General features: G+C 36.9%; 11 protein-coding genes and 2 long non-coding RNA genes across 24 annotated transcripts in view; 7 read left to right on the top strand and 6 right to left on the bottom strand.

Moving 5' to 3' along the window:
• LOC128093085 (uncharacterized) overlaps positions 1–642 on the top strand; it is a 2,744-nt gene extending 2,102 nt beyond the window's left edge. Inside the window, exon 3 of the long non-coding RNA XR_008212226.1 lies at positions 1–642. This exon is cut by the window's left edge and continues 1,370 nt beyond it. This is a non-coding gene — a long non-coding RNA (uncharacterized LOC128093085).
• Positions 643–27,292: 26,650 nt separating this feature from the next.
• LOC120419985 (lateral signaling target protein 2 homolog) lies at positions 27,293–56,335 on the bottom strand. 5 transcript variants are annotated; one of them, XM_052707719.1, is made up of 8 exons: positions 56,185–56,331; positions 46,012–46,367; positions 30,698–30,760; positions 30,498–30,636; positions 29,165–30,431; positions 28,093–28,793; positions 27,926–28,032; positions 27,293–27,861 (listed from the first exon to the last, which is right to left on the bottom strand). In XM_052707719.1, exons 2-8 carry the CDS (start codon positions 46,088–46,090, stop codon positions 27,728–27,730), a joined length of 2,490 nt encoding a protein of 829 aa, XP_052563679.1. In that variant the 5' UTR covers positions 46,091–46,367; positions 56,185–56,331; the 3' UTR covers positions 27,293–27,727. The 5 variants fall into 5 exon arrangements, with proteins under 5 accessions (XP_052563679.1, XP_039438801.1, XP_052563680.1 ...); XM_039582867.2 differs by lacking the exon at positions 56,185–56,331 and adding an exon at positions 46,635–46,791; XM_052707720.1 differs by lacking the exon at positions 46,012–46,367 and having other exon boundaries at positions 56,185–56,335.
• LOC128092839 (uncharacterized) lies at positions 31,020–31,641 on the top strand. Its single transcript, XM_052707721.1, has 3 exons — positions 31,020–31,078; positions 31,134–31,274; positions 31,336–31,641. The coding sequence occupies exons 1-3, from the start codon at positions 31,031–31,033 to the stop codon at positions 31,561–31,563; spliced, it is 417 nt and encodes a 138-aa protein (XP_052563681.1). The 5' UTR covers positions 31,020–31,030; the 3' UTR covers positions 31,564–31,641.
• On the top strand, positions 52,879–54,399 carry LOC120420004 (uncharacterized). Its single transcript, XR_005605810.2, has 2 exons — positions 52,879–53,887; positions 53,959–54,399. It is a non-coding gene; the product is annotated as an uncharacterized LOC120420004 (long non-coding RNA).
• Positions 56,336–59,600: 3,265 nt separating the features above from the next.
• LOC120419735 (protein grindelwald) lies at positions 59,601–64,379 on the top strand. Of its 2 annotated transcripts, XM_039582547.2 has the most exons (3): positions 59,606–59,764; positions 59,825–60,389; positions 63,192–64,379. In XM_039582547.2, exons 2-3 carry the CDS (start codon positions 60,161–60,163, stop codon positions 63,722–63,724), a joined length of 762 nt encoding a protein of 253 aa, XP_039438481.1. In that variant the 5' UTR covers positions 59,606–59,764; positions 59,825–60,160; the 3' UTR covers positions 63,725–64,379. The 2 variants fall into 2 exon arrangements, with proteins under 2 accessions (XP_039438473.1, XP_039438481.1); XM_039582539.2 differs by having other exon boundaries at positions 59,601–60,389.
• LOC120419695 (chondroitin sulfate proteoglycan 4) lies at positions 64,014–93,387 on the bottom strand. 4 transcript variants are annotated; one of them, XM_039582486.2, is made up of 9 exons: positions 93,093–93,387; positions 76,016–76,333; positions 71,606–71,802; positions 71,314–71,544; positions 70,856–71,257; positions 67,842–70,799; positions 67,484–67,784; positions 67,062–67,427; positions 64,014–67,007 (listed from the first exon to the last, which is right to left on the bottom strand). In XM_039582486.2, exons 2-9 carry the CDS (start codon positions 76,098–76,100, stop codon positions 64,402–64,404), a joined length of 7,146 nt encoding a protein of 2,381 aa, XP_039438420.1. In that variant the 5' UTR covers positions 76,101–76,333; positions 93,093–93,387; the 3' UTR covers positions 64,014–64,401. The 4 variants fall into 4 exon arrangements, with proteins under 4 accessions (XP_039438420.1, XP_039438433.1, XP_039438449.1 ...); XM_039582499.2 differs by having other exon boundaries at positions 93,206–93,387; XM_039582515.2 differs by lacking the exon at positions 93,093–93,387 and adding an exon at positions 82,155–82,283.
• Positions 93,388–95,351: 1,964 nt separating this feature from the next.
• On the top strand, positions 95,352–97,270 carry LOC120419729 (UDP-glycosyltransferase UGT5-like). The gene is made up of 4 exons (XM_039582526.1): positions 95,352–95,505; positions 95,562–96,051; positions 96,107–96,489; positions 96,545–97,270. Exons 1-4 carry the CDS (start codon positions 95,503–95,505, stop codon positions 97,262–97,264), a joined length of 1,596 nt encoding a protein of 531 aa, XP_039438460.1. The 5' UTR covers positions 95,352–95,502; the 3' UTR covers positions 97,265–97,270.
• Positions 97,271–102,575: 5,305 nt separating this feature from the next.
• Positions 102,576–108,558, top strand: LOC120420762 (UDP-glycosyltransferase UGT5-like). 4 transcript variants are annotated; one of them, XM_052707696.1, is made up of 6 exons: positions 102,576–102,699; positions 102,965–103,367; positions 106,775–107,018; positions 107,081–107,308; positions 107,363–107,578; positions 107,633–108,558. In XM_052707696.1, the coding sequence occupies exons 2-6, from the start codon at positions 103,365–103,367 to the stop codon at positions 108,556–108,558; spliced, it is 1,617 nt and encodes a 538-aa protein (XP_052563656.1). In that variant the 5' UTR covers positions 102,576–102,699; positions 102,965–103,364. The 4 variants fall into 4 exon arrangements, with proteins under 4 accessions (XP_052563656.1, XP_039439827.1, XP_039439819.1 ...); XM_039583893.2 differs by having other exon boundaries at positions 102,588–102,699; positions 102,924–103,367; XM_039583885.2 differs by having other exon boundaries at positions 102,678–102,699; positions 102,969–103,367.
• Positions 108,555–109,124, bottom strand: LOC120420802 (sperm flagellar protein 1-like). Its single transcript, XM_039583924.2, has 2 exons — positions 108,928–109,124; positions 108,555–108,868 (listed from the first exon to the last, which is right to left on the bottom strand). The coding sequence occupies exons 1-2, from the start codon at positions 109,046–109,048 to the stop codon at positions 108,603–108,605; spliced, it is 387 nt and encodes a 128-aa protein (XP_039439858.1). The 5' UTR covers positions 109,049–109,124; the 3' UTR covers positions 108,555–108,602.
• A 540-nt stretch (positions 109,125–109,664) lies between these two features.
• On the top strand, positions 109,665–111,461 carry LOC120420795 (UDP-glycosyltransferase UGT5-like). The gene is made up of 2 exons (XM_039583910.1): positions 109,665–109,967; positions 110,028–111,461. The coding sequence occupies exons 1-2, from the start codon at positions 109,721–109,723 to the stop codon at positions 111,344–111,346; spliced, it is 1,566 nt and encodes a 521-aa protein (XP_039439844.1). The 5' UTR covers positions 109,665–109,720; the 3' UTR covers positions 111,347–111,461.
• A 410-nt stretch (positions 111,462–111,871) lies between these two features.
• Positions 111,872–120,512, bottom strand: LOC120420747 (thioester-containing protein 1 allele S3-like). Its single transcript, XM_039583848.2, has 13 exons — positions 120,303–120,512; positions 116,586–116,766; positions 116,167–116,529; positions 115,781–116,108; positions 115,424–115,722; positions 115,267–115,364; positions 114,824–115,079; positions 114,555–114,767; positions 114,455–114,497; positions 113,980–114,399; positions 113,632–113,925; positions 112,151–113,575; positions 111,872–112,089 (listed from the first exon to the last, which is right to left on the bottom strand). The coding sequence occupies exons 1-13, from the start codon at positions 120,383–120,385 to the stop codon at positions 111,989–111,991; spliced, it is 4,104 nt and encodes a 1,367-aa protein (XP_039439782.1). The 5' UTR covers positions 120,386–120,512; the 3' UTR covers positions 111,872–111,988.
• A 1,337-nt stretch (positions 120,513–121,849) lies between these two features.
• Positions 121,850–127,253, bottom strand: LOC120420522 (thioester-containing protein 1 allele R1-like). The gene is made up of 12 exons (XM_039583594.2): positions 127,046–127,253; positions 126,399–126,588; positions 125,978–126,340; positions 125,591–125,918; positions 125,122–125,524; positions 124,809–125,064; positions 124,542–124,754; positions 124,444–124,486; positions 123,914–124,387; positions 123,565–123,858; positions 122,084–123,505; positions 121,850–122,021 (listed from the first exon to the last, which is right to left on the bottom strand). Exons 1-12 carry the CDS (start codon positions 127,144–127,146, stop codon positions 121,921–121,923), a joined length of 4,188 nt encoding a protein of 1,395 aa, XP_039439528.1. The 5' UTR covers positions 127,147–127,253; the 3' UTR covers positions 121,850–121,920.
• A 485-nt stretch (positions 127,254–127,738) lies between these two features.
• LOC120420531 (thioester-containing protein 1 allele S3-like) lies at positions 127,739–138,464 on the bottom strand. The gene is made up of 13 exons (XM_039583607.2): positions 138,252–138,464; positions 135,426–135,612; positions 134,998–135,360; positions 134,612–134,939; positions 134,265–134,551; positions 134,099–134,202; positions 131,354–131,609; positions 131,073–131,294; positions 130,967–131,009; positions 130,488–130,907; positions 130,135–130,428; positions 127,996–129,414; positions 127,739–127,937 (listed from the first exon to the last, which is right to left on the bottom strand). Exons 1-13 carry the CDS (start codon positions 138,329–138,331, stop codon positions 127,819–127,821), a joined length of 4,122 nt encoding a protein of 1,373 aa, XP_039439541.1. The 5' UTR covers positions 138,332–138,464; the 3' UTR covers positions 127,739–127,818.
• Between the last annotated feature and the right edge of the window lie 2,998 nt (positions 138,465–141,462).

The following is a 141,462-nucleotide window of genomic DNA, read 5'->3' as shown; positions in this document are numbered from 1 at the left end:
AAGAAAAAAACACGAAATTGTAAAATGAAAATTTTTCATCTAAATGAAAAATGATACTTCTGGGTTAATGTAAAGTCGAAAAGTACATTAAATTTCCCTTAAAATGACATGTTCTTAATTTTTTTACAGTTGAGTGAAGGAAAATGGCAGAGTTTTGAAAACTTTTTTAGTGTTTTTTTCGATGAAAAATACGTTTTTTCGGATTTTGAGTACATAAAGTCCCTTTAACTTAATTTCTGTCTCATCACCGTTTCAGGCTGCAAATTATTGAAAAACACCTCTTTTTTCGCATGTTCGCATGAAAGGGGTCGTACCGCCTCTCCGTCATTAGATATAAAAAAAACGGACCTTGGATTCGTGGTCAGGGACAAAAGATACCCCTTTAGACAAAGTTTCACGCAAATCGAAGAGGGGTCGGGGCAACTGCTGTGTGAGTTGGCGGAGAATTACCCATCTATAATTTCCACAGCTATTTCCAATTTTGTGTTGAGAATAATGAAATTAAAATGCCTAAACACTTTATAGTTGATGTAAGTTACTATCATGCGGAATTTGTTGAGAAGGTGATATTCTACATGACATGAAATATGATGCAATCGGAACAGTAGCAGAGTGGTTCAGTTTCATCATGAGTTCTGCCAATAAATGATTCTGAATAAATTGTGGAATGATTCATATTCGTTCTATTTGATTTATTTTTTATTTTTGAATACATTGAGTTACTTCGAAATGCCAAGAGTTGTAGATAACCTATGCAATAATTCTTTTTCAGGCAATTTCAAATGGAATAGATTTAATGTCTTGATTTAACAGTTATCAAATGATTTAAATTGCTCATAGCTTGGCGAACCTCTTCATCCAATATTTCTACATCTTATTTAAATTATCTCGTGTCACAAAATGAATTACTCGAGTAGCTTCCTGGCACCCCCCCTTCACTACATAACACACAAATCGTGTCTTCCCGTCACATTAAATATTCGAAACCATTCCGGACTCACAACTGCTTGCAAAAGCGGCTTACCCTACCCCAACACCGAACTCCGTTGATGTTTACATTAGTTCCGCCATTCCATGATTGCCACGATGACCTAATTTTGACGGTCTTCTTCCCCCGTTGGTAGTTGTCGTTGAAGTCAAAGAGTTGTCGTCATCAACAACATTTGCCACCACCGTCGAATGCAAGTTGCCAGTTGCTGCACATATATATTTATCGATTTTTCCTGCACCACCCCCTCCCAATGAAGGAGGGGGGATTGTATACAACTGCATAGTAGATATTTAAAACTACCCTTTCCTCCCAATCCGATACCTCGGATTTTCCACCGTCGGGAAAACCGAGGCAACACTACGTTCAAGAAGCAGTCGAAAGTTCGTCTTTGTCTGCATCAGCGCCCCCCGGAAGCAGCTGAATTCAGCCAACTCTTCATGAATTTTCAAACTTTTCGGAAGCTTACCGCTTGCGTTGCTTAAAACAATAAAAAAAACACAAAGAAAAATCACGATGGGAAATTAACCCTTTGTTTGCCGAGGGAAAAACTGCTCCAAAGTTGGTGTCGAGCGATAAAAAACAAGATATCAGAAAAAGAAAAGCTTCCTCAACTCGGTGTCGGGAAACAATAGTGCCAACGAGTGAAAACTATTTCCGCTCACCAGCACCACCCAACACTACTGCGCGCAAGAAGAAGAAAGCTCGTGGGGTCCCAAGCTCCGACCAACACCCGTCCCCCTTCGTTCGGGGGAAAAGAGCGCGTGCGCAAAGCTCCACCGGAAAATCGTTGAAACTTTTTCTCTACTTTCTCTCGTGGACCGCGACGTCGGGTCGCGTTCACTACACTAACTATATTATAAATTTGCAACGATGACGACGACGAACGGCCAGATGACTGGGAAGACCGCTGGCGACGTTGCCACTTTGATGATGGGGATTTTTTCTACGATTAAGATAGTTGTTGGATGGCGGATTAAAAGTTTGTTTATTCACTTATGGATTTAAATTAATTTGAATTTTTTCTTATCTATTTTTCTCAGCTACAAGAACATTTCTGCAAAACAATGAGCCATTAACATTGTTGTGCTAGATTTTTGTCCTTCAAAAAAACGTTGACAAAATGTTGAAGCTTTTTTGCCCTCTTTGCATTTTCACCCCATTTGAGTGAAATAGTATTTCAGTTTTCGTTTACTTTCATTTGAATGCAAAAACAATAGATTGCTGAATTGTTAAAACAAGTTATAAAAGTCAAAATAAAAAAAAAGATCTACAAAAATGAGTTTTTTCTCATAGCATTTAAACATCAAAACTGAGTCTCAGTTGATTGAACTTTGAATCTGAAGAATTCAATATCTAACCAAGATTGAGTAACATCGTAATGTGTAATTTTTTTTAACATGATTAATGGGTTTTTCGCTCGAGGTCCATACATTACAAATAATTTTGTCCCCAATATTTTATTTTCATTGACCAGACTAAATGAAACAAAAACTGTAAGCTGATTTAAATGTTTATAGATAATATAATAGTAGTTTATGCAACAAGTTGCAAAAAGGGGTTTTTTCAGCACGAGTCGTACATTTATTCAACGAGGTTCACCGAGTTGGATAAATACGACGAGTGCTGAAAGAATCAAGTTTTGCAACGAGTTCCATACAACATTTTTTTGCAATTCCAAAAAACACCCATTGAGTGAAATTTTAAGTAAAATTTTCACGTATTTTGTCAATAAATCGTTTAAATAAAAAAAATGTTGAAAAGTGTTACTTTTCGAAACAAGTGCTGAAAAGTTCAACTTTTCAGCACCCATTTCAGTGCTGAAAAGTAGAACTTTTCAGCATTTATTTTGAAAAGTGTTGCTATTCGATTCTGTTATTTTTCGTACAGAAAAGTAGGCTATTTTGTCGTTCAAGAATGACAGGAAAAGTAAGTAGTTTCACGACGGAATTGCAAAAACAATATTTTACCATTAAAAAAATATTTTTGACATTCTAAAAAATAGTTTTTTCAGCAATTTGTCAACAAATGAAAATTGCCTGAAAATTGTTGTTAACCTTGTATTTACTGTATTTCTTGTTGTTCCCTGTCCCTATTTAGAATGTTTTTTTGAGCAATTTTGATTTGCAAAAATCATTTTCTACAACATAAATTTTTTTTTACATGTTTTTTCATAATTTTACGATATTTATCATGATTGGGTATTTCCTGCTTTTGTTTTACCAAAATGGATAAATTTTGACCGACAGATTAAACCAGGTTGGAACATTTCATTGTTGTAAAGATGTTTAATTTCGAAGAAAAAAAAAGATTAGTAAATAGTGGGCGTAAAGGGTAATTTTTTTTAAGAGGGTAATTCAGCATTTTTTTTTATCGGTGCCCGTCCAGAGAATTAATGAGTTTTAATAAAATTGTGTCCTTATTTTTGGCTTACATTTCAATGTTCTATTGATGTAGCCTTTTTATTATTTGTAGTAGGTAGTAAACTTTAACTTAAAATTTAATAAAATATAAAAATCAAAACATTATAAAACATGTAAAATGTTAAGAATTTCTCAAAAAAATACAAACCCGAGCAGACGGAAATAACTTGGAAATAACATATTTTGATATTTGAAAATACTAGGCCAATAACTTTTTGAGTTATTTATAACAAGTTTTGTTATTCGCCGTTATGATTTTTTTTGTTATTGGATTGTTATTGTAATAACAGACTAATAAAATTTTGAGTTATTCTTAGAACAAATGTTTGTTATTCTTTTTTGTTAATTTAACAACTAATCCGATCACCCTAATAACAGTTGGAGTTATTTTTCCATAACAAAAAATTTTATTCTAAAGTTGTTTTGGCTTTTAACCAAAATCAGACCAATAACAAATTTTGTTATGATAACATAAACTGTTATTAAACATTTATGCAAAAATGGATTTATCAAGAAGGTTCGATAACACATTCTGTTATTTTAACAGTATTTGTTATTGAAATGGCATGAATTTTGTTATTACCGTCTGCCCGGAAAGTCATTTCTGAAAATCAATGTCAGTAGAAACAATTGAAATTCAACATATATATTTAATTATTTTAATATATCAAAAGTTTGTAGACATGAAGGATTTATCGATTGAAAATCGTTTGTAAAAAAAAGAATTATAAGCAAATGATTTCGTTTTTATAAAAATGCAAAAAAAAAAATCAAATGAACTATTTTATAGGGATAATTCATTTTTCTAAAGATGAAGATGAAAAAAATAATTCGATTTATATTTATGATTCTGAAAATAATAAATTAACAAAAATATTCTATGACGAGTTTAAAAATAATAAGTGGTAAACTTATTCGTAAACATAATACAGCTGAATAACATTGGTGATAAGGTGCAATCTTTGCATCATTTTTTTCTTGAAAAAGGGTTTCCGGAAAATTTGCAACAGACGTGTAAATTCTAATGACGTCAAAAATCATGAAACATTTAAAATTAAAAACAAACATATAAAACATATGCCTCTTTTCTGCAAAATCATATTTTGTTCCAAAGGAATTTAAAATTTTATTGCCATTGTCTTAAAAAACAATTGAAAATAGTGATTCAAGCTTTATGCATTTAATACACATTTTTAACACTGTGTGTCGATGTCTGCCTGTGGGCCACATTATAAGTTGTTACGTCGATTCCGTTTTTTTCACTGTGTTGTGCTGTGTATTAACATTTATTCATGATTGTATGCTGAAATTTTGTGATCGACTGAAAAATGTTAAATAATTAGCATGTTTTCTTTATTGAACCGCTGTTAACAAAAATATTCGATACAAATAAGGTTTTTATATGATTTCACAGGTTTTTCATTTATTCATTTTTAAAATCTCTATGAAGACAAAGAAATTCCACATCACTGCTCCAATACAATACAATCGTAACAGAATGATGTGTGTGCGGGAAAAAAGTAACGTCTATTTTCCGCGCTTTCCCAGCATTGCATGATCCAGGATTCCCCACGGGAAAAGGCTCACAACAGCAAGGTTCAACGAACTGCAGAGCTCTCTTCCTGCCGAGCTCATGCAATTCCTGACACTGAGGAAAATCACTACCTTGTTTTAACAAGCTAAACCCAACGCTTTCCCCTCAACTGGCTTCACCTAACGGAACTCTCCAACTCATTTTTCGCCAAGCTCTCCCCGAAATAAACATTTTCGCCTACAAATCAGTTCATTTCCACGTAATTCACCAGAAGCAAAAGTTGGCATTAATTAAGTAACGGTTTACCTCTTTGGCTTTTGTCTGCTCCGCCATCGGCCATTAATTCTGTCGAGTCAGCAAGGCAAAGGAACCACAAATAAAAACTCCAAGAAAATGCTCCCTCAAAACACCTCTCAATTGCACCAGTTTCAATTTCACTGTACCCACTGTGTCGTTAAATTGCGGTATTTTCAGCAACTTCACTGTTTTACTGTTTTTTTTTTCGCTTGTTTTCTCCTTCTCGAAACGGGGCGACGAAATTTCTTCACCATTTTGGTTGTGTTTTTTATTTGCGTGTTTTTTGTTGTTGTCAACAGTTGTGCACTTTCGGTCGCTAACTTGTAAACTGAATGTTCCGATATTTGCTGTCTGCACACTAAAATCGATAGAACCGTTGGTTGGCGTTTATTTTTTTTCGGCTGCATATTTACAATTCCTGTGAAATTTATTTTTTTCCTGTGAAATCGCTGAGCTTTTGGAGCGCTTGTCGTTAAACTGTCTGTTAACCTGTTTTTTTCCTGTTGCACGAACAAACTGTTTTTTTTTCGCAAAAAAAAAACTTTCGCTAGACGGGACTTTCTCTTTGTTCCAGCTAAACATTTTCCACCAGAAAAGCTGACTCTTAATTTGACTAGGTTTATGCTTTCCGGAAATGGCCACCGGTCTGCCGCCGCCATCACCGCGAAGGAACAAATAGCATTTAAATACAAAATTAATAAACAACAAAAATGCTCTAGGATTACGGAGACGCAAAACTCACCACCAGTCGAAAAGAGGAACCCCGAAAAAAGAGGGTATGACGGGGGCATGGGCAAACAAATATCAACAACAAAAAACGGCACCAAGTCGACCGTCGTCGTTGGCTATGCTTCTATGCTCCGCCTCTTACCCTCTCCGTAAGCATGCTGAGCATAAACCATCGACGGCGTCGTCACCGCCAGCAGCATAAGGCCTTGACGTGGTGCCAGCGTTAATTTTCGGTAGCTTAGTTGATGATGGGGGAAGTGATGTTTTGGCTGGAGGAATTTGTTTGTGTTCTAGGTTTGATGAATGAAAATTTGCTCCTTTTAAACAATTTGCAAATCTAGAGTTTTTTTTTAAAGGTCCAATAAACTATTGTGTTTCATATGTTTATAGGACCTATTCAAAAAAAAATGGAATTGCAATCTTACCCGATATGTTTTAATTTTATTATGTTTGCTATTGGAGGATTTAAAAGAGGCTAATCTTTTATTGTCGTAAAATCATTAAAAATTGTTACAATTTTATCACAATTCTTCTAAAAATAAAAAAAATAAAGCCATATCCAGAGTTATGTCATTAACTCTGACAATGTCCGAAAGAGATTTTGACCTGAAAATTACACATTTATGGATTATGTTTCGTTGTTCTTGCAAGAATCTGCTTTTGAGTTTTACTTACACCACAGAATATCAAAGTTCTAATTTGACAGCTGAACAATTTTATGATCTTTTTCTCATCTTACTGTCCTCAATGTAGGTAGAAAATATGGAGTTACACATTTAAACATATACGTACACTAAAAAGTATGCGTAAAAACAGCATGGGATCACTTTAAAAAATATCCCTTGAATTAATCATAACCATAAATAACGTGATAAAATATTAGTTTTGATATTCTAGGAAAAATCAATGTATTTGATTTATTTTTTGTTTGTCAATAAATATTTTCCATTTCGTGCATTACGTGATCGAGTTTTAGATTTATTTTGTAATAGTAAATAAATATCACTGGCTGTCGATCTTCTCCATCTGTCAATTATTTGCTCAGTCCCTTCAAATAGCATGCTTTGATTTTTTGTTCTTTCGTTCTTTCAATATCGACACAGGGAGAGTCCATTGTATTTCATTCATTACGTAAACAATGGACGGTCCCTAAACCTTAATCCATCTTCCTGGAGGAGTTGATGGTTGTTCTCGCACACATATTTTTTTTTGTAGTGAAAAAAAAAAACCGAATTTGGCAATGGAAAGAATACTAATCATGAATAATTCAGGTTCAGGTACGTTTCATTTAGAAATAAGAGATAATTTTGAGAAAAAATTGAAAATTAAAATTTTCCATAATGTGGACATTTTTGCAAAACAATGCAATTCATAAAAATTTCGGCTTCACATGATCACTAGGAATTTTTGGTTATGAATATTTTTAAGAAATTCAAAAAATAGGTGAGGATGATCAATGTTAAAGAAAAATTACAAAAGGTGAAATGTTCATATTGTGTATGTATTTTTAACCAATCTTTATGGAAATTCTAATTGGGTTCGAAAATGTTCCAACAATTGAATGGTCATTGTTCTATGGGTTGTCTGGCGTCAACTTTTAAATTTTTGTTTCTGAATTGAAAAAAAGTGTAACTGAGCAGACCACCAATGAAGGATTTTGCTTCAAATTTATGGAAAAAATTTGCTTTAAAATACTTTCAAAATTATTTATTAGAGTAAGATATTTTGAAAGATAACACGATTGCTCATGTATGCTTCTCTTACGTTTGTGGACCATTTTCTTTAATTAAGTAAATTAAGGAGTAAAAAGTTAGCCAGGGTTAGGTAAACCCAGATTTTATTTTAAAATATTTTAAAGTAATTTGAGCTCAAAATAGAAATTTGTCAGGTACTTTTTTTAACTTATCCTCGTCTATAATTTCAATTAAGGTTTGTAGACAAGTTATCCTAGAATAAAAAAGGTCGTGTAATATGGAGCCAGTTGTACTCGAGAAATTTTTTTCGTCGTTCGTTTGAAAAAAATATATTAAAAAAAGTCAAAAATTGTAAAAATTGCTAGATTAAAAACAAAGCGATAGAAAGCAATCGATTTTTCACAAAAGTTTACATAAAGTCTTTATTTTAACCTTTGTCCTTAGTCCAACCTTTGGGAAAATAAAGCGGCATTATTAATAAAAAACGTAACTGGGGTTTTTGGCCATTTTTTTTTTATCTCGAAAACATTATTACTAAAAAGCTAGACTAATAAATTGGTTTAATCCATACAAAATCAAACACAAATTGTTTTCATTTATTTTTCTAATAAGCCGTAGTATTTTTTTATTTATGAGGCAAAAACAAAAATGGTCGATGCTAAAAAAAAACTAAACATCAAGTATTATTTATTAAAAAAAAAATACAGAAATGCTTTTTAAATTGTGACAGTTATGTAACTGTCTGAAAATCTGCTAAATTTCAATAACTTCATGAACATATCTTTTCCTCAAGTTTCACGTCTTATCCGATATGTGGTTATAAAATTTAACATTTGTAAAAAGTTACCCATTTTCAATAGATGAAAAATAAAATGAAAGCAATGTATTTTTAAAATTTTAATATAATTTGTGCATGCTTTTTCCACCATAATTTTATCTGGAGTTTTTTTTTTTAAATAAAAACATGTTCGGTAAACAATTTTTTTTTTGCTTTTTGACCGACTCAGGGGTATTCAAAAACACCCTAAATGCAAAACATTAAAATTTAGATTTATTGTACCCTTAAAACAAACTTCAGATTTGTAATTGCATCAATTATTTACACGGCGTATTTTCTGGGCAACCTTAAGGAGAAAAAATAGTCATCGCTACTTTCAAAAGTATCTTATAGGAAATTTTTTCAGCTTTCCAATGCTTCTAAGAGCGAAATGTTTCATTGGGAAATTTCTGAGATATCTATATTTTTGTTTTAAAATCCTTAATCATTTATTTGAAACTTTTAAATAACAGTCCAGGAAACTTGTCAAATGATGTGTTTCATGTGTCATTTACTCATCAAAAAGTGCAAAATAATACAAGAAACAACTTTGTAGAAGGTTGCAAACCGCTAAACATTTTGAAAATTTAGTTTTAACCCAATTTTTTAATATGTGGGATTTATTCAGAAGTTTAAATCATAAAACTACATTAAAATATTATTTTTACAAGAACATATAGATTATTACACAATTGTTGTGTACAAATAACACCGGTCTGCTCTGATTCAGCATGGAATTAGCTGATACAACCGAAATTTTTACAGGTTTGAAATTGGTAGGGTATTACATGATTTTTATTCTATAACATATTTCCTTAATCAAACATTAACCAGTTGCATGAACACAAAACATGTTTAATACACAAAATTGAACTGCAAACTACTGTTGCAAGCTTTAGGAGAAATACTTTTCATTAGTATGAAATGATTGTTTTTTTTTTGTATTGAATGATCAAGGAATTAGCAATATTTTAGAAGTTCTCTCATATTTTAGAAGTACTCTCATCTGCAATCTCATCTTTTTTAAAAAATGTTTTATTTATTGATTCTTGTTCAAATAGTTTGGAAAGACTTTTTTTGGTTTTTTTTGTTAAAATAATAAATAATATTGTTCAATCAAAAAAAAAAAGTTTGTGACGGTGTTTTCAGCATTCTGAATTGGAAGACTCGAGTTTTATTGCTACTTTAAAGTGCATTTTCAACAGTAAACATTTTATAAAATTTTATATTTATTTTATACTCATGAAAATATGACTTTTGAAGCTTGCAACAGTAATATGTAGTACATTTTCGATTTTAAATCATATTTGTATTTATGTTCCTGGATAATGTTTGTTTAAAAAAATATCAAATTTATTCATTAAAATTCAATAATACCAATAACAAACACAAACCTGCCAAAGTTTTGGTTGAACAAGCTAAATCAGAGCAGACACGTGATATTTTTTCACAAAAATATACGTTATTATTCAATAAAAATATATTTTCACATTGTTTCATGATTTTAATTTCTGAATAAATTTCATATATTCAAAAAATTGATTAAAACTTCATTTTCGAAATGTTTAGCGGTTAGCAACCTCTTACAAAGTTGTTTCTTGTCTCATTTTGCACATTTTGATGAGTAAATGACACATGAAAAACATCATTTGATAAGTTAAGAACTGTTAGTATAAAGTTTCCAATAAATAATAAAGAAATTTAAAACCAAAAAACTTAAAATAGAGATATCTCAGAAATTTCTCGATGAAACATTTCGCTCTTAGAAGCATTGAAAAGCTGAGAAAATTTCCTATAAGACACATTTGAAAGTAGCGATGACTTTTTTTTTCCTGAAAAGTTAGTTCTAGAAAACACGCCGTGGTTTATTTTTTGCTTTTTTGGGAATTTACCAAAATCCTAAAATAAAATTTCATCGGCTAGAAGATCAAAAAATATGTTTTGTTAATGTCCACAAGTCGAATACAGTCTAATCGTATCTTGTGCAGAGATAAATAGAACAAAAAATGCAAGAAAGCACATTCGTGACTTGTAACCACACTCGGTACCACACCCCTTCCTGCAACATCACACCAGCAGCAGCAAGAACAGACAAGGACCTTCAGCCTTTCCAGCGCTAGAACAAGATCGGGAAAAATAGTTTCCTCGATTTGGGCAACCAATAAGAAAGAGAGCGCCGACTTCCAGAGACATAAAAAAATGGAGAAAGAGAAACTGGTGAACCGGTGGTGGGCGGTGTGGAAGGACGAGAGAGTTAAATGGCGGAAGAGTTTTTCAAATGCGGAAGTGGAAAACTGCTTTTTTCCTCTACCACAGTGAAACGTGAACAGATTTTGTGGCAATTGTGTGGGTTTTGGTGGAGCTTTTCTTGCTAGGCGTCTGGAAGGATAGAGTTATACCACTATGCCATGTACAATTTGGAATGTTCGTGATAGTAGTTGGAGTCTAAATTTAACAACCTTGATGATCTGAAAAAACATACACTGTTTTTACTTTGAAATCAATTATTTAATTTAAATTAAATTTTTATATAACAATGCTTGATTTTATTAACCGGAGTATATATAATATATTAATTCAAACCAAAATATCAAATGATCTAATAGACCTTTTCTAAGAATCAGACGCGTTTCCTTGTCTTATTAATTAAATAATGTACACTTTTTTAGTACACCCCGTATAAAAACGATGCCATCGCCGTCGTGGCCAGTGATGACACATACTATCCCGAACCTGGCCCAAGATCGTCGTGTGTTCTTTCTACTAGTAGTTGTAGATTTTGTGGCACACTATCCCACACGAACCTCACAGAGAGAGAGAGCAATGAGGAAGTGTGTGCAGTTGCTGATCTGTGTACTAAATATGAGTATGATTCATGCGCAATTTCAACTTGCACACGACGCGCTCTCGCGCTTCGTGCAGTAATAGTTGGACGAGCTCTATGGCTAACTATAACACCAGTTACTGGCTTTTTCTCCTGCTCTCTAACATCATCGTCGGAGTGACACAAAGAAAATCGTGCGGTTCTAGATGGTTTTCGTAGACACTACAAATCGCAGTGGATGGCGGTTCCAGGTCTGGCAAGAATCTTTTGTTTCAGTAATGTGAAAAAATGTTGTTAAATTGCAGTTAAATATTGATGACAAAATTACTTTTTTTTAAAACATTCCAGTTTACGGTTGACAAAATATCGTATAAGAAATATTTTCAGCAACGATTTGAACACATTGTTTGAAGTTTGTACATTAAAGGTAAAAGCCGAAAAATGCAATTTCCCGGAAACAAGTTCAAAATGGACAGTTTCCGATTGTTTTATTTAGCAAAAAGCATGTACCCAAAGCTTTTCTCCATTCTATCTTATTAGTCCATATTTTTTTTCAAAAATCATTCAAATGTCGGATTGGTAAATTGTACTTGATTGGCTTAGCATACTTCATGATCCCTACTACCTAGACAAGTATCGCTTTCCCACCAAGTCTAAAAAAATACTTCAATAATTTTAGCACTATTTGCTGCACTTTCAACTGATAATAAAAATCCACAGAAATGTATTCTGTCTTCTTTTTGGAAATAAATAACTGAAAGGGTTTGGCCTTATAATTACAAAAAATATCAAAATCTAGGGTAGACAACTAAGCTTTTTTTGTCAGAGTGCTGATCAATATGAATTCTCAGACCACGTGAGATCCTTACTGAGATTTTATTAATCTTTTTCCTGGATTGAAAATAAACGAGAATGCCAAAATTTAGGCTGGTCAAAAAAGTTTTCTGGAAGCCTGTCATATTCCTTTTTTCATATTCTCATTTCGAAGATTATTCAACTGTTAAAGAATTCATTTTGATAAAAGATTAACTTGTAATTTTAGTTAACTAAAAAATAAATCAAATTCTTGTTTTTTATATCACAGATCTACCATATTTTCAATATGCAGCAAATGAAATTAATGCAGTGCCATCCCTTCGGCAACACCCGATTTAGTTTACCAAATTAATTTGATATTCTTAGTCTTCTAAAGCCTGTGGAGGATAGTTGATTAATTTTTAAACAAATCATAATGAATTTGAATTAAAAAAATCTTTGGGCCATTCACTGATGACTTAGCAATTCGATTTTTTGGTAAATTTAAAGCTTAATGAATTTGAAACATAAATCATATTAATTAATCATAACCCATATCCATAAATCATAATGTGTTTTTAAGATTTGATATTTCTTACAAATTATTATTTCTTGTTGAAAAGTCGTCTAGTCCGTTCGTTAGGTGATTTATGATTGGTCCCTTAAACCGTTTTCATTCCACACACACATGTAACGTAGTTTAAAAACATATTTTTTTAATGATTTCCCGACTTTCGCCACATCCCTGTTTTGGCTACATAAAAGTCACCTCATCTTAAAAAATATTATAAAAAAACCCAATAGGTTTCTAATGTCAACCTAAATTGTCAAAAAAAGAATCACAAAATGCTTTGAACATGATAACATATGCTGCTAGCAAAAACTATCAAAATGTTTTTAAAATCATGAACATTTTTTACTTAAGTTTCAAGGCTTTACATATTTTTTTGTTGCTTTTCAATCTATCCATTGAAGCTATTTTTGTCATTGGTAATTTCCAATCAAGAATTTTGTTTTGCTTCTCAACAAAAACATAATTTCAATATGGATTGCGTTAATTTCAAAAATTAAATTAAATTTATCATGAAAACAAAAATATCACAATTCACCTAGAAAATGAATATTTGAATGGAAACATGCATTTTTTTCGCTGATTTTTGGATAAGGATTTATTTTTTTATTCAGAGACGATATTGTTGTACAAATGATTTTTAATTGTTTTTCTTGCGTCAAAAACATTTATTTTAAAAATGTATTATTCAGAAACAATTAGGCTGGTACAAATTTTTTTTAAAATTTTTGTCTCCCCCCTTCAAAGTTGGCTCGAAAAATCAGGGGGCAAAAAAATACCTTTTCAATAAACTTCACAATTTCAATGGAAATTGAAGTGCAATCAGCTGAAATCAATTTATAATACATTCCCCTGCGTTTAGAATCAATTTAGTATGTTTGGGTTGATTTAAAAATCTTTAGAATTTTTGAAAATTGTCGATTGTCCCGCCCGTGTGGATCAATCGGAACGCGCACTGGACTCCAATCCAGAGGCCGCCGGTTCGAATCCCGCGGCGGGCGCTCTAAAATTCTTTGTGTAAATATGGGTATTCAGCGCCGTCGCTCCGTGCCATAGCGCCCAGGGCGGCGAAGTCCTTGTAGATAAAAAGGAAGACACTAGTGGTTGGTACTAGCAATGGTGGCCGACAGCTATAAAGTCAAAAGTCAAAAGCAAAAGTTTTTTTTTCGCTAAAAATTTTAGTTTTCGTCAAATCTTACATATTTTTTTTTTAAATAATGATTGCAAAACAACTAAAGTAGTGTAAAATGCATTTAAAAACACTTTTTTCATGCAAATGTTGAAACTATGGCTTGTTATTTCAATATTTATATTTTTTTGCCCCCTCGACCCCGGCCAAAGCCGAGGGACAAAAACTTGTTTTTTTTTGCATCGGCCTTATTTGATTTAAAAAAATTACAACTGTTATCTGTTTTATTGCTATTGATTAAATTAAAATTGTTATTTTCAAAGAAAAAAAAAATGTAAATCAGTCAAAAGTCAAGTCTTTTCATCAGTCTAAAATAATAGAGGATATTAATAATTAGACATTTTAAAAGTTGAGGTCCGCAACCTTTTGCAACTTTTAATGTTAAGAATAAAACTGATGAAAGTTTAATGAAATTTTTTTTAGAACAGATCGTCAGCTGTGTGCTATCTTGTGACATAGACCATTTTGGTCGAAAATGAGTTAATGATGAGGTTTTGCTATACTTAACAAACACTACAAGATGCTTTAACCCGATTTTGGAAACTCGCTTCCGTTTCCCGGATATCGCAATGCACACTTGTGACATAGACCAATTTATCATCAAAATGATTGTGCACACTTGTGACACGTCATACATGTTGTTGGAAAATGTGGAAATTTTTTCTTGTTTTTCACAAATTTATGTACACACATACTTTCTAAAGGCAATGCAACCTTTTGTTTTTGAAAATATACTGATTAAGTCGGTTAAACTATTGATTTAAGCCTATTTTAGTTTGTATGGGAATTCTGTGCACACTTGTGACACGTAGTACAATTTTACTTTCGAAACACACTTGTGACACGTGCTTTTCAGATTTTTGTTTACATTATTTACTGTATCTTTTAACTGGTGTAACCAAATTAGTTGAAACTTGGAGCGTTTGTTAAGCGATAGTATACGAACCGATTGCTTCAAAAAGTTTGGCTCTATCATTCATAGTTTTGAAATTATTTACCAACAAACTTTAAAAATCGATTTTCTCGAAAAGTACTAAATGGTCGTTGTCACAAGATAGCACACAACTGACGAGATGTTACCATAAAAATTCCTTCAATAGTAGTTTTAGTTGTATTTTTTTCATATTTTTTACCAATAAGGCCGTTGCAAATATTTTTTAAAGTTTATGTCCCTCGACTCTGGTCGGGGTCGAGGGGGGTTGGGGGCAAAAAAATAAAAAAATATAAAAATTGAAATCACAAGCCATAATCGCAACATTAGAATGCAAAAAGTGTTTTAAAATGCATTTTACACCTGCCCAGTTGTTAAGCAATCATTAGTTTTCAAAATATCAAAGTATTAAAGAGTTTTGTTTTTTCGACGAAAAATTTTTTTTTGCGGTGCTGTATATTGGAATTCCACAAAAATTAAAAATATTTTTGATCGATCCCAGACATGCTAAATATGAATTTAAACGCTGGAAAATGCATTTCTAATTGTTTTCAGTTGGTTAGACTTCTATTTCCTTTAAAATTTTGAAGTTTTTTGAAAAAAAAAATTTTTGCCCCCTGATTTTTCGGACCGATTTTGAAGGGGGGGGCGACATAAACTTTGAAAAATATTTGCAACGGCCTAATTAAAATTAAAAAAAACATGCCGCTCCCCACCAATTCAAAAAATATTTTTTCCCGCATTGAAAAAAAGGCTGGTCTAAACCATAAAAATAATAGAGTAATTTATATTGAAAAACTCATTGTTACAACATTCTGGCAGTCTCTATTGCTGGTTCCTAATCGTCTCAAGGAATGGAGAGAGGCATTCCAGACCTCTTTTTACACCTTTTCCTTTACAACTCCGGGATTTGAACTGACGACCTTTGGATTTCGAGTTAAGCTACAAACCAGCGACTGTATCGGACCAGGTTTGATCAAATACCCAGGAGACGACTCCTACACCTGGACTGACCTAACCTCTAAATTAGGCCGGGACCAATATTGACTTCCCCATCCGACGGAAGGCGAGGACAGACAAATCTCGCCTCGAAAAATAACAAACGGGGTTGACTGGGATTGAAACCAGCTCAACGGGAGTGAGAATAATTTCGATACCATAGCCCTGAAATTTGTAATGGCTTATCCGAATGAAAAGTTATATAATGATGCATAAAAAAAACTTACTTTTCACTAAAATTTCAAAATTCTGACGCAAAATATCATCTCTAGCCTCGTGTCTCCACCGTTGAATTAATGCATTAGCTTCTCTAGCTGCGCTACGCTGATCATTCTCTTCGCACATGTCGTTGACTCATCATCATCAGGCACAGCACTCTCATTAGTGTCGTTTCCGCACCGCACTAAGCTACACTTTTGCACAGCACAGAAATTCAAACATTTTTTTTTTGCATTACAATTAGGAAAAAAAAACTTCGACGATCTTCTTCCCGAAGCAGAGGTTTTTTGAGGTTCTAAAAATCGATCGACGTTCCGCGAATTTCCCGTCACCGCCGCCGCGCCTTAACCGTCACTTTTTCCAGATCTTTTTCGCGTGCCCGGAATGCCGTCGCCGTCACGAGGGACCCCGGGAGACCTTCGGTAAAATTAACCCGGTTTGGGATTGTAAGTTAATGTGTTTTTTTTTGTTGAATCGTTACGTTAATTTTTATTCTTTTTTTCGGCTTTCAACTGCCTTTTTCTCCTCGACACTCGCGCTGGATGCACTTTTTTTCGCCACTTCTTCCCGAACTGCACTGCTTTCACCAACTGCTCTGCACTCTACTGCACACTGTGTGTGTCACAAAACGGCTCCGCGAGGTTTGCATTGCATTGCACATATTGAAATTTTTCTTCCGATCTGCTGCCGACGACGACTCTTCTCGGGCCCGCGTTGCATCGAAGAACCTCAGCAGCGGTGCACCAGGGCTAGTGTGTGCAGGCTGCATTCTCTGAGCACAAAACGACGGCGACGACAACGACCAGACTCTCTCCAGCAGCCTCTCAAAAAAGAAAAAAAAACGACGAAGGTGTCCCGAGAACATCCCGAACCAGCCCCGACGGCCCCTGAAGGTATGCAACAACGCGCGGCGAAGTGAGGTCCCAACGACCGACGACGGAACGCGCGCGTGGACGATGATGATCGGCCGGGGTCAAGCCGGGAAGACCTCCTGCAGGAAGCGCCGACGACCGACCGACATCGGACGACGGCCGGGAGAAAACTATAGCGCGGAACTCACGGGCCGGTGTCGAGGTTCGTAGCAGCAGCAAAAAATACGACGAACGAATGAAAATTTTGCACACAACAAAAATGCACTTTTGTGCACACACGAGAAGGTGGTGGGTGACGACGACGACGACGGCGATGCACATTATGTTTGTGCAGAAATTTTTGCAGTGTTGCTGTCCCGTTCTGGTGGCAGAGGTCGGTTATGGAATGGGGCGATTAAAGGGGTGTTGGGAGGTTGAATGGGGAGAGTGCGATCGGGGTGTCGTCCCGCGGTGCATCGTCGCTCGTGGAGGGGACGAGAAGGGGTCGTATAAAGTCGTAGTGGTTGTGGTGCAGTGGGCAGAGGTGTAGCTTAGGGTCTCTGTCTGAATTTAATTGGTCTTAAATAAATTATTAAAAGAATAACAGTTTCAAAAACAACAACGCTCTGATTTTTTGCCATCAAAAACAAATTTCTCGTACTCAGTTCAAATTTTTGCTTCTTTTTTCGAGCAATTCCAGCTGAAATCGGGAATTTTTCTGGTACTTTTGTACCCGACCCTCTCCGATTTCAATAAAACTTTTTAGACATGTTATCCTAGGCCTATATAAGCCATTTTTGTGTATATGGAGCCAATTGTACTCGAAAATGACATTTGAGAAGGGCAATATATTTTTACCGGAAAGCTCGCCCAATTTCCTATAAGTTTGCCTTTGACTTTGGATAAGGACTACACTTTTAAAAATATCAAATTCAAAGGTGGGCAAACATGTGCACTAATTTAAAAAAAAAATGAATAGGGAAAAGTGAGGCAAGTGCAAAAAACTAAGGAAATGCTCGCTATAACGTTAAAAAATCTGTCGGATTTTTATATAATCATCTTATTCCAGGTCTTGACTAAGACTTTGATAGAAAAAGTTTTTTAAAAATTTTGATTTTCCGTACGTTCTTCTCAACTAGTGGGGCAAGACGAACAACCCGTTGGGGCAAGAGGAACAATGCATGAAACAACATGTTAATTTGCTAACAATTGAACTGTTATCACTTAGATACATCAGATTAGAATGTATTTTAAACGTTACTTTAATTTTTAGATTAAATAACAATATTTTACTAAAAATTTAATCGTTTTAACGAAAAAAATGACTTAGATGAAAAAAAAGGAAATTTTCATAATATCATTATATTTTGTATGTACATTTTTTTAACAATTGTTTATTAGTTTTTAAGTACTTTTATGTATTTTTTCCCAATAAAATATGTTGTTGCAGCAATTCGTATTTTTTTCCATACTAAAAATCCATATGGTACACTTGCCCCACCTGAACAAGATTTTTTAAAAGCTCTCAACAAAAATAATCAAAAGTTAAATCATACTTTATAATAGGTGCAAGTCATTGGTAGGGACACTACTGAACACTTTGATAGCCGGGGTGACTTTGATAGGTTTGTGATTTTTCCGCAAAATGAAGAGTACAATTAATATACGTAAGGAATGGTTCAGAAACATACTGACCATGGTAGAGAAGTGTTCAAAGTACCTCAAGAAGAACTTTTCATATAATTTTGAAAAGTTTATAAAGTTAGTTAACTATAATTAAGAAAATGTTGATGAAGTCATTATTTTTAACTTCTCAAAGAGTCATGATTTTCTCAATGAACATGATTTTGAATCGGAAAACGGAATGCATTTTCGGATTCTTTGGACAATTTTCCACTAGGAGAAGGTTAAATAAGTTTGTAAATAATAAATATTATGTGTTTTTGAAACACAATTAAAAAAAAATCTCCAATTTATAGGCAATTTCAGTTAAACAAATTTCATGTAAAATGTTAAAACTTGTGATTTGTGCTTCGAATTCAGTATAAAATGCAATATAAATCGATATTTTTATAAACAAAACTATTTTTAACAAATTTCAGACTTTTTAACAATTTTACCTAAAATTTATATGTATTTTGTTAAAAAGCTTATTTAACTAAATATAAACATTGATTTTTTTTTCTTACAAACTATATCAGCTTCTTTAGTGATGGTACATTAAACGTACAAATAAAGTTCGAACATCTTAAATGATCGAAGTAGGTTGCGTGACAGGTCGGACTCAATTTTTTCTGCTCGTGTCAATTTTTTTAAGTTTTTCGGGTTTTTTTCTATCTGTTTGAGTAAAAACATAGTTTTTCGGACGGTTTGTGAATGTTGCGGAACCCGGTGCGCACCCGTTGGAAGAAAAGAAAACTACTTCGTCTGCGCCGGATGGAGATTTTCTAAGTTCGCGTTTGGAGCAACTTTCTGCCGGATGCCGATAGCCATCAAGTTCTAGTCCAAGATCGTCTCGACCCTTGAGGAGGCCCAGTTGAAGCTGGCCAACGTGTACAAGCGCATGGAGCTGTCTGACAGGAACATCTCGGAGGGACTGCGGGAAAAATACTGCGGACGGAGAATCGGAGCAACTCAAGATTGAAGCTTTTCAATGTTTTTCCATGATCATCAAAATTGAAGAGTTGAAAATTTTCTGAAGACTCCGTTGTTTGGTGAGATCTTTCCTTTTTAATACAGGCAACTTTTTTTTTTTGAAATTAAATATGTCTTTATTGAACTTTCTTATAATAATTACATTTCATTTACATTCTAAGTGGTATGGCTACATGCTCTTCATCTTTGTTATATTTTTCGTTTTCTTATTAACTGTTCACATTCATTTATTTACTTCAAATTGTTTTACATTTTTGCATTGAATCGAATACATTTGGGTTAAAAAGAAAAAAAAACACTTTAACAACTAATCCTAACTTAAAACTAAAAAAGCAAATTCATTGAAATATTCAAAATCATTAGAACGAGTAAACTACGAACTGTATTTTAAGATAAATCCTCCAAGCGTTCTTACTTGTTCCGCACGAGTTTTGCAACCACGCAGTGTTGTTGTCATCTCGATGAAAATGTTCATAAGTTCTTGTGGTGAAAACAGGTCATTACTGCCTTCATTCGTTGATGCTGGTTGGTTTTCCCTCGGTTGCTGACTGAAGCCAGGAGGTGTTGTATTCTCTGCAACTTTTTGCCGCTGATTCAACGGCAATGGCTGCAGATTTGGAACCACTCGAACAGATCCCGCTCCAGGTGACGCCAAAGCAGGAAAATCCACGTCCGTGAAAGTTGGTGGTGTTTTACGACGATTTGGTTGGTGCCTCGTCGTCGCTTGCTGCCGAATTTTCACAAACTCAGCACGTTTTGGGCAGCTTCGATTCTTAGTCGAATGGTCGCCGCCGCAATTGAAGCATTTGGCTTCAATGTTCTCGTTGATTGTGTTGCAAGCTTGAGTTTTGTGCTCACCTCCGCAGGTTGCACAACGACTCTTGATGAAACAGTTCCTTCCACCATGCCCAAACTGCAAACAGTTCGAACACTGTGTCACGTCACGGTGCACTGGACGATAACGTTCCCAAGTCACGATGATGTTGAAAATTGCCCGAACTGCTTTCAGCTCAGACGGCGTGGTCGATCCTTTCTCGAGATGAATCAGGTACAGCTGATCACGATACTTGATGTCCTTGTTGTGTCTCGTCATCTTGAAGACTTCGATCACGTTCAACTTAAGAGTTTTGAGCTCTTCTTTCAGCACACTCACATCCATGTCGTACAGGCCTCGGAGGACCTGTTTCATGGGGCGTTTACCTGGATCGTCATGGCTGTAGTATTCAATCTTTGTGTTGTTCAGGAAATCCCGATCGTAGTTGTAATCCTTTCTGGTAGGTAGCAGAATTTTGAGTCCATCAGCACACAAGCGGATGGAAGCTCGTAAAGCACCAGATTTGATAAACCCGGTCAGCCACTTTCGCACCGAATCCGATGACGATGTTTTCACAAAAATGGGTGGCAACTTTTCCCGTCGTTAAAATTCTTCCTTCTCGCTTACGTCCACAGGGAGGGTAGCGAATTGGTTTCCAGACGAATTTAGAGCATCCTTGCTCAAACTGCCTGGCTTTCCAGGTAGCGCTTCGGCATTCTTTAGCTTCTTCAAATCTGCCGATCCTGCTGGTGAGGACCGCCTCTTTTTCTTGCCGTGAGGCATTTTTTGCACTTTTTAGCACTTTTTTGGTTTGTGAGGGACGCACGTCTGACTCGCTTCTCTGCTGATCGCAGACTAATATATATACAGGCAACTCTTTCATTCATTCTGACATATTTACAAATCATTGAAGACATACCACGCCAATCTTATTATATACGCGGTAGGGTGTTCCCTCGGTCGTTCGCTGTGAGTTGTGGATTGCCTGCTTCTCTAATGAAGGTTCGACTGGGGGGCATGCTTATTAATTTCTCGTCGCTCCATACCCTCAGTGACGTGATGGGAGCAAGGGCGTCTATGCGAAGTGTCCCTACACCCGCTACAAATTTCCGGCGCTTGGGGAGGGAAGCGGGAAACCATTTTGATCTTTGCGCCGGTATTTGTAGCATTAAAATTCGTGCAAAAAAACTTATGCACGTGGGTGTACAGATTATGGAGTAAAAGATGATCGAATTGTTCACCTAGCGCTCACATGTGTTTCGGGACCAAGTTGCCTGCGGGTATGGAGATCATACATACATACATACATACAAATAAAGTTCGAACATCTTAAATATGATTTAACAAGAAAAACTATGACTATCAAAGTCACCTCGGAATTCAAACTAAGAATTTTTAACGTAACTATTGTTCTAAACACTATTGAAAAAACTTTTTTTCCATATTAGTGTATGGGCTTTGAGTGGCCTACTCCAGTACATGTTTTAAAAATAATAATCTTGAGAAAAACCTTACCTGTTGGAAAAATTCTAAAAACAAATTGAAACCCTATCAAAGTCACCCCGGTTTACGGTATTTTGGGAAATTGAGTTTTTTGTGAAAAAATAGTTTTAAAAATTAGGATTTTTTTCCGCGTTCCTATTTTTTCTCAATAGTCCTCAACAATACCTAAAACTTTGCCCAAGACACCAAATTGATTACCATACCATTTTTGTATGGACAGCTGCCAAAATTGTATGGAGACTTGTATGGGGATTAACCAATGACACAAAATAGCTTCTTTGGTCATAGAGAAGGCCCTCTCAAAGTTTGACCTAAATAAAAAAATACAAATAAAAACCATTTCCGGTTTTGGTAGAGAATTGCTCACTAGCCCTGTTTATCAATTAGGCCAATAGAAATTTTACTTCACATTTTTGTCCTCCTCGACCTCAATATTTCCTAAAAAATCAGAGAGCAAAAAATAATTATTTCTAAAATTAAAACTTTGATTGCTAACATTTTTAAATTCGACGTCACACTATTAAGAAAACATTGTGTATCATTTATTTATGAATCTTTTTTTTTAATTTGAATTTTGGGACCACAAATCGGAAATAGACATAAAACTCTAGGAATAAAAATATTCTCATACATTCATTGATATTTTGTATGTATGTATATGGAGAAGGACATCATATGTGTGCCGTAAATTCTATAAAGCATTTCGTTCACCCTAACCGACGCCTCTGTCCCACCATCAATGCAATGGGGAAAACGCGCGCGCGGGGTGGCAATATAAGCTTGGACGTATATAAATTTTGCTCTTTTTCGCTAAAACTCGCTCCGACGACGACTTCGAGTCCGCTGGTTGAATGGTGTTGTCCTGTCCTGTCCGGCTGATCGTGTGTACTACACACTTTTTCGCACACATACACACGCGCGCACAACATTGTCCCAATGCTGATGACCGTCCGAGGCAAAAGTTGTCCTGCACTTTTCGAGAGCTGCCCGGTCTCCGTCTGGCAACTTCCAGATTCCGGTTGAACCCCTGGCACTGACCCCTGAGGGGCGACACATTTGGTCGCCAGCATGCACATGCACACATCGAACCAGCCAACATCTGACGATCGCAGGTATAGGTGCATCGTACTGCGCTGCTGCAGCTCCAAACACCGATGCACGAGGAAAAAGTGCAACCAAGGCAGCGTTGTATGGGTGTGGTGCAGTCCCGTACGCGGTTGTGGCCGGTCAAGTTCGCTCGTGGACTTGTGTGTGGTGCGGTCCGACGACAAAGACGGGGACATGCAGGTCCAGCAATCGGACGATGCGTTTTGCGTGTGATTGTGTATTTGTGCAGAGTGCACACAAGACACGCTACACTCAATAACCCCACCCTGTCCCACCCTTCATCAGGGTAATAGTATTGCATCGATAGGGTTGTGTGTGTTTGGTGTATGTGCGCTTATGTGCGAAAGGGATGGAACGTGAAAAAGGTTTGGGAGATTTATAGGGATGGCCGGAAATTGATTGGTTTGAATGCTGTCATATTATTGATATCCTTTTTGCTCTAGATTTGGTCCATGTATCTAAAACAACATGTTCTTTCTAATTCCACTACTTTTTAAAAATAACTACACGCAGAAAAATAAGGCATATTTGAATCAACAAATCATTTTGTTGATTTGAAAATCAAGATTTTTGTTGAATCTACGCTAAACATCAAAGGAACTTTTTCAAAACAACAAAAGATTTTTGTGGAATTGAGAAAATCAAGGTTTGTTTCAACGCAAAATCCGCGTTGATTATATTCAACAAAAATTTTGTTGAATCAAACCTCGTACAGGCTGATCGTACAAAATATTTTTCTGCGTGTATTGACATAAATACGTATGTCCAGAGCAAAAATGACAAAACCACATGCTAAGACATTTTTATACGATTTTTTTTTTTGAGTGTTGAAAGTAACTTTTTCTGTTCTGGTCCACTGAGAATTTTGGCTCGAGACTCGACTCGATTCAGGCTCGATCTCGAGCCAGATCGGCTCGAGCCAAAATTCTCAGTGGGGGGCATGGTATGCATTTTTAAGAATGTTAACCATTATATTCGGTTCATCTAAATATCATAGGCGTAAATTGATGGGCAAATCTAACTACCTATTTATTAAAAATATGTCAAGATGGCGGTGCCATATTAAACATTCTTTCGGCACAAGAAAATGTATTCAATACAAAAGGCTAAATTTTTTTTTAAATTTTTTTTTTGGTTTTTGTGAGCGTATATGTATGATGAATGGCAGTGTTTGGCTTGTTTCTTTTTTTTTAGAATAAAATAAACCATATTCAAGCAGTGCGCCAGCCTCAACAAACGTCCAAAGACTCATTTTTACAGAACTTGCTGAACCAAAAAAGAACTTTTAAAAGCACACGTTTCAGGAGTAAAAACATCGGAAAACTGATAAAGAATGGTTAAAATCATAAGTTTTCGAATTTTTTTTTTTGTAAAATTCTGATAACTCGGGAAGAATATATGCAATACCCTTATTTTTACTCATCCACATTTTTGTTTTTATCTGTTCTATACCTTTTTAGAAAATCGCTGCATTCTAAAACATATGTAGCCTGAAAAAAATAAAAAAAATAACAAATTTAAAATAAAATGCATTACACATCTGTCCAGTTATTTTGCAATCTTAAGTTTAAAAAATTTCTAAGTATTGACGAAAATTTTATTTCTGCGAAAAAAAATGTTTTTGCGGTGATGAACATTGAATTCCATAAAAGTTCAACATATTTTAAAACGAACCCAAACATGCTAAATAAGATTACCAATGCAGAATAAGGCATTTTAGATTGTTTTCAGTTGATTAGACTTCTATTTCCATAGAAATTTTCAAGTTTTTGAAAAAAATATGTTTTTGCCCCCTGATTTTTTGGACCAATTTTGAAGGGAGGGGCGACATAAACTTTGAAAAATATTTGCAACGGCCTAAACAGAAATATTACATCGGAGAATGGTGACCGACCTTGTGTCAAAAAATATGTAATTTAACATCAGGAACTGGTTGAATTTACATCAGTTTCTGTTAAATTTTACATTTATCCACATTTTAAGTAAAATCATTTAAAAAAAAAGTGGTAACATTTAACCAATCAAATTTTCAACCTTCCAAAATTAATCTTTTTCAATGATAAAAAATACGTACGCCATCAAACCAGACGTCCCCACCTATATCAAAAATGGACTTTGAATTCGTGATCAGGGATCAAAATTACCCCTTAGAGCAAAGTGTCACGGAAATTGAAATGGGTTCGGGGCAAATTTTTCTTATTTACCGTGAGTTGGCAGAGAATACCCTAAATATAATTAGAGGATTTTTTTGTTTAGGTTTTGTTGTTCGGAGCTCGTCTTAATGTGGGGTTGGGTTTTATATTTTCAGGCTTGAATTAAACGGATTTTTTTCGGTATTTAAAACCGTGATTTCTAAGCTTAAAATTAAACAGAGATTTTGCTAGCCCAAAAAGCTGCCTTATATAAAAAATGATAATAATTTTCTATATACATAAAAAATTTCGACGGTTTTGTTCGAACGCGAATCAATTCAAAACGGAACGTCGGATCGAGGTGCTCTTTGTTGCGTTGGGTTCGTATAAGTCCAAGGAAGGTTCTTACGCCAAAAAGTTACAACTTTGGCCACCCTGGAACCGATTCCGAAAAATCTGCAGATTGTATGGGAAAAGTTACATAAAATCAAATTTTGATCATAGGAGGCTGAATAAGCAAAAAAGTTAAAAACGTCAACAAACGAAAAAAAGGCAGAACGAAGTTTGTCAGGTAAGGCTTGTTTTTATATAAAATTCAATAAAATTATTGCGCCTATCAAGAAGTAATAGATTTTGGCGATTATCTCGAAGGCCAAGAGAAAATTAGCGCATGACAGCCGCAGTGCAAAACGTAAACAAGTACTGGTGTTTGTGTGTTTGTGTCCGTGAAATAATATCAACAACTTTTGGTTTCCATAGACAACGTATATGCATTGCATTGCGACGTTATCTTTCTTCGGCGATTAATTGGAGCGCAGGATTCTATTTTTTCTCGAAATTATTAATATATTTTCTACTACACGTATGGAAAGATTTTCTCTAAATGAATTTCGAAAATTATCCAATAACTTCAAAAGATCCAATTATTATATTTCAGATCTAAACATTATGTCTTTGCTCAGTGCAAGTTACAAATAATTTGATTTTTTTTTTCAATCAAAAATAATTAAAAATCTATGGAAATAAATTTATGGAGGTGCACGGTAATTTTGCAAGTGAATTTAAATTTACTCCATTCCTCATTCATCAAGTTCCAACGTAAAAGTGGCTGCGTTCGTATTGCCATACAGTGCTCGGTGGGCATTATTCCTTTTCATACGCAACCCAGCACAGTCTTTGGGCTTGGGTTGAAATTTTGTGTAGCCAAGACACACACCGTTTATCTGGACTTATTGAAACATTGCATAGAGGTGGGCATAGTGGAGTAATTTGCGTTGAAAATAAATGGTTGAATTATTTCGTCGTTTAAACACAAAAATATTTACCTTTATTAACATTTCAAAATTGTTTGCAATTGTTTCAAGGAATAAATACTTCACAAAACGAAAAAAAAAAAATCAAAATTTGGCTTGTGGCTTACATTTATGGTTTTTCGAATGATTTGATTTTATCCGTGACTAATACTCCAAGAAAACAGAAAATGGATTTAATTTGCGTTTTTAATTCGGCTAAAATCTTTGCGGGATTCTGGGGACCATCCATAAACCACGTGGACAATTTTTCGAAATCTTAGATCTTAGACATTTAAAAAAATAATGATCATTAAAAAAAATCCCATCGATGAAACAAAAAGTCTTGTTTGGTCATAGGAAACCCGAGAGACGGTAATAACTTTGGAGTAACATTTTTTGATATTTGAAAATACTAGGCCAATAACATTTCATATTATTTATAACAAGATTTGTTATTCGTCGTTATGATTTTTTTTTTGTTATTGGATTGTTATTGTAATAACGGACTAATAACATTTTTAGTTATTCTTCGAACAAATCTTTGTTATTATTTTTTGTTATTTTAACAACTAATCCAATCATCCCAATAACAGTTGGAAGTATTCTTCCATAACAAAAAATGTTATTCCAAAGTTGTTTTGGCTTTCAACCAATATCAGACCAATAACAAATTTTGTTATGATAACATAAACTGTTATTAAACCCTTATGCAAAAATGGATATTTGAAGAATAATCCATAACACTTAATGTTATTTTAACAGTATTTGTTATTGAAATGGCATGAATTTTATTATTACCGTCTGCCCGAGAAGCCCCGCAAAAAGTTTCAGCCACACCCAAAATTAAAGTTTCACGAAATCGGCCAAATTCGTAGATAATTACTCTCTTGTACATCAAGGACGGTCATCAAATAACACAAATCATTGATTAAATAAAATGCAATTTTATTACACAAGGATTACATAAATAATTGTACAAAAATAAAGAAAATGCTGTTTGCAAAAAGGAAACTAAAGATGTTTACGATGTAAATAAAACAGATGAAAAGGATATCGAGTAGAAGAAAACAAAGTTTCGAGCAGTTTCTTTGCTAGCCTATCTATCTGTATGTGTATAATCTGTTGTGTATAATAGCGCAATAAATATCGACGATACTCAGGTTCCTGCTTCGTGCTGTTCCGCGTCAGCAGCCGAAACAGCAACGCATTGTGGGTTATTGTCCCATTGACACTTAATAGTAGCAACGTGCTTTTTGTTACAGCTTTTTTTATTATTACTTTTGATGTTTTTGTATATAACTAGAACGCATTATGAATAAGTAACAGTACAAAAATAGCATATTTCAAAATAAAATAAAAAGTCTCACTGCTGGGCGCACCGCTCTTTTGATTTTCGCTTCTTATTGTCACCGCCGGCGGCGTTCCGGCGGGTTCCCTGTATCGGCATGTACGGTGGCACTGGACTAGATGAACCGGGGTCGGAAAACTCGAGAATATCTGAGGGAGTTTGGATGGTTAGTTACGGGATTGGTTGATTTTTGAGAATGTCTGTGCAGTTTACCTGGAGGTGAAGAGAGCGTTGAGGCAGTCATGGAGCTTGTGTTCATCGGACTCGTGCCGAACGTTGGATCGATTCTGGTTGCAATGTTGTCGTCGGAGTATTGACTCCTGGAAGAGTTGGAGGGAGTCAACATCTTGAAATAAAATGCATTTTCTATTGTGTATTACCTGGATCCAGAAGAACGATTTGGAACGCCTCGAACATCTAGCTGATTTGGTCGCTGAGGACTTCTGTTTTCGCCTCCTTCGGAGATTGGCAGTACGTAGATGTCGTCGTCTTTACGACCATTTTCAACCAACCGTTGAACATTTGCGGACAGCTTAAGGTTGGGTGCCGATTTCTGCTGTCTAATCATGTCGATCGGGTTCGAGTAGCTATCCTCATTTGGGGACGATTGAGAAGCCATGTATTGACTGCCGGAGCCCGATCCGTGCGAAGAAATGCTCCCTTGTGCCTTATGCATAGCGAGACCATGTTCTGGCGAATGGGTAGGCGCTCCAAAGTACCGTTTCCCACTGCCGCCTCCATTAGCTTGCGCATGCTGAAGCATATCAATCGGATTGGAGTAAGAGTCTCCATCCGGATCAGGCTCCGCAGCCTCCAACGAAGCTGGCTGCTGTTCCAGCGGATGTGACGGCGAACCAGCTGCCTCTTCGACGACTTCTCCCGTGCCGTCCTGGAGTTGCTGCTGGCGTTGCATTTCCTTCTTCAAACGGGCCTTCTCCCGGGCTCGTTTAGCCTTGGCACGTTCCCGCTCTTGAAGCATCTTGGCCAGTTCCTTGTCCTGGGCTTCCATGGCAACGCGCCGGTCGATCACCTCCTGGTCCATCACGTCCGCTTCTTGGTCTTGCAGTTTACGGGCCAGTTCCTGAGGGAAGAGGAGGCTTCAAATTTAACATATGCACACTTGCGTCAGCACTTGCAGATGGTTTTTAGTATGCTTAAACAGTAGTTTAATTTTTCTTCAAGAAGCTCTTCCAACATTCTTTATATGGTTGACAACTTATGAAGAATTATAACTTAAAGAATCATAAACAAGTAACTAAATAATTATAAAACTCAGAACACCAACCGAAGAAACGGATTAAAGACCTAAACGAGTCTGCCTCTAGTCATGACTTTCGAAGGACGCACATGATACTAGAAACGGACCCGCTCGGGTCGGAAATCATAACGAAACCAAACGGAACCCAAAAAAATAGAAATAAAGTGAAAAAAAACCACTCGAAAATCACTCACCTCATCCTTCAACTCCTGCTCCAACCGCTTATCCAGCTCGTGAATCTCCTCCGGCGGCAACCCGAGATCCTTCATGGTCCGGATACGGTCGGCTTTTTCATAGCTACCACTCTTGGAGTGCGACGGCGACACCGGACTGTGATGCTGCTGTTGTTGCTGTTGGTGCGCATGATGCGGGTGATGATTTTGGTACAGGTGTGGATTCTGGTGGTGGTGATGGTGTGAACTGCCAGCACCGTCCTGACTTCGACCGTTGCTCGGATAGCGTGGGGAGGAGCTGGACCCGCTGGCAGCAGCGCCCAGGTCCAGGTTCGTGGGCAGTCCTATCTGGTTGAGCTGAGGAGTGTGGTTGGATGGCAGCGATGGTTGGGCGAGCGCTTCCTCGATGTCGTCGTCGTCGTACGCGTTGTAGTTGATGGCCGCTCGCGAGCTCCGGCTGGGACCGGCCGCTACGTACGGGACGGGGGCGAGACTCGGAGGGGTGACGATCTTCTCCGGGGATATCTTGTTAAAGTTGGAATTATTGCGGAAGTCTTCCTCGGTGGAGACGTTGTTGGTGTACTTGTACGCGTCGGAGGTCGAGGGACCAGCCCTTGGAGCGTTCGCTCGCTGTCCGTGACCTGTGATGTCGTTCAGGGAGGGAGGTGGTGGCAGCTGGTAGCTAAAGTCTCCGTCGTACGGAATATCGTACTGTCGGATGCTGTCGACGATGTCCACGGAGGACGATCCGTTCCGCGCGTTCGGGAACAACGGTTGCTTCTTCTCCGGTGTGTGCGAGTGAAGGTTGATGTTCGTGTAGCCTTCCTCGTCCTCGTCGTACCGGTTAAAGTTTGGTGGAGCTGGATTGTGGGTGATCTCCTGGTAGATGTTGGCCGATGGATTCCGTCCATTTTGGAACATCGACTGCGGTGGAGGTCGCTTGGGAGAGTTGAGTTCCAGCGAGGCGTAGTGCAGATCGGGTTGTTCCATGGCGGAAGACGGTCCCGGTGGTGAATGGGCAATGTACGGGGAAGCGTGGTGAGTCATCGGTGGCCTTGGAGGTTGCTGGTGCTGCACTGGCTTCGGATGATTCCTCGGAGGTAGCGGAAAGGCAAGCTCCGGCTCGACAACCGGCCGGTGAGCCTTCCTTCCACCGCCACTGATGGCCGCCTGTTCCAACTTTCGCGCCAACATCTCACCCTTCTCCTCCTGCAGCCTCCGTTTGAGTTCGGCTTCCCGCTTCAGCTGGCTGGCGATATCGCGTGCTACTTTGGCATCCATCTCTTCCCTACAAGAAGAAACAGGTGGCTGAGTTATGAAACCCATTAAATACGAAGCATTCTGCAAAACTCACTGCTCATTGATCATCTGGTGGTACAGCGCAGCTTGCCGTTCGGCGTCCTCCTTTTCCCGGATCTGCTCCGAAAGGGCAGTCGGGAAGTCCTGGCGGACGATTTGGTTGCGGTGCTTGTTGCCCTTGTAGTGTTCGGAAACTGAAAGTTCAGATTTAAAATTTGTAAGTGGTCATTAGAGATTCCGAATTTTATTACTTACTTTCTCTGTTTTGGAGCTCGTAAGCCAACGCACTATCCTCCCGAACTAGCCATTCTTTGCAAACTGGAAAGATAGGAGAAAGAAGAAATATTAGTCATCAAATTTCTAGTTACTTCCTCTAAATTTCCATTAATTTGTTGTACATAACATATTTTCAAAACATTGCCAGTATTCTTTCAAAATAAACGTTATGACCAACGAAAAACAATCAGAACATCACATTTTTTTTTGCAAAAGGTCAAATAGGTCAAAATGATAACGAATCACTTTTTTAGGCTGCACTCAGAATCATTCAGTATATTATGCAATCTCAAGTAGAGAACATTTTTGAAAATGCAGCTGTTGAGCTGTTTCTTAATTGTTTTTCTAAGTAGCTGTTTGGTATGGAATACCAATACTTCCTCTGCGTTCTGTTTGTGACCTTGACATCTCACAGGGAAAACTGGACCAAAAGCAGATGCAATCCACAATTGAGCAGGCAAAAGCGTGCTACAAGGAGTTGGGCATGGCGGAGGATTCGGATCTTGTGATGCGAGCGATTCAGAATGTAGATCTCGACTTTAGTGATCAGGAAGTTGTAAGAAGTTTGAATTTCTTTTCCTATGCAACCGACAACTTACAAGTATCTCCATTTTCAGGACTTCATCAGGTGTGTTCAGCTGAAACAAGGCGTGCTCGATGCAGAAGGAAACTACCACACCCAAAAAATAAAGGACTTTTTTCTGCAAAGCAAAACCTTCAACGAAGAGAACGTGAATGAAGTCGTGGACGCGTGTTTCGATCTTCCGGAGGAAATGCCCGTGAAGGAAAAAGTGCGCAAGTCTTACAGCTGTTTGTTGACGAAGAAAAAGTTTGATTTTGTGTAAATAGATACAAGATATTTTAACTAAATGGAAAGTTAATCGTTTAATATCAATAAGGCCATCACAAATTTATTTCAAAGTTTTTGTCCCTCGGCCCTGTGGTCAAGGACGAGAGGAAACTAAATGTACAATCCTTAGCTCAATTTCCGAAAAAATAAGCAGAGATAATCAAATAATGCCCAAGGCATTTTTTGGCAACAGTCAAAAAACAGTACCGTTTTAAGTAAACGTTTTAAATTATATTGAAAATGAAATGCACTGTTAAAAAAATACTGGAAATTTTAGTTAGGAAAAGTAATTTTATGTAAATCCACTCCATTCTTATTTTTTCCCTTATTTATAAATGATACTATTATATTTTTTAATGCACCATTCACGATAAAAAATGAATAAGATTATTTTTTTCGGTGAAAAAAGGTTTTCTCTTTTCTCTTCTCTTTTCTCTTTTTTGTAATCTTTATGATTATTTTTTTCTAGAAATACTGCCATTTTTTTTTAATTATTTATTCTCAAATTTTTGAAATAACAGTGGACTCTCTCAGTGTCGATATTAAAGATTAAATGAGCAATACAGTCCAGACTCGATTATCCGAAGGCCTTCGACAAATTTAACTTCAAATAATCGAATCTTCGGGCAATTGGAAAAAAAATTTTTTCTTTGACTTATTTTTGATTGCTGACTGCTGACTGCTTAAGTATGCTAAACTATGCTAAAGTGATAAGTAATCTTTTTCAATCGAAGATGGCAGCCAAAATGGCGGTTATAAAACATTGAAAAAAATGCATCTTGTTATTTTAATAGGCAATCACCTATAAATTTGACTAAAATGGGGTCGCAGAATTCGATTTAGATGTTAAAACCAATAAAAAACATTAAACAAATTATTTTTCATCTGATAATCCGAAGTCGTATACAAACCTTCGGATAATCAAACTTCGGATAGTCTGGGCTGTACTCCAAAATTTAGATAATCAGTTATTATTTATAAATATTTTTTGCCTCAAATAATTTTGGGACCTTTATTATGACTAAAGAAGCCATTTTGCGTAATTGATTCGTTTATCCATGTTTCCGTACTAATTTGTCAGCTGTCCATAAAAAAATTGCATCCTACTATTTTCTAGAACCTGTATCTTGAAGCGAAGTTTCTAATCAATTCGGCAAAGTTAAGGTTAAGACCATTAAGAAAAAAATAATAAAAAAACCTTTTTTTTATTTAACTTTTTAGGCTAGCTCAATTTTTACGTATTTAGCAAGCATGATTTTTTTTTTAATTTGTAGGCAAAAAGTATAACAAGCCTTTATACCACATTACAGTTATGCTGCTGTAACAAATTAGCAAATAATCAATGAATTAATGAAAATATTGTTTATTACTTTTACGCTTCGATGTGTGAAGCAAATCATGATAAAAATATATATTTTTTTTTATTTAAAATCGGATTTGAAATCAAAGTGGTAATTGGATTATGGCACTGTTTGCGGCATAAATTCATTTATAGTTTGGTTTTTGAAAAAAAAAAAAACAAAAATGCATTTTATTGTTGTCGTCAATAGTACCTAAGTCTCAAATGTTTTTTTTTCTCGAAAACTTCAGAAAATTTCCTTTAAATTTGCCAAATCATTGATAAATGGTCCTTTTCTTGCTGAGATAAAGACACATGGTCAAAATTTAAATTCAAAGCTTACACTCAAAAAGGGCTTCATGTGTAACATTGTTAGACACTTTATAAGAAATTTTCTGATCTTTTGAAAACAACAATTCTAGAGTTTTTTTTTTGAATAGGTCCTATAAACATATGAAAGACAATAGTGTATTGGACCTTTAAAAACAAAAAAAAAACTCTGGAATTTTAGATTGAAGCGTATGGGCATATTTTTTTATTATTGCGATATTTTTTTCAGAGGTAACATCTTTACTTTTAACAACAACTTTGCACCAAGTACCAACCAGAAGATTAGCAAATTTTTGTATAAACAGAAAATTACGTGTTCTTAAAATTCATAGGTTCAACTTTAAAAAAATCTAAACATTAAAAAAAAATAATTTGAAGATCTTTGCATTTATAAATTTTTATTTATTTATAGTTGTATTTGCCAATACAGAACCTCACAAACACTATTTATCTTTTAAAATAAAGAAAATATAAAAACCATCGGATCAAAAACAATATTTTCTAATTTTTTAAATGGTATTGAGCTGCGATGGAAGAATCATCATCAATGGAAAATCTTTTAACGCTCATCAAGAGAAAAAAACGGAAGGGGTCAAAGCTCTCCTCTCTCGCGCACGAAAAATCGGTTAAAAGAATCTAAAATTTTTAACTGATTGATTTTTTTCGAGAAGTTCAGAAGAGATATTCTTTTGCGTGTTTCGCCTTCTCTCTCTTTCGCGGGTGAGAAAGTTTGCAAGCAAAAATTGTACTGAACGGGTATTGAAAAAGGATTTTTTAAAAAACCAATGTATTCAGAAATGTTTCGGGAAGTTATGAGGATTATTTTGAAAATAGTAGTCGCAATCTGAAAGAATTTTGAAATTGGAAGCTATTTTTCCTTGCGAAAGTACAAATTAATTTATTTACAAATTGTTACATAAGACGTTTTGTAAATATAAAAATTGGTCTCGTAGAAATAGAAACTTGGATTCATTCAAGTCAAGTAAAAGTGAACCCTCTTTCTCGCTGAATTACGCCCTGTTTGCATGCTGCTTTTAACCACACAAAACAAAAAAAACCTATCGAGCGTGTATTGTAATTGTGCGCACAAATGTGGATGGCATAACCACCCACCCACCCATCACCATCAACCCATTCAGTGGCACTGACTTCAATCACTCTGCAGCAGCAATTGCCATTGCAAAAGTGTACTTTCTCTCGGAACGTGTCTGCCAGTTCCATTACCTCAGCGTCTGTACTCTCGGATCAAGTTACACCTGATTGGAACCGCAAGTTTCGGAGAGTTAGCTAACCTCCTCTTCTTGAACGTGGCTTTTTTCTACTATCTAGTGAAAATTATCTCACTATTTACGACCACAACGGATCACAGCAATGTTTTTTTTTCTCGATTCGGTTTGTAGGCTACGGTTCCGTAACTGGAACATTTTGGATTTCGTTCGTTTTGGGTCTGCCGAAAATTGGATCACCACTGCCGTCTAGCGCGCCCAAATTCGCATGAAGATGACTAACGAAAAAATTATGAGAGGTGGAAAAAAAAGTTGAATGAACAGCTTCAGCACCGGGATTCGAACCTTCACAAACTAACTGTTATCTTTAGGCGCAGGCCACTAAAACGATAAATCTTTTCCAACTTCTCACAAACAAGCCTTCGAACAGGGTCGTAAAAGTGCGAGGAAGTTTGTGGAACCGATCACGAAACCTGTTAGGCTTTTTCTACCTGAACTTGCAGCACTTTTGGTGTTGTTGTTGTGTTTTTGGTTTGGTTTTCCTCTTCAGGTGTGGCTCCTCTCGCAAGGCGTTGAAAGTAAAAATGGATGCTGGCGAAAGGCGAGCCTTTTTTTCACCGCAGCGGAAGGCTTCTCGTCGTCAACAATGCAAACTTTGCGCACAGACACACACACACTCGTCGTCGTGTGCAGAGTTTGGGAAAAGAAAGGAAAAATTAAATAACGGAGCGCGCGCACGAGAGAGAGTATTCACCGAGCGATTGGTATTGGTGTGATGGCATCACTGTTCAGAGGCTGACTGCTGGAATTTCGAAGATGTGTACGCGCGTGTGTGTGTGTTTGGGTGCACACTATTTGGGAAAAGGTGAAGCACCGCGAGAAATTAATTAATTGAAGAATCGCGAAGGCACTCGGCTTTCATGCATTATTCATTGCGATTGTTTTGGCGATGATTTTTTGTTGTTGTTGTTGTTTTTTTTTTTTGAATGGAATGTCGGAATTTTGATCGATTTTGGACACTTTTTTGTGGTTTTGAGCGAGACACTTTGGTGTGATAATCGTTAGGTGATAGTAATTTCAACAATTTTAAATTAAATATCTCTGAACAAATGTAATATTGCAACTGTTTTGTGAGGTTTGGAAAAAAAAACAAAAGCCTTGTGAACCTTTATAAAATTGATATTTACTTAGAGTTTTAAATAAATTTTGACTTTATAAATGTTGGATTTTCATTAAATTATTTCATTTTTTAACAATTTTTAATTTGTAAAATTATTTTGATATATTGAAATAAGTAAAGAGTAGTATTATTTTAAAAATCATTACTGTTTGCACACATTATAATAACTCGTGGTTTATTTTCTGAAATGTATTGAAACAGTAAAGATATAGAAAATAATACAATTTTTTACAAATCTAAATGTAAAATCTAATATAAGCCAGGTGCCTCCATATCTTTTTATGAATAAGGCTTAAACGTTTTGAGGGAGACGCATGGTACTTTGTAGAATTGATAGAATTTTATTATGTTCAAAATGTAAATTAAGTTCCATTCTGATTAAATTCTGTCGATTCGGGTTATTCTTTTTTACTGTGGTTCAATGAAGAAAAGGATGTTCACATGACGCAATTATCATTTTTTATTTGATCGGGAACAACTTCAAATATTTGTTGAGATAAATTATATATTTAGGATCGTTACAAATAAAAATCAAGATCTCAAAATTTTGCGTTTACTCCAAAGGTGTTTGAAAATAACAATTTGACAAAAAAATAAAATAGCTCATTTCTTATGCAGCCTAAAAATAAGATTAAGTAACGATATTTTTTCCGATTTTTTTTTCAGAGCAGTCGGCCTTCAATTGACTATTTCAGCAATCTAAATAGAAAATCACAGAAGTGTACAAATATGATTGCTTTTTCAATTATACAAATCTTATTTCTTACCAATATTAAACACAAAATATTCAAAACAAATTTGTTTTAGAGCATTTTCATCATTATAGTTTTTTTTATATTTTGAATCCCTAGAGAAAAAAAAATATAATAATTTAAACTACTAGTAATAGTTAAACATTTGCAAGAAAAAGTGTTTTAAAATGCATTTTACAGCTGTCCAGTTCTTTTGCGATCATTGTTTTGCAAAATTTCCAAGTGCTGACGATTTTTTTTTTGCGACATTAACATTGTTTGCAACGGCCCTAATTTTTGATTGGTAGGTAATATGTTAAAGTTGAAAAAGAAAACCTGGATTTTTACGAGTTTCTCCAAAAATCAGCTGTAAAAGTTTTACTGCCGTGATCAAATCTTCTTGGATTTTTTGCTGAACAATTTTACATTGAAATTAATTATTTTTTGTCACTCCAATTTCAACAATTACTTCAATTTTTCAGCTGCCATTTTCAAACTTTTTGCATATATTTTATTAAGGCAATTGACATTTAATGATAATTTATTCAGGAAAAAAAAATACTTTTAGGGAGGAAATTTAAAAATATGTCACACATTTTCGAAACAGTTAAATTTGTATTGAACAAGAAAATCAAAGAAAAACCCAAATCATGAACGTTTGAGGTTTTTTTGTCTCATTTTTCATTGTGTATGTGTCAGCAAAGTGTTTTTTTTTTTTAAATAAAACTTCGATTAGGCTGGTCAATCAAATCAAAATCAAACCATCCACATTAACGACCCCCGGGTCTTTTGTGGTCTCTATTGCAAGTTTCTGCTCGAACCAAGGAGTCCGAAGGCTTGAATGGGGAGAGCACCCAATCCTCTTTTTACTCCAAGGAACCTTCCACCCCAGTGTTTGAACTGACGACCTTTGGATTGCGAGTCCAACCGCCGCCAGCGATTCCACCAGAGTAGGCTTGGTTTGGTGTGTTGTTTGTACTTTATGGCATGGAAACGACTCCTACACCTGGAATGACTTAACGGCCTAACAACCAAGGCCGGGACCGACATTTTACTTCCTCATCCGATGGAAGGTTGGAGCAGATGTGAATCGAACCCAGAAACATCCGCCTATAAAGCGGACAGCGTAACCATTCGGCCACGCACTGCCCCGATTAGGCTGGCACAAATTTTATTTAAAGTTTTTGGGGGTCAAAAACCCTTCAAAGTTGGCCCGAAAAACCAGGGGGGAAAAATATTTTTTCAAAAAACTTCAAAAATTCAATGGAAATTAAAGTGCAATCAACTGAAATCAATTTAAAATGCATTCCCCTGCGTTTAGAATCATTTTTAGCATGTTTGGGTTGATTTAAAAATCTTTTGAATTTTTGAAAATTTTCGATGTTTATTATCGCAAAAAGTTTTTTTTCGCTAAAATTTTTGTTTTCGTCAAATCTAACATTTTTTTAAAACTAATGATTGCAAAACAAGTGAACTAGTGTAAAATGCATTTTAAAACACTTCAAATATTGAGATTAGAGCTTGTTATTTGAAATTTTGTATTTATTTTTATTTTTAGCTCCCACCAACAACCCACCGACCCCGGCAAAAACAAAACATAAACTTTGATAAATATTTGCATCGGACTTACATAAATATATAAAATATGGGAAAAAATTATAACTCTTAGTTCAAAATTAATTTTGAAAACTAATCAAATTGCATGAAAACTCTTTGGAAAACATTTTATTTCTTTTATTTTTCAAAAAAAATGTAAAAAAGTTTTTTTTTTATCACTGAAAAGACTAGGAACATAAAGTCATAATAATCTTGAATAGGTATACTAAAAGTTTAATTCATCATTCATGAAAAACTTAAACTTTCTTTTATTGGATTTGTGAATCAAATTTTATTTTGTTAAATTAAGAATGAAAAAAAAAACTAAAAATCAATTTTTCAGGCATTATTTTTGCTTAATGCCACTTTTCTATGATAAAACAAAATTGCATTTATTTTTTTTGTAAAAAGCGATTCTTGGCAAAATTCTGAAAAAAATGTGATGTTGATGTTCTAAGGACTTATTTTTTTTTGTTTTTATCGGTTAGAAAAAGTAGCGGGGATTTTTTTTGTAATACTTCAAAAGCTGAAAAAGTCAATAAAATTATAAAAAAAATATTTTCAAAAGGAAATTTAAAAAATCACTAAAATGGCTTTATCTTGGCAATAATCCGTTGATTCTATGTTCCTTTTAAAACCTCCGGATAATTAAACTTTGGATAATCGTCATATCGTTACATCATAAATCATTCTGAAATTTAAAGTTGTGTTCATAATCATGTGCCAAAAATCTAAATGTTATCCTAGATAGATTTATTCTTTTTGAACAATCGTACCTGAGGAATCCGAGAAAAACACCCATCCCCGTTCAAAAAGCAAGTACTGCTCGAAAATTCGCGCACCACTCGAGCGGGGGTTGCTTTCTTTAATTCGATTCAATTCATGTTGCGCGCTGTGTCGTCTTTAATTGAAGACAATTTGCCGCTCCAGTGGTGAGAACGGACACACGGGGCCTTTGCAAAAATTGGATCGGTCGAATGGTTTTACTCTGTAGTGAAGATGTTTTTTTTACTTTTTTGTTGTTTTTGTTGCAGAAATTAAAACTCGACTCAACAAGACAATTCCCCTCGTCTCGCGACAATGTACAGCACTTTTTATCGTTTGTATGCTCAGTTTTTACTGACGGAGGGAGTGCTTATCGACTTTTCGTTTACTGCTTTGATTGTGGGAGACTCTCTGGTAGAGATTCCCTAGAGAAATTTTTTGGAGGCATTGATGACAATTTTGAAAAGTAAAAGTTATTGACAACAAATGCAATTCACGTCCTTAAACTGAAGCAATATGCCTTGATTGTTCTGTGGTAAGACAACAAACTGATAAGCTTGTTATGAAAGTAAAACAGAATTAAAAACAGGAGCTTAGTCTGCTGAATCACATGTAGACCGGCTTTGCTGAACAGAATTGGATTATCCACTTCTTAGGATCCTGTTGCGCTTTGTCTGTGAGGTAGGTCAATTGCAAAATGCTTTTTACTCTTTTTATGTAAACAACTTTCATTGAACATTTAAATTTACACAATTTCGTTTTAAAATCGTTTTAAATTTCAAGTTTCCAACTTTATTCCAAGTAGTAATGTGATCTAAAAAAATTCAAAGCAGATTGTAGATCAGCTTTTCTGCTGATTCAGCTATAGCGAACCATTCTCAAAACTCCAGCCCGCGGAGTTGTCTTACCATGTGACCGGCTAAGCTGATTTGGGTTTTCTATAAATAAACAAAGTTGTGTTCGAAATGTGCACGCGGTGCATGCATAAACCGTATGTTCGGGAAGTGCAACAAGATCTGGGCAAACATTTCAAGTGGGCTTAATTTTTTTTTACTTAAGTATGACTAAAATTTGAAACAAAGTTGAGAATAATGTCCGGATAGTTTAGAAATCACAACGAAAATATTTAATTAAAAATTAACCTTTTCCAAAGCTCCCTCCAGAACTGTCCAAAGTCTCCGGTACTTTTGGGCCGCGCATACGATCGCAGTTTGTGCGGTGTTTGCCTTGTCAGTACGTACCCGGCAGAGGTGATGTGTTATTATGACTTTCCTAAGTTCATTGCCGCCCGTCACGATGCCGCCCAAAGACATTGGCGATGTTCAGCCACGAGGAAGGAGCGCACGATGGAAAAACAAAACTTCTCACAAGCAACATCACACACATGTGGTTTGCGTTTGGCGGCAAATTAGACATTAATCAAAGTGTTTCGCCGGGGCCGTTGGCATGTGTCATGTGTGGCATGTTTGGGTGTGTGTGTGAGGAAATGTTGTGAGCCGGAGGATAAGGAAACCTCAGCCTCGGCAGATGATCACGGAGGAAATGGCGAGATTTAATTAGCTTTGGCCGTTATTAACTTCACTTTGATTGAAAAATGTGTGTTGCTTCACGGAATGGGAAACTATTTTTCATCTTTGAGGGCAGAATGAGCTGAAGTAGAGAGCAATTTTGACCAACATCCCTCATTGATAATGTTTTTATTAAATATTTTTTTCCAAGAATTTTAAGTTTTGAAATTTACTTTTAAAACCAAAAAGACAAACCGTAATCTGGGGTGAATCGGGACTACAGTCTGAATAGGGACAGCAGTTTTTAGAGCACTTAAAGCTTTTAAATTTGAAAATGGATGTACACATTTTGTTGGCCTGAGTCTGTTCTAACCGAAACCAACCAGAAAAATCAAAATATTGTGCTCCAACATGGTTAAAACTGCTGTCCCAATTCGCCCCGTGTGTCCCGGTTGACTCCAGTTTACGGTAATCTTAAGATCAAATGTTGACATACATTATCACTCTTACACTCTTGCTATAAGAAAACCATTTTTGGAAATATTCTAGAGATTCTTTCAAGAAACTTGTCTAGTGTCTAGAGGGTCAAATACTTAAATAACATTTAAAGTAACTTAATAAAGTGTAAACAACATGGCCCATAACTTACCAATTTGCTAAGTAATTTTTTTCCTGTCTGTTTAATTTGCATGATTTTAAAATTTCCATGCTATTGCAAAAGAGTAATTTGTGGTACCTTCGAACAGCGATTATTTAAATTAAATTTTAATATTAAAATTAAAATATTCAAAAATAGATATTTTGAGAAAGGTTTTTTTTATCGATTTGGTTTCTTCGGCAAAGTTAAAGGTATTGCTTAGAATCTTTCAGAAAAAGATAGTTACACTCTTAAATAGTAGAAGATGGAATGATCGCAAAAAAATCTTTCTTGCTTGCACACTTTCTTCACCTGCAAAAGAGAGAGGAGGCAAATCACGCATAAGAAAATCCCAAATTTCTCCAAGAAAATCAATCTATTGATGATTTTTTTTTGTGAATTTCTTTGTCAACACCACTTAAAACTATTTATTTTGCTTTGTTTACATACATTGCCCACCTACAACAAGTGACAGGTCATTTTTCGACATGTGACGTTACACTTGCAAGTGTAGTAGTGAAAAAGTTGTTCCACCGAATAATCAAGATGATGATTTTTTGCGATTCCTTTTACCGATCTTTCGTGCGCGAGAGAGGAGAGCCATGCTCTCTTCGGATTTTTTCTCGTGATGAACGTCAAAAGTCAAAAACATTTTTAGGCAATTCCGAAAATCGCTATTTGAGTGGAATTTTATGTCAAACATCCATATGTGAAGTGAATTCACCGTTTAATAAATTTTTTTTGAAAAATGTTATCTTTCGATACTAGTGCTTAATAAATCAATATTTCAGCACCCATTTCGGTGCCAAAAAGTAGAACTTTTTGCTCTGGTATTGAATGGTATTAATTTTTCATTATGTTATGTTGAGTGGAATTTTATGTCAAACATCCATATGTGAAGTGAATTCACCGTTTAATAAAAAAATATTGAAAAATGTTATCTTTCGATACTAGTGCTTAAAAAATCAATATTTCAGCACCCATTTCGGTGCCAAAAAGTAGAACTTTTAGCTCTGGTATTGAATGGTATTAATTTTTCATTATGTTATTTTCGGTAGAGAATAGAAGGCCGAATCCGTCGTTCAAGAATGACAGGAAAAGTAAGTAGTTTCACGACGGAATTGAAAAAAATATAATTTCCTCTACTTCATCAAAATAGCGTCAAATATTCAAGAGTCTATAGTTCAGCAAATATGAAATTATTGTAAAATTTTCCGATCTTTAAAAAAAGTCGCATTCAGTTATTTCCATATTTATGATTCAAATGACCGATTCTTAGCGAAGCTACACCAAAATGTCACATTTTTCAATTTTCAATGAGATTTTTAATATGAATAAAATCATGTTTATTATGATGCAATAATTACAATGTGCTTTAAATGCGTTTTTTACCATAAAAGCCAAGAATATTGACCAAATGTGGTCTGCAAGCCATTGAACAGGAGAGGAGTTTTTTCATAAATCTGCTCCTTTCGTTGTCCCGTCACGAAAAGAAATGGCTGGCAAAAACTCAAAATTCAACCAATTCTTTCAGTTCAAGGAGCAAAAGATTCGTTTTTTAATTTGTGATAATGTGTAGAAGAGCAAAATTTTTTTTAAAATCAATCTGGCAAAACTGTAGCGATTTTTGTAGTGTGCCTTTTAAAAGTCCAGTTTTACGATGTTGTCCCGTCACGCTACATTTTTATTTCAGGGGAAGCACAGGTACTATATGGTTCATTCTGCATGATATTTCTTTGTAGGAAAATCAATTATCTTTCCGAATATGTAATAACATTGGGGGGTTTCTTCTTTTATTTTGCCACTACAGCCAAAACGCTGAAAAAAACATGGAATTTTTTTGAAAAGGAGCCGAAGAATCGGTCAAATATAAATTTGGCTTCGCTGTCAATATTTAGACTAAATTCCTCTACAAGAATAGTATTCTACACGAGTTGATACTTTTGGTAAAGATTTTTCCATTACCCAAGTTCAATTCAACGTTTTTTTCAGTTCAACCCATATAACCATTTTTATGGTTGTAGTACCTGAACTCAAAAATTCGTATGAAAAGTGGGATATTGAACTCAAAAACTCATGATTTTTGGTAAGGGTGTAGAATGACAATGGTTACATCACAAAATTTAAAAACGCAGACGCATTAGTTTCAGATCCAACATTTTTTCAATGCCTTCAAGCTACAACCGGCACATTCTGGTTTATTTTGGTACAGAAATTCATTAAATTGAATCAAATACAGAGCATTTTCGAGTGACTTTTGTTTGAAAGTGATGGACGGCTCCACCTTTAACCTGGTTGATTAATCAAGAATATTTTTTTTGACTTATTTGAAAAGAAAAAAAATCAGTTGACGACTGAAATTAAGAATCTGATCTGCTTAAATATTTTAATAGTTCAGTCCAAACTTGATTATCCGAAGTCATCGGAAAATTTAAATTCGAAGTTTAGATTATCCGAAGGATTCTTAGGAACTTTGGATAATCGATGCTCGAAAATTAAATGTAATTCGTTGTTTTATTTTGGTTTGTTGAGCTAAAATAGTGTTTTAAATTGTTTTGGAAATTTAAATTCAAGATGGTAGCCACATAACTCGAATTTGATGTTAAATTGAGAAAAACACGAATGTTTTTTGCCTTCCTCACTGAGGTAAGGCTATAATCCTGCTCTAAAAATGAACTTTGTATAAAAACGTCGTAGACCCACCTTCATGTATACATATCGATTCAGAATCAAAAACTGAACAAATGTCTGTGTGTATGTGTGTGTGTATGTATGTATGTGACCAACAAACTAGCTCATGTTTCTCGGTACTGGCTGAACCGATTTGACCCGAACCTCTTGCATTCGACTTGGTTTAGGGTCCCATAGATCGAGTTTTATACAGATTGAAGTTTCGATAAGTAGTTCAAAAGTTATGTATAAAAATGTGTTTTCACATATATCCGGATCTCACTTAAATGTATGTAAACTATGTCCGGATCCACCTCCCGACCCATCGTTGGTTAGGTTATCAAAAGACCTTTCCAACGAGTCCAAAACATTCAAGATCTGGCAACCCTGTCTCGAGATATGGCTCCTTAAGTGGTATTGATGTACTTTTTGGAAGCCGGATCTCACTTAAATGTATGTAAACTATGTCCGGATCCACCTCCCGACCCATCGTTGGTTAGGTTATCAAAAAATCTTTTCAACGAGTCCAAAACATTGAAGATCTGGCAACCCTGTCTCGAGATATGGCCATTTAAGTGATATTGATGTACTTTTTGGAAGCCGGATCTCACTTAAATGTATGTAAACTATGTCCGGATCCACCTCCCGACCCATCGTTGGTTAGGTTATCAAAAGACCTTTCCAACGAGTCCAAAACATTCAAGATCTGGCAACCCTGTCTCGAGATATGGTTTCTTAAGTGGTATTGATGTACTTTTTGGAAGCCGGATCTCACTTAAATGTATGTAAACTATGTCCGGATCCACTATCCGACCCATCGTTGGTTAGGTTATCAAAAGACCTTTCCAACGAGCCTAAAACATTGAAGATCTGGCAACCCTGTCTCGAGATATGGCCACTTAAGTGAATGATTTATGTACTTTTTTATTCCGGAATTTGTGTACAGCCATTGTTGGTAATGAGAAGAGCTGGGACTTTGGATAACCGGATAATTTACAATTGTTTCTATATAAAATCAGATATCATCTTTTCATTCGAACCAAATCAAAAGAGATGTACGAAAATCTTATCAGAACTGAAAACTATTTGGATAAAAGTTATTGAGAAATCCAACCTAGATTTAAGAATAAAAATATAACGGATCGGATAGTTTTTCGGATAATAGTATTCGACCATAAATCATGCGATACAAAATTAAAGGTCGTTTGAATTCCTGTAAAATTAATTTGTTTCGTCTTAATGTTGCCCCACAGTCGTGAGAAAAAAGCTGACATGTATGAGTTAGATCATTTTCTAATAGAATTATCAATGCCGTAATCTGGGGTGAATCGGGACTACAGTCTGAATAGGGACAGCAGTTTTTAGAGCACTTAAAGCTTTTAAATTTAGAAATGGATGTACACATTTTGTTGGCCTGAGTCTGTTCTAACCAAAACCAACCAGAAAAATCAAAATATTGTGCTCCAACATGGTTAAAACTGCTGTCCCAATTCGCCCCATGTGTCCCGATTGACCCCAGTTTACGGTGCTGCAAATTATCCGGATATCTGAAGTTTCAGCTCTAGTAATGAGTGAGGAAGGCCATAGGTGGATTAAGTTAGTTTTTTATTGTGATTCGATTGAGTTTGTTAGAAACCTTCGGACGATCAAATTCGGATAATCCAAACTTTTGACAATCAAGGCTTCGGATTATCAGGTCTGAACTTCAGACATCTAATAGTGGTTGTATTGAAACGAAAGATGTTCAAATATTTCACATTCAGCTGCCCTTGCAGTCAGCTGCTCTCCCCTGCAAAACTGGAATAATTCTTTCCCGCTGTATGTCTCGCAAGTTGGCAAATTCCATTCCCTGCCATTTCTCCGTTGCGGCAGCAGCTGGCTGGCTGGCATAAACCAAGAGAGCTGGTGCTTTATAAACTTTAATTACCAGGTACCAAGCTGCTGCAGCCATCACCACACAGCTGCTGGCAGGTTGCACACTATTGTGTGCCCTTCCCCTTTCCCTCTACAATTGCTATTTTCACTCCAAGATCATCCACCGCGGGCACGAGTTCGAGCCCAAGATGATGCGCACGAGATTACGCAGAAAAAAAGTGAGTCGAGTCGAGTCACGTCTCTCACGTTCGCTGGTTCTCATAGGAACCCGTCGTCGTCGCAGTACTGTTTAAGTACTTTATAGTGGCTAATGGCTAGGTTTTACAGTTATAGTTGAAACGAGTACGGGGTTGTGTGGCGTTTCAGTAGGTTGTTACAGGGGCGTTTGCTATAAATATGAATGTAGTCCTTATCGCTCATGCAACGTGCCGCTTTGTGCCGTAATTTATAGGAGGGAGCGACCTGGCGGTGGCAATCCGAAACGATTTTTTTGTTAGAGAAGTGCGCCTGCAAGCATGCAACCTACTCGCAGGAGAGAGCGAGTGTGAGTCACGTGGTGCAAAGGAGAGTGCAATGTCCTACTAACCTTCGGTGACCCGGCCACTCTTCGGGAACGTATCCGTCACCTTCATGTCCGGCATCTCCGTGATGGAGAAGTGAGCCATTTTTCCCAGCTTCCACGGCGGTAAAGGCACTGTACGGTACTGTCACACATACACCCACGGCTTTGTACACTTTTCACTTTCACCCTGCAGATGTATCCACGTTCCAGTTGCACAATAACCATTGGCGGCAAGTTTGGCAGGTTTTCGCGTGTTCGTTCGGCTGCGACTTTCCACGCGGAAGTTCTCCAGCCAACTCTCACTCGATTTCCATCACATTTCGCTGATCGGGCGATCGTCGCAGTGCTGTTTGTTGAACTTCGTTCTGGCTGGCTGATTGCTGACAAATACACAAAACACAACAAAAAAAGACCTTTGTGAGCACTTTGCTAATTTGTGTGGCAGCTTTTAGCTCGCGTTTCAGCACTTTGTTCGTCGAGGTTCCACCTAAGCTGGTGTCCACAACTCGCGTGTACTCGCTTCGCTCGTCACATTTCGAAAGTGTAACCAACAAACAGCACCCCGATCCAGCGCAAGGCTGTACAACTGTACACTACACTCAGCTCGGCTAGAACCAAACGCGCTAGAACCTACACAGTCATCTCACCTCCACATCTGTTCCCTTCGCACTACTCTCACTCTATCTGCTCGTGTGTTGTATTTGAACAACAACGTACGACGTGCACAGCCTTCTAAACGTGCCTTTTGCACAGCAGCAGCAGCGTACCCATCCGACCTGTTCGACAACCCGAGAGCAACAAAACAGCGACGACGACTACGAATACGGCACGGTTTGCACAACTACGAACCTCTCGAGGAGTTCCACAACTAGTCGTCATCGTCGTCATTCAACACAGACACGCTACGTTTTCGAAACGAAAACTGGAGAAAGAGAGCGAAGGTTTACAACACAACACCCAGCTAGGTCTGTTGAGAGAAGGCAACATACTTTTGGGGGTGCGTCGAGTGAATGATGCTACGAAAAAGAGGGGAGAGTTGGGTGAGGTAGCGTAGAGACGACTAGCTTGGTGTGGAATGTTGAATGAAATAGGTTCGAGGGGAGTGTGGCGTCGGTTAGGGATGATTCCCTCGGACATGGAAGAGTAGGATGAGTGCGTTCAGTGAAGTTCCCGTTTTGGATTGATACACTGTTAATAGGAAAACGCTTTTCTCGGAAATCAACATTAAAAATAACTCGGCTATTTGACAAAGAACTTTGATCTACGGTGTCAGTACAGAAAAATGAAAAAAGTTTACGTCTTTGTAAGGGAAAGGGTTTGTAGTGCAATAAAAAACAAATGATATAATATGGTCAAAACTTACAAAACCATACTAGTTCAGGCAATATGGGTATTCAACTTCATGATTTTAAAATCAGAACATGAATATTGCCAATTCTACTAATTTTGACAGACCTCGGAATAGCCGGTGCCTTCTTGGATGTTTAATAAAATGATGAAAATTAAATTAAAAAAGATTTCATTTCAACATTTTTTGGCAAAGTTCTTCGTCAGGTGTAACGTTACCACCAAAACCTTTTTTTTTAACTAATAAAAATTGAAATAACAAGCCATAGCCTCAACATTTGAATGCAAAACGTGTTTTTGAATGCATTTTACACTAGTTTAGTTGTTTTGCAATCATTAGTTTTCAAAAAATGAAAGATTTGAAGAAAACAAAATTTTTAAGCGAAAAAAACTTTTTGCGACATCCAAAATTTTCAAAAGATCAAATGATTTTTAAATCAACCGAAACAAGCTTAAAATAATTCAAAACGCAAGGGAATGTTTTTAAAATGGTTTTCAACTGGTTGCACTTAAATTTCCATTGAAATTTTTAAGTTTAAAAAAAATATTCTTTTGACCTCTGATTTTTCGGGCCCACTTTAAAGGGAGGAGGGGGGAGGGGACGTTATAAAAATTGTACCAGCCTTAGCGAATATAAATTCTAATTAATTTATAGTTTTTATATCGCCTCCTCTTTCCCCCTTTTTAAATTTTTTTTTGCAAAACATTATTCGGACCACCGTTCAGAAAAAGACGTGGATTTTTATCACAAATTTATTGTTTTTTCGCAAATTTTTGACAAAAGCATTACTTTTGATATCCTATTTTTTGCTCACAAATTTGATTGTTTTGCTTATTTTTTATGTTCTTACTTCTTATATGGGTAATTCTCCGCCAACTCACACAGCAGTTGCCCCGACCCCTCATCGAATTGCGTGAAACTTTGTCCTAAGAGATAACTTTTGTCCTTGATCACGAATCCGAGGTCCGTTTTTTGATATCTCGTGACGGAGGGGCGGTACGACCCCTTCCATTTTTGAACACGCGATAAAAGTGGTGTTTTTCAATAATTTGCAGCCTGAAACGGTGATGAGATAGAAATTTGGTGTCAAAAGGACTTTTATGTAAAATTAGACGCCCGATTTGATGGCGTACTCAGAATTCCGAAAAAAACGTATTTTTCATCGAAAAAAACACTAAAAAAGTTTTAAAAATTCTCCCATTTTCCGTTACTCGACTGTAAACATTTTTGGAACATGTCATTTTATTGGAAATTTAATGTACTTTTCGAATCTACATTGACCTAGAAGGGTCATTTTTTCATTTAGAACAACATTTTTCATTTTAAAATTTCGTGTTTTTTCTAACTTTGCAGGGTTATTTTTTAGAGTGTAACAATGTTCTACAAAGTTGTAGAGCAGACAAGACAATTTCAAAAATTTTGATATCTAAACATAAGAGGTTTGCTTATAAACATCACGAGTTATCGTGATTTTACGAAAAAAAAAGTTTTGAAAAAGTTGGTCGTCATCGATCATGGCCGTTCATGGTCACCCGCGACAGACACGGACGACGAAACAAAGAGAAACGCAAAAAGTAACTTTTTCAAAACTTGTTATCGTAAAATCGCGATAACTCGTGATGTTTATAAACAAACCCCTTAAGTCTATATATCAAATTTTTTGTAATTGTCTGCTCTACAACTTTGTAGAACATTGTTACACTCTAAAAAATAACCCTGCAAAGTTAGAAAAAACACGAAATTTTAAAATGAAAAATTTGGTTCTAAATGAAAAAATGACCCTTCTTGGTCAATGTAGATTCGAAAAGTACATTAAATTTCCCTTAAAATGACATGTTTCAAAAAAAATTACAGTCGAGTAACGGAAAATGGATGAATTTTTAAAACTTTTTTAGTGTTTTTTTCGATGAAAAATAGGTTTTTTCGAAATTCTGAGTACTCCATCAAATCGGGCGTCTAATTTTACATAAAAGTCTCTTTAACACCAAATTTCTATCTCATCACCGTTTCAGGCTGCAAATTATTGAAAAACACCTCTTTTTTCGCATGTTCAAAAATGGAAGGGGTCGTACCGCCCCTCCGTCACGAGATATCAAAAAACGGACCTCGGATTCTTGATCAGGGACAAAAGTTACCTATTAGGACAAAGTTTCACGCAAATCGAAGAGGGGTCGGGGCAACTTTTCCCGATTTCGTGTGAGTTGATAGAGAATTACCCATATCACATTCGAGTTCTGTGACCCTAATTTAGTCAAATTTGTGTTGTTGATTGCCTTTTAGCATACCGAATACATTTTTTCAGTATTTCAACACCATGTTTGATTGAAAAATTCCAACAATCTAACATGTTGCAAAAAGAAGATTTTTCAAGCACGAGTGTTAGATAAATAAATTTGACTAGTGCTGAAAAAATGAGTATTGCAACATTTTTTGCAATTCTGAAAATTCCTCGAAGATGATACAGTGCTGAAATGTACTTCATTTCAGCATTGTTTTTATGGTAGAAAAATCAGGCCGATTCGTTTTTTCCGAAGGACAGAAAATGTTGACAGTTGCACAGCGGAATTCCAAAAATCATTTCAGAGCATGTTTGGGGTCATAGTCAAGCTCAACATTTAAAAGCAAAACAACAACAAAAAAAAATGTTTTTTATTATCCGAAATGATTTTTTTTCGAAACCTTCGAATAATCGAGGCTTGACTGTAATAGAAAAAAATATTTTTCGGCCTCCACGAAAAATTATAGGCATGCTTTGAAAATTTTGATTTTTGGGTCAATTCACTCATCAAGCCTGAAAGGGTTTAGTTATCAATTGCAAGAAATTTAGCTTTCTGAAAACAATTCCTAAAAAAATGGGAGTCATTTGCATTTTTTTTTACATTTTTCCAACCCTTTACAACCCCGCCTCTAGTCGAGCTTCGATCTAAAAATTAGCCAAAAATCAATTTTCACCCAATTTTTGATCTTTGAAAAGCAATGGAAAGAAGAACTCTTAAAATTTTAGACAATTATTGGGTTGGAAGTTTGAGTTGTTTTATGTGACAATGTTTTTAAAAATGATATGTTTTCTGGGGTTAATTTAGGTTGTGTTTTTCACTAACATTTCCTATTTTTATGAAAAATAACTATGCAGTAATATTTGTTATATTCCAGGCTATGCATTTACGCATTTTTACATTTTAATGATAATAGTATTATTATATAGTAGAAAACGTGAAGAACAAGCAAAAAATTAAAGAGTGACCTAAAAAGATGAAAAATTTAAAAAAAGGCAAAAGGTAATGATAGAATATGGTAAGCCAAATACTAACAAAAACAAAAATAAACTAAACAAGAGAAATGCAAATAAAAATTGAAAAATGAAATAAGAAAATAAAACTGTTAAGTTTTTTGTAGAACAAAAGTTGCTCAAAATTACCTCCTGAACACGGGAAAAATAAAAATATCCGAAACACAAATTTGGGCAGTAGAAGATATTTCCAAATAAAAACATATCAGAAGCAAAAGATCCCATAAAATACGAAGCCATGTGCAAACAAATGGAGTTGACTCATATCAGTTTCATATCATCGCAAAACAACTGAAAACAAAACTCTTTGCAACACGCATCACTCTGCCAAAATATAATAAAAATAAAAAACCTCATCAAGCAAACACCACACTGGTTTAATTATTCCTCGAAAACAAACCAGCCCGAATTAAATTCTCATTTTCCCTGATTAGCATATTCCCACCATTTTCCAACCAGCCCGTCAGTAAGCCCCAGTAGCTCAGTACCATTCATCGGTTGGTCGACTTTGGATTGCTCATCACTTGTATGCCCCGCTTTCCGCTTTCCTCTGGTCCAGATTCCTGTGCTGATCCCAACTTTGCTGGAAGAAGTCTCACAAGAAGTTTGTTTCATGTTTTTTTTCTGTTCGCAACCGCACACGCCGCCGCTCCAGATAATCCAGAAGAGTTGTTTCGTTTTTTCTCCACATTTCATCAACCCCGACTTGGTGAGTGTGTGTGTGTTTCAGGTGTCTTCCCGTCCCTTCCCACCTCCCGGCCAGTCCGTTAAGGTCAAATTCTTCGAGTACATTGAAGCTGAACCGACCAGCCAAACAGAAGAGCCCGATGTGACCAAGTTGCAAAGAGAGAAAAATGGGGTAACAAACAACAAACAATTCCCAGGTCTCCAAGCTCCCAGGTGAATGAAGAGCACCGGGCTATTCGACACCGACCACGATCAAGGGGTCTCGAGGCTGTGTCTTTGCAGACAGAAGGACAGACACACGAAGAAGTTTGGTGGTGGTAGCAGAAAGAAAGAACGAAAAAAAAGACGAAGAGTGATGAAAAATTCTCTCACACACATGTTGTGCAAAGTGAAACCATGTTCTATAACATGTATTTTTGGTTGCTGAGAAGAAGAACGGCACAGACGGGTTTGGAAAATGTTTGTTTTGCGAAATTCAGTAGCATTTGATTAAAGAATAAAACTTAAATCATTATAACGTTATTTATTTTTTTAAACATTTTCAGGCATCTCAAACAAAACAATACCCATTTCTTTAGAATTCTCATAATAGATTTACATATATATTAAGCAATAATTATTACTCTTTACTTACTTTATTTGGCTGAATAAAATCATATTTAGGAAAAACGAGGTTATTTTTTTTTAAATTTCATTCGAGGAGTTAAAAAAATCTTGATTGGGTTTTTTAAGTTAATTAGCCCTCCTACATTAAAAAATAAAATAAATATATTTTTTTAATGTTTTCTCTTTATTTTATTACATATTTATATGCTTTTCAAATGTGGAGTATTTCTTATTTTTTGATAGTTTCATAACTGTTGCATTTTTTTTTGTTTTAACATATACTCAATTAGTTTGTTTATTTTTAATTTATTCAGTCATTGTATTGCAGTCAATTTTTTTTTATCTGACGTTTTTAGCTATGAATTTGAAGCATTTGTATTTAGTTGCAACTAAAATACGACGATTTTTTTTTAATTTCGTTGTGAATCTACATACTTTTCCTGTCATTCTCGAATGATGAAACGGTCTACTTTCCATTTTCAAAAATTACAGTGTTGAAAAGAACTTTCCAGCATCCATTTGTGTTTTGAAAAGTTAAGCTTTTCAGCACTTGTATCGATGTGTAATATTTTTGAAACTGTTTTGGAGTCTTGCAGGCAAATAAAATTCAAAGGGTGTCTCCGGAATTGAAGAAAATTTCAATCTTAAGAAAAAATCAACTTTTTCACGAATCTTGTTTTCATTGTTTCATTGACTTTCATTGTTTTATTTTTATTTGTATTAAACTTTGTCCATAGATTCCTTATTCTCAAATAAGCCATTTTGTATCATTGAATTCTTAACACCAAGCTAACAACTTGGAAGCCGTCTTTACAAAAATGCTATGATAACGTTCGAAACCCCGTATCTTGAAAAGGGATTATCTGATTGTATTGGCATCTTCGGCCAAGTTGTAGGTTATAATTAGGAAAATTTAGAAAAAAATGCACGCTAAAAAATATTAACCTTTAAGGTGTAACGTGCCATCATCATAAATGGCCGGCACACATGGTGGATTTTTTTCCGGTTCCACCTTAATCAAAATATCCCTCCCGGCTTACCTTAAGCAGCGAAATTCCATGAAGCTTCCGAAAAATCAATTTTTATCACCAATGAAAGCCTCCAGCATCAACAAACTTTTGATCACTGTGTCCGGAATGTTCACATAAATTCAAATAACACTGAAAAATGACCCAAAACGGTTTAATTTTCTGCACTCGTGCCTTTTTTTGCCCAAGCAACTTTTCCCATACAATTTTGGTGCCACAAAAAAACACTCCAAAACGGTCATATTTTTCACTGAAACACAATAAAAACTACATCACGACACGTGCTGCAACCAGAACATTCAGACACTTATCACCGGATCTCAGGAAACCGCGTTTTTCGCGAAAATTTAGGGTCAAAACTCGCGAGCTGAAAATTTTCCGCGAGCTAATCGTACTTTTATTTTACACATCACAATACATTTGCAGCTGCATTGGTGTTGATAATCATTGCCACTGATTTTCTGTAGGGTTGCCAGAATCGAAATTGGTAGTTTAATTTTATTTACCTTGTATGAGCACTCCTCGGTTAGTTTTTAGTTATTATAATATCGAAAATAAAATGAAGAAGGTAGTAATGATTGTATTTTAACCATTTGCTATTGATTTTTGAAGATATAAGCAAATTACACGAATTTAGAAAAAAAAATCTATTATTATTGCAACGCCTCTGGCAACCCTTTTCGAGCAAGCACAAGGGTCTGACATATCTGTCAATTTATTCCTTGAGAATACGTAACCAACATAAAGGCATTTCTTTGCTTGCTTTGCATTGGTGGGCCCAAATTTACTAAGGAGATGGTGGTTATGCTCTTGATGGCTTCTTCACCCCTTTGGTGATTTCAGCAAAGCAAAACGTCAAAGGCATCTTGCTCGCAACGAAACCAAAACAAACAGGATTGGAAAGAAAAAGTTTGTTTTTGTAAATATTAATCGATTCTAAAGGTAAGTAAAACTGTAAAAATGTGTTTATCTATCAGAAACTGAAAAACAATGCATTTTTCGTGTTTTTTCAGTTGGTGAACCGCCTGGTTACTAGTTCTGGAACGCATCCCTTCGGTGTTTACGGGCCATCCTGCGCAAACCTCGTCGCAGAAGATTCCACGGTAAGGGAAGTTATAATGGTCAGGTTTTCCGCCCTGGCACACAAGCTGCTACAGGTGATGACGGGTTCGAAAATGTCCACGATCCCAATCGTCCCATCGGAACGCCATCACATTGCCGGCTCGAGGAAAACGAAACCAACTTGGAACACTGGACACAAAAAAATACGCCCCCGGAGTGGCACCGATCACGTTCGAATAGTAGGCAGTGGCGGCATGAAGGAATGCACTCATCGGCGAATGATAAAGCTGGTTCCGGGTAGAGTTCCCCAGTATTTTGGTTGTGTCTCACGCACCTACTTCTTTCTAGTCTAAAATATACGACAAATCTTAATTTTTAAGAAAATATGCATTGTAGCAATTAAAAAAATGTTCAATAAAATAATGTTTAATTAAACTTAAATTTTTCATATAGATTCTAATCGAAAATAAGATGATGTCTTTGATTTTTCCACATATTAGAAGTGGGAGTCTATTTCATAGATTTTAAGTTGAGGTCGTAGAAAACAAAAAATATCATAATAAATTAATAGTATGTTGTTACAACATTGAATCGAATCTTTGGTGAAATAAAAAGGATTCAGTTGCCGTCACCTGGGGCAAATCGGGCATAACCAGCGTGTTGAAGGCACTTTTAAGATAAAATTTTGGAATCGGTGTACTTTTTTCGTTTTTCTGAGTATGTGCTTACTGAACAACGAAACTGTAATCAATCAAAAAGAACAAATTATTGTGGTTTTCAATCGTACCAAAAAAAGAATCAAGAATTTGAATGGCTAGCTTTTTTGGTCGATCGACCTCAACATTTCTCAGATTCTCTTGGTTAGATTCTCTCTTTTCATTTGTTAAATACGAGTTAATAAAAACTACATAGGCTATTTTAATATGTTTGGCAAGAGTTTATGTTCACACCACTACTACATCACGATGACACTAATACAAATATTCAAATGACGTCATCGATGATAATCATCATACTAACACAATCAAACCGCACAAATACATAGGCACTCCCATTGATCTCCCGTTTCACCTTAATCACAAAAACTCGACCTGCTTAAATCATGAAAAAATTTAGTAGGACAATTCTAAAGAATTTTTCAAAGCATAAAACATTTAAAATATGATTTGTTCAATTTATTTAATGATATTAAAATCTTTGAAATAATAATTAGTCATTCTTATTTTTTGTTATTAATATATTGAATATTTTAAACCAAATAAATTTCACAACTGGTTGCTGTTTTGTCAATCTATAAATAAAAACATTCAAAACTCGATCTGCTATTATTATACATATATTGTACATTTTCAATACCTGGCTCTAACAATTAAAAAATAATTCATCATTTGATCATTTTTTAAAGCCTCTTATTTGCTAGATCATCAAATTTAGATTTTTATTAAAAAGAACTTTGAAACCCCTTTGTACCAATTTGCATAAAGAGAGTCCATTATCATAATTCATATCGTTTGTCCTAACAGGTTTACTTACAAAACACTCTCTAGGGGAATTATACTCATTCTCGGCCCATTTCTACTATCAGTTTATCAGAACTCTGAACATTAAGTACAGCTTTCATTAAGTATTTTTGACTTTTTTTTATTGTAGTAAAATAACTCAAAAAAGTGAAATAGCAACTCTTTTTTGTTGATGTAACTGAAAATGTTGTTTGAAGTGACAAACTACAAAAGTGAAGAAAAAAGGTCGATAAGTTTAGTTTGATGAAAATGAGTAGTTCCGCTATAATTGTGACTCTTCTGAAATTGATCTAAAAACTATTTTTCATCACATCTTTTGAAGTATTTTACCCAAACACAGCATACTTCCTGCTAACAAATACCTATAAATCTTATCAAGAAGTTAGTTTTTTGAGTGATTTCACTATTTAGCTCAAAGAGAAAAGAATAAATATTCTTTTTCATAGTTTATAATTTTTTTTCAAATTAAAAATTTAATATTATGAATCTATGTCTGAGTGAACATAAGGTTAAATATTAAAAAAATAAGTACAAACAAATAAGTTAGTTTTCTTCTTTGTGCATGCGAAGCGAGTACACGACATGTTTGCTAAATCATCCCTTCCGGTTAGTCTTGTAACGCTAGTTTCTCAGTTAAGAACACCATAAAAAACATACCAGGTTCGTCGCTTGTTGCGCGTCCTTGGCTGCAGTCCTTCGTTTCACTATTGTTTCTTTCTGGTTTTCACACAATCACGAAAACTTTTCCGCTCTCTTCAAGTCGACGCCAAGCCACACAATGGCCACTGTTGTACCAACAGAAAAAAAAGAACAAAAAACGCACACAAACACACACTTTTCAGCCCTAATCCGGATGTTGATCCTTCTGCTGCCAGCTCACTCACGATAATGGCTCTCGGGAGCGCTTGTCCGTCGTCCAACCAACACCATTCTGCGCGCACAGCTTCCATGTGTGCACGGCGGGAAGCGCACAGACACCATCATCAGAAAAAAAGCCAGAGTTGGGAGGGTAATTTTCGCTGTAATAACAACTTCCTCCCCGGGGTGAGAACGGTGGATGAAGACAAAAAAGAGTAGCCTTTCGATGTGTGTTTGGATGCCGGATTAAAAGCTTTTTCTTCTGCTGATGATGATGGTTACGTAAACGCCTTTCTGTATGGGTGAGCGCAGAAGTGGTCAAAATAACTTTACAACCGCAGACGACCGACGCGCGATGATCTTGCTGCTGAGGTGGAAAACGGAGAAACAAAAATAACCCGAAGAATTAATTATGGGTGGAAAGAAGCAAGCGCAAGAATAATCGAGCGGCCACCAACACAAGGACGTTTGATGTAACCAGTTGAAAAGCAAACAGGTTGGTTGGTTGTGTTGCTTGAGAGAAACCTTGAAATTCCTATAGGATATTAATGTAATTCTTTGCTGACTGGAGTCAGAACACATGAAATCGTTAATCTATGCGGTTGGCTTAGTTTTTATGGTTTTAAATAAAATTTGAATATTGTCCAAGTGTGAGTACAGTGTCTGATTCGATGACCAGGGTTACAGCTTTCAACCTGTATAATCAATTTTATATTTGTAAATCATGCTGTAATAACTTTTTCAACATTTTGTTTCTCTGTTCTTCATCAAACCAAATTTGCAATCGCCTAAGCCTAAGAATAAAATTTCTGGGATATTTTTCACAGGATAAGGCAATTTATTGTTTAACCATTTGTAAAGTCTAACAGATATATTGAGTGATAAAAAATATAATAATAACACATTTATCCCAATGTTCAAATAAATTTTTTTTTCAAAAAGCTTTTTCCAGTACATCTTTTTGAGGAATGGTCATGTTTTGGATACTATTAGTGCATGGATCACAAAAAGACCAGTTATTACAGAAAAGGAAGGAGAAAAAGAAAAACTGCTCTGATGTATTCCTACCGTTTGTCACATCCACACCAATTGCTACTGAACACTCTCTCTTTGCTCTCCCTTTCACTCCAATCGGGTAGTACAGCGAATGGTTCAGAGATACAGATTTCGTTGAGTCGCTCAAAGCTGAATGAAAATAGTTTGCGATCGGCTTTACTTTAATCATCGAAGAAATTGCTTAAAATCAATGATATATCAATAATATTTGGCAATTTTATTGTTTACACAACATTATAGACACATTTAGCAGTAATCTTCACCATGCCAAATTTTAATAGACGGCAAAATGTCGTAGTGCATGCCAAGTGAGCTCCGCGCTAGTATTTTTTAGGCTCTCTCCTCTCTGCGCTTACTTGTGTATGACTCGGGTTGACGGACGGAGTAGGAAATGAAACTCACGAAGTATTTGTTTCGCTGAGTGAAGCAATTGAGCAAGCCGCTGGCAGCCAGCGTGTCGTGTTCGCTCGCGGATGGTTGCGCGCTCCAGTCGGCAAAGAATCGTTCGGTGATGAGTGGGTGATTTCTAATCTTTGAACTGAAAATCAGAACCCTTGATTGAAGTAGTGTCTTGAAACGGTCACTTATCAACAAATCTGTTAAATATTTTTTAATTGCAAATTTGATTTTACATTAAAAACTGAAGAAAGGAGACAAAAAAATAGTATTTTTTATATTTTTCCTAAAAAACACCATTAAAAAACCATAGTTCGGCTGCAAAATCTATGCCTATCTTATAATTTTTTATGGTTCAAAAAAATCCTTTTTTTAATTTTAAAATACGGATTTTGGAAAAATGAAATTTTCAAACAAAAATAATATTAAAAATCGACTTTTTACTGTGTCGTCCACCGAAGACACCAAATCGATCAGAAAATTCTTTCAAAAATTCAGATTTTCCAAACTTTACCTACCTTTTTGTATGGATAGCTGAATTAATTATGAAACTACTATGCATAAACAATATTGCCCAAAAACTGTTAACACATTTACAACATATAATTTGAGAGCAAATTTAATAGATTGTTAACACCTAAACTCCCAAGCTAGAGAAAAAGGGGGAATTTCCATATAAATTCCCCCTTTTTCTTGAGCTTGGGAGTTTAGGTGTTAATAAAGTAACAATCTTTTTTTTTATCAAAATAATAAAAAACCTTGAATCGACTTGATAACTCCACCAAATTTAGTTAGTTGAAACAATGATTCTATAATTTATGCAAAAAGTCAGAATCACATAAAAAAGTATTTAGATCTAAAAAATAACTTAATCTTGTCGTATTTCGTTATTTCACGTTTCGAGGAAAACGAGTTTTGGGGAGCTTGTCCGTTCTTAACACAATTTTGCAAAAAATCCACGTGTGATGAGCAACGAGTGTGAACATACTTTCAGATTTATTTTATTTGATATTAAATATTTCTCATTTAAGCTGTTAAAACAATTCGGTAAACCAAAGTTATTTTTTTGTTTGTTGCTTAACCTTTTTATACAAATGTCTGATTTTTAAATTAGAATCATTTACAGTTTATAATAATCGATTTATAAATTTTTTTGGTTTTTATATCTTCAAATTCCTGATGATTAGTGGCTATGAAAATGATACACTACTGTTAGTCCTGCAAATTAAAAAATGCTCGAATTTATTCTTAGAAAAGGAGTTAAACCTCATCCGTTAATGACATTGATTTTATAAATATTTTAATTTTTTAAATTCAATAGCTGGATATCATTACAGGTTTTTGTTTTTTTTTTAGAGATTTAACTTTACCCTGAATTTGTCCATATAATGAGTATTTGAACGACTGAATTGAATTTGTATCAAAAATATTATAAAACATTGCATCGGTTCACAAAATCGCCATCCTCCTGTAAGTTACCTGCACAAATCTGAAGCCCCCTTCCGTATGCTGTACAGCTTCGCTCACCTGTGCACACCTGAGAGAGATAGATACACAGGCACAAAGGTGGATATCAAATAAAGCACACATACACACGATAGAAGGCAGCACACAGAAATTAAATACTTTTGGCCGGCCGGATGAGGAGGTTCGCCGGCCAGCCAGCCAGCCTCACCTGTATGTATTCTTTTAGGCTCAACACCACCAGGTAACTCGCTCGAGTTGCACATGTGTGCTTGCTGCCGCTGATCATGTAGTGGTATTTGAGCTCAAGCTAGCTGGTCCAGCCTAAAGCCTCACCTCGGTCACGACTGCTCGGCTGGGACTGGGAAGAATTCCAAAAGTCCCCCGCGGAAGGTGACGGTGATCTACGCAGTCAATTATGTGCTGGAGAGTGGGTTGGACGTGCAGTTGAAGTTCGGTTCAGGTGAGCGAGCTTAATGGTGATCCTAATTGGACCATAGTGTAATCTGTGTGTTTGCCAAAGTGATAAGCTTAAACGGTGAAATTGGCGTTCAAGTCACCCGCGGATACCATGCAGCGATGAGTCATCTCAAGTTTCTGGGAACGAAACCACGGGAAGCTGCCGAAGGTATAATTACAAACCCTTGAGGTATTGAATGCAGAAGAAGGAAAACCAGTTCTACCGACCACACCACGTCCAACAAGTAAACATTCTAAACAACAACTTTAGCGCTGGATCGTGACTTGGGACACGCGAAAGTGCCACCACATTCCTTGCGCAAGTGTGAGGAGTTTGTTTAGAGATTTAGCAAACACAACAGGTTGAACGCGTCATCGCGAACTTGCAATACCGTAGACGATGTCATCGCTAGTTCGTACCAGAACGATGGTGTGGCTTGGGCTGGTGGTCTTGGCGGCGTTGGCCGTAGTGTCGATCAGTGCGGAATCGGAGTTCTGTAACGATACCAAGCCGTGCAAGGAGGACGAGTACTGCGACGGGCATAGTTCGGTGTGTGCGCACTGTAGCCAGATTTGTACCGCCGGAAGGCCGGAGTTCAGCGAGGTGGACTGTAACGGCAGGTGTAAAGGTGAGTGGCGGAGTATTGTGGATCGTTTCTGTTATAATTATTGTGAGAAAGCGGTTGATTTTTTGAAAAGGTATCAGTTATCTTTGAATTAAAATTCCTTTTAAATAAATTTAACATTATATCGAGTGCAAATAAGTGTCTGATTCACAGTGTGAATGAGTAAAGTAAAGTAACTAAAAATATTATATTGACCGCACAATTACGTCAGCTCATTCTTTAAGCATTATATAATGCATTCAATTTAAAATGTATAAGTTTATCGAAGTTGACTTGCAAACAAATACAAATTTTTTAAAGATATGTTCTAGTCAACTTGGAATGAATAGTGACTTTCTGTACACACAGCCGTTTTTTAGTTGGTAATTAGAGTAGTTCTAGTCGAGTTAGAGTAGTAAAAAAAAAAGACCCATTAGTCGATTTATCCAACGACCAAAGAAGCCATCTTCGTGATTGGTTCGTCCATGCAAGATTATATTCAAACATAACAGCTGTACAATCAGCATATCTAAAGTTTTTTTAAACGTCCTTAAACATATTAAACACATTATTTTATGTCAAAAATATTTTTTTCATTAAAACGCTTTTCATTTTCAATTTTGAAAATTCGCCATTTTTATTTAACTAAAATGACTGTATCTTAACACTGAAGTGACAAAAACTAATTATTCAAGAAAAAAAAAATCAGAAAGAAGTTGCCTAGTTGCTGGTATTGGTTTATTTGCGGAAACATTTTTAGTGGGATTTTAGAGAGAAATTTGTAAACATCTGGAGTATTTTTTTTTTATTTTATCAACTGTTTCATGTTTTTAATGAAAAATGACGACATTCTTGATCAATTTGAATACAGAACATTATTGATGGGACACTTTACTATGATTTTAAGTGAAATACGGGGTAATTTGAACAAAATAATACATTTTCTATGAAAACAGACTATTTCTCAGTAAATCGCAAATCACGAGTTCTAAACGATTTTTGAGAATTTTTCGTTGTATCAAAACATTTTTCCTGAGGCAAAAACCTATCGAAATCCGATTGAACCCGAAGGTTTTCGCCACGTCGCCTGTTTTTGGGACACACTACTGTAAATACTAAAATGGTATCCAAATCTTCTAAAATCTTTAATTGGAATTTCAGAAAAAAATGATTTTCAAAAGGATTTAAAAAGACAAGTGTTGCATTTTTTATAGTATTATTTTCGGAAAATACGGTCAAAATAAAACTATTTTTGACATAGACTTGGAATAAAATAGTTGTTTATGCAACAAGTTGCAAAAAGAGCATTTTTTCAGCCAGCACGAGTCGTACATTTATCCAACGAGGTTCACCGAGTTGGATAAATACGAAGAGTGCTGAAAAAATCAAGTTATGCAACGAGTTCCATACAACAATTTTTGCAATTCCGAAATACACCCATTGAGTGAAATTTAAAGTCGAATTTTCATGTATTTTGTCAATAAATCAATTAAATCAAAAAAATGTTGAAAAGTGTTACTTTTCTAAACAAGTGCTGAAAAGTTCAACTTTTCAGCACTCATTTCAGTGCTGAAAAGTAGAACTTTTCAGCATTTATTTTGAAAAGTGTTGCTATTCGATTCTGTTATTTTTGGTACAGAAAAGGAGGCTATTTCGTCGTTCAAGAATGACAGGAAAAATAAGTAGTTTTACGACGGAATTGCAAAAAAGTACTTTACAGAATTTTTGATAAAGTGTACGGTTGGCGACGAGCTCAGGATGCAAAATTAGGCCCTTTTCTAACTTTGATAATGTTTTCATCGGAAGGATCAAAAAAATTCCCCAATGTTAAATTTGTTTGATGTTAAAATCAAACCAAGTCACTGAGATATCGATACTTGCATTTGAAAATTGAGTGATATTTTGGTAATGACCAAAAAACCAAGAATCCAAATTTTTCTTGTTTTTTTTTTCTTTTTTTCAACCTTTATAGCTTTTTGAAAAAAAAATAAAAATAAAAAATTACTTGACCATGGGAACTTTTGAAAAAAAAAACTGTAAAATTTTCATAAAATCAAATTTTAGTAGGATTTTTTATGAAAACGGTGCACTTTATCAACATTTCTTGGAATTGGAAATTTTTAGTTTGATCGTTTTTTTGAAGGATTTCCGTGAAAAAAATTTCCATTAAAAATGAGCAGCGTTTAAAAAAGGCCTTGCTGAGTCACATAAAAAAAAATAAAAATTATAAATAATGATTTCACGCAAATCAACTCTAAGTGTTAAAATGTAAAATAAAAAAATAGTAATTTTTAAAAAGATACCTTTTTTTACCGAATTGAAAAAACTCCAGATTAATTCAGGGATTCTAGTATATTTAGATATCGCTTTTGAATGGACAACTGTCAATTTTGTATGGAAACATGTAGGGACGACTCAATGACGTAAAACTGCTTCCTCGGTCATTGGAAAGACCTACAAAATTGAGCATGAAATTCTGTAATGGCTAATTTCTGAGATAGTTGCTTTACTGTCCCAAAATTGCAAAATATCAATGAATTTATGAAAAAATCCCCCAATTTGAGTCTTTTTCCTATCAGTTATTCAAAAATTCAAAATTTGTAAATGAGTGAAAAAAGACGTTATTAGAATAAATAAACGTTACAGTTTTTTTAATAAACATTTTACCATCGATTAAACAACGCTATCAAAATATAACTTCGATTTCATAACATCTTAAATCAAAATTTTTTGTTGAAATAAACACGATCCGGTGCCATAAAATCGCGAAAAATAACTACCCCTACTTAATTGTATTCAAATTTCAAACTTTTTCCTCAATTTCAGATTACCTCATCCTGCAACGCATCGCCACCCTGGAAAACAACCTGTACACCACGATCATCATATTCGCCGTGGTCCTGGTCCTCCTTGCCGTAACGGTGGCCATCATCATCGGCCAGTGGTCCCGCAAAAACGGCCACCTTTCGTGTGCCCGGCTGAAGCGTCTCATCCGGAGGGACGAAAAATCCAACCCACCACCTGCGATGGAGTATACCCACGAGAACCCGCACACCAAGAGTCCCAAGCTGAACGCCCGGAGTTCAGTTGGTAGCGCTGGAGGCACCAGCCACAATGGTCCACTGCCGTTGCCTCCGTCGGCGGTGGGATCGGTGGCCACGGTTAGTCCGGCCAGCATCTACATGGGAATGGAGGCAAATGGATCGGTACGGACTACGATTACGTCGTTGAACAGTCAGTATCCGCCGTCGGAGGTTTGGAGGGATAACTATGCTTACGATAACGGCGGAATGGTTGTTACTCCCACCGAGAATAATTATGAATACGTTGATGCGAAGATGCATTTGAGGAGAACTTAGGGTGTGAAGTCTTTATGAGAGTAGACTAAGATAATTTGGAACTAGGTACTATGGAAATATTGTTATCCCAGTGATAGTTATGAGTGTTTTAATTCAACAATTCCATCCACTAGTGTGTTGATTTAGGATTAGTATTTAGCGTTTAAGTTTACCAATCACAAAAAAATTATCCATCACATATTTGAAGCATGAATTTGATAGAATTTTGTACACAACAGGAACACACACCACACAATCGTACCTACATACAGGATATGTCTTTCAAGAAAAAAAACACATAACTCAGGAGTTCCTTAAATAAAACGTATTTATTTCGACCCAATGAATTACAATTCATCAAAAATGGAACAAAGCCGTCTATTCGTTCAGAGTAGCTACTCCTCTACATTCGCACTATGTAATAACTAGGTAGATATTCGCTAGGATTCGAATTAATTCGCACAAGCGTGGCGTTGCTAAAATCTCGATAATTGCATGGCAATTTGATATTCGTTTTTATGTAAATACTATAAATTAGGACACACCAGAATAGTATTAGTATCAAGTAAAATCTTCTTGTATGGCAACATAAGAGTTAAGTTACGTTATAAGTACTACAGATGAAAAGAAAAAAAAACTTGAGTATTCGGCCTTAATCTCTCGGTACTGTACAAAATTGCGTTTAACTCCCCTCTACATCACACCCAATACTGATTCCTTCTAAGCAGTGGGTTTGGCTGTTGTTGTGCCTGCTGCTGCTGCGCGGACTGCAACTGGTGTTGCTGCGGAAGCAACTGCTGCTGCTGTGCAACCGTTGCGTAGTTCACATCCGGACCAACCTCGCACGATGAGCTCCACTCGTCCCCTTCATCACCGTACGGATAGTTGAGGTTGTTCCCGTGCTGGAGCAACTCGCCGTGGATGTCCATCATGTCCTCCTCGGGTTCGGAGTCTAGCTGCAGCGAGTTATCGAGCCCAATCGGGATGACCTTGCAGTGCGGGATGCTGCTCATGATCGGTAACGGGGTGGAGGCGTTCGTCACCGGGAGTGAATCGTTCTCGGACGGGGTGTACATGCGGTTGTTCAGCGTCATAAAGTCCGGGGGACGTGGTAGCGACGGTGGATGATCTTTGTCGGGGTGGTCTTTGGAGGAGCCGCTTGATCTGCACCTCAGCAGGATGATGATCATGACGAGAATTAGAATTGTGGCGATGGCTGCGCAACCCGCAATCAAGTAATCGTACGGTATCTGACTCTCGGCTGTTACAATGTCCACGTCGTTGTTGTCGTGGGAGTTACGGGACGGAGAGTAGATTTCGATTGGTACCGTCCCTTGGCCGGGTTGAGCCGTTTTCGTTGACAGGGTGTACTCAAAGTTGTCGTTGATGGACTGGAAGTCCTGGTTAAACTTTCTAGCGACGTAGTAAATGACTCCACTTTTAAGTTCTTTATAGGTAAACGAAAGAATATCTTTGTCACTCGGTTGTTCAATGTAGTCCAATCCGGAGCTTCTAACGATCTTCCTCAGTCGACCGTACTTTGGTCTTCGCGTAATTGTAATTTTTGGATTGTAGCGATTTAATTTGAGCTGAGCTGGATTATCAAAAATGAAAGTTGAACTTAAACGAGTCTTTTCACCGGGGGTGATTGTAATAGGGTTTATGATGATAAATGGTTGTACGATCATGCTCACATCAATCAGGCACGCCGACGTTGTGTCCGGTATGAAGGCATCCAGCTGGAAGCTGTCATTAGATCGAGCCATATCCGTCTGCATATAGTTGATCCTGCCGTCTTCCAACTGGCGCTGAGTAAACTTCAGTACCGGTTTATTATTCGAGATGATAATTCCTCCCATTGGATTCTTCGTCACATTATAAACGATTCTAGATTTCTGAACGTTTGTCTCCACAGAAACGTGCTTTATCTCAAGAACACCTAGGTTTGTGCCTTGCTGAACTATGATTGGTTGACTGTTGAACCCTGGCAGAATCGTGATCGGTAAGATTTTTATGTTGAATATCTCGTAGGCAGGTTTGTATTTCCCATCGGAAACCTTGAAGTAAAACGTGGTCGATTGAGGATTCCCAGAGTGCGTGTAAATGATTCTGTTTTCATTGATATCTGCCTGCGAGAATTGATTGCCGTAGGTAATGATGTCCTGTGGATAACCTTCGTCGGAAATCTTCAACAAAACACCCAAGTTTGGTCCACTTATAACATCGTAGATGATATCTTTTGGCCCAGTATCGGCGTCTTCAGTCAGCAGTTGCGACGAAGTAATGGTTTGATTTTCTCCCTCAATAACCGAAATATGAGGTGAAGCTGTGACCAGCTGGAAGGGCTGATCATTAACGGGGTTTATCGTAACCGGAATCGTAATGTTACACAAGAATAGATGTCCCGGTACAAGATAGACTGCCAGCGACACCTTATCCTCCACCGTGTCGGAATGATCATGCTTGTAGATCACCTTGTTGGTGTAGAAATCATTCAGCGAGAATCGATTCACCTCCGGAATCATGTCCGCCAGCTCAACCGTACCGTGCGTTGGAGGGTAAACTTCGATGTACAACTCAGGATTCTGTATTCCAGCTCGAGTCTCTAGGTATTCGAGGACTTTCGACAAGTCTAATTTTATCGGACCAGATTCACCCTCATCCAAGGTGATCCTGGGGACAGGCAGGAATCGCAACAGTCCTCCAGACGATACCGACACATCAATACTGAAGACCTGATCAACCAAACTGTTCGACAGTGGAGCAGTCACGTCAAAGTAGAACGAATCGTTAGTTTTCAGCTCAACCATCGGGTGAGTGTGCTCGTAGAAAATCCTTCCATTCTCCACATCGTGCTGAGTAAATTCGGTGATTTCGTTCGTATAATCGTGTTCCATGTGCTCAAACATCAATCGTCCCATCTGGGGAGGAATCGTTACCACATACTTCACGTCTCGATCGTCATCCGTGCATTTGTAGTTCAGCTGATCCGGTAGAATCTGCTTCCGTGTAAGCGGGAAAACGTGCAAGACTTCATTCTTTACCAGCTCAAGTGCCACGGGATTCGTTACAATGTGCAAGATTTGCTCGGTAGTATTGTGGATTCCATCTGTTACGTAGAACACGATCTTTCCGTTTTGATTGCTACTATCGTGAATGAAATAAACCAGATTCTGGTTGATGTCCTGTTGAGAAAACGTGTGAATTTTCCGACTGTAGCTGTCTTTCAAAGCGACGTATCCTCCGGACATCTGTTGCACGTAGAATGTCAGGTTCTCCGGTGCCGTATCGTAGTCTTGGACCACTAAAACGATGATACGATTAGTTTAAAGTACAAATTCAGTTTCTAGTAACTTACTCAAATCCGAACTCTGAATCATGGACTTTCCACCGATCCACATGTGCATACCGGTATTAGTTACGATCTGCGGCACCTCGTCGTTGATCGGCAAGATCTGTATGTTCAAGTTGAACGGAACACTTTCCTTGTTCCTGCCCAGCGCCACTATCCGTATCGTGTCCGACGAGTTTTCACTTCCGTTGTGGATGTAAGTGATCACGCCCGCTTCCAGCTGCTTCTGCGTGAATCGGTTTACCTTGGAAGATTTACCGGATTTGATGCTTCCGTGCAGCGGATGGTCCAGTATTTTATACTCGAGAATCTTTCCAACGTAATACTCGGAGTAGGGAATCATGTCGGTCGGCTGGAGTTTGACGCTTTTTCCTAAAATTTATAACAATTGATAAATTGGAACTATAATAGAAACGATTGGATCATACCCTCTTCCACGACTATCGTGTTGGTTCGCATGTACAAATGTTCCGGAATGATAACGATTCTCATCACAAGATCTCGTAACCAAGTGATCCCGTTTGTGACGTCGAAGGTGAAATAGTCCAACGACTGATTGACTCCAGCCTGGATGTAGAACATTTTTTCTGAGTTGATCGTAGACTGATCGAACACCTTCGAGTTGTACTCGTCATCTGAAGTGATTGACTGTATCTCCAGATATCCATGCTGTGGTTGGGTACTCACGAGGTACGTTATATCTCCAGGAGAAATGTTTGGGTGGACGATCTGAAAATTACTTTGATTAAATAATTTCAAACAAATGAAGAAGTGGATCTTACACACCTCTAAGATATCCCGAGATATGATAACACTAGTGGACTCCTCCACATACAACGTTTGATTACGTCGAATTCGCAGCGGTTCCCAGTAAGCTGGAGGGTAGATTCTGATCATTATCGCTCCTTCTGCCCAAACGCCCTTTGTCGTTACTCGATACCTAATCTTATCCATCGATGCAACGTCTCTATTCCAGTACACCAATCGCTCACCGATCAAGTCAGCTTGAGTAAAGTTCATCGTCGTGGTTGCGTTTGTCAATTTCTGCAACTGCGTTGCATTGAATCTGCTCTTGAATAGCTTCAGAACTCCATTGCTTGGGTCGCTGAGTACTTTGTACTCGATGTCTTCTGGTTTGGCGTTCAAATTGGTATCCACGCTTAAATCATCCAAAGTTAACAGGACAGCTCGACCTTCCTGAACAATCGATGCATTGCTCTCTCTAATTTTCAAAAATGGATCCGATGCTTCGACCTCCATAGATCCAGGAACCTCATAAAGTCCATCAGTAACAATAAATGATAGCTTTCCTTGATCAGTTCCGTTGTGCTGGAAAATCAGTCTTCTGTTGTCCAAATCATCCTGCGTAAAGTATTCTACCAGCTTGCCATTCCTGAACAGTTCTCCATTAGTACATGTCACCGATCGAAACTCAATATCCGTGCTCCTCGTTTCAATATCCGGATCAGCGTACTTCAAATCCACCGAAGTCAGCAGCTTAGTTTCTTCCCTTACGATATGGAACACCTTGTCAAACACCCTGTACGGTCCATTGTCGTTCAGCAGCGTTATCTCAACCTGGATCTCACAAACGAACTGAAAATCGGTCTCATTGTCCGACAGAATCAACAGCCGGAAGCTATCCTGCGTCGATTCGGAATCGTCGTGGCAGTAGTGGATGTCACCCAAGTACAGGTATTGCAGTGTAAACGAAGATACCTCTTTTGCTTCGAAGGTTCTCGGATTTACCTTGCAGAGCGATCCGTGCTTCGGGTAGTGCGTAACGTTGAACGTCAGATAGTTGAACTTGTTGAACAGGACTTCAAAGTTCGTTCGTGAAAGAGCGGTTTTGTTACCCTCGTGCACGTAAACCTTCTCACGCTTCTGGTAGATGATCTGCTTGGCTAGATAATCCGGTGGGTTGTATATAAAGTCTACCTTTCCCTGCACGTCATCACACTCCGGGACGGACACTATGAACTCAAACGTATCGATGAAGTTACCGTAGGATGATTGATACGTTCGATACTTGATGATGCTCTTATCGATCTCTTGTTGGGTGAAGGAATCTCCCGGTTTCGCGTACTCCGGATGTCCTTCGACGTAGATGATACCGAACTTGGGAGGCTTTACGACCGTGTAGATGATGTTGCGGGCGAACGTTGGAATAGGAGTGGTTTGATGGAACAGGTAGTCCGCCCGAATCGTGTTGTCTTTCGTGTTGATGTACATGTTGTTCTGCCGGACCACTCCGATGCGGAGTTTGGTGAAGGAAATGCGGAAGTCGTACGTGGGTGTGCTTACCGGACCTAGCGTAACCGTGAACTTGAACTCGTCATGCTGGGGAAGATCTGAGGTGTGCAGGTAACGAATCTGACCGAGCAGGAGTTGATTGCTGCTGAACGAATCCACGGATATCCAGGAAGAATCTACGGATCTTAGTTTTTGCAGGCTTCCGTAAACGGGGGCTTGAACTACGTCGAATCTCATATCGACATTATCTTCCTCGGAATTGGGAACAAATGACAAATTGTGTGGCGTAATCAGTGCTGAAGATTTGTGTATCAACACCAGTCCCGTGTTATTCATCATACGCAACTGTAAGGGTAGAACAGATACCCGTATCGCACTGGACGGACTCGTTTCTATACCGTCGGAGACTTGAACGTTCAGATCGAATGAAGAGTCCTCTGAACCTCGCGAGTTGATCAGATAGGTAACCAGTCCATTGTTGACATCTGATTGAGAGAACGAGGCAACGGCTCGGCCGTTCAACTCAACGCGACCGTGTTGTGCTTCCGAGTTCGGATTGATCAGAATCGTGTACATGAGAGAATCTGACGGACTGTCCGGATCTTCGGCTTGTATGAAGTCTGGACCGATTGTTTTCGGAATCCCTTGTGTAACTCGCAGAAGCTTGTTTGGGGGTAGTCTCAATACTGGTGGATCGTTAACCGGGGTTACGTTGACGTGCAGTACGAATCGATGCTTACCCTCTAGGTACTTGGGCAGGTGGTTCCGATTCGCGGAAACGATCTGCATATCGATGGTCATGTGATCGTTGGAGTTTTCCGCTCCGTTGTGGGTGTACTTGACCTTGTCGGTGGTGAGATCGATGTGGGAGAAAAACTTCATCTGCGTTGCAGAAGCGTTGCTTTCTGAGCCATACGAGTGGATGGTAACCTTACCGTGCTTTGGGGGTTGAACGATGTGGAAAATGATCCCAGCTTCCTGAATCCCTGATTTTGTGAAGTCGAACAGCACATCGATATACTTGGGCGAGAGGAAAGCTATCCCACCTTCCATCACTTCCATGGGATTAATCATCATGAGTTCCTTCTCGAGCACTAAATCGGACCGCGAGAAGATCTTGTAGCTATCAGCATAGTCCGCCTTGATGCAATACGCTTGATCACAATAACATATGAAATCAATGATTCCCTGATGGTGGCACTGTCCGGAAGGAATGCAAGGCTGCTTTTCGATGCAAGGGTATCGCCAAACGCAGTCCACCGTAACTCCATGAGTCACTTTGAAGTTTGGGAACCCAACGGCATGATCGTCCAGCACGATATCTTTGATGCAACCTTTCAGACTAGATTCCGTTGCACGAGCGCCCTTCATGAAAGCTTTTCGCTTCTTCCTAAGATCGTACCCGCCGATGAAGAATTCTTCCTCGAGCTCAATCATTTGACTACTTCCATTCGCGAACGTGGCACTGTTCGTTACATCGTCAATTGTTATCTGCAATAGAAGGACAGTCAATATAGAACCGATAAACTCCAATCAAATCCACTTACATCAACCAACATCGGACTGTAGGTAACCGACACGTTGTGCCACTTCCCGTCCGACACATTCCTGTCCGGTATCAACTCGACAGCGTTCGATCCCTTCCCAACCAGCAACCGCACCTGACTTTCGACAATCTCCAGCGCCATAAAGTCATACCGCGGATTCGTGGGAATGTTGCTCAACAGCATTCCGAACGGTTCATTCGTTCGAAACTCCAGGCTCCATCGATCACCGGAGCGTGACGTGGGTTTCTGCAGGATCACATAACTTTCGTCATCGAGGAAGCTCACCGGGGTGGTGACGTCGGCGTCAAACTCCGGCGCACAGATCCACGAAACACGCTCGTTGGTGACGTGTCCGGTGCGCTCCCGAGCCCGCTTGAAGATGTTGATGTTGTTGTAGAAGATCTGCGGGTGTGGTCATATTATTATTGTTGGTTTTTATTTGTAACGGTGCTACCTACATCAGCGATACATCCTCTAAAGTACTCCAAAGGGTTAAGGTACGGTGCGGAGAAGTCCCCGACACCTCCGATGAACACTCCAAAGTGCACGTTTAGCTCGGTCACGTTCGACGGAAGTGTCTTTGTGGCAAAGTACTCATCGATCTGCATCGTCAGGTTGGCCGCGTACCGCGAGATCGAGATGTCGTGCCACTGCAGGTCGTTGAATTTCAGCGTCACAGGTGACCAGAGCTGCAAACGAGAAGCGCAAAACTCGTAATTTATCCCAAACCAGCGTCGAATGCACACTTACATCCGTGTGGTACTCATCAATCTTGAAGCTGAACCGGATCCGACCCCCATCGATGCTGAGCAGGGAGTAGTCCGTCCGGCCGGCCGTCAGCAGAATCAGCGCGTTGTCTAGCCGGGACCGGAATCGCAGCCGAATGTTTGTGGATATTTTGGCTTCCTGCAGCGGCATTACGATGTGGCTGGCCCCGTAAAACGATACTGCAAAACAAACAGAACACGAACGGAAAACAAATTAGCTGTGCTGCGCTCCCCCAAAACGACAAATAAATAGTCGGGATGTTTTTGCTCCCTTTTCAAGTTGGATTAGCATTTTCCGACGCGACCGCGTTGATGGATTGAATCATCGACGCCAACGGGAATTCCGCTCGATCGCACGTGTGCGACTCGGAAAGAGGCTTTCCCAAATCAAAATAAGCATTCCAACCGTCGTTTTGTGCTGCGTTAGTTGGACAGATTGTGACCACGTAGAATCTTGGTCTAATCCGTTGTAATTTTTCTAGTTTTGAAACAGCCAAGTTAGTTTCCAAACAAACCCTTTCGTAATTCATCGAAATTTTTGGAAGAGTTCATCAATCCACTTGAAGGTAATGCCTCGATTAAAGATTATTAATTTTACAACCAGCCAACACAAAACCCATCCAAACATATGGCACCCACAGGTCTATAAAAAGATGACGACAATTTGTACCGTCGAGCGCGCCGTCAGCCGCGATCGACGCATCATTCATTCACTAAAGTTAGTTGGGAAAAACTGCTCTAGCATAACATCGGATGCAGTGGCAGAGGGTCTGTTTTTTCATAAGGGAGATATATACGAGTTTATGCTGTTTGGCTCTGTGTGTTTATTTTTATGCGCTTATTGACTCGTAGTGTGTACCCATGCACTTCTGTGTTGTTTATGGCATTGCAAGTGTTGGTATCTGTATGGTTATGAGTGTGGGAGTGACTGTTGTTGGTGAATTGAATAGTTCATCGATGCACCCGTGGAAATGCATTTCAAATTGACAGTAGTAGGGGAGAGTGGGGAGACTTGATCCCCGGGGACACTTGATCCCAAGCCTGTATCTCGTCAGCATGTGGGTAAAACAATTAGCTTTGTTCTAGAAAGTTGTGCGAAATTATCTAAAACTCATTGTAGAAAACAAAGAAAAAAAATAAAAAATGTTTAGATTGAGTTACACACATTTTTCTAAAACGGGCTGCAAAAAACTTCCAAGAGATCTTTTTTTCTTTGTTTTGATATGTATAGAATACACTCAAAAATTATTCAAAAAAATATTTTTTATACATGAATTGTTTGATAAACTTATCAACTCTAAAACCCTTACGCATTTGATGTTAAATTTATTGTCATACTATTTTTACAATCAATTGTTTAAAAAAGTGCGTTTAGGGAGACTTGATCCCTGCATTTTTACAGTCACTGGAATCAGCCTCAAGATTAATTAATTGGGCTGGGTTTTCATACATAGTTGTACATAACTAAAAATTTCCAGCTTTTGTAAACATGCTTAATTTTGGTCTAAAAATAATATTTAAAGTTTTTAATTTTTTTACATACTAAACTTGTTATATTTTGAACATAAACGTAATGGTTCTATGTGAAATTGCTTTAACTTATAGAAAATTAAAAGTTTGGATGAATAAGAAATATTTTGCTTAATATTTCTTCAAAATGTTTAAAGGGGGATCAAGTTACCCCTATAATTTTTAAAATGCCGGTTTGAAATTTTTTTAAAAACGCTTTGCATGATTCGAAAAGTTCATCTGATGAAACACCCTTATTAGCCAAACATAGATGAATGTTTAAGCTTTCAATTCATGCAAAAAGATTATAGTTTTGTGAGAAATTGACAGAGTTCTGTGCGATACAAAAAAGGGGATCAAGTCTCCCCACTCTCCCCTATGTATTGCGCCATTTTAAAGTGACATTTTTTTTTCCAATTTAAAAATAATAAATTATGGAAAAATGTCCTTACAAAAACCAGTTTCAAAAAGCTGAAAAAAAATCCATACGATTTTATATATTAGACTTAATTGGTCTGACTACAGCTTTTTGAGATACAGACTATTTTAAGTTGAAATTTCGTGAAAAGAAACTTTTCTCGGTTTCACCTAGACTGTTGCAAATATATTTTGAAGTTTATGTTCCTCGACTCTGAGCATAGTCGAGAGCGGAGGGATCTACAGACAAAAAAATCCTGAAAAAAAACTAACGGCCATGATCGATGACGACCAACTTTTTCAAAACTTTTTTTCGTAAAATCGTGATGAAAAAATGACCCTTCTGGGTCAATGTAGATTCGAAAAGTACATTAAATTTCCCATAAAATGACATGTTCAAAAATTTTTTACAGTCGAGTAACGGAAAATGGGAGAATTTTTAAAACTTTTTTAGTGTTTTTTTCGATGAAAAATACGTTTTTTCGGAATTCTGAGTACGCCATCAAATCGGGCGTCTAATTTTACATAAAAGTCCCTTTGACACCAAATGTCTATCTCATCACCGTTTCAGGCTGCAAATTATTGAAAAAGACCTCTTTTTTCGCATGTTCAAAAATGGAAGGGGTTGTACCGCCCCTCCGTCACGAGATATCAAAAAACGGACCTCGGATTCGTGATCAGGGACAACAGTTTCCCCTTAGGACAAAGTTTCACGCAAATCGAAGAGGGGTCGGGGCAACTGCTGTGTGAGTTGGCGGAGAATTACCCAATACTCTTAAGTATATAAGCATTTCTGCTAAAAAAGTGAATTATCATAATGAGTCACGTCTCTTTTTTTGTGAACCGACTCTTTTGAGTAACTTGCTCTATTTGCCCCCTATATTTTTTTCCGTGTACCCATTTTTCTGAACAGTCTTCATAATTACTAACAACTTGGTTGTAGACACCAAATCACTTGGAAAATGGATTTTCTTGATACAAATCTTCGAATATTTGCCCAAAATTTTGGTGAATTTTGAACCTGTAAAATTTATTTCCTGCAACTTTTACGTTTAAAGATATTTTAAATTTTATTCAAAGGTTAGATTTCCAATGAATAAAAAAGCGACTAAAAAATGGACTTGTACTCGATAATTTTTACTAAAAAAATAGTTTGAAATGGACAAAAGGTATTTTTTAAATTAATCTAACCTGGGAAATTCAATGCTAATTATTTTCAGTTAATTGTTCGACTTTTTCCATTTATTTTCAAGGATTTTTGCCTTTCTTACTAACGAAAGGTATCCGATTTGTTTTTGGCTCCGACTCAAGATCAAGTTTCGTAATCCAATCATTTCTCGAGAAATATTCATTCGAAAAATCTGCAAAAAATCATGGACGATCGATTTTTGTTAAATGCTCATAAAGAAGTTGCACAAATTTTAAATAGCTTTACAATAATTCCGCAAATCCGCCTTTACTTCGCTAAAATTTTTACTAGGCCATGTTTCGAATTTCAATGATGGCATTTCTAAAACTTTCATCGGTTTTCATTCATGGGCAAAAACTTATAGCCACTAGGCCGCATATTTAACCTACATGAATTGGGCTCAAAATTCGGCTATACGCATATTTTTGTTAGTAGAATTTTTAATATTTTAACGCAACCTTTAATTATCGCAATTTGTTGCAACTAAAAAGCTAATAATTCCATTTGGCATTTGGTAAACGAGCATACAAAAAAATTGAAAAATAGCAAAAAGATATTAATTTAAACGGGTAAAATACAATTAAAAAAAATCAAAACTCAAGAAGATAATAATTCAACACAGTTGCTTATAATGATCTCCTTAATAGAGGAAAACTAAAAAAATGGTTGAACAGATTTAAGTTTTCTTTCTATTTTTCTAGTTTTTAGACTTCTTTTTCAAAACCACCAATTCGCCATGGGTTTTTTTATGTACATGGGACCTTTTGAAAAAGTAAACGAGATTTCATGGTAAGTTTTTCAAAAACGTTCCATAGAATTTATTGTGGTTTTCATTAACGCTTGTTTACAATTATCGGAACCCATTTTTCTCCGTGTAGGAAGTCACTCTGACCATAAAAGATAAACTTTTACAAATAAACATGAAAAATTAAGAGTTTTTTGTCAGCAGTTAAACGAAACATTCTTACAGACAACCAACCTTAAAATTCAGTAGTAGGGGAACGGCATCTTATTCCAGCGTGCCTCTAATGTTGCCATATCAGCACTTTGACATTCAATTACAGCTCATAAAAAGCGTTTTCAACTGAAATCGAGTGATAATTAGCTCAATAAGAAGTGAGCAAGCAAGTTTCTATCAAAAGTTTTGCAAAATTAGTTGTTTAAATAGTGAAAATAAGCAAATTGGACGGAATTAGGACCGAATGCTTAACCTGCCAAACATACGAGAATTTACCCTAAATCGAATTAAAGATAAATACCACACTAAATCACACTTACCCTTAACGGCATCGATGACTGTGAGAAACAGCGTGGCAAATGCCACCGCCAGCACGAGCACTCGTCGCACATTAATTTTCTCCATCTTTGGTGCAGATCTGGATTATCTTCCGAAGCTAATTGAGTGACCGCGTTTACGCTACTTGGCTTAACTTTATTTTACTCGGTTATCGTGTGGCACTGAATTAAAAGCACTGTTTTCAATCTTGTCGTCACTTTCGACTGCTTCACTGCTTGTTCGCCTTCCTGCTGCGGGTGGCTTTCCGTTTGCATTTTATCGTACTCATTGCATTAAACACTGAAAAAACTGCATCGTCGCTGCACACAAATCAATTAAGTAACCAACATAAATTCTCATCATATTATCAGCCCAAACACGCGCCACTTATTTACAAATATTTGCTAATCAATTAACGCTCCTTAATCACCCGGTTGTCGCATTCTGGTCAAAACATTCCCATTAGAAGGGTTTTTCTCCCTCTGCTTTTCCTATGTTTATTTTTCAATTTCTTCCCTTTTGAATTCGAAAAAACGCCAACTCCAACGCTGGGTGACGCACACGAAACGTGACAGTTGGGCACGCCCGACCGTCTCTATAAACAACAGCGCGCGCTTATGGGCTAATCTTGCGTGAAACTTAAGCGTTCTTCCTCTGGCGGCGAGAACATGTGTATTTATGCTCTCAAGATCCCTTTCACTCAGAGAACTCTCTAAACATGCAGTTTGTTATTGGTGCTGGCTTGTGGTTGCGTGGGGGAAATCGCTGTGTTAGAACGACAGACAATGATGTGACTTTACGAAAATATCACAAATATTGCAATTTGAGGTTTAAAAAGTTTAGCACATTTCTAAATTAATAAATTAAATTCAATAATTAATATTCCAGTTGAAAATTCAGGTCAAAAAGAAAAAAAATAAAGTGAAAAAAAATAAAATGGTGTGGTTTGAAACATTTGACGAAAATCTATTATAGAATGATTAAGAAACAAATGAAAAAAAAATGCAAAATTGATTCAATGTCGAAATTGCTTGTATTGTAAACAAATTTAATTTTCATAAATATTTAGAATAATTAATTATTTTTAGTTCATATCACCTTAAACCTTTAATCAAATAAATAACAACAACATGAATTCAATAAAGTGCATTCTAAGCTCACAGTATATCAAATCAAATGTCACTCAACAGTTGATCTATAATTAGTTTCAATGATTAATTCTTCACGAAATCGGCCATTTGAGTTGATTTTTTTAAGGCTCTGGAAGGCATCATTCCCGATCGGCCATTTGGCGGCCATGTTTGTTTTAGAAAAACATTCAAATCTTGATTCAGAAGTTTTCAATCAAAAAATGGTTTTCTTTGTGTTGTTTGTAGAAGCATTTTACATATCGTGATTATAATTTCATTTCAATTTACTATTTTTGGACCCTGAATTCAGAACCATCATTGACAGTCATTGCACCAAAAGTGAAAGACACCATCTTCCACCTTAATAAGGCTTGAACTTTCTAGGGAGTTCTTTATGACTAAAGAAGCGATTTTGCATCGTAGGTTTGGCTATACAAGTCTCCACACAATATTGATAGCTATCCAATAGGCCGTCCCAAAAAAATGAAAAGTTGTCAAATCTTCGGTGCTCACCCCTAGAATAATAGATTAGGATGTCAGGAACAATGTTTTCATACAACACAAAATTCCCAAAAATGGTTTACAACTCGCGGGCGGAGCTTGAATGAAAAAAGTGCATTTTTCGAGTATTTTTCAGAAATGCGCGTAACAATCATGCCAAAGTCATTCAAATTTGGTCGCCTTGGGCTTCAAGTTATAGTTTAATGTCCCCTGAACAAATTCCTGTACAGACATAGTCCATAAAAGCTTGTGTTTGGGCATGGCAGGGCGTTTTAGGGAGAAAAAAAATGTATTTTTTAGCCAAAAAATTTCAAAAATCACTCCCCAAAGCGAGCGAAAAAAAATTGGCAGCCATAACTAATGCATTCAGCTTAAAGGAAATTTTACGGAGATCATTTTGCTTTTTTTAACATTCAATTTATGTCCACGCAAAGCCGAGATATTTGCATTTTAGTGAACAAAAAGTATCGAATTTTCAAAATTCTTGGTATATAAGCGTTTTTAGCATAAAACATTGATTACAAACGGGAAGGCATATATTTTGGAAATTTTTATTTTGCTCGCTCAAAATCGATATTTGTTAATAATATTTCATGAAAAAACATGAGATTTTCTCACAATGTGACGTAAACGACATGTTTATAAGTACTGCTCTGTGCTCTTCTCGATATGAACAAATGAAGCTCTAATGGGTAACTTTTTTTGAAAAAATAAGGTTTTTATAAATGAATTTGTTTTATTCGAATGTACATACATAAAAAAATCACGTTCTCAGCTTGGAGATATGAATTTTAATACAATTAATTTTGATTTATGATTATTTGTCGTTTACGTCACATTGTGAGAAAATTTCATGTTTTTTCATGAAATGTTATTAACATATATCGTTTTTGAGCGAGCAAAATAAAAATTTCCAAAATATATGCCTTCCCGTTTGTAATCATAGTAGCCAATGTTTTATGCTAAAAACGCTTATATATGTACCAAGAATTTTGAAAATTCGTCACTTTTTGTTCACTAAAATGCAAATATCTCGGCTTTGCGTGAAGATAAATTGAATGTTAAAAAAAGCAAAATGATCTCCGTAAAATTTCCTATAAGCTGCATTAGTTTTGGCTGCAATTTTTTTTTGGCTCGTTTTGGGGAGTAATTTTTGAATTTTTTTTTTGGCTGAAAATACAATTTTTTCTTCCTAAAACGCCCTGCCATGCCCAAACACAAGCTTTTATGGACTATGTTTGTACAGAAATTTGTTCAGGGGACATTAAACTATATTGAAGCCCAAGGCGACCAAATTTGAATGACTTTAGTATGATTGTTACTCGCATTTTTCGATTATTTTTCAGCAAAAAAAAAATACTCGAAAACTGCACTTTTTTCATTCAAGCTCCGCGCGCAAGTTGTAAACCATTTTTGGGAATTTTGTGTTGTATGAAAACATTGTTCCTGACATCCTAATCTATCATTCTAGGGGTGAGCACCGAAGATTTGACAACTTTTCATTTTTTTGGAACGGCCTACTATCCATCTAAAACTGATTTGTGAATATTCAAATATCTGTGTTTCGAGAAGAAATTTTCTGATCAATTTGTTGTCTTTGACATCATTGTAGGTATTGGTTAGGACTGTTCAAACCAAATAAGGACAGTTTAAAAATCTTTTTAAAAAGTTTTTTATCCCTTAAACTTAAAATTTTTAAATTCTTATTTCTTGATATTGAATTTTTAACATGTTTTAGAGGACCAAAATTTGTATCTTTAGAGCCATAGAGAAGTAATGGCAAATAATTATTATAATTTGCCATAAACTTATAATTTCTTAAAGAAACAAAAAATAAGGAATTTAATTGTTGTATTGATTTTTTTTGTATACAAAACTGAATATGCGACAAAATCATTTTTTTTTTTTTTTTAAATGGCGCATAAAATTCAATTAATGAAAGTGCTCATTTCCAACAGATTTTTTAAAAGTGGTCTTTCCGTTCTGAGATAGAGCAACTCAAAAACAATTTAACCATAAAATTGAAGATTCTTATATATCTCCCAAATATCACTCAATCTACACAGAAAAAAAACAAATTCCCGTAATCGTGATTTGTGTTCATGAATTTGAGAACCACGAAGAAATTTATTCTTGAGTATGGTGCATTTGCACTATAAACGTGAATATATTCTTTCGTGGTGCTCAAATTCATGAATAAAATTCACGATTTCGAGCATTGACTTTTTTCCGTGTATACCTTCAATCAATTTAAAATTAAAAAAATGTATCATTCATGAAATTTTGTGATCAAAACTGACATAAAAAAGCCAAAAAAAAAGCAAATTTCTAGTACCGTAATCAGGGGTGACATTGGGTCTGGGGGGTGAGATTGGGTCATACAAATTTCAGCATTTTTGTATGACCCAATTTCACCCCCAGACCCAATGTCACCCCTGTTGACGGTAATGATCTTGAACGTGCTTTTGAGAGTTCCGAATTTTGCAGTCTCAAGAGTTCTTTTTATGGGAAATAAAAAAAAATGTATTACACAATAGTAATTTGTTCTGTGCTATTATTATTTTGTTTTCCTCATCAACATTAAAATATTATTCTAAAGAAAGATTTAAGAGGCTTTGTAAATGCGGACTCGATTCTTCACGAGTCATGTGAAAAAAATACTTTTACTTACTGTAAGAAGAATTTCGAATCAAATTTTCGCTACTCACTGCGTTAGTCTTGTTTGAGAAACTTTATATAATGTTTTAGCAGCGTGTTTTGTTGTTGAACTTTATTTTTTCCATCAACCGTGAGGGTTTCCAAACGCAAAATATAAAAGGGGAGGGCTGTAAATTAAAGTTAAGAGCATCAGCCAGCCAGCCGGCAGCAGCAGCTCCTACACTATATTTAGCGACAACAAGAAGCCGTGTCGTTAAAGTCGTGAAGATCGTTGCACTCTCGTTTTGGGTGAATTTTCTCCGGCGGTGTTGTTTTCCGAGCAGAAATGTCAACAGTGGGACACACACTCTGGCTGGTAGGATTTCGAATCCATTAGACACCGGTTTTCAACAATGGCTGCGTTTCCCTTGAGTATGACACTTTTTTCAACTTGTTTTTAAAAGTTTGCTGTCAGAGATGATCGATTAAAAATCATACTGAGGAATGATTTATGCTGAGCATTTTTATGTCAAACATTTCAAAAACTTCATTCGTAGCTTACGAACACAGGCAATAAATTGGAAATGTTCGCGAACAATTTCGGAAACCGTCAATCTTCGCCCCATCATTCTCATGTCACGGCCTGGCTGACGGGTTGTCTGGATGACTAGTGGTGGCCATCTTGGCTGGTTGGTCATGCTGGATGATCAGCGAAGAAAAGTGCCGCTATGTGACTAATTGATTTTAGTAGCGCAGTGTGGTGTACGATTGGTGATTTACCAAGTACATTTCTAGATTATTTTGAAGGGCCTATAAGCTATTGTGTTTCATATGTTTATAGGACCTTTTTTTAAAAAAAAAAATACTCTAGATTTGTGTTTGATTAAATTTATCATATGAAATTTTAAAGGTTTCCAAAGCACCAGAAGAAATATTGCAAATCATGCTAGGTAAATTAGGAAAGCAAATAATTTCCTTGTTCCCCTACTGAATGCAAAGAGACTATTTGATAAATGACAGAGTCAAACAAACAATGAGTTTATTTTGCTTAATCATTCAACCGTTAAATTCAAAATTCTTGGGAAATATGAACAGGAGGTAAACTTTTTTCAAGTTTCTGCTTTAATTTAGTTGCTTCTATGAACAAAGAAACAATAATAAGAAAACGCAATTTTCATCAATTTCAAACTGTAAAGTTTAATTATCTTGCTTAAAATAGATTATTGGTGTTTCACAATCTCAAACTACTGTAAACCTTATGTTATTATCTCTTTTCCTTTTCTTGGCATTATTGTGAACAGTTATTTCAGCAAAAAGTTTACTTCTTTTGTTTTATTTGTTCAATAGTTTTTTCGTATTATAATAGACCATAATTTGCATATCCAAATAACACAAAACGTTTCAAAAAGCACTTCATTTATTCGCAATAATTATTCCATCATCGATTGTAGCGCAAGTAGCACCATTTTCCGCAGATTTTCCTTCACCAGTCACCCAAATTGAATATAACACGCATCCATCTTCCTGCTCCACATATATTTTATGAATCATCCGTTCGCCGCCACCACACGACATCAGCAGCACTTGGCTCGTGAGCTGTGATGTCGTTTTGTTGCCTTGAGGATCTATTTTTGTGGAACACTTTTTCACTGTTATTTTCCTGTCTTCCGGGAAATTCAGCCTGCTTATTCGTCACCTTTTTCTTTGATTCCAATCACTTGAGCGATTCAATCGCCCAAATTCCCGTTTATCACAATCAAAATTTGCCTTTTTCTTCCATCACTACAGAAATCTCCCCCAAAAATCACTCTTATTCAGCGGCCAACCGAGGGGGACAAAAATAAATATCCACTAAAAACGCGTGCTTACTCACTCGCGGTTCTCAGGGTTCTGAAAGCACGGGGCGATTTTCTTCATTTTCTCCCTGCGCGCAGCAACGAAAGACTTACGACGACAACGGCGACGTCTCTGCTGCTGTTTTCCACTTAACGTTAAGTACACTACTGCGATCGACGCCGATGCCGTCTGGCTGAACTGGCTCTGTTAGTTTTTTCCGTTCGAAGGGTGTGGAGTGAAATGGGCATTTGAAGTTTTTTATGTATACTTGAAAATTCAAATCAATAATTTTCTTTGTTTTCAATCAAATATATTTTCCAAACCAGACAAAAAACAATTGTTTTAAGGCTTGATTTAAAAAAAATAAAATTGCTTTTATTAAAAGAGCAGAAAATTTCACAACAGTTTAATTTTTAACAGCATTGAAAATCGATCAAATAAATACATTCCAATATGTCGTCAGAAGAAAAATTAGGTATACAGTCATGCCTCGGTTTTGCACGCCTCGGTTTTGCACTGCCCCGGTTTTGCACCGTTCAGCTGCCTCGGTTAAGCACGGCCCAGTGCTTAACTGAAGCACAGAGCTTATGGGATTTTGGCTATATGGGAGACATTGGCTTTAATCGTACGAAAAATCATGCAAACATCAAAAAATTAAAGTGTTTTGGAATCGTGATGATGTCAGTTATCCATTAAAATTATTTTTTCATGAAAATTTTCACAAAAATACGTATTACGGCGTGTTTTCTAGAACAACCTTATCAGGAAAAAATAGTCATCGCTACTTTCTAATGTGTCTTATAGGAAATTTTCTCAGCTTTCCAATGCTTCTAAGAGCGAAATGTTTCATCGGGAAATTTCTGAGATATCTCTATTTTAAGGTTTTTGGTTTTAAATTTCTTTATTATTTATTGGAAACTTTATACTAACAGTTCAGAAAACTTATCAAATGATGGGTTTCATGAGTCATTTACTCATCAAAATGTTTGCACATTTTGATGAGTAAGACAAGAAATAACTTTGTAGAAGGTTGCAAACCGCTAAACATTTTGAAAATTATGTGTTGTCTAAGTTTTTGAATATATGGGATTTATTCAGAAATTAAAATCATAAAATAGTGTAAAAATATATTTTTTTTTGCAAGAATTATTTGATAATGACATATTTTTTGTGTACAAATATCACGTGTCTACTCTGATTTAGCTTGTTCAACCGAAACTTTGGCAGGTTTGTGATTGTTAATTGAATTTTAATGAATAAAGGAGAATGGGCAAATTTGGTCCAAGGATGTACACGAACGGGACCAACTTTTTTCGAAAGATCTCGCCGAGACATGAAAAAAAGTCTTCTGGACCAACTCTCTACACCCCGGGGTTCAAAAGTTACATGCTGTTGAAGTTTGAGCATTTTGGGTTAAAATGTACAAAAAATCGTATTTTTGCTATTTCTAAAATTATTTATAAAATCTCTCTTTCATTATGGATTTCGATTTTCTTGACTTCATTCGACGCGTATCAGCAAAAACTATGAGTTCTGATATGTCTTAGTATGATTGAAACATGATTTCTCTTGTTTTTATCCGTTTGAACCGTTTGTGCAAGAGGCATCCCATAGAAACAAGTCGAAACTTCAAGGTTTTGAAACCGGATCCGACCCAGACTGCTTCAGTGAGTATGGAAGGCTTCAGTGCAATGTTGTAACAACTTATTGGGATGGTCTGAGTCATCCGAGAACTCCTTGGAGTTAAGACCGGTGAGTCTACCGCCGTAACAAGCAAGATGTCGGCGGTTTTTGACCACGGATCATACCCGCATGGCTTCAGTGAGTATGGTAGACTACTTTGCTAATGTGTTAGGATGTCCTGGGTCATCCAAGGACTCCCTGGAGTTATGATCTGTAGGTCTACGGATGTTACAAGGACTCCCTGGAATGGTCCAGAACATCCCAACATAACAGCAATACAGTCTGCCATACTCACTAAATCTTTGCGGTTATGATGCGCGGTTAAAAATCATCGACCTTTTTCTTGTTACAGTGACCCAAATATCTAAACTCCAGGGAGTTCTAGGATGACCAAAGACATCCCAACACATTAACAAAGCAGTCTACCATACTGTCTGAAGCTATGCGTGTATGTTCCAGGGTCAAAAACCGTCGACCTCTTGCTTGTTACGGCTGTAGCTCCACAGATCATAACTCTAGGGAGTCCTTGGATGACCCAAGACATCCTAACACATTAGTAAAGTAGTCTACCACACTCACCGAAGCTATGCGGGTATGTTCCGTTGTCAAAACCGGTCAACATTTGGATTGTTACGGTAGTAGACCCACAGATCTTAACTCCAGGGAGTCCTAGGAGAACTCAGGACACTCCAACACATCAGCATAGTAGTCTACCATACTCACTGAAGCCATGCGGGTATGATCCGTGGTCAAAAACCGCCGACATCTTGCTTGTTACGGCGGTAGACTCACCGGTCTTAACTCCAAGGATAAAAACAAGAGAATTCATGTTTCAATCATACTAAGACATATCAGAACTCATAGTTTTTGCTGATACGCGTCGAATGAAGTCAAGAAAATCGAAATCCATAATGAAAGAGAGATTTTATAAATGATTTTAGAAATAGCAAAAATACGATTTTTTTGTACATTTTAACCCAAAATGCTTAAACTTCAACAGCATGTAACTTTTGAACCCCGGGGTGTAGAGAGTTGGTCCAGAAGACATTTTTTCATGTCTCGGCGAGATCTTTCGAAAAAAGTTGGTCCCGTTCGTGTACATTCTTGGACCAGCTCCCATACAAATTTGCCCATTCTCCTTTGATATTTTCCTAAGCAAACATTAACCAGGAACATAAATACAAATATGATTTGAAATCTAAAAAGGTACTACATATAACTATAGCAAGCTTCAAAAGTCATATTTTCTTGAGTATAAAATAAAGATACAATTTTATAAAATGTGTTCTGTTGAAAATGCACTTGAAAGTAGCAATAAAACTCGAGTCTTCCAATTCAAAATGCTGAAAACACCGTCACAAACTTTTTTTTTTTGTTTGAACAAAAATTAAATAATATTTTAACAATAAAAAACCAAACAGAAATTTTCTTTCCAAACTATTTGAACAAAAATCAAGACATATATATTTTTTAAGATGAGATTGAAGATGAGAGTCTTATAAACTTCTAAAATACATATTGCTAATACCTTGATCATTTAATACAAAAAAACTAAAACAATCATTTCATACTAATGAAAAGTATTTCTCCTAAAGCTAGCAACAGTAATTTGCAGTTTAATTTCGAGTTTTAAACATGTTTTGTACCCATGCAATTAGTTAGGGTTTGATTAAGGAAATATGATATTTATTCATAAAAATCTTGTAATACCCTATCAATCTCAAACCTGTAGAAATTTCGGTTGTATCAGTTAATTCCAAGCTGAATCAGAGCAGACCGGTGTTATTTGTACATAAAAATTATGTAATAATCTATTTGTTCTTGTAAAAATAATATTTCAATGCGGTTTTTTTATTTTAATATTTGAATAAATCCCACATTTTCAAAAAATCGGTTAAAACTTAATTTTCAAAATGTTTAGCGGTTTGCAACCTTCTACAAAGTTGTTTCTTGTCTTATTTTGCACATTTTGATGATTAAAAGACACATGGAACACATCATATGACAAGTTTCCTGGACTGTTATTTAAAAGTTTCCAATAAATAATAAAGAAATTTAAAACCAAAAACCTTAAAATAGAGATATCTCAGAAATTTCCCGATGAAACATTTCGCTCTTAGAAGCATTGGAAAGCTGAGAAAATTTCCTATAAGACACATTTGAAAGTAGCGATGACTATTTTTTCTTCTTAAGGTTGCCCAGAAAACACGCCGTGGTATACTACGTTTTTTTCGAAAAAATACTCAAAATTTCAATTTTTACAATATAAGTATCAAACGATCGGGATTTTTTCATACATTTCAAATGTAATAACAACATTTTTAGAAAATACTAAAAATTTTCACAAAACTACGTATTTTCGAAAAAAAAATACTCAAAATTTCTGTTTTTACAATGTGGGTATCAAACGATCGAGTTTTTTTCATACATTTCGAATGCAATAACAATATTTTTTGAAAATACTCAAAATTTTCACAAAACTACGTATTTTCGAAAAAAATACTCAAAATTTCCGTTTTTACAACGTGGGTATCAATCGATCGGGATTTTTTTCATACATTTCGAATGTAATAACAATACTTTTTGAAAATACTCAAAATTTTCACAAAACTACGTATTTTCGAAAAAATACTCAAAATTTCCGTTTGTACAATGTGGGTATCAAACGATCGGGATTTTTTCATACATTTCGAATGTAATAACATTATTTTTTGAAAATTCTAAAAATTTTCACAAAACTACGTATTTTTGAAAAACTTCTCAAAATTTCAGTTTTTACAATATGGGTATCAAACGATCGGGATTTTTTCATACATTTTAAATGTAATAACAATATTTTTTGAAAATACTCAAAATTTTCACAAAACTACGTATTTTTGTAATTTTTTTCGAAATTTTCCTTTTCTACAATATTGGTATTAAATAATCAAATCATTTTTTTTTTTCAAAAATACGTAGTATTGTAAAAATTTTGAGTATTTTCATTTTTTAAATAACTTTCGAAATGTATGAAAAAATCTCGATCGTTTGATACCCACATTTTAAAAACGGAAATTTGGGTATTTTTTTCAAAAATACGTAGTTTTGTGAAAATTTGAGTATTTTCTAAAAATATTGTTATTACATTCAAAATGTATGGGAAAATACCGAACGTTTGATTACCACTTTCTAAAAACGGAAATTTTGAGTATTTTTTCGAAAATACGTAGTTTTGTAAAAAATATGATTGTTTTCAAAAAATATTGTTATTACATTCGAAATGAATGAAAAAATCCCGATCGTTTGATACCCACATTGTAAAAACGGAAATTTTGAGTATCTTTTTTTCGAAAATGCGTAGTTTTGTGAAAATTTGGAGTATTTTCAAAAAATATTGTTATTACATTTGAAATGTATGAAAAAATCCCGATTATTTGATACCCATATTTTAAAAATTGAAATTTTGAAAAGTTTAACAAAAATACGTAGTTTTGTGAAAATTTTGAGTATTTTCATAATATATTGCTATTACATTCGAAATGTATGAAAAAATCCCGATCGTTTGACACCCATATTGTAAAAACGGAAATTTTGAGAATTTTTTTTTCAAAAATAATTTAAAGTATTTTCAAATTTAAAGTATTTTCAAAAAATGTTGTTATTAAATCCAAAATGTATGAAAAAAACCTGATCATTTGATACCCATTTTGCAATAACAACATAGTTTTGGTTTCTTCAGAGAAAAAAAAAATGCATTTTCAAAATACAGGAAAAATACGTATTTTTGTAAAAAATTTCATGAAATAATAATTTTAATGGATAGCTGACATCTTCCCAATTCCAAAACACTATAATTTTTTTATGTTTGCATGATTTTTCGTACGATTAAAGCCAATGTCTCCCATATAGCCAAAATCCCATAAGCTCTGTGCCTCGGTTATGCACGCCTCGGTTTTGCATCCCCCATATGCGGTGCTAAACCGAGGCATGACTGTATTAAGGCTTATGCGAAAAATAATTTTTCAAAAATATTTTAAAATTCATGAGGCTTTATCTCAGCACCAAAATATCCAAACAACAAAGTTAAAAATAGAAAATTTTCAACTTTAAAACTTTTATATTTCAATAAAATTTTCAATTGCATTTTGCATTAAAAATTAACTTTAGAATGTTGTATGATATTCATATATATAAAATAATCCTGATTATTGAAAAAAAAAAATCACAGCCCCGGAACCAGATTTTGATTTAAATTGAGTGAAATATGCTCATTTTGGGAATCCAACTTTTTGTATGAACAAAGGTAAGAAATAATTTGGTATTTTTTCACCGAAAATTTCGCCAAAAGTAGATTTACAAAATGGAAAAAATTGACAAAATATTCAGGTATTGATAAATTTCATTATCATTAAATTGTTTACGAGAATTTTATTTTTTTCCCGTGTTCTGGAGGTTATTTTGGGCAACTTTTTTGTACAAAATAATTTACTTCTCTTTTTTAGTATTTCAATTTGCATTTATCAAGTTTAATTTATGTTTGTTTCTGATAGTATTTGGCTTATTCTACCACCTCCTATCATTACCCTTTGCCTTACTAGTTTTTCAAGTTTTTACACTCATTTTTTTAAATTTTATGCTTGTTTTTCACATTTTCTACTACACAGTAAAGAATGATGGTAATATTCATCAGGAAATGATGACAGATTTTGTGGCAAAAAAAAGATTAATTTTACTCCAGAAAATGATGAATTTTCATCAGTTTTTGATGAATATTCAACAGGTTAACATTTTTACACATTTTTTTTGTAATATTACTCAAAAAAAAGGAGGTAATATTCCACCTACCAAATTTTCAACATTCCAAAATTCAACTTTTTTTCTTTGTATATAATGGACACAACTATTAATTGAATTGTAAAAAAATGAGTCGAGGCATCCCAAGTAACATTTTAGGTTTTAAGTAGGCCATAAAAGCCTGTTTAGGTCGTAAAAGGATTTTTCAGAACCATGATAAAACTTGCAAATGTTACTAGGGTGGTCTACCACAAAACAAGAATAACTGCATACTTATTTATGTTTAAAATATTGGAAAAGTAAGTGAAAAACATGGCCAAAGATTACCCCAGAAAAATTCACAATTTAAAAAACAACTTCTAACTTTGAAACTTACTAAAATTTAAAAAGTTCTTCTTTCCAATGCTTTTTGAAGATTAAAAATTGGTTGAAAAAAATATTTTTGGAAAATTTTCGGTCCAAACCCGAGGTTACCTTGCAGAGGGTTAATAAACTCTATGTAAATTAATTTTTTATAAGTTTTTGCACAATTTGTTTACTTTGAAAGTGAGCAGGATACACTCATTGTTTGCCTACGCATATTGGTCTCTTCACATTGTTTTGCTTGAGTTATTTAACAAATAATTAATGCTTTAATGTCATTATTTATGTGAGTTTTTTTTTATTATTCCATATAGAGCATTTATTTATCTTTGAAATTGCCTTGCATTATTTCAAACAAATTTTTAAATGATATATTTTCTCTTTTAAGGTTTTTTGCATTGTTTTTGCCTTCCTCACCTTTTTGAGGGAAGGCTATAAAATCACTCGAAAAATGAACTTTTTATTTAGACCTCCTAGACCTACCTTCATTTGTACGTATCGACTCAGAATCACCAGCTGAGCAAATGTCTGTGTGTTTGGCTGTATGTAGACATGTGTACCGAATCAATGTCACTGGAATATCTCATCACTGGTTGAACCGATTTTGACCGTATTGGCCTCATTCGATTCGTCTTGGGGTCCCATAAGTTCCTAATGAAATTCATAAGATTTAGTAAAGCACATCAAAAGTTATGCTTAAAAAACTGCTGCATATAAACTTCACAATTTGCAAAAAAGGGTGGTTTTTGCATGAAAACCTGCCATATTATATGTTTTCAGAAAGGTTCTGAAATTACCTTTCTTGTTGATTAAGAATTTTCCAGATCTGACTTACCTATCTTAAATTACAAGCAGTTTAGAAAATGGTCTGAATTCACATAACCTCAAATGGTCGGGTTTGATCGCCACGGAAAAGCCGTGTAGAGGGATGCCATTTTCCTCAAAGGCGGTGTCTGTATAATCTTGACAAAAAGTCTGTAGGTAGTCTAAGGTGCCGTTACCCAGTCACGAAATATTCTAGCAGAGCTGGTTATGTCAGAATCCTGCTAGAACGGTGGAACATTTCTGCTAGAATGCTGTAAGAATATCCAGCTTTGTAAAAACTCTGCTAGAATCCTGCTAGAACGTCGTGACTGGGTAGGGGAGATCCAAAAACCATGTGGACACTTTAGGGTGTTTGGCATCACTCTATAAATGAGAGGAAGGCACCAACCACCTAAAGGTGGATTAAGTAACGTTTTTTTAAGTGAGAAACGAAAAAGTAACTTTTTGAAAATTTGTGATAGTTACAAGTAAAATCCTAGGTTAAATATATCAAAATGTATGTAATTGTCTGCTCTAAAACTTTGTAGCTTTTTGTTATACCGATAAACATAAACCTGCATAATTACAAAAAAATACTAAATTTTCAAATGTTTTTTTTTTTTGTTCTATCAATAATCTGATTCTAAGTAATGGCAGATTCAACAAGTATGATAATTTTGCCTACTAACAATATGTCCAACGATTATTTATCATTAAGTTATATAATATAGCAAAGACTTTAAAACCATTTTTTAAATTTTCTAGAAGGGAAATAGTTTTTTTTTTCCTTTAGGGGTTTCCATCAAATTGAGTATCAATTTTTTAAATAAAATTAATTTTACGCCAAATTTCAACATTCCGCCATTCTTGGTTAAAATAAAAAAAAAACATATATTATTTCAATTGTTTAAAAGATTTTAAAAACGCAACTCCATCGCGAGTTATCTAAAAATAGACTTTCGATTCGTGATATCCAAAAAAATCAAACCATCCACATTAACGACCCCCGGGTCTTTTGTGGTCTCTATTGCAAGTTTCTACTCGTACCTAGGAGTCCGAAGGTTTGAATGGGGAGAGCACCCAAACCTCTTTCTACTCCAAGGAACCTTCCACCCCAGTGTTTGAACTGACGACCTTCGGATTGCGAGTCCAACCGCCGCCAGCGATTCCAGCAGAGTAGGTTTGGTTTGGTGTGTTGTTTGTACTTATGGCATGGAGACGACTCCTAAACCTGGAATGACTTAACGGCCTAACAACCAAGACCGGGACCGACATTTTACTTCCTCATCCGATGGAAGGTTGGAGCAGAAGGGAATCGAACCCAGAATCATCCGCTTACAAAGCGGACAGCGTAACCATTCGGCCACGCACTGCCGCCTATCAGTTTTATTAAATAAAAACTGTAGTTAAACTCCGATTTAAAGGATCAAACTTTCAACATAATATCACTTTCATAGTCCATTTAACCCTAAACATCCCTCCCCCACAAAAAAAGGTAGACAGCACTAAGCGCGGACACACACAACCGTACGCACGCAAATCTACCACGCGGCTTTTCCACTCCCACCCTTCGCTGGGGTGCGCCCCGCCTAGGTTTTCACAGCGCGCGCGTTCTTGGCGTAAGGACCGCGGCCACCGCACGTCACTTACTCGCGCTGACCGGCTCAGCCGGTGATGTTTATTTTCCTCTTTTCATTCAATCCAATCGTCCGAGAGCGAGCGAAAAAACAACAACAAAGATCCGGTGATGATTGATTTGTGTTGATTTGTGCGTATCCTGAGGCACTTCGGAAGTTTTAATTTATTTTCGGGATGTTATCTAGTGCGTCCATCCCGGGAATTCCCGGGACAAAAATCCCGGGATTTTTCCAAAACCGGGAATTCCCGAATCCCGGGATTTTCTAGAATTTGTCCCGGGAATTCCCGAAATTAAAAAAAAATAATCATATTTTGGTCTGGAAATTCAGATTTGGAAATAGTAAAACAGTTGAATACTTAGTTATCGATAAGAAGCATTAGAATAGATAAACAATTGAATACTTAGTAATCGATAAAATGCATTAAAATTTGTATTTGGCTAACATCAGCATTTATTTGGCTTATTAGGGAAAATTATTATAATTTGATTTAACAGGTCCGCAAAATGCCTAGCGCTTCAATTGTTTTCTCTTTTATTTTTTTAAAGACTGAATATATTTACATAAATTTACGATTTTAAATAAAAAAAAACTCATATTAAATTATTTTTAATCAAACACCGGCATCTGGGGCAAATAAGGACAAATGCAACGATTCAATACAGGTATTTAAGCAAAAAAAAAAATGCAAAATGTTTTTGATAACTTTGGTTAAAACAGGAACAGAAAAAAACTATTATTACACCGACTTACAAATGTACTTGAAGTCAATTTGTAAAATATGTTTTATATGTGAATTCAAAACTTATCTAGAATTTTACATTGACTAGTATTATTTTATTTGGGACCATCCACAAACCACGTGGACACTTTTTTGGAAATCTCAACCCCCCCCCCCCCCTTGTGGACAATTGTCCATACAAAAAACAACTTTTTTGTATGGAGCGTGGACAATCGCCATACCCCCCCCCCCCTAAAGTGTCCACGTGGTTTATGGATGGTCCCTTTGTTGTCATTTTTTGTTTTTTACAAATATAAATGAAAATTTAAAGCTGTTTTACTCATGTCATATAAAAAAAGGGAAAAAAAAGAAAGACTTATCTAATTTGAATCGCAAATAAAAAAAAATGAATCATATTGGAATTTAAAATTGTAGCTGATTTAAAAACCAAAACAACACAAAAAAAAACAAAATTGATTGTTATCAATTTTTAATTTCTTTAAGGCTATTTAAAACATTCGTCTTTGTTTAGATTGAAGTGTAAATTATCACCAATTAATATTATTAAGCTAATTCTATGTTTTTTAGCTTGAAAACATAAAAAATGTAATGAAAACATAGATTTTATTACTGATACAAAAATTTCCCGGGATCCCGGGAATTCCCGGGATTTCAACAATATTTTTCCCGTTTCCCGGGAAATCCAAAACCCGGGAAAATTGGACGCCCTAATGTTATCTGTTGATTTTTATCACTGTCTTTTTCCATTTTCTTCTTTTTATTGTGTACCGTAATCAGTGGTGACTTTGGGTCTGGGAGGTGAGATTGGGTCATACAAATTTCAGCATTTTTGTAAGACCCAATTTCACTCCCCAGCCCAAATGTCACCCCTAATAGCGGTATTTTTTTATGTGATCTTCTCGTATAATTTATTTATGTAGATTTCTTCTCATCATTTTTAAACAAACTTTTTGTGTCTTTTTTAGCAACTCACTTTCAATGCCAGCATATTTTTTCACCGTGCAACCATAATAAAACATATGCTTCAGGGAGCCGCTGCAGTCGTGCGTGAAAATTCCCCCCTCCTCTTCTCTCTTCTTTACCCACCCACAAGTGATGGTGACATCGGCAAGACACTGTCTACTTAAGCTTAAGAACGAGTGAGACAACAACAGCACCCAGACAGGGACGCACTTTAAGAACGGAAGAAGAACAAGATCGGAAAAACGGCGCGGCGCCACGCGTGGATTTTCACGAACTAAAGAAAACGCGTCCGCTCAGCCCGACCGATCGGCTCTGACTGAAGATCTGCTCTGTGAGTGACCCGAAGTAGTCAGGAAAACTGTCTCGAAGCGGTTGAGCATGCGCAAACATATTGATGTTGGCGCTGAGTTACTCCTACGTCGCGCGATGCTGAAGCATTTAATTGATTAGGGAAAAACGCTGCCGAATTTTGTTTTGCTGGTGCAACCATGCTGCCATCTGCGATGATACCTATACTTTCTGTTTATATTGAAAAGTAATTCCTAACTAATATACATAGAATGTTTTGTAACAACAAAAATACTCCACAAAGCCATTTGGTTAGTTTTTAGTTTTTAGTTTTTAGTTTTTAGTTTTTAGTTTTTAGTTTTAAGTTTTTAGTTTTTGAGTTTTTAGTTTTTAGTTTTTAGTTTTTAGTTTTTAGTTTTTAGTTTTTAGTTTTTAGTTTTTAGTTTTTAGTTTTTAGTTTTTAGTTTTTAGTTTTTAGTTTTTAGTTTTTAGTTTTTAGTTTTTAGTTTTTAGTTTTTAGTTTTTAGTTTTTAGTTTTAGTTTTTAGTTTTTAGTTTTTAGTTTTTAGTTTTTAGTTTTTAGTTTTAGTTTTTAGTTTTTAGTTTTTAGTTTTTAGTTTTTAGTTTTTAGTTTTTAGTTTTTAGTTTTTAGTTTTTAGTTTTTAGTTTTAGTTTTTAGTTTTTAGTTTTTAGTTTTTAGTTTTTAGTTTTTAGTTTTTAGTTTTTAGTTTTTAGTTTTTAGTTTTTAGTTTTTAGTTTTTAGTTTTTAGTTTTTAGTTTTTAGTTTTTAGTTTTTAGTTTTTAGTTTTTAGTTTTAGTTTTTAGTTTTTAGTTTTTAGTTTTTAGTTTTTAGTTTTTAGTTTTTAGTTTTTAGTTTTTAGTTTTTAGTTTTTAGTTTTTAGTTTTTAGTTTTTAGTTTTTAGTTTTTAGTTTTTAGTTTTTAGTTTTTAGTTTTTAGTTTTTAGTTTTTAGTTTTTAGTTTTTAGTTTTTAGTTTTTAGTTTTTAGTTTTTAGTTTTTAGTTTTTAGTTTTTAGTTTTTAGTTTTTAGTTTTTAGTTTTTAGTTTTTAGTTTTTAGTTTTTAGTTTTTAGTTTTTTAGTTTTTAGTTTTAGTTTTTAGTTTTTAGTTTTTAGTTTTTAGTTTTTAGTTTTTAGTTTTTAGTTTTTAGTTTTTAGTTTTTAGTTTTTAGTTTTTAGTTTTTAGTTTTTAGTTTTAGTTTTTAGTTTTTAGTTTTTAGTTTTTAGTTTTTAGTTTTTAGTTTTTAGTTTTTAGTTTTTAGTTTTTAGTTTTTAGTTTTTAGTTTTTAGTTTTTAGTTTTTAGTTTTTAGTTTTTAGTTTTTAGTTTTTAGTTTTTAGTTTTTAGTTTTTAGTTTTATTTTTTAGTTTTTAGTTTTTAGTTTTTAGTTTTTAGTTTTTAGTTTTTAGTTTTTAGTTTTTAGTTTTTAGTTTTTAGTTTTTAGTTTTTAGTTTTTAGTTTTTAGTTTTTAGTTTTTAGTTTTTAGTTTTTAGTTTTTAGTTTTTAGTTTTTAGTTTTTAGTTTTTAGTTTTTAGTTTTTAGTTTTTAGTTTTTAGTTTTTAGTTTTTAGTTTTTAGTTTTTAGTTTTTAGTTTTTAGTTTTTAGTTTTTAGTTTTTAGTTTTTAGTTTTTAGTTTTTAGTTTTTAGTTTTTAGTTTGTTAAAAAATTAAAAACCGTAGAAATTACGCTAGAAATGTATTTTTTTGTTATTTTTGAAGATTATTATTACAAAAAGAATCAATATTAATTATAGGGTAAAATTATATTCTGACTTCAAATCTTTTAAAATAACGACCAACTCTATGGCGATCATATGTTTCACACACACACATTACTCTCGTCTGCCAAAAATCATCCACCAATACTTTTAAATCATTTGCCGGCAAAAACAAAAAATGAGCCATGTGTGTCTAAGATGAACTCACGCACGCGAATGACGAACCCAAAGAGGGTAGACCAAGAGGCAACGTATCATTACACTATGCTTTCCCATCAATCCAACAGTTCAGCGTGTTCGTCATGAAGCAGCAGCAGTCATCTTCACCAGCTGGCAGTATTTGGTTGTGAGGTTGGTGATCGTTCTTTTTGAGTAGACATTGTTTCTGGTATTATTAACTATGGTAAGTAATGAATAACATTGTGGTTTAGTTGATGAATTAAAAGGTTTCTTTTGCAGAAGTGGATTAAGGTCGCTCTAGCGACAATTATAGTGATTTTAAGTTCAATACACCACAATGACGGAGCAAGAATTCTACTCGTATCGACGTTCCCCGGCAAGAGCCACTGGCTGACGTTCGAGCACATCTTGGGTGAACTGCTCGAACGAGGTCACGAGATAACCGCGATCACCAACTATCCGCTGAAGAACTCGACCAGACACGGTGATCGCTACCGGGAGGTGCTGATCGGTCCACCGTTCGACTTCGAGGCTGATCTTCCGATGGAGTCGTACTACAAGACGACGGCATTCAGTAATCCGTTCTTCAAGCTGAATATCTTGCTGTGGCTTGGACTGGCCACTACCGAGTATGCCTTTGAGAGTCCGAATGTTGGGAGGTTCATGAAGGAAGAAGGGTTGGGCTATGATCTGGTGATCGCGGAACAATTTGCCCAGGAAGCGTTTCTGATGTTTGGCCACAAGTATAGAGCTCCGATTGTTACTATTAGTGAGTATAGTTTTCCATCTTGTTCAATTTAAGTTGACTTTAAATTTACTTGTAGACACGCTGGGTTACACCGACTACATCGATCGGTCGTTTGGCATGATAACGCCACTATCATACGTTCCACACTTCTTCACCGAGTTCACCGATGAAATGAACTTTTTCGAGCGTTTGTACAATGTTGTGCTTACGGTGTACGATTGGGCCCATCGAAAGTTTGTGTTCATTCCCAAGCAGAATGCGCTGGCGCAAAAGTATTTTGCGAGCGAAGTCAACGAGCTTGAAGGGCTACCATCAATTGAGGAGCTGGAGCTGAATGTGAGCGTTACGCTGACCAACAATCATATAATTTCGTTCCGACCTAGACCCAAGATGATCGGAATGGTTGACATTGCTGGTGTCCATATTCGACCAGCGAAGGAGCTGCCAAACAATATCAAAGTAAGTATTACTTGATATTACTTCAAGATAATCATACAAACCTAACGTATCGCAGACCTTCCTCGACTCCTCACCACCATCAGGAGGAGCAATCTACATCAACTTTGGAACGTTCCTACGTAGTTCGGCTATGCCCCCAGAAACGCTGCAGGTTTTCCTGGAAGTGTTCCGTCGACTACCCCAGTACAACTTTCTCTGGAAATGGGAATCGGACCAGGCTCCTGAACTACCACCCAATGTACTTCTGCAAAAGTGGATTCCCCAGAACGATGTCCTAGCCCATCCAAAGATCAAGCTGTTTTTAACCCACGGAGGCATCTTCGGTGCTCAAGAGTCGGTCTACTGGGGACGACCCATGCTGTTTGTACCGTTTTACGGTGATCAACACGGAAATGCCCTCAAGTTCCAGCAAGAAGGAATTGGTCTCACCATCAAGATCGCCAACGTGACCGTTGAAGAGCTTCAGGGCAAGATCGAGCAGACCGTGAAGAATGAAAGCTTCCAGCAGAACGCGGACCGACTGTCCAGCTTGTTCCGGGATAACCCAACGGATCCTCTGCAGGAATCGGTGTTCTGGATCGAGTACGTTATACGGCATCGCGGTGCCAAACATCTGAAATCAGCTGCCGTTAGAATGCCCTGGTACAGATACCTGCTGTTGGACCTGGCAGCTGCAACTGCTGTCGCTATTTACGTTTCAATTTGGCTCACAAAGCATGCAATTGGAAAGGTTTGCAAAAAATCTGACAAGAATTTAAGCAAAAAGAGGCAATAAGAAAAACTAATTTTAATGTTATTTTCCACAAACAAACTCGAAATATGCTCAATAAATGTTATTTTAGTAAAATTTTAAACTCCAAAAATCGAAATTTTCTCCTCAAAGTGACAACATCTTGAAAAGTGCACTTCTCCTCGAATCCAAACTGTTTGTACCGGTCACGTACATGTTAACGACGGTGAACCGAAATTTTGCCTGCTTGAATAAATACTGAGTTGCGAATCGGACATCGTACTGGTGCAGCACCGCGCGCTGTGTGCACAACACAGAGTAGAGGATAGCGCGCTCGGTGTTTACTTCACTCTTAAATCGTTTATAAATACACCGGCAAGCCGGTGACTTTGTGGCGGCGCGGGTAAATGGGTTGGTTTTGAGGTTGAAGATTAATTTACATTTTTTTCAATTATTTAGAAGCATTTTTTTTGCAACCTCCAAAAAATAATTACATAAAAAAATTATGTAAAATTAAAATTAAAGTCAAAACACCTCTTGGATATTTTCTCCTTGGTTTGAAAGTCAACTATAGCTTTAAAATATGTTAATATTGACATTTACAAAAGCTTTAGATAAATTCTCTACGTTTTCGCAAATATTTTTTTCTTTATTTTTTTGATTTGAATGAAACTTTGTCTTTGCCTTTCCTAAGTCAAAAGAAACCATTTTGCTTTATTAGTTTCTCCGTACAAGGCTTCATACAATTTTGCGAGTTGATCATACAAAATGGGCATGTGAAAATTCGAATATCTTTATCTTGAGAAAAGATTCTCTGATTGATTTGGTTTTTTTTCGCAAGGTGTAGGGTTTTAGATAAAATAGATGAGCGGAAAAAAAATTTTGATTTAGCTTTTCATCATTTTCATTTATCATTTTATTTAATCAATATGACATGTTTCCAGGGACTAAAAAATGCATCTTTTGCGCGTGAACGGAGGAAAATCTGATTTTTAAGATCGCTAAATGTGATCTATCGAAAATCAACTTTGCTGTCAATAAGTACTCAGTACAATTTCAGAAAAAGTGAATCGTTTTTGTGCAGTTTTTGCAATTTGAAAAAACTTTTCGTAGGAAAAAACATATTCGAAAAGCTGAGAAAAATTATTAAAATTTTCCTTTTTGACATTGTTGATTGGACTGCAGGTTGCTGATTTTTTATAAAACAAAAAAAAATCTCAGTGTCATCTAGGGGAAATTCACTCACTCAGGAAGCACTCGCTCCTAACTCAATCCAATTTTCCGTTGTGTCACTATTTCATCAACTTGTTTTGTAACACTCTTGATAGAAACTTTACTTAAGAGCGAGTTTTTCACTGATGTGAAACAGGTCGTATCGAGGTGCTCCGATATGGATGAAACTTTCAGGGTTTGTTTGTCTATACATGAGATGAACTCATGCCAAATATGAGCCCTCTACGACAAAGGGAAGTGGGTTAAAACGGGCATTGAAATTTGAGGTCCAAAAAAACATGAAAAATCTTAAAATTGCTGGCATTTCCGTAAAACTTCATCAATTCCAACTCTCTTAGATGCATTTGAATGGTCTTTTGAAGCACTTCAAAATGTGCTGTAGACATCCAGGATTGGTTTGACTTTTTCTCATAGCTTTTGCAAATTACTGTTAAAAATGGATTTTTTAAAAACCTTAATAACTTTTTGCAACAGCCTCCAACACCCATACTCCCATAGGTCAAAAGTTAGGGAATTTCATGGACTATAAGCCTACAGTATTAACTTTTTTGCCAATCGCAGTTTTTCTCATAGTTTTACGATTTTTCTAGAACAAACATTTTACAACGTTGGTTTTTGCCCTGTAGGCCTCCATAGCGGAACTTTTTGGTCTCAATTTTGACATATTCGGAATCCTCAGAAAATTTTACATTAGATTAAGTGTTGTAATTTTGGATTTTTTACGGAAGTTTTACGGATTTTAAGATTTTTCATGTGTTTTGGACCTCAAACTTCAATGCACGTTTTAACCCACTTCCCTTTGTCGTAGAGGGCGCATATTTGACATGAGTTCATCTCATGTATAGACAAACAAACCCTGAAAGTTTCATCCAAATCGGAGCACCTCGATACGACTTCTAGAACAAACCGAGCAGAATCTACAAATACTGCCTCTTAATTAACTGAACGTCAGAGTGCTGATATGCCAACATTAAAGGCGAACTGCCTGTTGTTCCTCTTACTAGCCCTCATATTTGCAATCGCGATACCTTAGAAACTATTTGTGCAATTTTCAATGGTAAAAATAATCTTTTTTTTTTCAATTTGAAAATATTTCGATATTTCGAGCTAAAAAATTGAAAATGTTAAAAATATGTTTTTGCAATTCCGTCGTGAAACTACTTACGTTTCCTGTCATTCTAGAACGTTGAAACAGTCTTCTTTTCTCTACCAAAATTAACAGAATCGAACAGAAACCTTTCAAAATAAATGCTCAAAAGTTCTACTTTTCAGCACAGAAATGGATGTTGAAAAGGTGAACCTTTTAATACATGTTTCGAAATGTAATACTTTTCAACATTGTAGTGACATAAACGGTTTTTTTTTTTTTTTTTTTGATTTATTATAGAGATTTTACACCATTGTGCATTCGTCTCTTCAAGGTGGATAGTAGAAGAGGAAAGTTTACAAAGTTTTTGATCACTTGTCTGGCTATATTTCAATAATTGATACCATGCCTTTTTTCTAACGATTTCTGTCTTAGTTTCAAATATTTACGGGCAAATTTGGATCTTAAATTATCAAGTTCTTTGCTTTTTTCTTCGTCCTCTTCTTTCGAGGATTTAACCGTTAACTCATAACACTTATTGTAATAATATTTTGCTTGTATGGCATCTTCGTCTTCTTCATCTGTTGTTTCTTCTTCAGCAATCTCTCTTCGTTTTGTTCTTAGGTCGTAATCCGCGTCCAAATATGCTTGCAAGCGCTTCCGGGATTTGCGAGTGTGCTTAGAAAGCACGGTCTCGAATCCATCGTTAGATTCTTCGGCAATTTCACTTGTTTCCATTGCATTTTGGTCTGGTTTACTGTTGTTGCTTTTTCTGCTGCTGCTGCTGCTTGGCTCAGGTTCAGTCGGTGGTGTACTGCTTTTTTGGTTCACCTTTTTACTCGAATCCCCACTTTTTTTGTTCTTTGCTTTGAGTTTGCAAAGCGATTTTTTGCCTATAATCGTCACTGCTGCAGCAGCGTTGTTTACAGTGATTGATTTCGGCGTTGGCTGTTTCAGCAACATCCGCAGGGTCCGAACTCCATTTGGGATCCCTGGGAAGAAGTTAATCCAGCGGTCGTTGGTGATGGTTAAAATTTCGCCGTATTTACTCATCACTTTGACTACGTCATCATTGCTTATGCCTAGAGGTAGGTCAAGCACACGAACTTCCGTAGCGTTGTTGTCCAGGTAAATCGGGATTTTGCAACCCTGATATACCAGAGGTTTGTCGATGATGGACGAGGCCATTGCTGAGTCGGCGAACTGCAACACGGCTATTTTTCTTCTATTGCATAATTGCAATGCTCGCAAGTTTTCTTGGTTTACTTGAAGGTCTGCGAGAAATTTTTTTACAAGCTTTGGGCTTGGTTGGTTTTGGAGTTGACAAAAATCCAGAACCACACTGTTTTTGTCTACGGTGCACATTTTAAAAAAAGCGGCGACGCGCACACAAACTGCGGACTGGCGTTGAGAATGCGACTTGTAAGGTCGGCGGTTACTTTGCAACTCACATAAACGGTGGATTGACTAAATTAATGGTGATTTTCGGAATTGCAAAAAAATGTTGTATGGAAATCGTTGCAAAACTTGATTTTTTTCAGCACTCGTCGTATTTATCCAACTCGTTGAACCTAGTTAGATAAATGTACGACTCGTGCTGAAAAAATCATCTTTTTGCAACTTGTTGCATATGCACATATTTTTGCCCTTTCATAAGGTTATTCTTGATGCAAAAATTTCTTAATATTTTATTATAAAGAGTGGAATTTTTCACAAAAGTTTCATTATTTAACAACAACAATCAATAATATCCGTTTATGTTACTCAGCCCTCCTCAAAATATCATAAACATATTTTTAGCTAAAGTGTTACGTGTTATACTAAGTGTGATCTTGTTTGAAGATTAGAGAATCGCCTACAAATTTCCATTAATTTGAAAATCCAATTATAAATTTTGTCAAAATAAATTTCAATTGATTATTTAAATCTGTTTTAGCTTCCGAAAAGTTTTGCTGTGAAATTTGCAATGAAATTTGTTTTTTTTTTGTGTATGGCATGCAACGAGTTTTTCTGCCGTTTAAGGTTTCTAGGCAAATGATAAGCGATTTTTACTGTTACTGTTACTTATTTATTTATCAGACATTTAAATTAGTGTCCAATATTTTTTTTGGGCTGAGGAATCACGGATTGTGATTAAACACTCAATAATATTTTATCTGAATAAATGTAGGTATGTATGTGGAAAAAATAAACAAATAAAGTATGTTTAATTTTTTTTTCACTCTAATAAATTGCTGTAGAGCCTGTTGCAAATAGTGTTCAAAGTTTATGTCACCATTCCCCCTTTAAGATCGGCTCGAAAAATCAGTTTATTTCAGAAAACTTTAAAATTTTATTGAAACTAGATATCTAAAATTAGATGACTCTTCAGACCTTCTTGGATTTAATTATTTGGATGAAACATTGTGCATATAAAAGCATTTGTATTGAATTTTCCAAACACTCTTTTATTGAATCACTAAAATTTACATGTACAAAATAACTATTTTTAGATTCTAGCTTTTTTTAGATTAAGGAGACGACTTGTTTCGTTGTAACTATTATTATATTTTTCAAATTCAATGAGATTTTACTCTTGCGTGCATTCTTCCCGGACTTTTGCTTATAATAATTATTATTTTGATCTTCTTAATCTGGTTAAATCATTATGTTTCAGATAAATTTTTTAATAGTAGAGAACATTAATTTTCTTAAATATTAAATACACATAAAATACTTTGGTATTAAACTGAAACCAATTTTCCAATAAATGGTAAATAAAAAAACATTTCACCAAGACATGACATAACCCTTACACCACCGTTGAGCCTGTGTCAAAAGATTGATAACTTGAAATGCCCGTAGTTGCTCATTACAACTCATCGAGATAATAACTCCCAACCTCCATTGACACATTGACTCCCGTCCTCATTAAACCTCAACTGCCACCCATTGATTAGCGTCCCCAAACCGGCAACTGGGCCCTTCGTTTGCTCGCTGACCGAATGCACTCCGACGACTCGGGAACCTTCTTGGCGTCATTGTCGTCGTTGCGCGGTGTGTCGTCCTCAGAAATCGGTTCAGCGGGTGCGGCGCTTCGACTCAGTTGAACGCCGGCCGTCGAACTTCGTAGACCAACCAACCCAAGTAGCGGCTTGGACGTTGCGCGTTTCGTTTGAAAGTGTGTGTGTTTCGTCTTCTTTTTGAGTGATTGCAATAAATTTCGCTGCGACAGCTGAAATATACATGAATTGAAGACGGGTTTTGTGCCGAGAACTGCAAGGGTTGCGGACACGCTGGACACGTATAGAAGACTTGCAGACGTTATCGGAAACATGAGTTGATGAAATTGAAAACGGTGTCAATGCTTCAATAACACGATGTTCTTCTTCAATTTGAAAATAGAAACACAGATTTCAATTTCGTAAACACGTGTTTACCTTTAGCTAGAAAAAGCAGTGGAGACGCCTCATACTTGGTGATTGCAAGTGCAGTTGATGCAGTGCGGTGTAACCGCTACTGGACGATGAACATCGCAAAGTGACTATATCTTGATGACACCCGGTCAGTGACGAGATTCTACGTGATACAGTAGTCCATGTGACGAGAGCGATTACAGTCACAGCCGGTCGTCGTAAATTTGTTGACTTGGTGCTCCTCGCCAGTTTACCGCGGAACTCTCGCCAGAACAGTCCGTTGGTCGTCGAGATCTTCACCGTGGATTATATAATTTTCGTGAAAAACGGTGATTCTAGTGCCGCCGCCGCGAGTGTGTGATCTTAAATTAGTTTCCGTTGATTCGTTTTTTACTACCGAATCAGCACGTTTTCAACGGTTTAACACAAAATGGTACGTTTAATCACAAACGGTGTCGAACCATTCTTGACCTACGACAGCGTCGTGTTCGTACAAACTTGTAACACGGGTCGTCGTAATTAACCTCAACCAGCATTACTGCTAAAACGTGTGTAGTAGCTTGTACAACTCTTCTGTCCACAACCCAGTGACAGTGACAGTGAAATTCACGAAATGGGTCATATTGTGTCGAATGAATGCCAAGTTTAACAAGAAAGTGGCGTCGTCGCCGTCGACTTCTTGGCCACCACAGCCGAGAACCGAGAGTTCGCAACTATTTTTAAGGATGGGAGTGAATTTTGCGCCGGGTTAAATTTAGATCCCCGATTTTGTTTATGTTTTGGGTTCTCCCCACCTCCCTCCTGGTTGTTTTTTTGTGGCGTTGTGATGCAGCAAAATACGCGCCAGTATCGAGAAGAATTTTGTTTGATGTATGAACCAACATGTGCGTACGTTTTTGTTGTTTTCGGCTAACAAAACTTTCGATTTCAAACGTGTGTTGGCGACAGGCGGAGACGTTTTGGCAACAGCAGGTTATTTATTATGAAGACAGCTTGAAATTTATGAATTGAATAAGTTTAAAAATCCGATTCTTTATTTGTATCAAGTTTGGCCTGAGAGCAGTTCTCTACATTTTTAACTTATTCAAGACGTTGCTAATTATGGTACCGAAGTTACTATATCTTGTTGGTGTAAACTCCATAGGATTAGTTTGTTTTCCTGGTTGGTTGACTTTTCAGCTCAATTAGCTTAATTTTGTATTTTGTTTATTAAGTATTGCATTAAAAGAGGATTCAAAAATAATTACAAAAGCAAATTTAGCAGTTCTCAGTCCTCAATCGGTTATCGTTCAAAAAATCTTTTGAAATTTGGCTCATGTGTTGCAGATTGCTGTTTTTTAATCTATTTAAAAGCAAAATCTATCTTTTAAAATATTTTTACTGTGGTTAATGCATCCATTTTTGACAAATCTTTGTTTTATGATTTTTTTTATGAAAATCTCTCTAGTTTTGTACGAATTATTTATGTTGTAAGTTTTCAAACTTACAATATTGCAAGTTAAAAAAGAAAAGAAAAATAAAAGAAAATATTTTATTTTTAAATATATAAAATTGGACTTCAGAAATGGAACCCAAAATCGGACTTAATTGAACGCGGCTGGTTCTATGGTATGAAAAATAGTGGTTCTTAAGTAAAAATTCCGGGAATCGATTGGTGATGGTTTCATTTACCGCACGAAACGGCAAAGGGTTCATTTTGCCCCAAATCCACATTTTTACATTTTTTCTTGAAAATCGGTCTGTATTTAGAGCGGAGGCTTCATGCGGCCATTCAAAATGCACTTAACTTATGTGAAAATGTCCCAGAAATCCAGTAAAAATAACCACTTGCACAGCAAAAATCATCTTGGGTCCATTTAACCCCAATTCCGCTATAAAAGCATGTTTGGCCGTTTTCAAATGTTAGGTCAGATTTTAAAAATCTGAAAATATGTGTATCGTAAAGATCAGACAATTTTACATAAGAATTGTTTGACACATTCACGTTGATAAAAATAATGTTAAAAGCCAAAATTGATTCTTCTTCTTTATTTACTTTAGTTTCAATATCATATTTTCAGATTTTTAAAATCTGACCTAACATTTAAAAACGGCCAAAAATGCTTTTATAGCGGAATTGGGGTTCAAAACCAGGACACCGAAGAATGACAGATTCAAATTCCGAACGACACTTTTTGATGAATTTCGTGTTATTATTGTTATCATTGCAAAATGCATCCAATAACAGAATAAAGACATCTTACATGTTTATAAGTAAACCAGTAAAAAAGTAAACCAGTTACTAAAGTACTTCAAAACAATACTGATTTGTATGTTTGATCTACTCGAGTACACCTCGTGGCTTCTGTTAATCTTTTAATTTGATAATTCTAAGAAGTTTGCCAAAAAAAAATTAATTTTTTACTATTTATATCACTTTCACCGTCATTGTTTTCATTTTTGAGTGAACATCAGATGTTCTATATCGTCGTTGTCGTGCTATATTGTCGCAGGTGCATTTTGGGCCAAATTGAGTTTAAAACGCCATTTTGTGCAGCTCACAATGCATCAAAATTCGATTTCAATCTTGAGATGTTCAATAAAAACCGAGAAAACTCCGTGCATTTTTGTCACTTTTCATATGATAGAAGTTTCAATCTTGTCGTGCTATCTAGACAGACCTTAAAAATAGCTGTAAGTGCGACAACTGGTCAAAAAGACTTTAGTCAGAACGCGTTTGACACACGTACGTGCCCGACTACCGTGAACATTTGTAGTTTTAACTCGGGACTCCGGCAAACAAATTCAACCAACCAAACACATAATGGTCCATCAAACAAAACGTGTTTGTTATTGTTTACATTGCGTGCTCTATTATTTGTTTATTCAAAATCAAACATTGAAACGCGTTTTTTTTCGGAACGTCAAAAAGTGACATGCGATAAGATAGCACGACAACGTCAAGTATAGGACAAAATTTTATTTATTGTTTTTTTGTGTTATTCACAGCTACCAGTCGAGTTTACTTGTAAATTTCAAAGGAAATTAATCTAATGACACAACACTAAGTGAAATTAAGTCCAATTAGAGATATACAAGATGTCCGGGTTTCTAATTGCCGGGAATTTTCATCATGACGTTATTCCAATAGTTTGAAACTGAGTTTGATCGTCCAACTGAGCTTGTCAATCGTGCAAAAAGTTGAAATTTCGCTGGCGAATTGAAAGAGATGTTTGCGATACAAAAAGAGATTATATCTCCTAACTCTCTACTGTAATACTTGAAATGCAGGTTCGATTCTCAACCAACAAAAAAATAAAACAGCTCAAATATAGTTGTATCTAAAATCAATATACTCACCTTCAATCTCCATTACATTTCACTAGTCATACAAAATGCAACTTTTTAACCACTTTGTCAGAACACCTCGTTATGAGCCTAATCAATCAACTCGGTACTCGGTAATGATATTGCAGTCATAAGTAGTAGTTAGGTTTCAACTAACCAGTGAACAACTGAACCGCTTTTACGACGGACATTACTTTTATCTTAGTTCAAAAATCACTTTACTAGTCATTGCATTTTTTATCACTGTTGCTGTTTGTACCGATTTGAGAATTTTAAATGAGCTTTGAAGTGGTCCATGTTTATCACGCAATGTTTTAGATTATTGCGTATTTCTATAACTTGTGGCTAATTAGTATATCGCGTATAGATTTCAATGATTCAATTCACCGAGTAAAAGTTCACAATTTACGTTGAGTTTACTTGCTGCATTCGATTTATTTTTGTCCAGCATTGGATCTCATTGGATAGTGATTTACTTCTAGAACAACTTTAAATAATTTCCACTCATTGCAGCATTTCACGTCGCTTCTGCTGACCACGCTGCTGCTCGCATTTGCCCCGCTGGCGACCGGCTCCAAGATACTGGTGCTCGTCCCGTTCCCGGCGCCCAGCCACTGGCTGTGGTTGGAGCACTTTGTGCAGGAACTGCTCGAACGGGGCCACCAGGTGACCGCGATCTCGAACTTTGCCGCCAAGGAGCGCCACCCCAACTACACCGAGATCCTGATCGACCCGCCGTTCGACATACCGTACTATTGTGAGTGGTTGATTTTTTTGTCGAGTTTTATGGGGAAATAATGAAATTGATTTTCATTTTAGTTCCTGTGTCAGATATTTTTGAGGCTAAATACACCAGCGATTTGTCCAACCTGTTACTGTACTGGAATGTAGGACTCACGACGACTAAATTTGCTTTAGAGAACCCTAACGTTCAGCAGTTCATCGAGCAGGATGACAGCGTGTTCGACCTGGTCATCTCCGAGCAGTTCTACCAGGAAGCATTTCTCATGTTTGCCCACAAGTATCGAGCTCCGATCGTTACCATAGGTGAGCCCCACGATATGTGGTTCTAATTTTTTGCTCAAATCGAGTACGTTGCAGGAACCCTAGGATATTCGGACTTTATGGATCGTGCGATGGGTTTGCTGACTCCATGGTCGTTTGTACCACATCCGATTCTGCTGTACATGGACGACATGACGTTCAGTCAGCGATGTTACAACTTCATGGTATCAGCGGTAGATGCGTTGATTCGCAAGTACTACTACTTGCCCCGACAGGACAAACTAGCCCAGAAGTACTTCTCAGCGATTGAAGGTAAACTTGTGTTTATCGTTGAGGTCTTTGCATCTGAACTTAACTTTTTTTTAGGTCCCGAATCCTTCCCATCCGTGTACGAGCTGGAAAAGTCCATCTCGGTAATGCTGATCAACAGCCACGTCTCAACTTCCCCACCGAGGCCGTCGATCTCAGGCCTGGTCAACGTTGCCGGAGCGCACATCCAACCGGCCAAGCCACTTCCGGCGGACATCCAGCGATTCCTGGATGGGGCTACCGAGGGTGCCATCTTTTTCAGTTTGGGATCGTACGTGCAGAGTTCCGACATGCCCAAGGACAAACTGAAAGCATTTTTCGAAGTTTTCCGCAATCTCAAGCAGAAAGTGCTTTGGAAGTTTGAGGACGAAACGATGACGAACGTTCCGCGGAATGTGATGGTCCGAAAGTGGCTGCCACAGAGTGATATTCTGGCCCATCCAAAGGTGGTATTGTTCATCACTCATGGCGGCATGTTTGGTAGCCAGGAGGGTATCTTCCGTGGAGTCCCCATGTTGTTCATACCATTTTACGGTGATCAACACAGGAATGCTCTTAGGGCGGAACGGGCCGGCTATGCTCTTACGTTAAACTTTGCCGACGTGAACGCCATCACGCTGGGATCTCGGATCAACGAACTGCTCACAAATCCAGCGTTCAACAGACTAGCCAAGAAAGCATCGGAACTGTTCCGCGACAACCTGGTGCCACCAATGGACGAGGCCATGCACTGGATCGAGTACGTCATCCGCCACAAAGGGGCCAAACATCTCAAGTCCATCTCGGTGGATTTCAACTGGGTCCAATACTTGATGCTGGACGTTCTAACATTCTTCGTGATTGCCATCCTACTCACATCGTTCCTTGTTTACCACATTATCGGTGCATTTCTCGAAAAGCCAACGAAACACAAATCGAAAGATCATAAAAGGCCAACCGTCCCTCCCAAAGTCAGAACCGTTAAAAAAGTTAAAGCGAATTAAAATATAAAAACAACTATTATTCAAACTAAAACAAATCTCATCACTCAAGACGCCATATCCAACTCCCTTACTTCTGCGGCCGTATCAACTCGCATCAGGATCTCCAAAAGAACCACATCAACTGCCCCCGGTTGTCCACTTGCGATAGCATGAATGACCTCTGTCGTTAATCCCAGTTCCAGCTTCTTGAAGACCTTCCTGTTGAGCGTTTCCCAGTTGTCCAGCTTACGGGCGATCGAGAATCCGCGCGTGTAGTTGTGTAGATCAACCAGACGTGGAAACAGCTGGTGGACAATTTCGGCGACCAGGACTGCAATGTTTGAACCAGTTTCAGAATGGGTTGTTACGGAAACGGTTTGGGCCAGTTACCTCCATCGGACAAGTCCCGACTGAGCTTCTTTATCGGGCTGGACAGTTTGAATTTGCGAACCCACTGCAGTACAGTATCTTTCTCCTCCGGACTAAGCACCGGATATGGTAAGTTTGACATTTTTTGTTATTGTTTATTGTGTAACGAATGTCATTCTGGAACTCTCTGCATGCTGTGTTTGTGGAGTTAACCGAACAGTTCCTTAAACAACGAAAATTTAAAAAAAAAATCAAAATGGAATAGAACATTAATTAGAACAATTAATTTGATAATCGTATTTATAAATTTCCAAATATTTAAAAAAACGAAGTTGAGTTTATAGCTGTGGGCCACCATTGCTAGTACCAACCACTAGTGTCTTTCTTTTTATCGCCACTCTGGGCTCCTAAAGTATGGCACGGAGCGACGGCGCCGAATATCCTTATTTACACAAAGAATTTTAGAGCGCCCGCCACGGGATTCGAACCAGCGACCTCTGGATTGAATTATGAATATTTACAGCTTTCTAAATTCAATTAAGAATGTGAATTAATACAAAGCGTTTTCATGTTTTTTATTATTAGTTACTTATCAAAATAGCAATATTTGTTTGTGCAAATATTTGTTCCATTGAAAAGTCAAACACTTTGCTTCCGTGAGAGCACCCCGCCGCGACTTGAATAGAACACAATTTGTTTATTTTGTCGACTTCATTGATAAGGCCAATCAAACAACACTCGAAATCTCAGCTTTCTACCGCCACTCTCTCAGTCGTCATCTGAACGCGACCGGCACCACAAGTCACAAATCAAAATGAACGCCAAGGTGATAACCACGCTGCTGGTCTTCTTCTTGGTCGGTCAAGTTCAAAGCTACAAGATACTGTTTCTGGTTCCGTTTCCCGGTCCCAGCCACTGGCTGATGCTGAAGCACTTTATACGCGAGCTCACAGAAGTCCGTGGCCACGAGGTAACGTGCATCACGAGCTTCAAGTTTGGCGAACCGCTGAGCCGGTACCAGGAAGTGTTGATCGAGCCGGCTTATCCGATAAGGGAGAAGTGTAGGATGGTGTGATTGTGTCATGTGGTCTGAACTCATCGTTTTTTTTTTGTGATTACAGTTCCGCTGTCGGCGATCTTCAACACGGCAACCTACAGCAGTGACTACAACAATCTGTTCTTGTACTGGAAGATGGGGCTAGATACTAGTCGTTTTGCGTTGGAAAGCCAGGCTGTTCAGCAGTTCATCAAGCGAAATGACCTTTCGTTTGACCTTGTGGTGTCCGAGCAGTTCTTCCAGGAGAGTTGGCTAATGTTTGCGCACAAGTTCAATGCTCCCATCGTTACGATCAGCACTTACGGCTATTCGGACTTTATGGATCGAGCGATGGGAATCCTGACGCCATGGTCTTTTGTTCCTCACATGATTCTGGATTACGAGGATGACATGAACTTTCTCCAGAGGGCGTACAATGTGCTGGTGTCGTCGGTTGATTACGTGATCCGAGAGTTGTACTATCTCCCTCAACAAGATAAGCTAGCGAAGGAGTTTTTCGGTGATTTAGTACGTGAGCGTGGTCCGCTACCCAGCGTTCGAGAACTTGAAAAATCAATCTCAGTCATTTTGATCAACGCTCACCCTACGCTAACCAAACCTCGTCCTTCTACCGTTGGTTTAGTAAACATTGCTGGAGCACATATTAGACACCCAAAGCCGCTTCCAGAAGACCTACAGCGTTTTATGGATGGCGCCGAACACGGTGTAATCTACTTCTCCCTGGGAGCCTACCTTCAAAGCTCGGAAATCCCTCCAGCAAAACGAGCAACCCTCCTCAAAGTATTTTCCAACCTCAAGCAGCGAGTAATCTGGAAATTCGAAACGGACACCATCGAAGATGTACCCAAAAACGTAATGATCCGCAAATGGGCACCGCAGAACGACATCCTAGCGCACAAAAACGTCATCCTCTTCATCTCCCACGGGGGCCAGTTCGGCACCTTTGAATCCATGTATCACGGAGTCCCAACGCTGTTTATGCCCTTCTTTGGGGACCAACACCGGAACGCCCTCCGAGCGGTTCGCAGTGGCTACGCTGGCCACATGATGTTCCAGGACGTCACCGAGGAGTCATTTGGGGCACGCATTCGGCAGCTGATCGAGGATCGGACGTTCTACACCCGTGCCAAGGAGATATCCGCGCTGTTCCGGGATACCATCGTAGAACCCATGAACGAGTCCATCTACTGGATGGAGTACGTAGTGAGGCATAAGGGAGCGACACATTTGAAGTCGAAGGCGGTAAACTTGTCGATTGCGCAGTACCTGTCGCTTGATGTACTCGGAGCTGTAATGCTGGTCGTGGTGATTTTCTTCGCGGGTGTTAAGGTTTGCTGCTGCGGTAAAGTGGGACGTAAAGTTAACAAGAAGAAGACGCAGTAAATATTTGGTTTGAAATTTTAGGGGTTTTACAGATTTGTCTTCAATTTAGAGCAGACAATTAAGACAAAAAAATAATCAAAACACGTTGGTTAAAAAAAAGTACGCTTCAAATGAATTTGATTAGTTTGTTTTTACTTAAGTGCTAAACCTGTTAAGTGTCGCAAGACATTCTAAAAAAGAAATTGTTCGCTCTACAGTATAGCGTTCTCGATTGCGAGATTCCTACACGAAACTAAGTGTACGAAGGCTTGATTGTTAAGGCAATTATTGCAAACCTCTTTTTACACCTAAGCTTCCATCCATCCCGGGATTCTAACTGACGACCTTTGGATTGTGAGTCCAACTACCTACCAGCAACTCCACCGAGACAGGACCCAGGGAGACGACTCCTACACCTGGACTGAGCTAACGACCTTACCTCTAAGGCTAGACCGGGGCCAACATTTTCTTCCCCATCCGATGGAAGCAATATCTGAAATAAAATCTTGAACTTTCGAAGCTTATAAAAATTGGACAAATACAGAGTCTGGATCTTAAAAGCACATTTAATTCAAAATTAGCAGATAAACATACAGCATGTTTGTATTCATTTAAAAATTATGTTATATTCTACCAAATGATCGAGCTTCGGGACTAGACCTTCTATTGACACGACAGCGTTTCGCAGTCCTCATCCTCGCAAACATCGCAAACCTGCATCACCTTTCCTTCGTAGGACGCGATGGCAAAGCGATCCGAGTGTTCTGAAAGAAGCAAAAATTAATTTGAATCAGCATTCAAAATGGGCATTCCTTATTGATCTACCTCCTTCATCGTAATAATCGTACACGACCACGTGCGCCGGACGATGCAGGGCAACCTTGAAGTGGCGTTCGGCGGTCACTCCGAAGCAGTTGGGTTGGGCGTTCAAGCGAAGGTAGTACACCACGAGGGAGGTTCCTCCGAAGCGAAGCTCCGTCTTCTGGATGTTTCTTCCGATTGACAGATCCCGTACGGAGCTTTCGTCCGCCACGATACCACTGGGGAAGAACACTTCGACCAGCGCCATGTTGGAGTACTGGTAAGCTTCCCGGGCGATGAAGCTAACGCAGACGCTGAGTTCCTGACGGTAGTAGGTACTGTTTGGGAGAACATTGACCTCCAAGTTGAAGCTACTCTGCCGGTGGATGATGTTCTGGTTGTATTGGTAGGAAATTTGAAAGATTCCGGTTCCAACGCCAGTGACTTGAACGTTCACATTCCTTGTGGCACTGTCGAGTTCTAGTTCCTGAACTGCCAATTTGTGGCTATCGACGTCAAAGGTTAACACTTTTTCCGCCTTCGGTCGGACTGTGACTCTGTAGTCATTGTTATGGTAGGAAGCTTTAGCGGCAAACTGTGCCAACGCTTTTAGTCCTACAAAAGTATCCTGCGTGCTTCGATAACCTCCCTCACCGTACCGATGGGTAGTTAACCAACGCACTATTGGAGTGGCATCCACGATCATGTCGTGGGCAATGTACGACAAAACCGCATAACCTGCCGTTTCTACTCCATATGAAGCGGTGTTCCAGTGACGTGTGCCGGTAGTTTCGTCATAAGTCGATTTCTCTATAAGCTTGTCAAGAAATGGTTTGGAAATTCGACGATCTGGTACAAGAGACAGCGCGTACGCAGTGAGTGCCAAATCGTAAGAATTGTCTATGTTTTGCAGGTTGAATGTAAGATAATTGATAGTTTTTTGAATTTTTGCCTCATTTTGCAGTCTGACGTTTCCGGCTTCCAAAATAGCTGCCAGAACAAAAGCAGTAAGAGCAAAGCAGGAAGATCGTAACCCTCCTTGTATTGCCGCAGACCAAATAGATCCCACCTCTACAAATCTACCGTCGGGTTGTTGTTTACTCAATAGCCAACGATAAGCTTGTTCGATTACGTTCGTATCGATACTAATGTACTTGCTAGCCACTTTAAACGATTGCGCTACAAATGCCGTCAAAAAAGTACCTCCACTTCTTCCGTGGAACACGGAAAATGATCCGTCGCTGTTTCTATACCTTAGCAGATTTTGGTAACCTCTCTTTAGGTTTTCAATGGCCTTCGATTCAATTTCCTTGCTTATTGTCTTAGTTTCCGACAGGTAGTCTAATATCACCACGTTCGGTACAAATTTCATCATATTTTGTTCACCACATCCGCAAGGTAGCTGTATAAGGGAATCCAAATTTTTAACGACACACCCCAATAAATCAGCTGTCAAAAGAAAGTGATTAAAAATGTTATCCCTAAGCTATAATTCATCAACTCACGATCAAGCGTAAACTTGATAAACACCGATCCCTCGTCAACGTTCCGCGGAATATCGATCGCGATATCGTAACTTGCCGAGCGCTGCTTCGTAAGATCAACGAACCTCGCCTCGTTCCGCCGGATCAGATGACTCTCGGGAATCACGCGCAGGATGTGCTCCACGGAATCTGCCTTCAGCGCATTGACGGCCTCGATTTTAATTGCAATTTCACCCAGCTTTCTAGCCTTGATCAGGAACGAAACCGCGTGGCCATCGTTCGCGGGAACGAAAACCGCTTTCGTCCGTCGGGTGTCTGGAAAAGAGTGTTCTTGAATACCGCACTTAACAATTGGAAGCAACTTCTTACCATCACCTGAAGATTTTTCCACAAACTCAAATTCGTTGTTTTTGTTGAACAGTGTCACACTCGTTGTCAGCGGGCTTCCGAGAAAATTGAACACAGTCACTCGAATGACTGCCACTTCATCACGTTTGATCGAGTACGGTAGATTGGCAACGATGTAAAATGGCTGGTCTACGGTGAACATACGCGGCTGATTTATGATTCCTAGTCCCAGCGTTGGGCTCAGGGCAAATCCTGTGACGAGCCACGACGTGACCGTATCGGGAACCACCGACTCGATGGTCATTGAGGTGCTTCGCCCATCCAGGGTGTAGTTGCGCCAGAACCATGTTTCGGGAAACACTGTTCGAATCTGAATTGCGTGCTGTGGCCTTCTACTGTCTACGGATCGTCTGGATCGGGAATGGAGAACGTAAGCGTAAGCTGGAAAGTAAGGCAAGGTTAGTTTTTTTGATAAACTTTATTTTACAAGACTTACGTGAATCTACTTCAGAGGTCGTCCGTAAAAACAATCCCAATGTCTGAAAATAAGCCATATTTAATTTTAAAGCAGCTTTCATTTAAAATGTCACAATTACGGAGAACGGGTCCAGCTCATCCACGTGTATTGCACTGTATTGATCTAGTTCAGAAAAAACGTCGGCTCTAGTGAACAGGTGACCATCGTGACCTAAATGAAGAACACTCTGATCTATTCCGTGAAACGCCACATACGAGTCTTTCACCGCACGCAGATCTACGTAGACATCCTGGCCCGGATTGTAATTATCGCTGTCGAGGAAGAATTCAAACTGAAACATATCTTATTAGCAAATAATGTTTCAAACAACATTTTTTAACGACTCACATCATTATTGAAAACGTCAAAATCCAAATGAAGCACATCGTAAATCAAATAGTCCCGACTGATGTGGGAAATTATTAGCTTGGCTTGGGGTGCCATTTCGGCCAGCAGCTTGTACCGGAAGGAGTACTTTTTCTTGTTCATGACATTCACGTGCCCAGCATCGATGATGCGGCCCCGCGCCACAAAGGTGTACGAAAAATGTTTGAAACGTTCCGTGCAGGATACTTCAAACACCACTTCCTTGTTTGGACGCACTCTGGAAATGATTAAATGGTTATTTGTTGCTGGATCTTGATTGTAAAAAATAAAATAACTAAAAAATATCATAACATTAACCTTAATATTTTGTGTTGTTAAAACTGAAGAGAGAGGATTCCAAATCATTTTTTTTTTAATTTTAAAGTATTGGTTGGTTTGGCTGAGTAGAAAATAATAATACTTACTTGTATCTTTTATCATTCAATGTCACTGTAATATACTGATGACTCAATGACTGAGCCGCATATATTTCCTCTTCAAACTCTGAACCTTCATACTTAACCTGAAATTTACTAGAAATAATACAAAATGCACTACATATGCATAATTTAAATCACCCACCTGCAATTGAAACGATATTGCCGAACTTGGTGGAACAATTTTCAACGTAATCACACCCATGTCATCGGGTTCGCGTTCAAAAGCTAGCTCATCCTCACCATCCTCAAAATAATCTCCATCGAATAAAATTTCAATTGTTGCTAACTTTCCACCTCTAGCCGGCGTTCCGTAATGATCCTTGATAGCAAACTGCAAGGTGAACATTTTCCCGGGTTCAAACATCGGCTCCGAGGGGACTACCGAAATTGTGTATTTGTTGCGATACACAGGAATGGCTTCCACGATGGTTTCGGTTTTGTCTAGAATAAATTTTAGTGCATTATTGTTTAGTTTACTTACTTAACGACGGAAAATTACTTGAAAATGTCTCCAACACACTAACTCTAGCAAAAACGTGGGTAACGTCACTGTCTCCATCGACTTCCAGTTCCTCCTTCAACTGGAACTCAACTGTTGATTGCGCCTTGATATGCCCGGAATAGGTGTGGTCAGGTCTCCTCTTATTGATATCATTCAGGAACAAATCGACCACAAGGTTCCCTTCCACCTGATTTCCCGACATGAACGCAGTTGCAACGTCTAGTTTGATTCGCTTATCTTTCACCAACAGCAACTCAGCAGGGTGCACTATTATGGAGAATTTTGGTAACGTGTACTCCTTCAACTCGATTTCTTTCGAGATTTGCTAAAAATGAATAATTTATTTTGATGATGAAATTAAAACAAAATAAAAAACCACATACGCTGCTTCCAGTGGTCACAACCAAATTCCACGTCCCTAGTTCAGGCGCCGATGCAAGCTGCACACTGGACTCGAAAACTCCCTTGTACAACATCCCGAACGGCCAACGATTTATCATGTTTCCCCTGGGATCATACAGAGTCACACTCACAGACTTTATGCTAGTCGCAGGTCGAGTATTCTCATCGACCACGACCACTCTGAACCGCAGAACATCGCCCGGTTTGTACACAGGTTTATCCAACTGAATAAACACGGACTCCGTTTTGCTGTGGTAGTGAAGATCCACTTCTTCTTGGAAATCACCGTCAGCGTCGATTCCTCTAATCAGGACTTTGTACTCACCCTCGGGGATATTTCCCACCTAACAGACAAGCAAGATTAAAACTTCACAGTCAAGCCAGTTTCTACAACGCATACCTGAAGTGAGGCAGATTTTCCAGATCTGCGGGGTACCATGACGTTGGTTTCGTTGAGAATCGAATCATCGTTAGAGTTCATCAGCACAACATCGAACTGGGCATTACGAGACAGGGAGTTGGCGAAGGATACCGTAAATGGGGCGTACGGTCGGATTACATTTGGTCCAATTACCGACAGTCTGAATTTGAAAAAAATTGAGCATAAATGAGTATAGAGTAGTACACTACAATTTATATTTTTCAGTTGGATATATCAAAGAAGCAATTTTGCATAATGAGTAGAGTGTAACAAAAGTGACTTTTTGGCGGGCATTCAGGGGTTTGTTCTGGTGGGCATACTTAGCTTAAATCCCAAATATAAGCTTGATTGGACGTTACATAAGCTGGCGTTTTGCATTTGAATTTTAAATATGATTAAACCCGTAAAAAGAGATTTTTTCAAAAATATTATTTTCGAGGCACTTTGGCCTCTAAAGCGTTTTTGCACGCCCGATCCTTGCGCATCTATTGGTATAAATAACATTGAAGTTTGGAGCATCCTTGTGCTCGTTACAGACATTAAAAATTCGGCATTTTTTTCGAAACATCGTCGCGGAAAAAAAGATAGGGTATTTTAACCATTAGTGGACCCCCTAGTAGAGCCGAAGCACATTTTTCACAAATTTTCAATATTTTAAGCACTTTTTCATAACCCTTTCAACAAAATAATGGAATCTGGAGTGTTTTGAACAATTTTGAGTATTTGTTTCATCAGTTTTTTGTTTTGGAGCAGAAAAATAGCCATTTGAAAAAAAAGTTTTTTTTGCCTGTTATGGACCCCCATTTCCTATAGTGGACCCGGGTCCATAATCCGATTGTGGACCCGGGTCCACTATAGGCAAACTGTTATTTTTATACCTAATTTAACCGATTTTGATGTTTTGATGCATTGTGTAGGTCTAATGATAGATATAATGAATAAAAGATGGATTTTGCTCACTTTTCATCATGAACAAATATGTTTTGTTAACAAATTTGGCTTTAAACAGCAAAAAAAAAACCTAACAGAAATTTAAACACATTTATTTCCGAAAAAGATCAGAGAAAACGTTTAAAAAACCACTGTAAACATACAAATAATTTAAAAAAGTAATTTTGATGCAATTTTTTCCATATTAATTACATAAATGATTGACCGAAACTAAACAATAGATTTGTTTACAGTTGCTGATAAAACCACGCATGTTTGTTTAAAAATAATATTTTGTTATTGATTTATTATTATAAAATATCATTTCAAACTGCAACTATGATGCTTCAGTTAAGTACCATTAACTAAAGTTTTGATTAATTATAAATTATTTCAGATTCAGCATATTTGGTACTTTTAACATGAAAACAGCTATATTTATACTCATAATTGAAAAAAAATATGCTTTTAGGTTGATTACAACAAGCATTTATTGTATGTTTAAGAGAAACTTTTGCTTAAATACACAGTTTTCTTTATTTTTGTAAGTTAAATTAACAGGGGTCCACTTTTGGAAAAGTTTGGATTTTCGTTGTCCTATATTGGACAAAAACATGCTTGAAATTGTGATTTTATTGATTTTTTCATCAAAAACCCTTCAGAGGGTCCACTATAGGAAAGGGGTCCACTAATGGATAACGTACCCTATGCGATTTTGCTTTGAACGATTTTTCGAAAAAATGGTTTTCACCTGCCGGAGGTCCTGAATTTTGTCAGTGCCTTTGTCGAAGTACAGCAGGTACAGTACCGGTGGTTTCCTTCGAGAGTATACTTTTATTTCGCGTGGTGCCGGTTTTGAGTCCCGATTTTCGTACGTGAAATACTTTAGGTTGTCGGCCTCGAATATCGCCAACGTCTTGATAAAGTGCACTTTGTCCAATGCAAGCACCGCCACTTTCGTCACCTTGGTGAAATATTGAACTTCTGACGGTATCAATAAATCGTCCACGGTGGCTGCTAGCGTGTCAACGGCGGCCTGTCTCTCGCCCGAGGCAGAGAACTTGCAAGTAACTATTTTTGCCTTCTTTGCATCGTCTGCCAGTGTCATTGTTCGCCTGCTGAGTTGAGCTTTTGTCGTCGTCGTCGCTATCAGACAGCATATCGAACGAGTTTGTTGTGGGTTGCTGTTCCAACTGCTGCTTGTTCTTGCTGGTATGTCCACGTGTCCGAACGGGGCTCCTGGTGACGATTTGATGGCGTACTTGAAATTCCGAAAAAACGTATTTTTCATCGAAAAAAACACAACTAATTTTTTTAAAACTCTGCAATTTTCCATTACTTAACTGTAGAAATTTTTGGAACATGTCAATTTTAGGTAAATTTAATGTACCTACTTTTCGAATCTACATTAACCCAGAAGGGTCATTTTTTCATTAAGAACAAAATTTTTCATTTTAAAATTTCGGGTTTTTTCTAACCTTGCAGGGTTATTTTTTAGAGTGTAACAATGTTCTACAAAGAGCAGACAATTACAAAAATTTTGATATATAAACATAAGGGGTTTGCCTGTAAACATCACGAGTTATCGCGATTTTACGAAAAGATGTTTTGAAAAAGTTATTTTTAGTGTTTCTCGTCTGTCGCGGGTGACGCTGAACGGCCGTTATCGACACAAGCAACTTTTTCAAAACTTTTTTTTCATAAAGTCGTGATAACTCGTGATGGTTCTAAGCAAACCCCTCATGTTTATAAATCAATTTTGTTTGCAATTGTCTGCTCTACAACTTTGTACAAAATTGTTACACTCTAAAAAATAACCCTGCAAAGTTAGAAAAAACGCAATTGGGTACTAAAGCCCCATGTCAATTTTTATGTACAACGGTAAAAAACACGATTAAAAACCATTTTTGATCATTTTTTTTCATTTTAATGCAAATTTTTTTTTTTACAAGACAACATTTTTTCGATGGATCAACCATGGTCCCCTTGGAACGAGCTGTCAAGTAGGAGCTTTTCTGTCAAGAAGGACCGCGAGGATAATTTTTCAAAATTGATTTAAAAAACCATTTTAAACTCTTTGTGGTCGTACAAAGGGTCATTGTACTCAGAAAAATAAGCTTTATCGCTGTAAACAATAATATTAGCATTCTAAGCTTCATTTTAGGACCCAATTGTAAAATGAAATTTATTGTTCTAAATGAAAAAATGACCCTTCTGGGTTAAAATAGATTCAATAATACAAAAAATTTCCCATAAAATGACATCTTTTAATTTTTTCTACAGTTGAGTAACGAACAATGGCAGAGTTTTTAACACCTTTTCAGTGTTTCTTTCGATGAAAAATAAGTTTTTTTTTCGGAATTTTGAGCACGTCATCAAATCGGGCGTCAAATTGTACATAAAAGTCCCTTTGACACCAAATTTCTATCTCATCTCCGTTTCAGGCTGCAAATTATGGAAAAACACCTCTTTTTTCGCATGTTCAAAATTGAAAGGGGTCATTAAATTAAATTAAGTTATTATTTCTAAAAATCTTGTTGTTGAGTTTTACTTTTTTTAAAGCAGTAGATCGATATTTTTTTTTAATAATCGCTATAATTTTGATCAGGTTTATGATCTCTTGAAGCACATGAACGAAAAAGTTATGAATGAATTAATGAATGAATGCATGAATGAAAGAAAGCATATAATGAAGATTAAAAAATCATCACTAAATGTGTAGCCACTACTGCCAGTTAAAACCATGTTGGATAGTCTCATACTAACCCTTGACCATGGCCTAATCCGATCCAAGCAGCACAACCAAGCAGGATTTGGCCGATCCTCCTGACGCTCCAAGAAACCGCCATTGGTTCTCCGTTTTTTTTAGTCACTTTTCACTTTGTTTACTTTGTGGCTACTTTCACTAGCAGGTGATTCCGCTTGCCATTCTACTTGGTCTACTATTCACGACGCTTTGCGTTCTACTGAATGGGCTAGGGGACTCCTCGTGGGCTTCTTATATCTTACTTATCACAGCAATGGTACACTTTTCAAACAATGAAATTTATGACATGTGAGATAATTTCATTGGCAAAAAATTGCGGCAGTAGAGCAATGTAATATTATTTGCTAGTTTATGAAAAATGGTATGGAAAAAGAAACTGTATCCTTAAATTGATAATAATTTAATGCATCAAAAAGATAAAAATTAAAAAAAGCAATAAACTCTTGACGCGTACTGTAGATTCCACACCGTGGTCACATGTTTCCGGTACAGGTGAAATTAAATGCGATGAATCTGTTCAAGACTGTGGCAGATAAAGAGCAGGAAGATAAGTGCCGCTCTATCAATCGTATACCAGTATGACACAGAAATCCGATAAGTTTATGATAGCTGTACTTTTGGGCGTGAGATAGAATTAACATATGACTAACTTTCCAGGAATTTCTTTTCTTTCGTCCAAAATTTTTGTTTTTTGAATTAGCTACCACTTTTTCACTTAATTATGACCAACATTAGAGCCAAGGATGTGGATTATTTAGAAAAAGTAACACTCTTGAAAAATACCTATTTTTAAACTGTCTTTTTCCACAAAAAACATAAACACTCAAAAATGTATTTAAGTTTATTTATGAAAATATTTAGTTCGAAGAGTTGCAAAAATCTTGTACAAATATAAATTAGGGTCTGTGCAATTCGAACCAATAGATGTTGACATATAATCAAGGTCCAAGCAATGTGCAATGAGTTTTCTTCCATTCCAAGTGCTTTAAAGTGCTTTCCAATCAGCTTCCATTTTTCAACTTACAATATCTCGGTAACTGTCGGTTCAATTTTCAATCTTGAAAATGAAACCTTTGTGAAATCAAACTATGTTTCGAATAAAATAATATTTTAAGTAGAACTCTAAATTTTTCAAATGGCTATACACATATTTCACGCTTTTCTTATGACGCTATTAAAAAATGCAGGAGGGATGGGGGTTTGTGACGAATTTAATTTTGTACGGAAAAATACATCGAGAGGGGAGGGTTAGTCAAAAATCATCGAAAATTCTACGTAACTTTAAAGTTTATTTAATTCAACTCAATTCGGTTTTATTGGTGAATAATCAAGATACAATGAGTTATTTTTAAGTGCATAACATCAAATCCATTTTGGAACAATTATTTCTTTAACTAAGGCACTAGTAAGAGCAAGAAAAAAAAACTTTGATATTTTAAAGTTAAATTATTTCCACAAAGTGATTTTTTTATTTTCAATTTTAAGTGGGATAAATATGCAATTCTGGGCAGCTTGGCGATGAAGCAAAAGGAATACAAATACATATTTTGTAATATCTTTTATTATATTTGATCAGTGTTTTATCACATTCATGAATCACTCTTTTACTTCTCCAACCTAGGGACACGACAGTGTCTCACAGTCCTCGTCGTCACAAACATCGCACATTTGCATCACCTTGCCTTCGTAGGTCGCAATGGCGAAACGATCGGATTGGGCTGAAAAAAAAAATCAGATTATTTTAAAGCTCAGAGATGTAAACCCGCAGGAGCTACTGTACCTCCATTATCGTAATAGTCATACACGACCACGTGGGCCGGGCGATGCAGGGCAACTTTAAAGTGGCGTTCGGCGGTCACTCCGAAGCAGTTGGGTTGGGCGTTCAAGCGAATGTAGTACACCACGAGGGAGGTTCCCCCGAATCGAAGTTCCGTCTTCTTAATGTTTCTTCCGATTGACAGATCCCGTACGGAATTTTTTTCCGCCACGAGGCCACTGGGGAAGAACACCTCCACCAGGGCCATGTTTGAGTACTCATACGCTTCTTTGGCGTTGAAGCTTACGCACACGTTGAGTTCTTGGCGATAGTAGGTGCTGTTGGGTAGCAGGTTGACCTCCAGGTTGAAGCTGGATTTCTCCACTACGATGTTCTGGTAGTATTGGTAGGAAATTTGGAAGATTCCTGCTCCCTTTCCTAAAAGTTCTACTTGTACCTTTCTGGTGGCACTTTCCAGATCTTGCTTCAGTGTGTTCAACGATTGGGAGTCCACATCAAACAGGTACATTTTGTCACGCTTGGGAATCACAACCACTCGGTAATCGTTCCGGTGGGTCGATACTCGTGCAGAAAACTTGGCCATCGCTTTCAGAGCAACGAATGTGTCCTGTGTGGACATGAATCCACCCCGGTCGTAACGTTGAGTGGTTAGCCACCGCATTATGGGTGTTGCATCGGGCACCAAACCATGCTCGATGTAAGAAAGCAGAGCATATCCGGCAATTTCTACACCAAGCGAACGATAGCTCCATGAACGTGTTCCAGTTGCCTCGTCGTATTGGGAGAATTCGACGAGTTTATCCAAAAACGGCAAGGACTCGTTACGATCCTTCAATGATATAGCATAGGTAGCCAAAGCCAAATCATATGGGTTGTTAATAGAGTCCAGCTTCGCGGTAAGATAATCGGCTGATTTTTGTAAAATCTCCCAACGTTCCCCGCTCACACTTTTTGACTCCAGCAAGGCAATCAGAACGTACGCCGTCAGTGAAAAGCAAGATGTTTCTAGACCTCCTTGCATATCTACGTGTATGATATCTCCAATTTCTACGAATCTACCGTCCGGTTGTTGCGTTTGTACCAACCAATCTAATGCACCTTCAATTACGTGCTCGTCTATGTGAATGTATTTGCTGGCAATTGCAAATGATTTGGCCACGAAAGCCGTCAAAAATACACATCCCCTCATTTCTGGAAAAACGGCGAACGAATTGTCCGACAACTTGTAATTTAGTTGATTCTCATAACCTCTGGTTAGTTTGGAGATCAGGTCCGAATAAAGTTCCTCTTTAATCGTTCTAGTTTCATACATGTAGTCCAGCACTACTATGTTCGGCACGAGTTGAATCATGTTCTGTTCGCCGCATCCACACGGAAGACTTATTAATGACTCGAGGTTCTCTACAACCGAGCCGAAAATATCAGCTGGAATAAAAAAGCACATTTTAAATAGTTCGATAAGTTCCAGGGTTACTAAAACATACGGTCCAAGATAAACTTAACGCTTACGGATCCTTCATCGACGTTGCGTGGAATGTTGATACTGATATCGAATTTCTGGTAATTTGTCTCCGAAAGGTCAATGTACCTGGCCTCATTCAGTTCATGCAAGTGACTTTCAGGAACAACACGTAGTATGTGCTCTACCGAATCAGATTTAAGCGTATTGACGGCTTCGAACTTGATGGCGATTTCTCCCAATTTTTTCGCTTTGATCATGAACGATACAGATTTGCCGTTATTTGCCGGCACGATAACTGGCTTGGTTCGACGGGTAACTAAAATGGGGATTTTTCAAATCAATCGTCCAGCACGATAAAACAAGCATCTTACCGTGAGTTTCCACAGCTCTCACGTTCATATCGGACAGCGTGACATCTGTTGCCGACTCAAATTCAACATAGTTATCGACAAACTCAATTTCGTCGTTCTTGTTGAACAGTGTTACATCCGATGTCAAAGTGGTCCCCAGAAAGTTAAACACGGTTACCTGAATCACCACCACTTCATCGCGCTTTATCGAGTACGGTAGATCGGCGATAATGTAGAAGGGTTGATTTACTGTAAACACCCGTGGCTGCTTCATTACGCCCAGGCCTAGCGTGGGACTAAGCGCGAATCCATCGACCATCCACGACGTGACCGTATCGGGCACAACAGATTCAATCGTCATGAATGATCTTTTACCATCCATGGAGTAGTTTGTCCACAGCCACGTTTCCGGAAAGACGGTTCGAATCTGCGTCGGTGCCTTGTCGATCTTTTCCGATGATCTTGAGGATCTCGAATGGTGGTTTCGTGCGTATGCTGTAAGCAGAACCTGTTAAAATTTTCATTTTGTCATAAGGAGGATGTATTCTCACCAAAATCTACCGCAGCTGTACTCCTAACAAACAAACCCATGTCCTGAAATGCAAAGTTGATCAAACTACTAACTTTAACAGTCACTTGATTGACTCACATTGAAGGGTTCAAACTCGTCCGACTCTCCCACGCCATACTGTTTCAAGTCACGCAATACATCGTCCTGCGTGAACGCATGTCCGTTACGGCCCAGGTGCAGAACACTCTGATCGATCGCGTGGAACGCTACGTACGAGTCGTTGGCTGCCTGCAGGTCCACGTATATGTCTTGTCCAGGCAGGTAGTCGTCATCGTCCAGGCTGAACTCGAACTGGAAAGTGGCAAATTTAAAAATCTGTCACACTGTTGATATCGATAAACTCACGTGATTGCTGAACATGTCAAAGTGCAGCTCCAGGTCGTCAAAAATGAGAAAGTTTTTCGAGGTGTACGTGACGATCAGCTTCGCTTTGGGCGCCATCTGCGGGAGCAGTCTGTACCGGAAGGAGTACCGTTTCTTGTTCGCTACGTTAACGTGGCCCGAGTCGATGATGCTTCCGCGTGCCCAGAACGTGTAGGCAAAGTGGCTCATCCGTTCGGTGCAGGAGATCTCGAACAGCACTTCCCGATTGGGGCGCACTCTGGATGGAAGGAAGAACGTTGATAAGGGACATTGTAGGTTTTGATCAATCACTCACTTGTAACGATTTTCGTTCAAAGTTACAGTTATAAACTGGTTGCTCTCTGACTGTGCAGCGTAAATTTCCTCAAAGTTGTCATACACGATGGAATCATAGGTGATCTCCATTTGGAAAGATATTGCCGTCCTCGGCGGTACGATGTCTACCGTTATTATTCCTTTAGAGTCTGTTTCCTTCAGTAGTGAAATTTCGTAGCTTTCTTCACCAGACTCATCACCATCGTAAATTATTTTTATTGTGGCAGATTGTCCATCACTAGCGGGAATTCCATTGTGATCCTGTACGATCAACTGCAACGAGAACAGACTTCCTGGGCTAAACAAAGGGTCAGATTTGACCACCGAAATTGTGTTAGGATATCGATGCACTGGAATTCTCTCGACGATAGATTCAGTTCGATCTGGAAAATTTATGAATTGTAGCACGTTCAAATTCATTTTGAAATTTTAAGGTTGTAGGTACTCACTCGTGAAAGTTTCCGTGACGTTGACTCGGGCAAATACGAACGTTACATCACTATCACTTTCCACCTCCAGCTCGTCATTCAAGCGGAACTCAACCGTAGTTTGTCCTTCGATACGTTTTGTAGTGAAATAATCCGGCCTTCGTTTGCTAGCATCGTCCACAAACAGGTCCACCGTGAGGGATCCCTCCAGTGGCTTTCCCGAGGTGTAAGCTGTCTCGACGACCAGTACGATTCGTTTCTCCGTGACCAGCAATGCCCGTTGGGGATACACCTTCACGTGATATTTGGGCAGTACGTACTCTCGAAGCTCGAGTGACTTTGACGCTTTCTGAAAAGTGAAATTCTAGAAAACCAAGCTTTTCAACAATCATCAATCCTAAATCCTACACTTCTTCCAGCTATCACTGTAAAGCTCCACAGCCCTAGCGTGGGTGACGACGCCAGTTGAACCTGGGACTCAAACACTCCATGCTGAAGCTTTCCGAACGGCCATCGCCTAATTGAGTTCCCATTGGCATCGGAAAGGGTCACATTTACAGTTTTAATATCAGCCGCCGGTCTCGTGTTCACGTCTACCACGACGATCCGGAACTTGAGCACATCACCAGGCTTGTAGACCGGTTTGTCCAGCAAAATGAAAATTGATTCCGTTTTTCCATCGTACGCGAGATCAATTTCTTCGTTGAATGGAATACCCACATCTTTGCTTCGAACCAACACTTTGTAGTTGCCCTTTGCAATGTTCCCAACCTGTTTGAAGAAAACTTTAAAGTGACAAGTAACAAATTTGAACCGCAATCGTCGTCACCTCGAACGAAACTGATTTCCCGGTCCGTCTCGACACAATCGCGCTGATAGTTTGGTTTATGGCCAATTTACAACCAATAGGTCCTCCCTGCAGCGTAACGTCCACGGGTGCATGGCACGGAAAAGAATTTGTGAACGAGATCGAGTACGGTGTGTTTGGTCGGATCGTGTTTGGTCCAATAGCTGAGAATCTGGGAGATTAAATTAGTATACATTTCATTGACTGCTGGAAAATTCTCCAAAAATGATTTCAGTAAGAGTGCATAGATTTATTGAAAATTAAAATAACCGAATTCCATACCAAACTTTATCTGATGAACAAATGGGAAAAATATCAACCACCAATTTAGATTTAATTCACCAGAAATTTTGATGGTACCTATATTTGTTTTATACAAATTTTACAGATTTTTAAACTGATGGTTTCGACTGTAAGAAACCAATTAAAATGAGTGTCCAATAATGTTGAATGAAAGAAATAACTGCTAGAATGATATGTTGTCTCTTTAATGAAAAATATATAAATTGCATGATTTTTTTATTCATAAATCAGTAGTTTAAAAAGTAATGGAAATTAAACCACTAAAATTCGAATGAATTCTACCTAAATCGGTAAAAAACAACCCTAAAGGCAATATGGCGACTTACCCTTGTCCTTTGCAATACCCAATGAAACAAATACCTAGGATCAGTAGCTCTAAAACCCACATCATCCAACGATTTGTCACAAATCGAGTTACTAAACTCATTTTGTCGCGAAAAAACTAAACTATTTTCCAATGTAACTTTGTTTTAACGATGCACTGTGTAAAACTGTAGCACTCTATGAGCAGCTTCGCGAACTGCACTGAATTCGAATGGTCAGTTGGATGCCTATTTAATTTCTTTCTTATCAAAGAGATGGTCAACTGTTTCAAGTGGACCTGTGTGGATACTAAGCTCAAATAAGTTGTTATGCAACAAAAGCACACTTTAACAATTTTTGGTAGTAATGTGCAATGTTACTTTATTTTTAAAATATTATTGCTTTGAAAAGGACTTGTTCATTTGCCATTTTCTACCTTAAAAAAATATTTTCTCTTAAAACATAAAAAGTTTTTTTCTGTGCAGCCGGAATTTTTCATCGAAACTTTTCAATGAAAGAAAGACATTTGTTTTGCTCTTCAAGGTTCTTCAGTTAAGACGGAAATGATTTATTCAATTGGTCATTTCCTTTTATTGGTTCTCGGTTGAGTTAAAACTGGTTTAGCCGTTAAGTGTGTTAGAATATTTTGAAGTTAAACCAATTTAGTATATCTAAAAACTTTCTCATCATTTTCTCTAAAAAGAATGTCTCGGTCATGGATTTCAGTCGGTTCGCAATTTATTGATCATTGGCTCGAGACAGTGCACGGTTATTTAGGAAGAGAGGATCACCCTGGTTACCCCGAAGCAGTACTGGGAGGACACGCCAGCGTTACGCAGTCTTCGTCTTCGCACACATCACACAGCTGCATCACCTTTCCCTCGTACGACTGAATGGCAAATCGATCAGATTGTTCTGGAAAAAAAGAGGATTAAAGTTTTTTGGTTCTGGTTGAACAAACTTAGCATCTTACTATTGTCGTAATAATCATACACCACAACGTACGTGGGTCGATGTAGTGCAACTTTGAATCTACGTTCTGCAGTTACGGTGAAGCAATTCTTTTGTACTCCCAGCCGAGTGTAGTAGACAACCAACGAGGTTCCACCGAATCGAAGTTCCGTTTTCTGAATCGCCCTGTTTGATGACAGGTCCTGGACGGCATCGTCGTCCGCCACGATACCACTAGGGAAGAATACCTCAACCAGTACCATGTTGGAGTACTGATAGGCTTCCTTCGGATTGAATTTGACGCACACGTGGAGTTGCTGCCTGTAGTAGGTGGTCGTGTTCATCAGGTTGACGCTTAAATCGAAAGATGACTTCTCTTTGAGGATGTTTTGATAGTATTGGTATGCCACTTGGAAAACTCCTTTTCCGATGCCACTAACTTCTACGTCGATACTTCTCGAGGAACTGTCAAGGTCCAGCTCTTGAATGCTCAGCACTTTCTTATCGACGTCAAAAGTTAACAATTTCTCTTTCTTTGGACGAACCGTAACTCGATAATCATTCCTGTGGGCCGAAGCTTTGGCTGCAAATTTCGCCAATGCTTTCAAACCAACGTAAGTGTCCTGGGTTCCCGGGAATCCTCCCAGATCGTAGCGCTGGCTGGTCAACCAACGCATTATAGGCGTTGCGTCCAATATCTGTTCACGTTGTACGTAAGAAAGTAGCGCATATCCAGCTATTTCAACGCCCAGAGATTTGTAGCTCCAACTTCGCACCTTATTTGTTGAATCGTATGTGGAGGACTCAACTAGTTTATCGAAGAATTTTTGAGAACTTGCCGGGCTCTGCAGCGACAAAGCGTACGTCGTAAGTGCCAAGTCGTACACATTGTTCATGTTGTCGAAATTACTCATTAGGTAATTGGCAGATCTTCGAATCACATCAGAATGTGTCTGTGCAATGCTTTTTGTTTCCAAAAAGGCGGCCAAAACATAAGCCGTCAGGGCATAACTTGTTGACCGCAAACCACCTTGCATGTCCGCGTGGGCCACGTCTCCGACTTCGGTGAATCTTCCATCCGGCTGCTGCTTTCCTGCCAACCAGGCAAACGCTTTGTTCACCACGTCAATGTCCACGCTCATGTACTTATCGGCAATTTTCAATGATTTTGCTACGAACGCTGTCAGGAAGGTACCACCTCGGGATGAGGCCCAAATGCCAAACGAACCATCACTGAGCTTGTACTTCATCTGATTTTGGTAGCCACTCTTCAAATATCCAATGGCCTTTTCTTTTATGTCATCTCGGATCGTGCCAGTTTCAGACAAATAGTCCAGCACCACGATGTTCGGTACGAATCTCATCATGTTCTGTTCACCACAGCCAGTTGGCAGGCGAATCAGCGATTCCAAATTTTTGATGGCCGTTCCTAGGATGTCAGCTGAAAATAAAGTAAAATACTGTATCAATCGTTTTACAAACCACAACTCTAGATTTTTTTTTTGAAAACGTCCTATAAACTATTGTCTTTCATATGTTCATAGAACCTATTCAAAAAAAACTCGAGAACTGAAATAAGCTTCTAGCCGGGTTACAATCCAAAAACCGTCAAGGACAGAAGTTTAATTCATCAGGGTTTGGTCGTTAGTTTTATTTCATGTAATTTTGCATAGCATTGAAGTAGTTTTATGAAAGATAAAAAGAATAAAACAAGACAAAATCAGTTAATCGTTGAGGTTAACATGCTCAAAATGACATTCTAAACACTGGACCATAATTCAAAATTCGGCTATTATGCCAAATCAAGTATTCCGAGAAAAACGCGTTTTAGTGTTTGTCACCAAATCTCCATCGAGGCAATTTCCCATAAGAGTGGCATATTAGCCTTTTGGTTTTTCGCATCGGCAGCCAAATCTAAACACTATTTTAGTGAAATTCAAGTTTCAGAATATGAGTTGGAACATCCTCTACCACCTGGTGCCAATAACTCGTTTTTGCCAAAAGTGGATATTAGCCGTTTTTTCAATGGTGGGCAGTGGATACATTTAAATTAACAATTTTGACAACCCGTCAACGTTATGCTTTCTTTCGTTATGCAAGTGCCAAAAAAGCATGAAAATAATTCTCTAACATCTGAAATAAAAAAAATCCAGCCACTTACGATCCAACGTGAACTTGATCCTCGCCGACCCTTCGTCGATTTCGCGCGGAATGTTGACCTGAATCTGGAAGTTCTGCACCGTGTTCTTGGGCAGGTCGATGAATCGCGCCTCGTTCACCTCGTGCATGTGGCTTTCCGGGATCACGCGCAGCATGTGCTCCACCGAGTCCGTCTTCAGCGGGTTGACCGCCTGGATCTTGATGGCAATTTCGCCCAGCTTTTTCGCCTTGATCAGGAACGAGATGGGTTTGCCGTTGTTGCCCGGCACAATGATGGCCTTGGTGCGGCGGGTTGCTGGAAGTTTGAATAATTTAGTATTGAGCTTGACAGAGGGTCGAAATGTACAGTCTTACGATCATCGGACGATTTTTCCACAAACTCAATTTCGTCGTTCTTGTTGAAAAGAGTTACATCCGTTGTCAGAGTATTGCCAAGAAAGTTGAACACTGTCACGTGAATCACTGCCACTTCATCGCGCTTGATCGAGTACGGAAGATTGGCGATGATGTAGAAGGGTTGGTTTACCGTAAACTCGCGTGTTTCTTGCATAATACCCAAACCGTACGTTGGACTCAGCGCAAAACCTGTAACGGTCCACGAAGTGACTGTATCAGGTACAACCGATGCAATTGTCATCTTGGAGTTTCTTCCATCCATGGTGTAATTTCGCCACAGCCAAGTTTCCGGAAAAACTGTTCGAATGTGAATCGCTTTTTCAACGCGTTTACCAAAAACGGATCCTCCAAATCTAGACAGTTGTTGGCGAGCATAAGCTAGAAAAGGACATTGTGTTAGCATAAATTTGATTTCAAGTTCCAAATAACAAACTTACGAAAGTCTACTTGGGCAGTAGTTCTAAGAAATAGACCCATAGTCTGGAAAAGAAAAAGTTTATCTAGTACCAAATTTAACCAATGCTTAAGTTACGCAAAACCTACATGGAATGGATCAAACTCGTTGGCCTCGGTCGCTCCATATTGGCTCAAGTCCTCCAGCACGTCATCCCTGGAGAACACGTGACCGTCCCGCCCCAAATGAAGCACGCTCTGATCAATCGCGTGGAAAGCAATGTACGAGTCGTTGGCAGCTTTCAAATCCACGTAGATATCCTGCCCGGGGTGATAATCGTTACCGACTTCGTGATCCAGTGAAAATTCAAACTAAAATTAAAAATCTTGTTTAAACCACCTTTCGAGCGAAATAGCCCCATATTACTCACATCATTGTTGAACACGTCAAAGTCCAGATCCAACTCGTCGAAAATCAAAAACTCCTTGTTGGTGTACGAGACAATCAGCTTTGCCTTGGGGGCCAGCTGGGGCAGCAACCGGTAGCGGAAGGAAGTTTTTTGCTTGTTGAAAACGTTCACGTTTCCCGAGTCCACGATGGATCCACGTGCCACAAGTATGTAGGAAAAGTGGCTGATTCGTTCCGTGCACGAAACCTCGAACAGGACCTCCTTGTTGGGGCGAACTCTGCGGGTGAGATTGTGAAATAAGGTTAGGGACTTTAATAATAAGTATTCTTGTTTTTGTTTTATGGTCTTAACAATTTTATAATCCCGGATATATTTCATTTTAAAGCCCTGGTACCAAATCCCTGTATTGATCAATGGTGAGAAAAATACAAATTTACAGAGAACTTAAAAATTTCTTTATCTCACGGGATTGGAACCTAATTCCAATACTCGAACCATTACACATTTTGTTGTTAGGTTACCTCAGCAAAAGTAAACATGATCTATAGCAGGCCGTCCCAACCTTTTTGGCTCAATTTTCACATTTCACACATTATTTTTTGGCTTCAATTTTACAATTTTTTATTTTTCATGGTTTATTTGATGGAATCGGTTCACAGATGACCAGTGAACATAACTTTTCCAAAAGTTTGAAAAAATATTTATACAAGTCGTTTTTATCTACATTTTACGTCAAAAATCAATCCGGCCCGCGGGCCGGACCAATTTTTCACTTAAAACTTACATAAAAACGACTTGCAAAAATATTTTTTCAAACTTTTGTCAAATTTATGTTCATTGGTCATCTGAAAACCAATCCCATCAAATAGACCATGAAAAAATGCAAAATTGTAATTTTGACGATCAAAAATGTAAAAATTTAGCCAAAAAGGTTGGACTGGCCTGATCTATAGTAATTCTGTAAGAATCAGGTGGAATTGTCATTAAAATTTGCAAAAATAATGTGTAGGAAGCAAACCTTATCGACGATAACTCACTTGAAATATCATTCTAAAATTACCTTATTTACCAAATCCTGAATAACTTCATAAGGCGTCATCCATAAAGTATGTCACGCTCTAGGGGGGGAGGGGGGGTCTGAGCAAGTGTGACATTGCGTGTTGTAAGTATAGGAAAAGCGTGACAAAGGGGGGGAGGGGGGTAAATTTTGGCTGATTTTAGCGTGACGTACTTTATGGATGAAGCCTAAGTTTTCACTTCGATGATATATTGTTTAAATGATGTAGTAAGGCCGTTGCAAATAATTTTCAAAGTTTATGTCCTCTCAAAATCAGCCTAAAAAATACAACATTTCGTCAACATTTTTTTTAAATGAAAATAGAGGTGTAAAACAATTTTAAATATTTATTTTCTGCGTGAATAATAAGCTCTTTCAAAAACAGAAACATTTGAATGTTAATGAAATTCTCCCCACAAACTCTGAGAAAATCTTGGGACATAAACTAGAAAAATATTTGTAATGGCCTAAGTTACTATTTTTTTTTCTCAAAATACAGTTTTTTAAACGATGCCAAATTGTCGATGTATTTTAACTTTATTTGAGTTTTTTTTTTTGCAAAATTCTATTTTTTTCACATAAAACAATATTTTATTAAAAACCCGATTTAATCCCACCTGGGGTGAGATAGAGCCTTTTTCACAAAAGAATGGTACAATTGTAGAACTTCTTTCAATTCATAACATCGACTTTGTTTATTTATAACGTCAGCAAAAAAGAAAGTGAAATGATACAAAAAATCTTATGATGAAAGCAATACCGTATTATTTAATACGATATATATATTTTTAATCGTACATATTCTTGATCAAACAAGCGTTTATGACAAACGCGACCATAGCAAGCTTCCCATGCGCCAGTGAACTACGATAATTTTATTGTTAACAATCTTGTTGTAGTAGTTAAAATTGGAATCGTAGTTGGTGGAGTCGGGTCTTTTTGAAAAGCTGGGTCGGAGTTGTTATGTTATCCGAAATATAATTCGAAATGATTTAAAATGAAATCGTATGAAAAGTATGATTTTATTACAAAAAATAATACTACACAGAAAAAAGGAGAGGTAAATTAACAGATTCAAATTTTCAACTTTAAGTTTTTCCTTTTTTTTTGCTGTGTATTTAGGTTAAATTTATCTTAAAAAGATGTTATTAATTGTAATTATAGCTATTAACAATAATTACTAATGTAAACATCACTTTCACTAAATTTGTGGAACTATGATTTGACAGCTTGTGTTCTAGAGCTTAACTTTTCAGCTATCCAAAAAAGACTCTCTATCTAAAAACCATGAGAAAATACATTTGCAATGAGAACATCTTTTATGTCTGAAATAAAGTATGAACTTTATTCTTTAAAAATATTTGAAATTATCTCTTTTCTTATTCTGTGCTGAAAAAAATGTTTCAAAAAATGCATTTTCATTTAAAAAAAAAAGGTCCAACCAAATGTTTAGAAATGAAAACTGTTTTTATTTATTTATTTTTTGCCAAAATATTAAAAAGAAAGCAAATTAAAATGAATCCATTTATGAGAGTTTAACACCCAATTTAACACTTCATTCGATGAACATTGAATTTTATCAGAAACAGTTTGTTCGGGAAATTACTTTCATTTAAATCTTTACAAAAAATCTTACAGCGAAAATAGGACCATGTGTATTTTCTGGGTACCAAACCAATTGAATTTTAAGGAATGTTCAAAATACTTACTTATATTTCTTTAAATTCAACGTGACTGTAATAAATTGATTACTTCTTGATTGCGCCGCGTATATTTCCTCAAATTGATCGTACTCAAACGAGTCGTAGATTACCTGAAATTATTGATTAAAATTTAGTAAAACACAGTCAACTTAAAAAGTATCAAATCAATTACCCGCATATGTAGTGTCGTAGCCCCAGTTGGAGGCGTCAGTTCCAATGGTACCATGCCTTTTGCATCAACTTCACCAACCATGGAAATTTCGTCAAAGTTTCCTCCATCATACATGATCGTAATGCTTGCAGTAGTTCCTCCTTTAGCAGGAACTTCGTTGTGATCTTTGATTTCCAGCTGCATGTTGTAGCTCATTCTAGCGCGGAACATGGGCTCCGATTTGATCACCGTTATCGTGTACGGATTCTTATAAACCGGTATGCTTCTCATGATGGTTTCAGTTTTGTCTGCAATTATAATGACAATATTGAGATTTGTCTTGGACTAAAATAAATGATTCAAATTACTGGTAAAAGTCTCCATCACGCTAACCCTAGCCCAAACATTAGCAAAAATACTATCTTCTTCAACTTCGACTTCCTTCTTCAAGTCAAACTCCACCGAAGTTCGTCCTTCGATGCGTTTGGTGACGGAGTGATCAGGATTTCTTTGGTAGATATCTTCCAAAAACAAATCCACCGTCAGCGTACCGTCCAGAGGTCTGCCGAACGTGTAAGCCGTCTCAACGGCCAGTTTAATTTGCTTCTTTGAAGCTAGCAAAACCTCCGTGGGATACACTTTGATGTAATATTTAGGCAGGATGTACTCTCTCAATTCAAATTGTTTTTTAACTTTCTGTAATCAAAATTATTCATTATGAAAAGAAATCTTCTCTCATACAATCCAATCTTACACTGCTCCCTGCCAGTGCCGTTAAGGTCCAGTTTCCTAGCACCGGAGACGATGCCAGCTGGAAGCTGGTCTCAAACACTCCGTTGTACAGCCTGCCAAAGGGCCATTCCATGATAGAATTTCCATCCTTGTCCGCCAGCTTCACCTGCACAGACTTGAGGTTGGTCACCGGTCGCGTGTTGACGTCAACCACGACAACCCGGAATCGCAGCATATCTCCCGGTTTGTAGACCGGTTTGTCCAGCTGAACGAACAGCGACTCCGTTTTGCCATCGTAGATGAGATCGATTTCTTCGTTGAAACCAAAGTCAGCCGAAAGACTCTTGATCGAAAGTCTGTACTCGCCGTTTGGAATTTCTCCAACCTAGAAACGAATTACAAGTTTAGGCCACAGCTTCACACAAAATCCAACTGCCAGACAAAGCGAACCTCAAATGTGTGCGATTTTCCTGTTCTTCTCGTTACAGCTAATCGGGCCGCCCTGTTCAACACGGAAACGGAATCGGTGGGTCCTTCCAGGACGACTTCCAGCCGTGCGTCACGTGACAGTGAGTTTGCAAAGGCAACCGTGTACGGCGTAAAGGGTCGAATCAGCTTTGGTCCAATTACTGACAATCTGTGGTGGAAGGGGGAGGTAGAAGCAAACAGTAAAACTAGGTGTTATAAGTTTTTCTCAGTGTGGCAGGGAATCCCCGGTGTGTTCATTTTCCATTAGGACTTGTAGACTATAACCGATGTTTAACTATTTAAAGCCTAGAGCTGTTTGGTTATCGTAAACATAGTACAGTCATCCCTCATTTTCGGAACAGTTTACAGATCGGCCAATGTTCAACAAATCATATAAAATCGATTATTGAAAATAATGATTTGCTTTGTGAAAGCTTTTCTTGAGATCTTTCGATTGATGTATAGACCGGCTATACATTTTTACGTTTTATATCAAGTTTTCAAAGAAAAACATTGACCCTTGAAATCCACAAATCCGGAACACTTTTTTCTTACGATGTAAACAAACTTTTTTTTCTCTCCAGGAGTACATATTTTTTTACAAAATATTGACTTTGCACTCTGAAACCAATAAAACTCATGCTTAGTAATGTTTTATGAATGGTCTGATAACTTTTTTGTGAAAACATCAGTTAAATTCAGGTGTTCCACAATTGTGGGAGACACAATAACATCCCACAATCATGGAACAGGCAATTTGGAGGCAGTGTTTTGGTGCTCTGGATAAAATAGTCTTGAAATACAGTTTTTGTTTAAAAAGTATTACTTTTACTAGTGAAACGGCAAGAGAATGTCCAAATAAAGGCCCTAAAAATAGCAGGGTTCCGAATTTGTGGGTGTTCCGAATATGTGGGATGACTGTAAATGGTAAAATTTTGGTATGAATATGCAGAAATACATTACTATTACCCACAAACATCAAATATTTTCAAAAAAAAAAAAGTTAAATTGAAGATCATTACCAGAAAGATGAGTAACTTTTGTTTAGTCTTAAAAAATCGTTTTCTTGGAATTTATTTGATTTTTATTCGATTCTTTAAAAAATACTTTAAAATATGTTGTTTTACTTTAAAATATGTCTTGTTTTTGAAATTAAAGACATTGTTTTACAGTTTAAAACAAAACCATTTTTTCCAAATCGAAACGGCAGTCTTGTCTAGCAACAAATATAAATTTTACTAGAATTTTCTTTTCATATTTTCAAATATTTGAATATTAAAAAAAAAGATAACATCTTCCCTTCATTAGACATAAAGAAGCAACAAAGCTATCTATTCATCAAAATCTTTAAAATAAATATAAAAAAAAACCTTCGTATTCCCAATTTCCACAGGAACCATTCAACCAAATCATCAAGTTTCGTGAAAATTTCACGGGATACTAACTTTACACAAGTTATGCTTAAACGACAAAAGAAATGAAATGAAAATATGATTTGATTTAGTTAGCTTTGAAGAAAAGCTGATGAAATACTATCGATTTTTTCTATCACAGTAGAAAATTTAATTATTTCATTCTTTTAAATTGTAAAATTAGCGAAACGAACAGTCAAAATTCATATGAATTGAAATTATGATTGGCACTGTTTCTTGTTTACTTTATTTGAGTATTCATTACATTCAATTCTTATTATATATGTTTTCCTTTCAATTTATTTAATAATTTATATCACGCTTTTCAAACGAGAAATAATATAATTTTCATAATAAGCATTTCGGATGAAATATTTGTTGAGTGTTGTTATTGTAAGCATTAATTTAAGAAAATTATCAAATTTCTCAAAATTTCACGGAAATATCCACAAAATCTTATCATCAACATAATAAATCATTGTGATTGATGTACCAGAAGAAAGTTATCCCCCCCAATGTATTATGCAATATTTAAACAAAATATTTCCAAAAGACCAATAGAAATAGGAAAAACAGGTGTAGAATACTGTTTCAGCAAACATTGTAGAGAGGTAATTCACAAACAATATAGTATTTTTGTTTGCTATTGGCCCAAAATCAGTCTTATATTTTAATTGCAGTTAGAATTCATCAACTTTACTCGGTGTAATTTGACTAGAAAAAAGGCAACCTGCTGCAATATTTTTTTGTATATATTTTCAGCAATTCAATTGAATGGTTGCATAGAATACATTCGTGCATTTATAATAACGGAAAACAGATTTGAATTTTGAAAATGTATAATTTTTGCCTGGCTGCATGTTGCCAAATTAGCTTTTGATTTTTTTTCTTACAAATATTTTGCGGATAAAAACAACATTGTCTAACATTAATTTGGAAAAAATCATTTTTTTCGATCACCAGCTTTTATTTTTTGTTGAATGATTTATAAGAATTAATTGGCATGGAGTACAATAATTCTTCCGGTTTTCCCTCTAACAAGAACAGTTAAACACATGATAAGTGAAAACAAAATAACAATTGCATTCTAAACTTTTTGCTTCTATCATCACTTGCATACTTCACGTAATTGCGTTCGATTTTCTTCCTAAATCCAAATAAAAATCCAAACTCCACACTTAATCCGTGTGACACAAATCTAAAACGAAGCTAAAAATCCCCGTCGAGCATAAAACCGAGTCTTCCGCACACTTGGCAGAGCCCATCACACCGCACTATCACTTCTTCTTGGGCCGATTGCGAATTCGAACGGGGATTTCTCGCAATCTGGGGGATTCCCTCTTTCCACAGCATCACAGCAGCGCGCAGCGGCACAATCAAAACAAACTCAACTGACCCTTGACTCTGGCACAGCTCGACGAACAGGCCGCAGCAGAGCACCAACTGCAGGAGCCACTTGAGGCGATTGGTCACCATCGCCACACACTCTTTCTCTCTCTCTCTCTCCTCACTAATTAATTGCTCTTCTTCAGTGGAGCTTTCTTTCGTTGGAGCTGTGCTTTTTTAATTCGCGTCTGCTCCTCGCGACGATCCGGACCTGACTGACTAACGATCGAGCCCGAGAGGATCGCGTAGTCTACTGTACGAATAGGGACTCGACCGAAGTCCTTATCAACGGCCAGAATTCGCTCGGCAGCAGAGATGAACGCTCACTTCGGGAAGAGAATTAATCAATGAGAAGTGAAAACAAGGATGAATGTTTATCAGAAATTTCAAAAGGGGAAGTACACTGGAGGATTTCTCTGTGAAACATAATCAATTGAATTATTTTTATTATTCAAAGGAGACAAGACTCTTTCTTTGGATGCCCAGTTTGATCAGTATATTATATTAAATAGGGGTAATTCTCCGCCATTTCACCCACTTCGATTTACGTGAAACTTAATCCTAACGGGTAATTTTTGTCTCTGAACACGAATCTGAGCTCCATTTTTCGATATCTCGTTACGGAGGGTTGGTACGACCCCTTCTATTTTTGAACATTTGAAAAAAGACGTGTTTTTCAATCATTTGTCGCAAAAATGAAGATGGTTTGAAAATGGTTAAAATTGGACGCCCAGCACACCCAATTTTTTTTTTTCGTGAAATTGAGATAACCCGTGATGGTTACAAGAAAACTCCTTATGTTTATACATCATCATTTTTTCTTTAATTATCTTTAAAAAAACCCCTCCAAAGTTTTGTAACTGTAACTAACACGAAGTTTCAAAATTATTTTTTTTTTGTTCTAAATAAAAAATAACCCATCTGCCGATTCGAAATGTACCGGGGTGACATTGATAGGATTTCAATTTATTTTTGGAATATATTTTAGTTAACTTTTTGTACGTTTCAAAAAAATTGAAAACATCTTCTAGAAGTACAGTCCAGAGTCCAGACTCTGAAGTTCGATTAACCGAAGGTTTGTAGGACTTCGGATAATCGAATCATGACCAAAACATATTTTTTCTCTTATTGATCAATTCCAGCTCAAATCAGGATTTTTCCTGGTACTTGTGTACCCGACCCTCTCCGATTTCAATGAAACTTTTTAGACTTGTTATCCTAGGCCTATATACTGCCCATGTTCGCATAAATGTCCCATATGCAAAAACAGCAAGCTGAGAAAAACGCATTTGAAGTTTGTCCCACACGTAAGGCTACGTGTTAAGTTTTCACGAAAAAACTAACTTAATCCACCTATGTGGTTGGTGCCTTCCTCACTTTTTATCAACATTTGGTGATATGATGAGTTTGGACACAAATTCCATCTAATTCACAATAAAAAATACACAAATGTCACTAAAGCGGTCATAACTTGAAACTGAGCGTTGCCAATTCTTCAAAAAACTCATTGCCTAACCAACGATGGGTCGGATGATGGATCCGGATAAAGCTTAGGAATTTAAAAAAAAGTATAAAAATATCACTTAAGTGGTCATGTCTTGAGACAGGGTTGCCAGATCATCAATGTTTAGGACTCATTGGAAAGGTCTTTTGATTACCTAACCAACGATGGGTCGGATGATGGATCCGGACATAGTTTATATACATTTAAGTGAGATCCGGCATCAAAAAAGTACATTAATATCACTTAAGTTATCATAAATTAAGACAGGGTTGCCAGATCTTCAATGTTTTGGACTCATTGGAAAGGTCTATTGATTACCTAACCAACGATGGGTCGGATGATGGATCCGGACATAGTTTACATACATTTAAGTGAGATCCGGCTTCAAAAAAGTACATAAATATCACTTAAGTGGTCATATCTCGAGACAGGGTTGCCAGATCTTCAACGTTTTGGACTCATTGGAAAGGTCTTTTGATTACCTAATCAAAGATGGGTTGGATGTTGGATCCGGACATAGTTTTCATATAGATAAGTGAGATCCGGCATCAAATTCCAGCACCTGATTCGCAACTCTGACACTTTTTTATACGTAACTTTTGAACTACTTATCGGATCTTCAAAGAATTCAATAGTGCAGTATGGGGCACCAAAACGAATCGAATGCAACTTGTTTTACTCAAATCGGATCAGCCAGTGCCGAGAAAACTTGGCAAGAATTTTGAGCACCAAGGTGAATACGCACACACATACACACACACACACACAGACATTTGTTCAGTTTTCGATTCTGAGTCGATAGGTATACATGAATATAAGTCTACGAGCTGTTTTTCAAAAGTTCATTTTTCGAGCAGGATTATAGCCTTACCTCAGTGAGGAAGGCAAAACTGGATTTCCTCCTGATTTCCAGAACAAAGTACTGGATGTTATAGGCTCTTTTGAAAGAGCACACGATTTTGAACCAAACTGTATCATTAACTCAAAAACGATGTAAATGCATATGGGACATTTATGCGATCATGGGCAGTATAAGCCATTTTTGTGTATATGGAGCCAACTGTACTCAGAAATGACATTTGAGAAGGGCGTAGTTATTTAAATAGTTTTGTATTTTATAATTTAAAAATTACCGTATCTCGAAACCATTTTATCGTATCAAAAAGTGGTCATAGACAAACTTGTAGGAAATTGGACGGGCTTTCTGAGATTTTTCAATTTTTAAGTTTAACAGTAAAATTTGAAGGTGACATCACGATTTTTTTTTGTTCAAAATTTTTGAGGAATAGCCTAAAATGTAACAAAAAGACTCACGAAAAATTAAGGATGGTATGTCTCTCCTAAAAATATATACAAAAATCATTTAATAAAACGTTTTTTTTTTTTTTAAATGTGGTCTAAACGTCAAAATTTTCAAAACCCGATAGTGGTTTTCGATTCCCCAGAAAATTTTACATAAATGTCTCCATATTGACCTTTGTCCTATGTCCAATCCTTGTAAAGATACAGCGGTTTTACAAATAAAAATGTTTTTTGGTGGTATCCGGCAATTTCTAAAAGACAGACTTGATTTTTTACTCTCGAAAATATGTTTACCAGAAAGCTCGTCCAATTTTCTATAAGTTTGACTGCTTTTTAATTTGACTCGTTTTAATATTTACGTAAGCTTATTTACTATTTAGGTTTCTACCACTCTGAAAAAATACACTATTTTCAG

Source organism: Culex pipiens, chromosome 2 (genome assembly GCF_016801865.2).
Source record: "Culex pipiens pallens isolate TS chromosome 2, TS_CPP_V2, whole genome shotgun sequence".
NCBI lineage: Eukaryota > Metazoa > Arthropoda > Insecta > Diptera > Culicidae > Culex > Culex pipiens.
The sequence above is the reverse complement of the archived record's forward strand: the minus strand, read 5'-3'. Positions and strand labels throughout refer to the sequence as shown.

What these genes read in the sequence shown, in the direction of transcription:
- LOC128092839 (XM_052707721.1), top strand. Translation starts at nt 31,031, where the DNA reads ATGCAGCTGTTGAGCTGTTTCTTAATTGTTTTTCTAAGTAGCTGTTTG. An exon ending in TTTTTCTAAGTAGCTGTTTG is followed by an intron (nt 31,079 to 31,133) that starts GTATGGAATACC and finishes GACATCTCACAG; the next exon opens with GGAAAACTGGACCAAAAGCA. An exon ending in ACTTTAGTGATCAGGAAGTT is followed by an intron (nt 31,275 to 31,335) that starts GTAAGAAGTTTG and finishes CTCCATTTTCAG; the next exon opens with GACTTCATCAGGTGTGTTCA.
- LOC120419985 (XM_052707719.1), bottom strand. Translation starts at nt 46,090, where the DNA reads ATGGCTCACTTCTCCATCACGGAGATGCCGGACATGAAGGTGACGGAT. An exon ending in CACCAGATGATCAATGAGCA is followed by an intron (nt 30,432 to 30,497) that starts GTGAGTTTTGCA and finishes TTCTTCTTGTAG; the next exon opens with GGAAGAGATGGATGCCAAAG. An exon ending in AACGCTCTCTTCACCTCCAG is followed by an intron (nt 27,862 to 27,925) that starts GTAAACTGCACA and finishes AAACTCCCTCAG; the next exon opens with ATATTCTCGAGTTTTCCGAC.
- LOC120419735 (XM_039582539.2), top strand. Translation starts at nt 60,161, where the DNA reads ATGTCATCGCTAGTTCGTACCAGAACGATGGTGTGGCTTGGGCTGGTG. An exon ending in CTGTAACGGCAGGTGTAAAG is followed by an intron (nt 60,390 to 63,191) that starts GTGAGTGGCGGA and finishes CCTCAATTTCAG; the next exon opens with ATTACCTCATCCTGCAACGC.
- LOC120419695 (XM_039582486.2), bottom strand. Translation starts at nt 76,100, where the DNA reads ATGGAGAAAATTAATGTGCGACGAGTGCTCGTGCTGGCGGTGGCATTT. An exon ending in AGTCATCGATGCCGTTAAGG is followed by an intron (nt 71,803 to 76,015) that starts GTAAGTGTGATT and finishes TTTGTTTTGCAG; the next exon opens with TATCGTTTTACGGGGCCAGC. An exon ending in CACGATAGTCGTGGAAGAGG is followed by an intron (nt 67,428 to 67,483) that starts GTATGATCCAAT and finishes TATAAATTTTAG; the next exon opens with GAAAAAGCGTCAAACTCCAG.
- LOC120419729 (XM_039582526.1), top strand. An exon ending in AGCTCCGATTGTTACTATTA is followed by an intron (nt 96,052 to 96,106) that starts GTGAGTATAGTT and finishes ATTTACTTGTAG; the next exon opens with ACACGCTGGGTTACACCGAC. An exon ending in AGCTGCCAAACAATATCAAA is followed by an intron (nt 96,490 to 96,544) that starts GTAAGTATTACT and finishes AACGTATCGCAG; the next exon opens with ACCTTCCTCGACTCCTCACC.
- LOC120420762 (XM_052707696.1), top strand. An exon ending in GTTCGACATACCGTACTATT is followed by an intron (nt 107,019 to 107,080) that starts GTGAGTGGTTGA and finishes TTTTCATTTTAG; the next exon opens with TTCCTGTGTCAGATATTTTT. An exon ending in GTACTTCTCAGCGATTGAAG is followed by an intron (nt 107,579 to 107,632) that starts GTAAACTTGTGT and finishes ACTTTTTTTTAG; the next exon opens with GTCCCGAATCCTTCCCATCC.
- LOC120420802 (XM_039583924.2), bottom strand. Translation starts at nt 109,048, where the DNA reads ATGTCAAACTTACCATATCCGGTGCTTAGTCCGGAGGAGAAAGATACT. An exon ending in TCGGGACTTGTCCGATGGAG is followed by an intron (nt 108,869 to 108,927) that starts GTAACTGGCCCA and finishes CAAACATTGCAG; the next exon opens with TCCTGGTCGCCGAAATTGTC.
- LOC120420795 (XM_039583910.1), top strand. Translation starts at nt 109,721, where the DNA reads ATGAACGCCAAGGTGATAACCACGCTGCTGGTCTTCTTCTTGGTCGGT. An exon ending in TTATCCGATAAGGGAGAAGT is followed by an intron (nt 109,968 to 110,027) that starts GTAGGATGGTGT and finishes TTGTGATTACAG; the next exon opens with TTCCGCTGTCGGCGATCTTC.
- LOC120420747 (XM_039583848.2), bottom strand. Translation starts at nt 120,385, where the DNA reads ATGGCGGTTTCTTGGAGCGTCAGGAGGATCGGCCAAATCCTGCTTGGT. An exon ending in TATCAAGTTTACGCTTGATC is followed by an intron (nt 113,576 to 113,631) that starts GTGAGTTGATGA and finishes TTCTTTTGACAG; the next exon opens with CTGATTTATTGGGGTGTGTC. An exon ending in CGATTATTACGATGAAGGAG is followed by an intron (nt 112,090 to 112,150) that starts GTAGATCAATAA and finishes TGCTTCTTTCAG; the next exon opens with AACACTCGGATCGCTTTGCC.
- LOC120420522 (XM_039583594.2), bottom strand. Translation starts at nt 127,146, where the DNA reads ATGAGTTTAGTAACTCGATTTGTGACAAATCGTTGGATGATGTGGGTT. An exon ending in GGAAATCAGTTTCGTTCGAG is followed by an intron (nt 126,341 to 126,398) that starts GTGACGACGATT and finishes TTCTTCAAACAG; the next exon opens with GTTGGGAACATTGCAAAGGG. An exon ending in TTGACATGTTCAGCAATCAC is followed by an intron (nt 124,755 to 124,808) that starts GTGAGTTTATCG and finishes GCCACTTTCCAG; the next exon opens with TTCGAGTTCAGCCTGGACGA.
- LOC120420531 (XM_039583607.2), bottom strand. Translation starts at nt 138,331, where the DNA reads ATGGTGACCAATCGCCTCAAGTGGCTCCTGCAGTTGGTGCTCTGCTGC. An exon ending in CGGCACTGGCAGGGAGCAGT is followed by an intron (nt 134,940 to 134,997) that starts GTAAGATTGGAT and finishes TTTTGATTACAG; the next exon opens with AAAGTTAAAAAACAATTTGA. An exon ending in TTGACGTGTTCAACAATGAT is followed by an intron (nt 131,295 to 131,353) that starts GTGAGTAATATG and finishes TTTTAATTTTAG; the next exon opens with TTTGAATTTTCACTGGATCA.